The following is a 144,179-nucleotide window of genomic DNA, read 5'->3' as shown; positions in this document are numbered from 1 at the left end:
AGGTTCTTGACAAGTGTATTATAATTAGGATTGGAGAGATAACACGACTATAATAAGTGTTTGTAAAATAGTTTAGCTTCTTCGTGAACAGTTTTCTAATTTGAAAGTGGGGTGAATTATACGGATTTGGTCTTCTGGAGACGTATATGGTGCTTGGAGGGGAATATTAATTAATTTTCATAGCTAAATATTTTGAAAAGTTTAAATGTTGTTGATGTTGTTTATTTTTGCATTTCACCTAATATAAATATTATATTATACAATACTCAGGGCGACACAACGAGCTCGTTGTTTGAAAAATGAAAGATATCTATATATACATGCATAAAGTGATGTAATTACAGGAAGGAGCATTTTCTGGTGGGTGGGTAGTGGGAGTGATATGGGTATTTTTCATTTTAAGTCATGAATTATAATATAGTTATAATATAATGTTATATAATTTCTTTGGTAAATTCTTTTCTCTTACCACCTACTTAAAAAATGATTTGTTTTCATGAGAAAATTACGGTGTTAGTGTGTTACTGATGTGTACACTACGGTCACAAAATGTCAATAGATAATATACATAGGTATTATTGTATTAAGTACAGTTTAAAACTGTTATATTACGTTGCATAATATGATTATAATAATTAATTGAATAATACGGCAAAATTAGCAAATTAAATTATACATATTTGCATAATTTTTCGCCGCAGCCTTTGCATAATAATTAAACACCGAAAACAAGCTTAACAAGTTGTTGGTCATTTACACCGCACATATTTTACAAAAAAAGAGAATATCATTTTTAGAGAGTATAATAAGTGCGAGCTAGTTTATATCGATCTAATCATTGAAAATGGAACTTTGGGTGAATTGAAGCTGAGAGTTCGGGAATGATATCTAATATAATATTAATGCAATTTTGATACGTTATAATATATTGCCCTTAATTTGTCCACCATTATACGTTATTGTTGGTAAATCCACAAACCATTATCTGCTTTTGTTTTTTTAACGGCAGGCAACCCATCTATTTTTTATTTCCCAGATTATTCTTATTAGTATTGAATGATTCATTTTTATTCATGTTTATAGCTCTTGAGTTTTGATATAATATTAGATCACTATCATATGTCACCAATTGGCTAGATATATTTACATACTATACCAATAACTTTTAAGTCATAATTATAATTATTTATATGTATTATTTTACTCACTATAGTCACTTGGTAAATTACTACACGGCCATACCTTGGATTTAATTTGAATTGCCAAGTACATTAATTTTTTAGCGTTTATACTGTATTGATTCTCCGATTCGAACAAATTCACTATAACACTATTATATATATACTCTGTAGATAATAATTACTTTAATGTCCAAAGTACAAGCTAAAATCTATTTGGCGCCTATCATAGTGTTAAATGTTTGTATTTGACCTGTCACTATTGGATGGACAGTGTAATGGCGCAGTTAGAATACATGACTGGGAGAAGGGGTAGCATGATTAGTACAATAGCACCTGACCTTCCTGCCACAGTAAAATATACTGACACTGGGTACAGTATAAAGTGTCTACAAACGTTTATTTATTATCAAACATTTGGAGAAAGACGAGACCGCGCACGAGTCATTTTGACGAGAGCAAAAAAAGTCCCACTGAGATAAGAGTTTTCGGGCCATATCGGTCGGCATAATTATTATAAATAGGCAAACCACATAGACGTTCACCCAACACACAGGTCAACGCCAGTTATACCTTCTTTATTATTATTTTTTTTAATCTTTCATAAAAAGTCAGATTTTTTTACAAGTGATGAAACATTTGTCTCATATTTTAAGTTATTTAACATAAACCAATGACAGACGATCTATGCTATATACAGATGATGTTTTGTCCTGTATACAAATATACTGCAGCTACAGTTTGATTGTGTGAAAATATTTTGAATTCCTACATTGTACTATATAATATACCCATCCTGTCATAATAGGTATTATTAAACAGTCTGAAAAAGTTTTTTTTATAATATATTTCGGTTGCAATGCAACAAGTTACAACCGAAGATAATAAACTGGCACAATACCACTTGTAAACTATTTGAACACGCACTTTTAACTTATTATTTCAGTTGACAATTTGTATGTTATTATATGCCTATAATATATAGGTATATATTATTCAAAATTCTGTCGAAATTGCCTTGTATCAAAACTCATTTAGTAGATACTGTAGATGTGCATATTATAAGTACTCTAGTATTCTAGTAAATTATGTGTACGAAGGACTTCTCTCGAGAGTATAGGTTTATTGAAAGAAAATAAATGTAGTCGCTGTTCTCTATAATCTATATTCAAATAGGCTTTTAATTATATATATTATAAACAGTTTGCTGAAGTCGCCTTATCTTTCCCAACAATTATTTAACAATTATGGTTGACCTCTAAAACAGTTCTATTTGTTTAATCTTGACTCATCATCTGCGCAAGCCTATTATATATTATGTATATAACGACGAGAGCCGGAGAAAGTGGGAAGATATTATAATAATAAGGACGTTTGCGTTTCGACACAAAAATTTAACGAATAGAACAATGCTGTAACTATTGTAATTTATAAGTATTTTAACCTCGGTTATAACTTATAATGTTTCAAATGATATCGCGCGTATAGTTCAGACGTGATGAAATAGAGAGCGTTGCTTTTATGTTCGACACTGACTCTAGTATTCTAGTAAATTATGTGTACGAAGGACTTCCCTCGAGAGTATAGGTTTATTGAAAGAAAATAAATGTAGTCGCTGTTCTCTATAATCTATATTCAAATAGGCTTTTAATTATATATATTATAAACAGTTTGCTGAAGTCGCCTTATCTTTCCCAACAATTATTTAACAATTATGGTTGACCTCTAAAACAGTTCTATTTGTTTAATCTTGACTCATCATCTGCGCAAGCCTATTATATATTATGTATATAACGACGAGAGCCGGAGAAAGTGGGAAGATATTATAATAATAAGGACGTTTGCGTTTCGACACAAAAATTTAACGAATAGAACAATGCTGTAACTATTGTAATTTATAAGTATTTTAACCTCGGTTATAACTTATAATGTTTCAAATGATATCGCGCGTATAGTTCAGACGTGATGAAATAGAGAGCGTTGCTTTTATGTTCCTTATACAGTATGGAAATCATTATTAATACTATATTTTATTATATTTTAAATATTTCATTTGGAAATTCGACTCAGTTTGGCTACTATATAATACACTTTAAAATTAAAATTAAACTCAACTCACACCTCTTGTGTTATAACTTTATAAATGTATATAGTCTATAAATACTATACGTATGCATATAAATCGGACCGACAATTGTAACCCAAAACCAGATCTAACTTTTTATTTGTTCACCGTAAAATATTATACAATATTATATTGTGACTTACCCTACAGTACTGACCAAATTTGAAAGTGGCCGTCGGTTATAAAAGCTACTGTTCGATAAATACTTCCATCCGCTTAACTTCGTTATAATCATGGACCATGGTTGAAATATACAGGCCACGGGACATGCTGTGTAAAGGGATATCACAAATATTAATTTTTCTTACCATAAGAAATACGCTGGCAAAAGCTAACAAATTTAAAATTCCCGAGCATATGTACTTTATTATATAATTGGCTCCCTTTTGGCTGCCATTTTTAGTTTTACCATCAAATATTTGATTGAAAATTGGTGTATGTTATGCAATAGCTTTGTGTATTTCAATCATGGGTATAATATTTTGCGTATTAAATTAATTTATTCAAACGGACTAAGCCCAATGAAAACATAATTATAATTTACAACTATCGTTTGGTAGTACATCTTACATTGTATCACCATTTTTTATAAGAGTAAACTTTGTTTCGTAAATAAACGACAAATTCATAAAAACCTAACCACATCTAAAAGTGAGGTCGTTAATTTTTTTAGCACGCGAATTAATTTTAAAATGACTATCGTTAATACTTCGAGATGTGTACTATTGCAATAAGCACAAACACAAACTTAAGTACCTACCCTACGCATTATACATAGGTTCTTTATATTCTGATGTTTCTGTATTCGTATCATATAACAGATTTAATTTAAAAAATAACGTGAGGCAGTCACTAGTAAGGAAAAACCAATTATAATTATAAATTATAAATTTTAATATTCTTTTTACGTATATTATTAAAAGTATAATGATAAGTCAAGTTAAGATTTAAAAAATTAAAATTTGACATTAGAAATTGGTGTATAAATCCTTCAGTCGTATAATATAAAAGTGAAAAATAATAATAACAATTATAGTACCTAATATGTTATTGGTACGAAATAAGATTTTTTACAAGACGGCGTGTTGTGTATGCAATTTAAATACCATGTACCCTGCACCAACTTATACCATATTATATTATTATTATACAATAATAATATGATATGTATTATAATATGATACCTTTACAGTGACTCGTCATTATAGACGAACAGTGGAAAATTTAGGGGGATGGAAAAAGGAGTAAAATGTCTCCCAAACAACACATTTTAGGAGCGGATTGTGTGGTCTAGATGAGAATACTATTGCACTGTGTCGTATTAATGTTATTCGGTGATGGGAGGTGAGTGGCGGCATAAAATATATTCCCAGGCACATTTTTTAGTTTAAATATGTGCCACCGGACGAATAAGAGTTAATATAATAATATAATCTGTAACGTATGGTAAACAACTGTATCAGACGGACGTAACTAAACACAAACATGGATGGGTTCATATTTTTACACTCGACATTCACCAATGACACTATTATCTTGTACGACGAAAAACACTGTTGGGTGTTAAATACTCGCATACCTAATTGTAATTGTATAAATTCATGTTATAATATTAAAATATATAGGTCTATGGTTCTAACATGCTCCAAATATAATTTGATGTACGTCTACATAGCACTGTCGTTCGCTTTTGATACCAATTAGCAATCCTATGCCAAATACATATCCACAATTTGAATATTAACCATCTTATTGACTTGGTTACTCTTTAATTATACATTAATAGAGCTTAATAATATAATGTATTATATTATTATATTTATCTCTGAGATAAAAATGAAAATTGAGTGTTGCATAGTACGCGAAAATTAAGTGAAACTTCTTTACAGAGGACACGAAAAAGGTTATATCGACCATCGCGGTCAAATAGTGAGTTTGAATTAAAAAAATAAAATTTTCAATTGAAATTAATTTATAATTATAGGTACGTAAAAAGAAAAATGTGAAATACATTAATATTAATTATTACCATGGAATCCTTAGGTTCGAGTGAGCCACGGCTGTAACGCTTTTTGGTCGCAACCATTCATGGGCCCATGAATCCAACATACGCTACCATTGCCAAGAGAAGTTTCAATTAAAAACTATACATTTTTAATACAGTAATAAATAATAAAATAAAATAATTATATTACATGATATTCGATTATCCTTATTATTGCCGGTACCTATTGACAGGGTATCAACTATTGAAATAACTATACAGTTTACGGGTATTATCGGTGCTGAATTTAGCGGGGCAACAGGAGGTGCAAAGGAACAGGACCCCAAGGCTAAGATTATCCTAGGGGCCTTAGGTTAATGTTCTAGATTTTATAAGTTATACATTTTATTTATTTAATCAATCGTATAGACTATGGTAGAAAGTTACATTCAATAGTAACATTTAAATATTAGTCAATAAATGTGTAGAGTTATGTAGAAGATAAAGGTGGCTCTATACATTGGCAATCCACACATCCTTGTAAGGGGCTCAGTTAGGTGGTATATATTAGAACATAGAGTGGATAGTCATTTTGCTATAAAAAAGAAGGGACTTTGAAATTGACGTATAACCAAGGAGATTTTTAGAGTATAATTACCTGTGAGTAATTTAATTAGAAAACTTAAACTTGCTCGGGCTCTTCTATCAGGTCGTGATAATACAATTGCAAAGAAATAAGAACAGAATAATAATCATGTGGCACTGTGGCAGGTGATCGATTTTCCATTTAAACAAATTTTATAATTAGGCAGTTTTAATATACCCATTAATATTTCAGTAATTAATTATAATATACGTATGTAATAATTATTCTGTAATTAAACATTCGAATCATTTGATTAATCTATACATTCTACTATTTTTTTTTGTCTGGAAAACGACATGGTTGCATGGGTAGTGGGTACGCTTAAATTTAATCCAAATGTTAGAATATCATGAGTACTTGCTTATCGGTTATGGAGTACCTATGGACTGTAATAAATTATGGTCACGATACTTAAATATATATATAAATCTTTTTTTCTTTAAATTAATTTCTATCCAAAAGTAAGTTATTATCCCTCAACAATTAATTGAACATACATACAAAATAAAGATATAATAATGTTAATTATAGTTATGACTTGACTATATCGATACGAATAATCATATTAATGCATAATAGTAATGAAGTATTGTATAATGTAATTAAGGACATAATTAATAATATAAATTGAACTTTGTACTGTTATAATATAATGCACGTGTTTATACGGTTAAGTGTGTACATATCTAATACTAAATTGATGTAAATAGGTATCTGGTTTACAATACATAGGGTGTAGTTATTAATATGAACGATTTTAAACGAAGGTTGAACAAAGTGGAAATATTAAGTACGTTCACGTATAACTGGGAAGAAATTTATTTAGAACAGGTTTGGTAAATTAAAGTCGCGTGACGAGTTGAGATGTTCTTACTTCTTATTATTTTAAATTGTAATTGCCTTTAAATACCATTTTCTTTTACAGAATTCATTATTTCATTTAACGTAAAATGTACATAAAATCATACTATAGAATAATTTGGTCAATAACGCGTGTGTGGTAATTTTATTGTTGTTGATTTTGTAAACTTTGGTTGCTATTTAATATAAAATTAAGAAAACACATCTGCTTTGAATATATTAATATTTTATTTAAAATGGATAGTAAATATGTAAATGTTCATCTCTAAATAGAATTATGAATTAAGAGGACGTCACGCCCACATGTGTTGTCTCCGTCTTACAAATGTACAACACAGCAAAAACTGTTTTGCGCGGTACAACTTTTAACTTTCTGTGTTTGTAGCAGTGGCTCCAAAATTTCTGAACATATAGAGTGGAAAATTATCTATGCAATAGCGTGTCTATATTTTAGATAACATAAACACAATAAAAGTTATTTGCTTCTAAACATTTTATTTTTTTGTTTATTTCATATGCTTATAAAAAATGATTTTATTGTGTAATTTAAAAAAAAGCACGCTATTGGACAGGTAAAATTCTTCTTCACGTGTTGTAAAAATTCGGTAGTCCTACAACAAATACGGTGCAAGAAAAGTTGTCCTGCTCAAAACAATTTTTGCTATGTTGTACATTTGTAAGACGGAGACCACACATGCGGGTGTGACATCCTCTTAAGATACTGAAATAATTCCATAAAATTATTTTCAGTGAATTAATAATATTTAAAGCTTATCATTTTCTAAATCATAGGTATGTTATTACTCTTAATTACCTACTCTAAGAGATTCATCTTAAAAACAGTTTTAAGTACTTACGACCTACCAACACATTTATGTAGGTGTAAATCATAATTTTTTTAAAAATATAATGTGATAACTTGTAGTCAAAACCTTTTTTAAATTATGTTATATTTGGTGGAAATCCAATGTCTAAATAATTACTAAGTAGGTAAAAAAAACATTAGAAATTAAAACTACTGTGAGGCATCAACATAGCTAAGCGGACATCGGGGGCTTAGCCCCCTAAATATTTTGATAGCCCCCCAAAATTGAAACTTTATTTGATATGTTATTCGTTTCAATAATTATCGATTCATTTTTTTTTGAAAATCTTAAAAAAATATTTAACCAACAAATGGTCGAATTCATTTAATTTACGAACACGCGGTCACGCGGATATCCGACAGACGACGTGTCATCGGTCAGCGGGTTGCGGGATCACGACCGACGTGACATTGTAACGTTATGACGATAGAAACGCCTCTCACGTGCCGCGCTGACATTGTGATAATAATAATAATTAGTTGATAAAAAATGGTTTCGGTTTCAACGTTTTTGTAGTTAAGACAGTTAATTGTTAAATACAAGTGTATATGTATACAACTAATAATATCTCAAGAAATTATTTGTTAAGTTCACTGTTCGGTTGACTTGTTTAAGATGTTGAGTGTTTTGATTTTTGAACATGGCAATTATTTTTAGTACTTTTAATGTGAAAAAAAGATCTTAAAGAATTATTCATATTTCAAAAAGTTTTGTCTAGAGTTAACACTTTAACGAATAAACTACAAGAGAATATAGTAACTTTTGGAAAAACAAGCAATCTTTTAAAAGGTATCATTGCTTTTTTTGAAAATTTAAGAACATCTGTAGGGTTTTCTGGACTTTGGAGTGAGATATCATTGTTTTTGAATGAACATAACATATTGATTGAAATTCCATCCCTAGGTAAATATTAAATATTTGATATAGGTACAGATGATAAAATTAATTAATGTTTCAATTTTATGCTTACTGTCATATAGGATCAAAAAGAAAAATAATGGGGCCAAAAACTTAAAAAAATTATATTGCCAATACATCTACAATCTACTAGTGACCAATATATAACTAATGAAAATACAAAAGTCTATTGCAGAAGATTATTTCAGGACTAATTTTTTTTTATACTATCTTTAATATATAGTTACTACAAATTTAAAAAAACGATTTTTGCCAGAAAGTTTCATGACGGCTTCATCCGTGGATCATTTTTTCAATCTGAATATTAATGATATTCTTCATTTCATTAGCCATTATCATGTAATTATGTAAATATCTAAAATTATATTTTAATATTGATTCATAAACGACAGTATTCATAAATTCATATATAATTATTAATATATTATTTTATATTTATATTTAGTCTCTAATGGATGTGTAAAAGAATGTAATTCAGAAATGACAGTGGCAAAAACTGATGTAGTTCAAAATATCGTTTCTAATGTGAATATTAACATAAAAGAAGATGTTATACGAGTTTTGTTAGAAAACCCAACATTATTCCTTAATTTGCAAAAACTATTTACAATAGCATCAACGATACCAATCAGTTCAGCTACTTGCGAAAGAAGTTTCAGTGCAATGAGAAAAATAAAAACTTGGCTAAGGACATCGATGCTTCAGAATTGGTTCAGCGATTTTTCTATTCTCTATATTTGAAGATATGTCTAAAAATATAAAAAGCAATGATATTTTGAATATCTTTGCTGATAAAATAGATATTTGTTATTAAAATAAAATATTAATTATTTTCAAATATACGTTATTTAGTGTTTTCTTTAAATACAACTCGAACATATGTATACTTTTATCAGTAATATGTTTTCTTTATGCATGGGTAGGGGGTGTGGGGGTGAAGTCCCCGCGGGTCACTTTACATTGGATCATTATAGCCTCCCTAAAAAATGCTATCCATGTGTTTGTTGTCTTCGTCTTACATACGTACGACAGACCATTTTCGTTCACTAGTTTCAATAGTGGTTGTTAGTTTTGATATTACAGTGAATTGACTTGTTATCAAACTTTTAGGTAAGAACATTATCTACTCTCAAGCGTCACCCATTTTTTCGATATTGTAATTTTCTTGTAAGAAACGGGTATGTAAAATATTTCAAATTAAAAATGCTCATATCTCGCTTGAAAATTAAAATACCTAATAAAAGCTGACACTTAAACAAAGATAATTTTCTTACCTAAAGGCTAAAAGTTTGATAATAGGTCAATTCACTATGATATAAAAACTAACAGCACACTATTGAAACTAGTGAACGAAAAATTACTATATTGTACGCTTGTGACAGAGACTACAAATGCATGGTTAGCGATGTAGAGTCGTCTTAAGTATATCACCAAAACTTTTATCTTTATTGTATTATTTTAAATAACCCATTGTTTTAGTTTCAAAATTGCCCAACTGGCTGTTAATTAATTAATAAATAAATACAATTTAATAAATTATCTACATATTAGATTGAGAAACTCAAAATCCTTAAGAAATGTTTAACTTTTGTGAAGATATTATTTTTATATAAATCAATTTCATTTCAAAACAATATTTCTGAAAAAAATTTGAATTTTTTGTCATTTACTTTTTTGAATGACACCATAATTTTTAATTATATATTCCGAAGCAGGATATTATTCGCATTATTTCATTCTTTATAAAGATCAAATTTTGGACAAGTAGTTCTTAAGTTGTAAATATTTTGCGGGGCACCCCTGTACTCCGTTCGTGTTCTAATCCGCTAACTAAAAATTTAAATGCTTATAAGTTATAAATAATGAACTACTTGCCTTAAATTTGTTCTTCATAGATTGAAATACTTTGAATAATATTCTGCCTTAGAATATGAAATTAAAAATGTATGGTGTAATTTAAAAGAGTAAGAAACTTATAAAAATAAACCGATAAAAAATAGAGAGTCGTATAAAGAAGAAATATAATTTTTTTCAGAAACGTTGTTATGAAATATCATCATAAGCAAAGTATTTTCAAAAAAATATGAAAATTCGAAGGTAAAACTTATGAAAGCATTGATTTTTGTTATATTTTAATAAGATCAATTTACTTACATGTTTAATCTTATACAGAAGCATTTTTAAAATTTTATTGTATTGATTTTTTTTGGGTATTTGAATGTGTGATTAATTAGGTAAAACATGAATTAAATTGCAGTGAAGATATTTTGCCTAAATTAATGGAACAAGTACGTTTGCCATTAGTATCAAAAAATTACTTACAAAAAAAAGTACTTATAGAACCTCTTCTCAATAAAAGTTATAAATGTGTGTTGTTTTCTTTAATTATGCCTTTGTTATGAATCTTTTATCATTATTAAATTTTTTAGGTAAAGATTATGTGATTGAAGCATTAAATTTTCATTTACTTAAGACAGAACCGCTTTGTAATATTTCACAAACATTTCGCTGTCAACCTGCTGCATTACAAAAAGTCTGTTATTGTGACAAATTATGTATCTCAACAAATATTTTATTTTATTAATTTTCACAGGTTATTTTAACGTTTTCTTTTGTTGCTAATGAAGTAGATTACAATTTAAATTGGTATGACCCATTATTCATTAACAATCAAATGGCACTCAGTACCAAAAATGAATACATGTTGTGTAAATGCCAAAGCCCAAAAGTGATATAATCATAACAAAAGATAATTTTTTATTGATTTATCAATACAATCACCAACTTGGATACTAAACATTCCTATGTTATTGTATCGAAAACATTTTGTAGTTGATGTAATTGATTATTGTATATACATAGTAAGTTACCTATACCTAAACACTAATTATTAATTGAATACTATAAGTATCTTATATATCCATATCCAAGGTTGGCGGAACGTCTATTTATTTTACATCAACATATAACAAAGTAGAAGTTGATGATTTAAGTATTCATGAATGGAAAGTGGTATCCACTATGACTACTTAAAGAAAAATGGTTGAAGTTGGAGTACTTAACAATTTTTTATATGCTGTAAATTAATACTTGATTTCATTGTTTTAAATAATTAAGCATTAATTGATGTAATTCAATCATTTAGGTAGGAGGCCTCGAAGGTTCAAATATTTTTAATAGTGTTGAATGTTATGATCCTAGTCATGATTATGTAGTCAATATTGCTAAAATGTTTTATCGTCGCTATGGTGCGGGCGTAGGAGTTTCAGACGGTGTTCTGTATGCAATTGGTGATTCTAATGGATCAGTGGTACTTATTAGTGCTGAAATGTATAGACTAAGTGACGAAGAATGGTCTTCTATTTATGATATGAATCTTTCCCGATATAGGCCTGGTGACTTATAATTTTTTCATATAAATTTATTGAATTTTAATTTATATTTTTTATGTAGTGGTAATTGCATTAGATGGTTTAATGTATGTGAAGAGTGGAGTCAAATCTGCTGCTTCTGCCAACATAGAAATTTACAACCCTAAAATCGATACATGGGAAGTCATGGAATTTGACGAATCTGACGTGTTTCCAGGTTATAAGATTTATGCTGGTATGGTTATTAATGGGCCATCACATTTCAAGACTAATTAGAACAAATATTTATGCTCAGTCGCATTATGGAAGTTAAAATCAACTTATTTATGTTTAGTTTATAATAAATTATATTTTTAGGTACTATTTTTCTATCTAAGAATCTAAGGATGTTGAATTAAATGGTTTTTATTTGTATACATTAATTAAAATTGTTTATTTTTAAATTAAATCAATTAAACAATTTCTACAACAAATTAGATTATACTATCCCTAGATTATTTCTTTTATATTATTATCTTTTGTTACCAATATATTGTACAGGATTGTATTTGTTTATGTTATTTGAATTTACCATGATCATATTTTAGATCTTTTTTTAACTTATAATAGTCTTATTTATGTGTGCGCTTTGAATTAATTTGTCTCTTTCTGATAAATAACGTTCTTTATATTTATAGCACAAATTATCTAATATACATATATACATTAATTTTATGTGCTATATATTAACCTACTTAACTGGGCACCTATATCTTAATTGGGGGTTTAAAACCATCCCAGTAGTAACGAGTCCATTCCATCTTGTTCTGTTGAATAAATTATACACACACCTACATGTTACATCTATAGTATATTATTTAAGAGTAACAACATAATTTGAATGGGAATACCATATTTTATAAGTATAGAACCTTGATTTCATCGCATAGGCCAAAGTCCATCTTTTTCTGTGTGATCTTAGATAATGTATTCCAAGTACATAATTTGTTTCATGAAACAGAATAACCTACTTCAACAATGAAACTTTTATTTTGCGTTTTTTAGTATTTCTCGGTAATTTTGTTAGTTTTAGTGTAAAATTGTTCATTATATGACTTACTTCGTTAAATTTAACTCATTTATAATATTATCTAAAGATAATATTTCATTAAATTCTTTTTCTTGATGTTTAATAATTTAGTTCAATAGGTTTTTCGTATTTTTCTATTTAAATTATCAATCGTTCTGTAATACGCCACCGCGTCAATCGATAAAATTCACAAAATTGTTCAAGTTTCAATTTATTTTTTTAAATTAAATATTTAGTTTATTATTTTTAGTTTGTTGTACATTATATATTACGTGGTGGTACTTAAACAATTGCAGAAAAAAATAATTTTATATGTCAATTTTTAATGATATTATTTTGGTAATACGCGTTTGGGCTCTTTGTTAGATCATTTTTTGATGATTTAAATAGGGTTTAAATCTGGAACTATCGATGAGAGAGTCTGCAGTCAGTTTATAATTTTTAAAGATTCACCATAGTTCGTAGCCGTTGAATCCTATGCATCTTGAATCTTTAGCACTCCATGGCCCATACGACCAAGCATGGATCCATAGGCGCAACTAGTGCTAAATTTTAAGGGGTGCTAACATTATGTATACTAGTATACTTATTTAAGTTATTTCATTAACGGGTTTGTTCCCCGCGGCCCACACACAAAACATAAATGTCGAAATGATTAATAGGTTACAAAGTTCTATTATAACTTAATCATTATGACCTATTTAATTGTATAATATATTGTATATTTACAAAGTAAATAATTGTCTTACTAGTTGTTGTATTATAATACAATATTTTAAAAGTTATAACAAATAGAAATTACAAAGTTTGATATTGGTTGCTAGAAGTATAATGTATTGAATATTATTTTAAACCTATTTTCCTTGTTTTGTGATTCTGTTTTTATATTACTTGCAACAACCATTTTCATATTTATAATGGACAAGTCAGTAAACCTTTGCTGTAGCATACTTGCGTTCTCAATTAATTTTTAATTTGTTGCATACTTGAAACGTATGTCACTACTTATTGGTATTTAGTATCATTGTCACTGGTCATTGTAATTTTAAATAACTTGTTTATGTTAAGAAAGACTTATTTTGGATCGTTTTTTTTTTTTAAATGAAAATGTCTGATAAAAAAATTCTCATATAAAATGAAATCTCTCGTTTTCACATTATTTGTGGTATTGCTGAATAACAGTAGCCGGGGGGTGATGAATTAGAGCTTGGGTATGCTAAAGCTCCCCCACGCACTCCTCCCTTGTTGCGCCCATGTACGGATCCAGATCACAGTTCTAGGGGGGGGGGGGGTATAGGTATATTCACATAAATAGTATTTTATGCCTATCTAAGTATTATATTATATAGTGAAGATACATAATAGAAACTATTATAGTTATAATAGTATTACATAATTTATATTACCTATAGACTATAGTACTCCTATCTATACTATATTATTATTGTATGTATTATCATAGGTACTATTTTCATTTAACAAGTTGACTGCCAGAGTATTTTTACAGGGTTGTCCTCACACGCCATGAGTACCAATACTGGTACTCACTGGTTTCGTCACGTACGCCGTTGTATTTTTAGACAGCTTACACCATAGGCCTTGGGTTTTTTTTCATATTTATAATAATTTTTTTATCTTATAAGCTTATTGGTATACTTGTATGTTTATTTAAAGAAAAATAAACCGATTCCGTGCGAGTACCAGATATGGTACTCAATGCCTATAGTATATTATTATAGCCCATACTGTCTAGAGAGATGTATTAATGTTATCAACTAAACACAACGATAACGTTATAGAAACTACTAACAAATATGGTAAAAAAATTGTTAAGCCAAAAGTTGTAGTTGACTACAATAAAGCCAAAGCATTTGTGGATATTTCGGACTTAAGGGGATCATANATCAGTATTTTAAAAAAATATTTCTATTGAGCGGAGTTTATTGCGCAGAAATTTGCACCTGAAAAATACCGAGCGAAATTTACAATTTTCCCTTCGCTGAGCTCAATTTACGTTTTTCCATATCACTATGGTGCGTCAGTTCAACCAGAAAATACAATTTCAAAATTCTTGGAAGAACTCAAGTCCATCTTTATTTGCCTAGTGCTACCTACCCTTATTTAAGGTAAAACACGATTGACAACGGATAATTAAACAATCTTCCGCAGTCTATACAATTTCCGTTCTATAATAATAACACAATTTGCCTTTTGAGTATACTTTTGTTATTTTATTATTTACAACTTTTCACATTAATATACAATGTCTACAGTGTCAATGATACTGTCTGACGTCTGTACTACTCCATTAATGTTGGGTTGTATGAACAATTTCTAAACATTTAACGTATTGATATTGCACATTTTTTAGTGAGCTAAAAGGTCACTTTAACATGATTTAAATCATTAGTATTTAGTGAATGGTCCATTCAATTTTATTGAACGATTATATTAGAACATTTTTCATGCAAACTGGCATAAGTATTTTTTTTGTACATATTACCTATATTCATAAATCATAGGTGTGCTCAGGAATTTTGAATGGGAGGGGTTGGGCTCAACTTTTTAAAATATAATATAGTCAATAATGCTACACGTAATGACGCTCCAGCTCCAAACAAAAACATAAACGATCTTACGCCAATATTACAGGGCGCTTATAAATTGCACCCACATAGAGCAGGTAATAAAAATACTATATTGAGCCCTGGATTATTTGGTTTCTAAAATAGGTATAGTAAATTATATACTTGATATGTATTATATATATTTTAAAATACTGTTGTTCAATTGTTGATGGATAAATGTTTGCCAAACGTATTTCGCTTAATCGCTTAATTTTATATATAAAATATTATAGTTCCAATCTAAAAATGTGCATGAAAATTAATAGTTTAAATGATCCTGATAAATTTCAAAACACCAAATCAAAAAATAATGGAAAAAACTATTCAACAATATAATGAAAACACTATTACGAGGGCTGAATATATTGTGTAGATGATATCTTATTACTATGATGATATATAACTTATATCACTATTAACTAAATATTATATAATTTACCTGATTTTTTATTGTTATTTACTACATTAATTATCATATTATAAAATATTTAAAATAACCTATTGATTCCATATTCCATAATAAACAATTTTTATTAACTAATTTATTTATTTCAAGCAAACCAAAAAATCAATTTTGGAGGACAGTGATAGTCGCCTCCTCGTGGCGTCCTCTGGGTAATGCTAAAAATGCTAAATCAGTATTTTAAAAAAATATTTCTATTGAGCGGAGTTTATTGAGCAGAAATTTGCACCTGAAAAATACCGAGCGAAATTTACAATTTTCCCTTCGTTGAGCTCAATTTACTCAGGTATAGTATATTGAATATTTCTAAATGTCACTTATAAAAGTTATATTTACTATTAAGATGTTTGAGTTTTTTATTTGTGCCAGCGCACAAANAACATTATGAATTAAAATTAAATGTAAGTAGTGTGTGCATATATATTTGTTAAACGTTCATTAGAAAGCCATGTTAAAATATTTTGATGACAAAATCAGGAATGCCATGTAAACATGATAATAATATTATACTTACGTAAAATCATATTGTAATAATTTTAATCATTAATGTATCATATCTTGGAGAGAAAACAATTTTTCCATTGTCATAACTCATAATATAGGTATTATATTTTATTATTCTGGAGGGCGCTAATATGTAGCTATTCTTTATAAATGCCAAAAAATAACCACAAATAATATATATTATTTATACATTTTCTTTATGAAAAATGTAGTACTCGTATATATAGATAGGTAGGCACCATCACATTATATATGTTATACATTTGAAAACAAACCTAATTATTTATGATGTATTTACTTTGTTTTATATAGGTACGCTTATAACGGTAATATCGTTAGGTTTATTGATTTTTTTCCCTGGTAAGTATATATATATATACACTGCCATTAGCCATACATATAGATAAACGATGGTAAGAGAAATATTTGAACGATTTAGTAGATTAATTTGTAAAATACAGGGTGATCCATTTAACTTAAGATACTCATTATTTCAGAAAACGTATTAACTTTTTTGAAAATACTTCTGTTACATGATTTTAAATCGTTATAAAACACCGAGTCTGAGAAAAATAATAATTTTACTATTTTCTAACTTTTTAAAATGTTTTTCTACCTTGTCAAATGATCATATACATTATTAATTTCATATTCAGAAGCAGAATATATTATTCGGTCTATCGAAATCAATTTTCTTTGTTATTAAAGATACTTTGGATTGATTTTAAGTTTGTTCAAGTTTATAGAAGTGGACCAACATTTTTAGGGGTACCAAACTACTAGTCCAAAATTCGATTTTTATATATCGAAGTACTCAAAAAAAATATTAATCATTGGAAAGAGGAATTATAGTGGTCAATATAAAAGAAAAAACTAAGAACATTTTTTAGTGACTTGAAACCATGTAACAAAATATTTTCGAAACGTTAATTGTTTTTTCTTAAATAATGAGTGTCTACACCGTTAAATGGATCACCCGGTGTAGAAAGTATTAAAGGAACCCATTCAAAAAGTAAATTTGATACTTTCAACACACTGCTGCAGTATAAATGTTTAAGAACGTGTTTTTTTAACAGTACCTATCTTTGGTCTCGGGAGAATTTGGTTTCATAGAATTATACAATAATAAAATATCCGTTTTGTATAAACTAACTTATAAAATGCAATTTCAAGGTCTGAGAAACGTTTTTTACCGCAATAAAGAAAAATAATACACAAGCTTAAATTACTTTGGGACCCTTGTAAAACGAATTGGACCAATAAAATAATTCTACCTATATATATATTGATCAATCATTTTGGTATTTGGGGGAATAAAAATGAGAAATGTGTACGATATGAGGGCTACATAATAAAACGAATATCATTTTTTGTACATACATTTATTAATACATATTTTATCAATATTTATAAAATACAATCATTCTATATTATTATGTACTTATTTAATCTGAACGTGTAAAACGTGTAACAGAAAAACCCGCCAAATAAAATATTTTTTGTTCTGATCAATATATTTAAAATTTTTTTTTTTTGGTATCATTTATAGACTCTTGCGTTACAAGTATATAGTATAGCATTTTATTTTCTTATAAAAGCACCCCATGACCCATTCCATGGGTTATAGAAATTAATGAAATAATAAATGTAATATTAATTTATTAAATGCTAAAGAAAACCATGAAATTTGAAAAATCCAACGCCCATGTTTATGGTAGTAATTTCATAATATTTGCAAAAGTTATATTGCAAAGTGCAGTGTTTGCAAGTATTTAAGTTTTTAGTTTCAAACGCATAAGTAAAGAACTCTTTAAACCGTTTAAACTACCTAAGACTCAAACTTCAAATCGCTTTTTCTCAAAACTATGTTATATATTTTGAGTTGTGGCCTGTAGTCTTGTTCTAGAGGTGCGATTAATAGGATTAATGTTAAATTTTGTTTTAATTGTTATTCAATAATTTTCAATAGGTATCCAACATTAGGTACCTATATTATTGTATCGACATAAACTTAATTCGTTCCGATTTCACAGGCTGTTTATGTAATTAACCGTATTGTTCCGACAGGTCGAGAGTACCTATATCATATTGGATTTTGTACCCGGGTCAATCTTCATTCGGCAAGATCTGTTGATGATTTACTGGGTGGTGGATATATTCGTGTAGTCCTTTAAGCAACTGCTGTATAATTTATAGGCTATAACCATTCGTCAATATCTACAGTGCCCACATCCACCCACACCCACACACCCACCAACACACGCAAAACTATTCACAATCGTATAACTCAACTTCAGCTCGAACAATCGGTAGCAATAGAGTGTCACGTTTATACTCAGAATGAAAAATCGTTCTTCTAAACCCCGACTAAACGATCATCTCGCCACCAACGCGATATTAGCTATAACAGTCAATACCACTGTATATTCGTATGCATTGTGGGACTTGGCGCATTTCCGTATTTTTATTTTATAACTATACAGTATATACCTATGTGTTAATCTAAAATACACATACAATGCCATTCTGGGGGGGGGGGGGGCAACGAGACAATTTTTCCCCAGGCCTAATTCTTGGAATAATTTTAGGGGGCCCCCTTAAAGCCTAAATGTATAATAATTAATAATAATGGACTCTCACCGTTATTGAGTTATTTCCCGACAAAGGACTAATAATATGTTCCGATTAATACCTTACTAAACATGACGAAAATTATTTTCGTTGTTTCAGCAATATACCTTTATGTAATATTTCTATAATCTATATTATATTGGAGCTCGATTTGCTACAGTAGGTGACGACTGTGCGACCATATTTTTAGACTAAAACCATGAACATTTGAAATTACCTTGGGATAAATTGTATTTTTTAGTATACTTGGTAATACATTGCTAGGAAATTATAGAAAATGTAATGCAGTACATGCATTTAAATGAGCTTGGTTGGTTAAGGTTTGGAAAAATATATTTTCAAGAATTATATCAGTGAGTATTTTGTTTATCATACCTTTCGATGGTCGAAGGGCCCCCACATTAATTTGCCCCTGACCCCGAAAAACTTTGGGACGGCTCTGTGCACATGTGTGTATATCTCACTACATATCTGACTTTCGAAACACTCTGTAGGTATGGCTGTTTAATATACAACAGTATGTTAATGTGTATGTGTACTTCCGACAAAACAGAAGTGGTAATATTCATATTAGTAATACTGTTTTATTCAAATAAAGGAAAAAATTATTTTAATGTTGGTGTACAGATTTTTATTTACAAACTTTCAAGTTCACTCTCAGTTTCACTAAATTTTTCATCTCCATCCAAGTTATAAACACATATTTTAATTCACTTGTCTGAACATACAATTTGTGTGTACAATGGTTTACATTGGAATTTTCATAGTAACTCTCTCATATAATGCAATAGGTTTTCTGCAGTAATAAAACTTCTGCCAATTCAAAGGCTGCTAAAGCCAGATAAGTTATACATGATTATAAAGCTGAGAACTTCTACTGTAACCCACATTAGATGATTAAACGGTGAAAATAGGTAATTTTGATTCATAACGTCTTATTTAAATCAGAAAACATTAATTATTCAACAGCTATATACATACCAATGAAATACAAATAAATAAAAGAAATAGTACCAATTTCACAATTTGAACAACTTAGCTGTAATTGCCATGTCCATATTAAATTTTAAAATAAAAATAATAACTTAATACAGAATAACAATTTATGAAAAAATGAATTAGGTACTTCAATAAATTGTCGTCGTTTACGCAAGAAATGAACAAAGTACATAATATTATTTAAATACATGTGTTTTTTTACGATATGCGTTTCTTATTTGCAATTGTTTCGATATTGTTAGGTAGACAAAATGTTGTAATGTTGTATTTGGAATCAGTATGTTATATACAACCAGTTGTTGTTGAATAGAAATAACTAGTAAAAGCATCGAAAAAACCACCGAAATAAGAAAAAAATAAAAACTATCATATTTCACATTTTGAATCGTAGTAACATCACATTATATTACGTTTTCATAACACTAGTCTAGATTTTAGTCAAACCAAAAAATAAACAAATACTCCCAAACAATATAATTATACATATTGATATTATATTATATATACCTTATATAGGTATACCATAAACACATTTGTTAATATAAGTCCACAAGCCCGCAACCTATATAAATCACTATTAAATTATTTTTACGGCTGATTTCATCAGAGAACCATCAAAGCTTATAAAAATATTATTCTTACGAAGTCTACCACTTGATTTGCTTTAACTAGGTAGATTTTCACTAAATTTTAATAATTTTTTTTAAACTGTTTTAAACACTATAGAATGGCCATGAAAATAGCCATTTTGCCCAGGCACCCCGGGGTACACCCTATGTGCACGCCTATGTTAGTATTATTTCTTTATCGATGAAAGAACTTCACTTTAAAAAACAATCATCTCTGTTTACAAATAAAATGTATTGTATAAAAAAAACAATAGCTGGCACAAATTATATAAATTATATAAAACTATTATGTATTACAATTAAAGCGAATTTTCATTTCTCCTGCTGCCAAATCTGTCGGTGTAACCGTCGTATGTATAGGTTGGCCGTGACTTGCTCGTAGGGAGGTTGGTAATGGGGCCATATTTTATGTACCTGCTTCGTATACAACATTGTTTAAATTTTGTTACCGAGCCATTGGGCCACAGATTAAATTAGTATTTTTAAAGAGTACCCGGAGATTGAGCTACAAATGTATAACAAACAAATATAAGAATACATAATATTAATTAATTACAGTAAGTAGTTATACAATTTTTTTTTATAAGTATAAAATATAAAACTAGGTACATAGAATTAGTCAAAAAACCTCCATTATACAATTTTTTTTTTAATAATGCAATGCCTACAGATTGCACAATTCAAATATGGTATTTTCCGTTTTTCGTATTTTTAATTTTATTAAGAATATAATTCTTTAGAATACAAAAGTTCGTTTCTTTGTTTTTTAAATGTTCGCTATCTGCGCTCAAAATCTACTCTTCTAATTTTGTATTGATCAAAATCGTTTAAAATAGTGGCCCAATCACGGGATCTCCCTGTTATAAAAGTACATTTTTAATGGTCCAATTACCGTATACTTTTTTAAAAGAAGGTCCATTGTGGCCCTTTTCGCCCAAATATCCAAGGAGTGAGAGGACTCAGTCAATAATTGAAACGATTCCTAGGATTTTGTTTATTTTTTTCCCATGATAGATATCATTCTTTTATTGTTTTTATTAAATTATATGACATAAACCTATCACTTTATTGGTTTAATGAATTTTTACACAATACACTAATAAAAAATATTGGAAAATGTTTTATGGAGATTTAAATGTTTAATGCTCTATACAAATTATTAAGCTCAAATGTATAGGTATAGTATAGATAGTGCTCTTTAAAAAGTCAACATTTCGCAGTTAATGAGTTTTGGCAAAGAGGTTCACTTGAATATATTCTATTCGACTATTATAATACCATGTATAGCACTTATGGGTAAATGAAACTAATATTTTGTACCTTAAAAATGCAAACGACGAGAGAGATTTATTGGTTTTAGACCGTTTATTTTTTCCACATACCTTTGGAATTTGAACACTCAACAAGTTTGCGTATAATCGCATTTCAAACGATCGATTACTGAAACGGATCTTTTTATTTTATAACTACTAATATACTTTCAAATCGATATTAATTGTTATGATTTATAGAAAAACATAAATTTGCAGTAGCTCTTGAAAACCGATTACCAGTTTAGACGTCATGGTAGGTATAGATATTATATCCTAAGTATAGACAGGGTTTACTAAGACCTGACAATTAATGGAAAATAAAATAAAAGTCAAAAGAACTAATCAATACTTGAAAAGCAACTATTATTATTTTGTTTGTGATCATTGAAACGATCGTTTATTAGCTGTTGAACAATAGAAACAATTAATGGTACAAAAAACTTATTCTACAATAATATTCGGGATCATCCTTTGGAATAATGGAATATCGTTACATTATGACGTTTTTGTCTTACACAAATTCTAAGAATTTTGATTTTAATATCCAATTTATTGCATCGTGTGTGACAAACTTTAACTCAGCGTTACATTCATGAATACCTAATAAAATAATCAAGAAAAAAATTTAAATTAAACCTATTTTTTTACATTCATTCAATCCCTTATAAGTGTTGAGGGTTCGATCCCGGAGTCTACTCCCTTGTGGTTGAGCCATTGTTTCCATTTTCTCAATGTCTGTACTGGAAACCCCGAGGAATCTTGTATAATTATAATATAATATAACGTACAAGAAGATGTATATAATAATGTTATAGTCATATTAAACAGACCAGATTTGGTCACTCAAGAGTCACACATGGATGAAAAAACGGAACCTCCGATATGCCCTTCATTTAACGCAAACATCACGATAATCATCCACTGAACTAAACTCACAGTGGCCAGAGAAAAATGTCACATTCTAGATAACTTGTATACAAATCAAAAGAATATTCTGATAAGAAAAAATTTACTTTCTTAAAAAAATTAAATTGTACAACCAAATATAATGTAAATAATACTAAATATCTCACCATTTAATATTTATTTATAATAACCTAAGTCCAATCTGTCCAAAATAATTGCAAGCTAATAACCTTGTGATTGATGTTGAAACAATAAAAAAAATATTATATAGTTTTACTTCATGACTTATATACAGTAAATATTAAAATATCCCAGAAGTACCGTACTACCCTTATTAGTATCTCTATGGCAAATCAATATATTTAGCAGTTAAGATTTTCAATTTTTTATGATGGCTATTTTTTGACCATATTACTTATAACAGTTGAAAATTATTAAAATTGAATGAAAACCCACCAAGTTAAGACTAATTGAGTTGTCGACTTCGTAAGAATAGTATAGTATTTATACATTTATTATTATATTTATATTTCCTCTTAAGAATAATATTTAATAGTGACTTATCGGCGTGGACTTCTGATCAAGCAAATAATTTTTAACAAATATTAATTTTATGGTATATCTATTGATTATTACCTATATTAGGTAGGTACCTAATATAAATATCAGTAAGCATAATATCGTTTGGGAGCATTTGCTTATTTTTTGGCTTGACTAGAACCTATAGCCAAGTGTTATGGAAACGTAATATGTCATATACGTCAATACGTTACTAGTTATTTTTTCTTATTTCAGTCGTTTCTTCTATTATGCTTTTTACTAGCTATTTCTGCTCGGTTTTTTGTTGTACGTAGTCCACTTTAAAACGACTCAGGCCGTATCCGCATTGATCCATTGACAACAACTAATTGGGTTTTGCAGTCTCCGGAAAATAAAATCAACACACTAGCTCAAATACCTCGTATTTTAAAATATAATTATAGCAAAACCATAGACATTTTTGAGTGGTTATTTTTTTTTCGGAGTTTGAGGCTGGTGACTATTTTTAAGATTGCTTTTTCCGCTTATTTTTTATATTTTTTAAATGATCATTTTGACGGTTTTGTTTGCTTCAAGACCCACGGATAATAAATCTATACATATACAGGTAATTATATTTAAATTGTTAAAAAACCTGAAACAAGGTGTAAGTGACTTCTTTACTTACAGGTTAAGTTCATATGGTCTCCTACGTCGTCGTGATGTTTGTGTGCCAGACTACAATGTGTGTGATACGAAAAATAGGTCCCGCGGGCCGCAGCGATCCAATTGGAAAATTCGAGAAAGGTCATAGACTCATATAGCTGGTATGCATGTATATAATATTATATATATATGTGTACCTAGGAACTCGGTTGCACATTATCTGGTCGAGACAGTGTATTATGTATAGCTGGTATAGGTATTCAATATAATATTATATGTTTCGAATGTCGACTTGTACAAATGCGCGTATACGTAGGTAATACGCTAGGGCATAATCCCGAGGACCTTAATTAGGATTATAATCGGTATATGTATAATATGAATGTCATATACAATTTCCCTCAAGATCACACGGACACATACGCCAGTGAATATATATGTATACAGGGTGATTCACCAAGCATGATGATGCTCACCCCATCTACTTTTATTTTTACCATGAATTTGATCAAATTATTATTTTTTAGCTTACAAACGTAAACTTGAGACTATATTTTTTAATGCTTTTCTGTACGGCCAACTTAGAGAGTATCCTGTGTAGGTACAAACTTCTGTTTTTTAAACAAGAAACCACCTTTTTGTAAATTATTTGGAGGATAATTTTTTCAAATACGTTGGTGTACCTAATTCAAAATTAAAATAAGTAGTTTTTCAGTTATTAAAATGTTTATACTAAGGATAACAGTTCTCAAGGTTTTACAAAAATATAAAATAGATGTTATGTTGGATCTAGTATTATTGTTATACTTCGATCATTTTAGTAATATTTATAAATATTGATGAATAATATATTATCTACACAAATTTTCAACGCACCATAAACTCCAATCTTCTACACCCATTTTAATGAACCTATTATTCTTAATACACACAGTCAAATTTAAATAACCCGAAAACTATTTGTTCGAATTTTCAGGAAAATTACACGTTAGTTAATTGAAGGAAGAAAAGTGATGGCTCTAATTTGAAAAATAGAAGTTTGTATCATCACAATTTCACAAATTTCGAAGTGGTACAAAATAACTCAAGAATTTAAAATAGGTATATATAAAAATTCCAAAAATCAGATTTTTAAGAGCTACACTATCGAAGAAGAAAAAGGGGGAGGGTATCACGAGAATGAGTTTGGTGAATCACCCTGTGTTTGTAGGTAAGCAGGTGTGTTTCTTCTTGAAGGTAAAGCGAGATATTTCTGTCCTGCAGTGATTTCAGATTGAAGTATGGTTTTCCGCAGCTAAGAAAAATATAACATTTCAATGATTTTTTACGATTTTAAAATTGTTAGCGCTTTCATCGTACACATGCACAATTTTTTAAGACGGAAACACGTTTTTCAACTTCACATTTGGACGGACATTTAAAGTCATTGAAACGTTTTAGCCATATACGGTTTTAAGACCAAAATCGATTGAATTAAAACGTTTGGTTCAAATCGCTGTATTATTATTGAACTTTCAAACAAAAAATAAAATAAGATTTTTCGAAAAAGTAGAAATCGAGTGTTGACCTTTAAAAGAATCACCCTGTTAATGTGAACGCTCTTGAATGCCGCACAGGTAGCTCCTATATATAACGTTCCTGCCGCCGTCGCGCGGTGTTCATTAAAAATCCGTTGCAAAGCACATTTCGTTTAATCGCCGATAACTACACGTACATATATATTGTACCCATGTACTATATATTATACAATTTTGTCCCGGCGCATTAAATCCCTGCTCGATTTATCGTACCGCGAACTTTTGACGGTTACTAATGGTTCCTCTTGATTTTGCTGATGAACAGGTATTTCGGCGGAACAAAAGCGTCTGGAATTAAACAGCGCGTGTAAAACCCCTTCCGTATTGTTTACTACACACGCGCATAATATGCCGTCTAAATTGCACGCTTAATGAACGCTCTGCCAGAACTTTATTATTATTATAATAATATACTTGTACCTCTGCTGCTGTGCGTGTATGGGTAAGTATCATAATAATTTATGTGATGTTAATTGATGATTAAAACCCGAAAACAATAATAATATATTACCTCTCGAAAAACCACCACCACCGCCGCCGCCGCCGCATCGCTCGCACTGTTCCTGTAAAGGCATAGGTACGTCACGGTCACGAGTATAAATAATACATGCGACGACTGTGCCACAGCGGTCTGTCTACTCGCTGCCGGTATACTTAGTGTAATTGTTAACCATTAACCGTGGTAGGTATAGAACACGTACAGCGTCATCTCGATCGTGGACTTGAATGTATGCCGCGGAACGCCGGTGATGGAGCTGGATCAATAGTATTATATTATTTACCCTTATCGCGTCAATTCATTCTATACCAAAGAGGTTTCTATGTTAATATTAGCACTTATGTACGTTGCAATGGTAATGTTATGCTCTCACTTCGTAGTTGTAAAAATAGAAACTTTGAGAAACTTTGGGGATAGGGGGCTAAGCTCTCCCCCGTATAGATGTTTTTAGGGGTGGACCCATTTTCTTTTGAAAATTATAACCTACCGTTTTCCTCCACTGTCCATTTTTCTCCACAACAAAACTATATTTATATGAAGGGCGAAGGATAGCTCCTTCGCCCTTCATAAAAAATACTCTATAAACACCGAGAGTCAAGGAGTCTACGATGATATAACTTTTACCTAAATCGTTTAAGTTATTTAAAAGTTACATGAACAGTAACTAAATATGTACACTTACAAATTCTAAACGTATTAGTGTATTGCAGGTGATTATTTTATCATAAGCCACTCATTATTAAAAAAAAATATTTTTGTTTTGTGAAAGAAAAAAAATGTACTTGGTTTCTAGTTTTTAAAAACATTAAATGAGAAATTTAAAAATTAAAACTGTTTGCTGGCGTTCGACAAAAAAAAAACATAGACAATTCTAAGGCTTAAAAATATTAAAAAATATAATTTTTTATAAGATAACGTTGTTTTGTAACGACTTGAAACCATGCAAAGAAAATATTTTTATATCCGTTAATACCTTTTGTAATAATAGCATAATACGAGTCTCGTAAGTTAAATGAATCACCTGATATATTATATATTTTACGATTGTATTTTTTGAGTATTTGATCAAACTCTCGAATACACGACCCTCCGAAAATCTGGAGAAAAGAGTAATAGCATAGTTTTAATATTTGTACCTGATAACAACATTCTCCACTTTTCATTTATAAGTGTAGGGAACCATCCGGGTTTTAACATAACTTTCTTAAGCCCTTTATTCTCTCGTTTTTACTTGTTATTTAAGTACCCAGTACCCACCTACCTACTTACCTGATTATACGACTGCACTCCGCCACGGCTCGCCGACATTGTCATGGAAATATGATTCATAGGACCAAGTTGTTTTAACCGGAAATTAAATAGTAGTATACCAGATCTGTGAAAGGCGCGTATACGGTGTCTAATCCTGAAAAACATTTTCAACGGTGCGAGCGCAGACGAAAAGTCAACGAACGAGAAAAATTATAAAATATAAAATATATTAGGTATTGTATATTATGAGCATAGTCGTGAATATGGGGGGGGGGGGAGATTAGACACCATGTTGGAGTTTCATGGGGCGTGGAGGTTATGCAGAGCTGCACCAAGCCGAGCAAAATATGAATAAAAAAAAATGCTGTTTTCTTTAAAAAAAAAATGATACTATTTTATATATTTAAAATATAAATTTTTTAAACTGTTTTGAAAAAATGTTAGGTAAAATTATAATATGCATACTATTATTTTATTGGTATTTTTAGATTAAAAATCTGTCTTTTTATAATTGTTTTGTGCATTAAATTCAAAGCTCTAGTGAAACGTTGGAAATCAGACCGAAGTATTTCAAATTTGAAGTGTCTAGAGGTTTTTACTTCTTAATTTTAACAATATTAATAGTGGAGTTATTTTTTTTTTGTAATAGTATTAAGTTTTCAAGTTGATACAAATGTTTATATGCTATTGTAGCGTAAAAGAGTGTGTGGAGACCTCCCCCCACACACACACAAATTTGTAGGTCGACCAAAATTCTACATTTCTAAACACACATTCTGATTCCAACAATATTTACCAAAAAATACAGATGATATTCTCTAACCTTTAAGTTTGATAAGTGGTCAATTGATCATCTAATATTAAACATAACTGCATAACTGCACTGCAAGATTAGGTTGACTTAACCAAAATTTACCTAGTCTTAAATACGTTACGATTATATGACGGATATAACTCATATAGGCATATCCTCAGGTGTTCTAAATAGGTTTGGTTTTAACACGTTTGAAAACAATAGTAAAATAAAAATGTGAGTCTTTTTTCTTCTCAGAATAATACAATTAATGTAATAACTATTGTCAATAAGACTGTTAATTGTTAAATCGTATAAAACAAAATAGAGTGCTTACAACAAATAATTATATACAATTGATTTAAAGATTGAAGTCTTAAAGTGTAGTAAATGTTGAAATTATGTTTTTAATTTCCTTGTAATATTTTTATTTAGTTTTCAACTTAATTTGTCAAAGCGACAAGACGCGCAAATTAATTTTCGTCGCATGCAACTTTTAATTATTATTATTTTTTTCTCCATTTTTAGTTGAAAAGTTGAAAGCTGGTTTGCTGAAAGTGAACCGTTGTAAATTGCTGGGGACATTAACATGTGTCTGAATTTGAGTGGGTTCGTCAAAATTAAAAACTTATTTTTTTTTGTAATGTATTGCTCATTAAATAAATTATGTAAAACGCGTGACTGTTAAATTGCATTTGTAATCAAATTATTTTAATTAATGAAATTGTATGACGTATAATAATATGTATAAATTAATAACAGAAAAATGTAGCTTAACGTATTGTTTCACCAATAATTATTATTATTATATTGTATTTATATATTATATTTAAATTTAATCATTATGTTTTTTAATGATAAAACAAAAAAATAATAATTCTATATAAATAATATTATAATATGTAATTGCGTATATTAGCGACGGAGCTTATAAAAAAAACTATAAAAAGTATTCAATTGTTGTGTAAACATTGAAATCATATCCGTTTGATAAATTATAGCTGATAAATAATATTGTAATAATATTATGCTTTCGTAGTGTTATGTACAGTGATATTAATATTAATTTGTTCATTTGCATTTATATCCATATTTTAATCCGTTTCCTCGTTAAATTTTGTGACATTTACATCATTTTCGTCGACCATTCAGAGTTTAGTTGTTTTGTAACAGTTTACGACTAATGCAATTATCACGGTTATTTCATTATTTGATAAAATAATTCGATCCATCAAACGGGCAGGTCAAACTAAATAAATTAAATGTTTTATACTATCTTTCGTAAATAATTTAATGATAAAAAGAATCACCGTTTGTAACGTAATTGGATTATTAAATAATTTACTATATGATAGTATATTACTTATTACTATGTCAGTAGCTATAAATAAGCCTCCGCTCCTTTTAAACTTTATTATAATATGGTGCGCTTGGGACTCGATCTACATTTTGGAATATGGAAAGACTGACATGGAATAACCGTATTTGAACTAATAGACTGACTCTTAAACTTAATGTCTGTATGAATACCACCCTGTAGTGCTTAGTTCTATTTTATCAAAAAAAAAAAAAAAACTACCTGTCTAATTATTACTAATTTATAAAACGTTATTTTAGCCTATGTGCATACTAGTTGCCTCCCATCCTATTATCGTAAATAAAACGAATAATAAACTTTAGTTGCTTCCGATGATCAGGTACTTTGTAATTATAAACGAGTTGCTTCCCAAAAGTATTTACACTACTAATCTAGTTGCCTCCCATATAGAAATAAGCAGTGGTTCATATAGATAAACTTCACTGAAATATAAACTTTATACCAGACTTTAGTCTCGCCAGCACCACCCATGAATATATTATAATATGTACATAACATATTGAGTTATAATTATAAACGATTTAATTTACAGGAACATATATTTAATAGAATATTACATTATTTTTTGAAAAGAATTTCATACTAAAATTGAATTATTCAATACAAATTTAAAGATATTTAGAATTATTATATGTGTATAATTAAAAAAAATATATTCTTAGCTCTTAGGTGTATATTATACAGTGCAATTTAAAATAATAATAATATAATAAACTATCCAATAAAAAACATTAGGTGATAAAATTAATATTATGTTATTATTATTATTATTATTATTAGGAGTTAGGAATAATTATAAGCACTTAACTATTAGGTGTATTGGAAATCAAAGACTATAAAAATAGAAAAAGTTTTCAAACAAAAATTAATTTTTATTGACTAAGGTAATAATATGTTAAATTAATTTATTACCAATTATTTGATTTTATTATTTTTGTAATTAATAATTTTTATCGAAAAATCACATTTTTGGATGCAACGATAATTAATTAAATTGTTAAGTTGAGTTGTTATAATTGTAAATTTTAAAGAAAACTGTATTGCCCGAAAAAGGAACGGTAAGTTTTGGCCGAAAATGGGGGTCGCCCATTTATACATTTTATCACCTGTCCATTGAGAAGCAACTAGTACTAGACCATTTTTGCTGGTAAAACGTAGGGTACTTTAGGAGGCAACTTCTTTATAGTCGAGAGGCAGTTCGTATATGAATAATCGATCTTTTTAACTTCAGGAGGAAACTATTACTATGCGCTGTTTAGCTTTAAGACTTCTGGACTTCAGCTCTGGGACATAGTGACATAATCTAATTGTTTGAATAAAATCCAAGTCTTCCAAAGCATTGTACCTACTTTGATTACTCTCCAATGCTCCGTTGTGGTTGATTATCATTTATCTTCAACATATTTTTTACTCTGCATAGATAATGATTTCAATATGAAAACTTTTGATGAAGAAACGCTTTTGATTAGCTTTTTCATTGGCGACTTCAGAGTCTTCCCAATTCCGTTATTACAAGGATCTTTCCACCCTAACACTGCCGGAAAATCCACAGGTTAAAAAGTAAGGCGTGCTGTCGAGACATGTTACAAATACGAGTATATTGATATTCAATTATTTAACTATACATAAATTAAAAATAGGAAAAAAAAATATAAAACAAAGATTTAAAAAAAATAGTAATCAACCAAGTTGAGTGTCACTAATAGGCAACTCCTTAATCAACCCCTTTCATGTTTATACCTACTCATCTTAGTGGATATACAAACGATAATTGTGCATTTCGCGTGTATATATTGTTCATTTTAAATTAAAAAAACTAATGTTATAATACGTAATCTGTATAATAGCAAAGCTCTACGGGCCATCGGCTTTATAAATCGAAACTGTTCCGAATTTAATAACCTTAATTTTCTTAAGATATTATAATTGTTCTTTTGTTAGGTCCATTTTACAATTTGCGTTAGTAATTCGGAATCCTAACCTTACTCGACAAAGTCGAAAAAATCAAACTAAGTTTTTAAAAAATGATTGCATATAAATTAGTTCACCGAGTGGACGTCCCCCTAAGTAGCTTAGCTGTAGAATTTGATTTAGAATCTTTAGAAGGTTATAAATTATAATATAGCGATAAAGCTTTTATTCATAAACTAATAAATGATAAAATATCATGCACATGTAGAATTCCTAAGAGAGATAAACAATACAATTCCAACTTTCAATACAAGAAATAATCTCCTTTTCTAAGTATAATAGTATCACAAATCATAATGCTTTACAAATATGATTTAACATAGTCTAGAGTATCGGCATTTAGACGTTTGTAACAATGTGCTTAACTTTTATTTTTATTTTTACTCAAAACTTAAATTAAAAAAATAATATAATAATAAATATTAGTTAAACTTTATTGAATTTGTTCTTCATTATATCTTTGTTTTATTTTAGATTCTGAGCAGTAAAAGCGCTTCGATTTTCGTCAACAGCAACTTTTTTGATAGTAAAGTGAATCTAGTTTGTACATTCAAGTGGTCAAAATTTAAAATTTAAAATAGTTTTCAAACGCGTCAGGAAAAAAACAAACAAAAAATTAAAGAAAAACGAGAATTTTTACTCAATATCAGTTTTCGAAAAAATCGATTTTGGTTTTTAGTGTAACTCTAATGAAATTTTCATTGAACATTTGTGTTAGTATTTTCTATACACCATAATATGTCAATATTACATAATATACAATTTTCAAAATATTTTGATTAGTGTTGAATACTTGAATAATTTATAGACATATGAAATTTTAATTATTATTTGTTTTTTTAAACTAATATCGATAAAAATGTTTTCTCTCTGTCAAAAAAACTAGTAAATGTAATACAAGATTCTAATTCGTAAGTTGTTGTTGGTGGAAATTAAAAAAAAAATGAGCCTAAATCCACAATATTTTTTAGAGCATTTGAATTTAGAATTTTGACAAAATTCTTAAAGATCACGAAAACTTGCAAATTATTTTTAGTTAGAAATTCATAACAATTTTTCTTTTTACATCTATGATTTAAAAATTGACTATAAGATTTATTAGATAAATAAAATGATTTTAAACCTGCAGCATCATTCACTTTAGATGAATTAAACTTGTTGTTCCGTTTGCTTTAATATTCAAGTGAATAATTTATTAAATCACTATTGGACTTTAATATAAGCATAATATCATGATCCTGGTCACCTCATATTCTAGACTTTTATTTATATTTTATTTTTAAAGTGTGTTTATACATACCTATGAAAATATTACAATTTTACAAATGAGTATGACTCGTTTTAAAATTAAAATATCGTTAAAAGCCTACGAGGTACCCTAGGTATCTAATATTATTCTTACCTCTTACCTAATTTTTTTATATTATAGGTCACTCTTGTAGGTATTTTCATTTTAAAGTTTTCTTGGTTATCCAATTTTAGTGTTACATTATTTTGTTATTTGAAATTTCAACAATAGGTAGATAATACAGTTATTTACAAAAATGTCCTTAGATCAATGATACAGTATAATATATTATATATATTAATAGTAGTAAATATAAATAAAAAAAGTCAAAATAAATATGATAGTTAAATGTTTTTTAATTAGATATTATTGTCGAGTGAGAACATTATGGGAACGTCCACATTTCACCCGACTAAGAGTAGGCTTGTCACTTAGATGAAAATATTGTGTACTGTTTGCATGTTTTAGTCGGTCGAAAAAATTGATTGATAGATTTTTTTATGTAAGTATTAATTGTAGAAAGTTTGTAGTTTTTGTGAAGGGCTCTAGTGGGTATTAAAACTGACATCACAAAATTGGTTCGGTGATCAAAGATGGTCGAGTGAGAAAACAAACATTGCTCGCTGACATTCTCTTAAGGATGGCATCAACTTGTGTACAGCAGTCGTGTAGTACTCGTAATAATGTCATTCGACAGTCTCGAAAATTGTATGAGCGTCTGTGCAATATCATCGTCATTTCTGCTGATATCAAAAATAATTGAAACATTTTCACTTGAAATATTATTGTTTGTTTGCATTGGATAACTTTCGAACGTTGTGTGAATGGTAGATCATTTGAAGAAATAACAGCTAATTTTAAAATATTTGACATACTGATCTTTTCATCTTAACAAAATCGAATGTTTTAAAAAGTACATTGTAATTTTATAAATGGCAAAATACGTAGAAAAAACTGAATACCATTCACATATAATTTCACTCATAATTAATTTATTATTGGGGAATCACTGCAGAGTATATGTAAATCACTTTTATAGTAAATTACTTTTTATTATGTCTTAAATCTCAGTGGTGACTACTACCATGATATAAATAAGCTGATAATGTAATGTTAAAAGGTGTTCGTTGAAAACTGTGAAAACCAGTCATCATATATATTACGAACAAAAACCACAATCTTGGTAGTGCCATTATATTATAATCTTTTGTTGTGAGTAAAAACTTAAATTATTACAATATAGTTGACAAACTTTTAATTTATTTATACTATGTAGTGTCTTCTATATAACAAAAATGTGGACAAGCTAATGAAAATAATAAACTCTGAAAGATATAAGTTAAGTAAAGCGAACACTGCAATAGTGCAATATAGTTAAGTTAGGAGTTCACAAATAATAAATTTAACTCGTTAAGTCTATAGTTAATATGGAAAAAAGTTCTAACTTAATTCAGTTTAAAACAAGTTAAACGCAATCTACTTTTTTAATTAGTACGTAGGCCACATAAATAGTATTTTGTGCTTATCTATTACTTAATATTATTTTATCGAGAAACATAACAGAATTTATAATATTATAATAGCTAATAGATTGTTTTTATTGAAAATCTTTTATGCGCAGTAAATGTCAAAAATATATTTTATTTTAACTTGATATAATATAACCTGTATATATTATTTGAAACTAACGGAAAAAGGATAAGTTATTTAGAGTTTCAACTGTTAATTAAACTAGTTAAGTTTAAAAGTTAAAAAAGACCTTCTATGTCGCACGATATCTAATATTTTTCTTTTACCTACATGAAAAATCTATGAATCATAAAGTCATAAATATGTTTTTGTCAATAAGTAACCATGGTAACGAAAACATTACAAAATCTAGCCTCGCAGGATAGAAAAAAATTGCATTCATACCAAAAACATATTTGTGTTCAAATTTAACTTTTTAACTATAGTTGTAATGTCCACCCTTGGTAAATTTGATAAAAAAATAAGATCAACATTTTCTTTTAGGTATGGATTGTCAGTAGAAGTTTTTAATTTATAATATAATAATATATTGTTATGTTTTATTTTACAAAAAATCGATTGCGATTCATAGTCATAATTTATTTATTTATACATTATAATATAGGTACACTCGTAGTCGTTATCGTATTTGAATGTTCGATTTGCTGTGTTTAATAACTCGTTAATTGTTGACATTTGAATTGCATTAGTTACCACTTACACTACTAATTTCCATCAAACTGCGGCTGCACCTGCCCGCATATGTATTAGGTACGCGGTACGAGTATTATATAATATTTATTTAATATAATACACGTTTTGAAATCCTCACCGAATCGTTTAGATTGCACAAGACCAAAAGTTTTCACGCTGCGCCAGATGTCCTCCGGATTGACGGCTAGTCCGAAAACTTCCGTTTCGGAATTACTGTTGTTATAAAAGTTGAGTCCTCTTTACGATCACGTTCCAAAGTCTCGACGTATATTTGTCATAAACAGTGAAACAATGCATTTGCTCTTTATAAACGACCGTTTGAAACTATTTTCTCGGACTGTAAAACGTTAAACTACAATATCTACGCTTTCTGTGCATATGAGTATGTATACTACATACCCCTACTCTCCATAAAATGACACTAATTTTGAAAAATATAAAATAACTAGATTTTTTCCTTAATTTGCTCACTATATAAGACCTAACTTTGTTCCAAATTTCACGTTTATATATACGTGTAATACAATACAACGCATTGTCGATGATATTTTGTTTAAAATAATATAGAAGAAAATAGAAATAGGACCCACGTGCGTCATTATCGCATCGTTACTTCGGTGGATGTTGAAAAGTCACTTTCGATGTTTCAGAATATTTTATGTTCGAATTGTCAACGTTTTTCCGAAGACCGTTCGTCGAAAAATGTTGGCTGTAGTTGGTAGAAACATATCGCAATGAAAATAATTTTTTTAATTGCTTTGTTTTATACACGAAATGGCAATTTTGTTTTTTTTAAATTTTAATTGCTTTTTTATTGATCATACGCCTCGCTATTGCCTCATAATACAACCCTACTTATAATAATTATAATATTAACTGCTCGTTCGAAATTCGATTTTTTAAATTGAAATTCTCAGAAAATACATTATTCTGCATCAAAATATATTATATGAAATAAAAAACGTATGCTGTCATTGAAAAAAGTGGCAAACTTAAAAAACGGTAAAATTTGTAATTTTTTTTTTCAAAAGTGGAGCGTGTTGCGATTGCTTCAATAACTATGGTATTATATATAAAAAAAAAATTTCCTAAATGTTAAAACTTTGTGGGGACAATGCGAGGGTGTTTGTCACCGTCTTTAATAGAATCTCCGCTTGTATAAATTATATTATTATTTAAATAAAATAAAATATTCGGTGCGCGCGGCTGCCATAAATTACACTACCTACTTATATATATTATTGTTCTTGTACCTGCCAAGAGACAAAAGACGAATCCGCGGGTAAATAACGCAGAGCCGAAAACAAAGGCAGAGCATACTATAATAATAATAATAATAATAATAATAATAATAATATCGTACCGCAAGTCGCGAAGCGTTTAGATAGCGCCTCGGCGCGAATTCGTTGTTGTGATTCGCGGGCTGCATTATTTTATGTACCTATAATAATATAAATATACATATATACATTTTATAATATATAAATAAGTATTAAGTGTGAACGCGGCTTGGTTATATATTACGGTGAGCATTAAAATATAACGCGCCGCAGGCTTAAAAAAATAATAATAACGCGAAAAGGTCTGAAACGGCCATGAATATGCGTTCTGCGGATATATTTTTTTCCGACCTGATGTGCGTCGAAGAAACACAGACAAGATTATAATAATATAATAATAGGTAGTATACCTGTGTAATGCCAACTTTATACTTATATAAGGTACCTGCCTCGGACTTTCACCACTTTTAAATTATGAATTTTCCATCGCGAGAATTTAATAACGACCGCTGCTCACATTCCATGCACCATGTACCACACGTTCGTAGATTATAATATGTGATGATACTGCAGCAACCAGCAAGCAAAGCTTGGCTGGGAAAACTTGTTGATTAAATAATAATAATGCACTTAAAAGAATGCACTGATTTACCAGCGTAGAAACAAATACATGATCTTATCACATAGCCCTATAGAAAGAAAACACTTGTAAAAAAAGTATTCAAATACGTAATCTGTATAATTATTTTTTTGAATTTTTAATTCTGTAATTTAAAATGTCTACGGACTCAAAAAATAACTCATATTTTTGACAAAACAAACTTTTCTATTCGGGCACACCATAAATCATGAATAATAGTTTTTCTCTCTGAATGAAATATGATTGACCCGCGTTAATCTCCAACCATTCCAAAACTGACAAAAATGAGCAGGAAAATAATATATATTCTAAAACTATCCCAATATATATTTTGAATATATTTTTTAAAATGTGTAAGAATACTTATTCGGAATATTTTAGTACTCATTTAATCGAATACGTATTCTGAATACAAAATAAAAGCAGGCATTCATTACAAGGCAGCAGTTTGATTTTAATAGTTTAAATGCTTAAATTAACACTTTAGGCCTATATTTAAAAAATGTTTTGAAATTTTAAAACAATGTCAATAATACAGATATTGTTCATTGGTATTCCATAAACTAATAAACGGAATAGGTAATTTTAAATTTACGTTCAAGTTCATTCTATAGAAAAAAAGAAGTAGATAAGGCATGCCAAAATGTCTGACAAATTGGTTGGGGTTTCTCGCAGTATCCACAGACAGACACCGTATGTCTGAGTATAATTAATAATATATAAACATAATTTACCATAGCCACAGGTGTTACTAGCCGCTAAATATACTCGTATATTGTACAGAGAGTATAACATCTTCGATTGACTGTATAGGCGCTTATTGATTAGGCATGTCGAATTTTCTAGGCTTTTTATCAGAATTTTTTTCGAATTATCGCGTCTTATTTTAATTAAAATATAATAATAATTTAGACACGAGAAAAGTATCAAAACAATTAAGGAAAGGTAAATCATAATATAATTATATATTATATAGGACATAGGTCATCCATTTATTATTTTGTGATACGTCATATACTCATATTGTATACAAGTGAAAATTAATTAAAACAATACACAACAAATTGTATTACTTTGTCAAGTTTGTTTGAAATGTTATTAAAATAGTATACACCATACAATTTTAATTAATCCAAATTAGTTTAAGTTCAACTAAAGTGAAAATATCATACATACCTAAGTTATAAATATATTATTTTGGGTAATTATATTAGTGATCGATAGTGTCATTATTTTTTTTTGACAAGTTGAGATAAGTTGTTGTTTATAAACTGAATAAAGTTAAAAATAACTTAACAAAGTTTAAATGCTCCAGAATATTTAGTGGGGACCAATCTGTTCGTACCTTTCCATTGTTTGAACAAGGCCAACAACAAGCAGTTACAATAATCTTCGCGTGGCAATAATCATTTGCATTCGACTGATTATGTTGGCCAAATTAAATCAATCACACTCGCAAATTATGAAAAGCTAATACATGGCACATTGTACTCAAAATGAGTCATTTATAGGTAGGTACCTACTCATATGTCTTATATATATACAATATACATAAAACATAATATGTTACGGTTTGACCGTTTGGAGTAAAGTGAATCATATATTTTATTTTCCTTGAGTGATTTAGACTTCATTCATTATTATCACCATGCGATTAATCAAAAAACATTACATATCACATATTATGTAACAAAATATGTTGATATCAATAATATTTATGTGGATTTTCTTATGAACACAACAATGTAAAAGAAACTTTCTCCTTATCGTGAATCATATATTTATTTTTAAAATGATTTATTGACAGAATAAATCACCGATATCATTATTTTTCATCATTTTAATAAATTCATATAGTACCTAGTATCCATTGTTTAAAATAATATATTTTATCGGAAATAAAAGATAAATTGATTTAAGCAAAAAGACCACGAACTTGGTAGACAAACATTTGCAGAGTCCAAGTCCAGGAATGACATTTGTTTGGATTGTTTTTTCTAGATCTAATAATAAAATAAAATAAACACATTAAATAAGAATATATTTAAGTGCACTGCAGTTTAAACTATCGTTAAAAGAATTTGATTCCTAAAAAATCCTAAAACAAAGCATGTCCCAAAAGTACAACCTAGCTCCTTAGGGCGACAGTGAAGAATTGTATTGCGGTTGACCTAGATAAGTTTTAATGGTTACAGCTAACACCGCCAGGGTTTAAATACAATAATATATTCTCATTGTTTAGAATCGACTACTATTTAACCAGTCGAATATGCGTTTTAACAAGTAGCCGAAAGACTTTAGCTCTGAACTAAATTATACCTAATTAATAAAATTAATTATTACTTACCTACTAAGTATTTCATATTTGAAAGTGTTGAGTACACAATGTTTTATAGCCAGTTATAAATATTATTAAATCAGTATTTTATCAACAATTTTTTTTCAGTCTATTATATCAAATACGGATTGTATACATTTTGCAAAAACCTTTAAGTACTCGATAATTCAAAATTATTAGTTTTCATGATATAGTTTGTTTTTTCTGCTGTAATATAAATATAACTATACATTATAACATATTAATGCATTGACGAATTATATACTAATAAACTTTAATTTATTATACCAACTTACAATTAATTTATCATATTTTGATACATAAAATACATTTAATATTTATTGTAATTCATTTTTTTAAATTCTTCTCATCTGTACAATTATTATTACTTTACTATATGTTACCTAATTTAATTTATTGAAACTTACCTTTAGCTGATAATATAAATAAATATAATTAAAAAAAAGTTGTACAAATTATTTTTGTATAAAATAGATAATAATATATTGTAAGCAAATAATTATATCATTGACATTATTTTAGGATAAGAGTCTGCAGACTTGTTACATAATAAATAGAATTACACGATTTTTACTTTTTATTTTGTTGTCATTTACAAATAATTAAAATAACAAACCGATAAAAAGAAAGTAAACTAATAAAATAAAAAAAAAACAGAAAAAAATACATATGAGCTAATAATGTTTGCGTGTAGCTATAATTATAATCAAATAATAATACCTAATGAAAAAAAGCAGAAAATAAAAATATAATATATTTAATTAACATCTAATATATTTTTAACTAATTTGTATAGTTATTACATCATGTTGGGTTCAAAATTAAACTTATAAAATTACTATTATTATGTAATGGTATATTATCATGTTATATTTACAATTTCTTTTCGGGCAGAAAGCGGGGATTCGTTTACAGCTATATATTTTAAAATATACTATTGAAACAAAAAGATACATATGCCAATAATTAATAATTGTATATAATATTGAAAATATGAGTAATTTGAGGGCGGAGAGAGGTTGACGTGGATTGTAAGATAATATGAAATAGTAAAATATATAATAACTAATAATGAAATTAATATGAAAACACGTGACGACAAGGATATGTACGAGTAAAATTAGCACCTGAAAAGAGGTAGGTACGTACCAGCTCGGAATACACACAAAATATAATAATAATATGTATACTGACATATCGTATAATATACAGTCGAACTTGGTTAACTTGAAGTTGAAGGGACCATCCAAAAAGTTGGGGTTATCCAAGGATAATCCAAATAATAGGAAATTCTATTAGGACCAGGAAAAATTTCGAGGTACCGAATATATTGAGTTAACAGAGTTTGACTGTATTATAATAAAATATGATACGATGGAAGTGTGATCCATTTAAATGGCCTCACTGATTTTCGAAGTCAATTCTTGTGTTTTTAAAAATTTTAAATGCTTTTAAATATTGTTCAGTATATTTTTATAACACACTACACTTTCCAAAAAATCTCATTTTTAAAGTTTTTCGTGGTACGCAGTCACTTTTTAAAAGTTTTTAATTATTTTAATGTCGATATATATATATATATATATTAAATTGTATCATGGGAAACAAAATACTTTTATAAAAACATTGTTGGTACAATATTGATAAGCATTTAAAGTTTAGATTGAGTAAAACGGTAAGGGGTACCGCGGTAGGCACCCGGTAAAAGTTATTGTCCTCTCACCAAAACTTTAAACACTTAAAAAGTAACTATATGTTATTTAATATTCTAGACATTAATCAATACTTTTTAGAAAAGTATTCAGTTTCCGAATGTAAAATTATCAAATACTTTCTTTTTTTTTCGGAGGGGGTAGGACGTGATATGTAACAACAATTCAGACTTATTTGTAAACAATCAGTGAAGCTATTCCTATTTTAATGGACCGCCCTGTGCATTTATATAATATACATAATACGGTCTTAAAAATATGTAAGAATTATTGTTGTTGTTATACTTTTATTATTATTATTATGTCGTATTACTTTTTTCTAAAAAACGTGTATGGTCGGGCTTTGCACACACACACACACGCGCGTATATGTAGGTATACGTATATATGGCGGTACGAAGACTTGGATCCGAATGTGCCGCGGAAGAAGTGGTGTGGGGTAGTAGTGGTGAGGGGTGTGAAGTGGATGGACGAACTATGGGTGGGAACCTATGTAGGTGTATATAAAAAAAAAAAATCAAAGGGATTTCGTATAATATGTTTTATACTTAGGTGAGCAGCGGCCGCCGGCTTATACGAATACGAACTGCGCTCCTTTTTTACACATCGGACACGAGTGCCCGTCCTGTTGTCCAGCCGACTCGAGACGAACCCATTTTCCGTGACAATGGGGCGCCGACAGTACGGTCCATCTCGTCGCCCGATCCATTGTCCCGTGGCCCGGGCACCGGAAGCCCAGTGACTGTCGCATCACCTGTGTGTCGCAGCGCACGCACACGCGTTCACCTGTGCGGGAAAACCGGAAACGAATAAAAATACAGGTATGAATAAAAAAATAATATAGAAAAAAAAGCATGACGATAGTAATAATAATAATAACCTAACGACTACCTGCTGCGTTATCGGCGCAACAGACTATATACGCGTTTGTCGATGTATTACAACGAAGAATATCAATTTAGGCTAACTGATGATTGATGATCATATTATATATTAAGTAGGTACATATTATTATCATATTATGCCCGGGTACATTTAATTTTAGTGTATTAATACGATAAACTAAAAACGTACACATTGATTGATCCGTAAAAGAGAATGATACAAAAAAAAAATAATTTAAAAACTAATAATTTGTCGAATATATGTGTTGTTTTATAACATGATACCTACAGTAAAATCAATATAAACTATTTAAATATACAAAAAACACGAAAAATGCCTACGTAAAATGTTACGTAAATTAAAAAAGATAGTTAAAATATATACTTCATACGTTTCATTTTAAACAAGTCACAAGCGTGAATACTAAAATTACAATCAGCATTAATATTTTCATCAATGGTTGGCTCCTTTTATGAACATTTTTTATCTTCTCGTGTTATGAAAATTGTTACTTCTATTGTATCAAACGATACAAATTGTATATTACAAGTAAAAAAAAAAATTGTGTAGTGATTATAATATAATATAAATTTAATCTTAAAGTACTCAAGTGCTCATGCACTTCGTGACCATTAATTGTTATATAGTTTTAGCCTTTAAGGATATAAGTTTATACACGAATACGCTTAAAATTCCTCAAAGCAATAGTGTAAACTAATAATTTAAAGTGTCAAACAGACGAACATTACATACAATGTAATTATTTATTGGTGCGTATAACGTATTATTATTATTATTATTATTATTATTATAATTATATAATTTATATTTTTGTTAAACTGAACATTTTATATCATGTTCTTACGTGTCTTATACTTAGGTAAGGTTAGATTCACACAATTAGTTTTGAAGCATGTATATTATCAAGGTGTTTTTGTTAAGTAACAATGAGATATAGATGCTGTATACAGAATGTAATGTGAACAATGAAATGGAAAACGATGTCATTAACTTTAATATCTTCAGCATAGCATCTCATTTCTTCGGAAATGTTTGTCAAAGACAGTTGAATGGAAACGCTTAAATGGAAATCGATTTAATTAAGCTTGTATAATTTAAACATATTGGTACATAATACCTATGACTCTGAAGGATTTACTACGTATACAACTTGGTTATTCGACATTAATAAAATAATTATATAATGAGTTGTTAGAGTACAAACTCATTAGAATTTAGTTTTATCATTAGTTTTTTTTTTCTGTTATTAATAATAGAAATTAATAATGTAGACTATCGCTATGTACTAATTAATAATATTAATGAAGGCGGGGCTAATTAAAAAGACTAATTGCATTTTTCATCGAACCACCTAATGCGAAGTTATTATATAATTTTTCATATTTTAACCACAGAAGACTAATATAGGAAAATAAATTAGTACACGTTGTACGTTTAACCATATTTGTAATTATTTATTATGCGATAAGTCGTAGTATTTTGAATTAACACCAACGGTGAATTTTTGTTTTTTTTTTTATAATACGTCAAAAACTATAATTTTGATATTTTTGTTGCTTTTGAATGGGAGTGGCAAATAAGTGTGAGATGGCTTAAAAATAATACTGACCGTAAGTGTCCATGTATATATATTGCCTTTTACTCTGAATTTTCCTTTCCACAGGCAATTTCGACAATACACAGTAATAAAAAAACCTCTTTCATAATGGAAGAAAGACATAAACTGTATACTTTATTGCTAAAATGTTAAAGAACAAAAACTTTCCAAAGGCGGAAATTATAACGGTTTTAGTAGATTTTTGTTGTATCAGCATTTTTAAACGACTCCAATAATGAAACCTTTTTTTAATGCATTGAAGTACCTACCGATATAGTCTATTTTTCTTTTAGCAATTAGTATTTTATTGATTTATAATTTAAACATTATTACTGTAGGTACCTATCTATTTATATTTTGTATGTGTATATTGTATTACACATTTTTATATTGTTTTGTTACTTTATAAAGGAGTGTTATTTTTAAAAAATTTAAATCAGTTTTTAAGGAGTATTTTGTACATATAGTTTAACCGTGACTGGAATTGTGCGTGTTGTTATGTGAAAAATAATGCTAAAAGTGTGCGAGCTGTAACATTATTTCTGGTCTGCCTCCCGAATGAAAATGTACAGCCTATGACTCGCACAGTTTTTGCTCTAAAGAAACGTCTAATTTATATATACATACATCAATTTATAAAGCACATTGGAATCAAATGTTGTATATTTGTTGCTGTTCAAATATGTAGATTACTCAAAATTAATATCCATGACATTTTAAATTTATATAAGTCATTATTAAAAAGAACTAGATTTACCTAATGTAAATGTAATGATACACTTTATTTTTAATGAAATTGTATTATTCATTTTTATGTAGCATATGTACTTTTAAAACTGATTTGTATATATTTTGTAAAATCTTTGATTTTAATGAACTCAAACTTGTCATCCATATCACATCACAAGTATTATGCTTATATAGTATGTTTCTTTTTATTCTAATTATTATTAAATCATTTATGTATAATGTATATTGCTTATTTGTATATTGATTATATTTGCATAAAATAAAGACTATTATTATCATATAATATAATCCCAAAAAAAATTTTTAATTTAAAGCGTCGTTCTACTAATACGCATATATCCAAATACATTGGTAGTAACTAGTAATATTATTAAAATACGGTACCTATATAATATAGTATTATCTCTAACCTTATAGTAATAATAAAAATTCCATTAAAAAAGTAAAATAAAAAAGTCATATTTTGTATTTATTTAGGTACCTATATTTGTTTTATAATATTTAAATTGAAAACTTGATAAAACATGTTATTTTTGTGCGATACATATAGTTTCGCATTATCGAGTTTAATAAAAAACAGCAATTAATTGTTAATTAGTTTATTCGTAGTTAACATTGTCCGCAATATATACATAAACACGTAATACATATATTAATGTTTCATGTTTATTGTGTAGATTATTTTTACTATAAAAGTTTCATGTAAAAAATATAGCGCAAGTACAGCAAACATCAGTTATTTATTGTTTTTTTTTTTTTTATTGATCTAAAGCCCGGTGACTATGGCCATTAGCTGTTTGTAGGGGGACACGGTTGATTTGAAACAAGTTATTTGTATGTGTGGCAAGGATGTGTTGCTAAAACCTGCGTGGTCACCCATCCGAGTGCTTGCGACCACGACCCTGCACGTTACCGGAGATTGAGCTTACATCTGCATCTCATCAAGCAGCGATATTTACTGTCTGCTATTATTCATACTAACAAATATTATAATTTACATGCTCTCCCTATGCGCATAATATATTATAATATTACGCACTGCTCGTTAATCGTTTTTTATTGATAAATACATTCCATCGATCAGCTGTTTGTTATTAAACTATATAGCCGTGAAATCGACTGCCCAGCTCGGGTATAAAAATAATAGTAATGGGTAATAATAATAAATGATTAAACCAATATCAATGACGATTGACCATTGACAAACGGTACAATACGGTCATCGTCAAATAGTTTATGGCCATATAAAGTAGTCAACCTTCCTGCAGTCTAAATTAAGCGACAAATGTGGTCCGTGTAGGGTCAATTTTTTTGCATACGCGAAAGACGTTTAGGTTATAATATTATTAGCTAGGTATGGTATGCGCGTGGTAATAATATATGATGCCGGTACCCTCGAGCTCACCGTAAACAGATTCGAATCCCATAAAATAAACACGGAAATCGTTATATTGTGTTCGGGGGGTGTGTGTGTGTGTGTGTGTGTGTGTGTGTGTGTGTGTGTGAAGAAAACGATTAAATATTTATTTGCTGCGTATGAAAAACTAATTTTACGTAGTGCTGAGGTTCATATATTATATCACCGTGACAGGTACTGCAATGTATACCATAGTGTTGTACGTAGGTACCGGAGATCGGTTGCAGTGTTATACCTGTACATTATTACGCGTATATAAATGTGCTGCAGCCACATCGTACCTCGAGTTCATTTATTTCGTTCAGCAAGTTCAGTCGTAAAGTAACGGTGAGAATTCGAGTGTAATTAGTGGGTTTTTAACGTATATGCCGCAGTGGAGCCTTACCTTCTCTGAGCAAAGAGTATTCGGACACTTTTCTGCAGGCCTTGGTCGCTTTCATCACCTCGAAAAGAACACAGTACCTGAAACACGCGTATCGCAACGGTCATTATTAGGGTTTTAAAATTTCATGAAATTTATTGTCTTGAAATATTTCATCTACGCGAAAAATTAAAATTAAACCAACTGTGTATTATATCTAAAAAGCTTATCAACTTATAGCAATAGAACATTTTTAAAAGTTATCTTCTCTACGTACTAATAAATAATTAATAAATAATAATAGGCAATTTTCCAGTCCCTACTCAATTGATGAGCGATAAATTAACCGATAATATATATCATTTATATTATATACATTATACCTAATTTATAACCAAATTAACATAGTAATTCTTAAACTTTGGTCGATAAGCCATTCATATCGATATTTTCTGTGTGTAATCAATAATCATTTCCAATCATCTATAGTCAAATACATTAGTAATACAAAAATATAATTTTTCACAATTTCATTGAAATATTTCTAGAAGAGTGAAATTTTGAATTTTGAAATATTTAAAATTCGAACCCTGGTTATTATTATGTTATTTGTATTCCAAACCGCGTCGTTGAATTAATAATATATTTTGTTTTATAATATTGTCAATACATTTTTAAGGGTACAGTTTTATATAATTGGCCCGTGCTAGTTATTTGTGCTCACATTTTAAGCGAATTTGATTTCAGTGCTTTTCAGTTGTATAATGATAGGGTGAATCGTTAAAACTTTTAAACGCTTATAAATTATAATATTCATACACGTTTTGGGTACATAAATTATAATTATATACATCAGTATTTAAAAAAAAAATTCTTTTAAATATTATACACCGGTAACAAATTAAATTACCTGTTTAGTATTTATAGTGCTCTGACATTTGAACAATTTTAAAAAAGTACTAAAAATGTGAAATTTAAAAGTTTTAAAATGGTATAAATATGGAAAGCATCAAAAACGGAATTCCATAACCACTGTAAACCGAAATGTTTGTTTAAGATGTTATTGCAAATAATTAGTAGGTAGTTAATGGGATAAAATCATCACCCCGTCTCATTATATTGCAATTTATGGAGGTTAAAAACATATAATTTTCCTTTCCTGGAATATTATGTCATACAGAGTGACACTGGTATATATAATATACCCATTGGCCGTCACTGCAACTATACTTTATGGAATATATGTCAATAAATTTCACATTCATAGGTTTCCAGCCCGATCCTCAACCTTCAAAATTATTATGCTAATGATATTCATTGGCGGTGGAAGATATATTATTATATGCACACACGCCACACGCATACATATACCGACATAATATTACACTTAATAATCTAGTGATGTTGTTTAGAATAAATATTATTACGATATCGAAGTATTTTCGGATCAGTTAATACGATTTAAGAGTAGAGGTATCTACCTACATGTTATTATGACGTATAGTAGTGTCCCATTACATAATATTTTATATTTTATGAAAGAGTGCAATAAAACAATAATTTAAAATAATATTATATTATAATATAGAAAACAGAGTACAAGATCTTGGAATAACCCTTTCAAAGTTTTAAATGGTCTTTTCTTTATTAAGCGCATTACTACGTCATATAATGAGGCAATATGAATGTTAGGATTTATATGAACTATGAAGAAGTGCTCGTGAGTTAAGTGATTCAACATGTGTAAAGTCCCTACCAATCCACGTTAATTAATACATTAGGATTCTTCATTTAAAATTTGATAACTCAGTTTACGCCAATTCTTCATCTAATTCAAAACTAGATATTATTGAGAAGACAATTTTTTGATATTTGTTCTATCTAGATATTAATTTTCTTATTAATAATATAATATATTGTTCTGAATTATTAGGAGGTATATGATTTAAGGTGCCTAAGTGTGTTTTGGCCAAATTTTAACTCTCTGAAAAACGTTCTTTTTTGTGTTACTCCCTAGTCGCCATCGTCAAAATGACATCCATTTTGAGCCTATTAGCAGAATGTCAATAAATTGTAATAATATTAAAGATTTTGATTTAATTGACAACCTATATAATTAATTGCTTAAAATAAATTATATTTAAGTAATTTCATTGTTTATTGGTGTATTTTGTACTAGTAGCTCTAGGAGGCGCACTATTTAAGTATTGTCTATATTGTTTTGTCACTTATAGGTACTGCGTTCACTGCTTACTATTTTGCTTTGGGGGCGTTAAATTAACTTTAACATTGTAATAATTATATATTATGCACACTGCAGATAATTATTATAATCACGTTCTGCGTATTGATTAGACTTTGCTAAAACAACAACTTTCGTTATGTTTATTACAATTTAAACCTCTGGAAAGAATGCATTTTACAGTATTCATGGCATTATGTGTTTATACTTTATCATATATTACATCGTGATTTATCGTGATCATCTCTCTCTCTCGTGAAACAATTAATATCGATAAATATAGTAATACCAACAACATAAAGTATTATAGTTATTAGTTTATGTTTTCAGTGTGTATATAATATACAACGCACTTTCATATAAAATTAAGTTAATGAAAATTTAAATATATTACGCTATATAATTTCAAAAATGTTAAAAATGTTTATTCATAAAGTTAATAAAATAATCTTATAATCGTGGTGGTATGTTATATTACAACAAGATAAATTAATAAACCAAATTTGATTGCAGACATTTTTCTCTTTTCATTTTTAAGTACTTCCCGTCCAGCGTCTGCTATTATTATTAATCTTAACAAGTACTAATATTTATTAAAACAAATGGATATTTTTAATCTACAGTGCCTTAGATAAACTGGTTAAAGCTGTTCAAAAAACCGTTATTTATTTATTAATAACTCCCGCGGGACTCTGTTTGCCAACAAAACTGTAAATAAAGGATTTAATAATATATAGTTATATATACTAAAATATAGTTTTTAATTTCGAATTTCAAAGTTTTAAACCCTTTACCTGCTATAGTGTAATTTCTTAAAGAAGTGTCATCAAGCAATAAATATACTATTTAGTATTTAGTATGTGAGTTCTGTAGTTTCATATTTTTCCAGAGCACAAAGCCGTTAGCCTCCTACCCCTTAAAAAAGTGTGCATACTCTCTTGTATATAGTCCTACACGTGGTGCACTGGTGCATACTCAAAAATTCATTACTACAAAAACTTTTTTTTGCTTTTTGCTTATAATTATCATATTGTATGTACCTACAGTCTTATTTTCTGTTTCAATTTTTAATATTGTTTTAAATTTTAAATAATTTTTTGTATATACCTATTATATTTTATGCGTTTTGTTTTAAAATTAACATAACTTTTTTCTCCATATAATCTTTTTATTTACCTACCTACTTTAATGTACTGCAATAATTTACATAAATACATAAATATCTACTGTAACTTAATTTTAATTATTTTACAATAAACTATAAGTTAGAGTTATTATTTTAACTTACAAAACACATTTTAAATTGCGATAGAAAGGTAGAATGAACTTAAATAATTGTTAACTCTTATTTATTATTAATTATTAATTAATTAATTATGCCTTTAAAATGTCAGCGGTATAAATTTAATTTTTCAGTTATTAACCATCGTTTGATATCAGATATTGTGAAAGTTTATGTTTTTAAAGTATCAAATTCAAAGTTTTATTTTGATATAGAATACGCTATTAATGTCTTAGTATCTATTTTAATTATGTAACTAAAAAAATTATTTTATACACGATCCATGTCGTATATATATTATAACCTTTCATAATTTGTATTTTTTAGTATGATAGCTTATCATCTAATTTTAATTTTATGGTTTTATTTAAAATGTATATTATAAACTTATAGTACCTTACCTATTTAATATTAATCAACGAACATGATATTTTTAAAATCATGTTTAACTACTGTACTTCAATAATATATTGTATTGTTATTTAGTAGAGTTGTGCGAGTACTCGACTATACTCGACTAATTTTTTTTGTATTCGTAAAGTCGAGTAATCAATTTAAATCGAGAAATCGACTCTACTCGACTTTTATCGAGTACTCTATTCTACTCGACTTCTATCGAGTATTCGACTCTACTCGACTTATTACTCGACTTTTTATGAGTAGGTACTTGACATTTTTCAAGTACTCGACTATTGAACTCGACTGGACTCGAAAAAATAAAAACTTGACTTGGCATCAAAAATACAATACTTGCCCAACTCTAGTAATGTTTAGTATTCAGACGCATTAAATTGTTGTCACTTACGACTTGCCAGTTGCCGACAATAAAATCTGACAATGTGTGTTGAAACTCCAGAAACTTGAAGTTCGTGATTATATCTTTTTACTGTTTATGGTATATACATTATACCAGTTACCTATCTGCTAACTGTAATTAATATATTTTGAAAACAAAATTTTATAAACAATCGAACATGACTTAACAGTATATCACTCACGTAATAGTTTTATGAATGAGATGCAAAAATCATAATATAATCACTATCTTGTAAGCTGCAGCACTGAAATAATGGAATAGGTACCCTACGTTTTGTGTATGGAAGTTTTTCTTCAAAATATTTATGTTAGCTAAAATTTAGTTTAGGTAATAGTCATAGTTATTTTATATCGTAATATAGTTTATGAAGGTATTTTTATAAGTATTTTTATAAGTATAATTACTATATTTGATTTCAATATTTTTATTGCGTTATACTTATAAACTAGGTACTAGTATACAATTTTATTTTTGTTGTATAACATTTTCAAAAAACAGTGAAGTGTGCAGCTATTACAGTCCAAGTGATAATTACAATAATCTTAAAAAAAAAAAATCCATTTATAAATCATGACTAGGTATATTGTATATTTATTATACACTTTACGATCGTATAAATACGGTATTATTATAAATTATGATGTGAAGTATACTTAATATATTTTTTTAAATAGAAATATCTACCTCGGAGTATATACGAAAATATAATACGATTTATGTGAGTTTAGTACGGAGAAAATTACAGTAAGTAGCTACTTTATGAGATTGCATTCTTACAGCTGACAATTTTATAGTTATCTATAGCTTAGGTAGGTATATAATATTATCCGGTATATATGCCAAGTTCCTGAATTTAAAAAAAATGTATGCTGATTTTTACACTTTGAATTTAAACATTTGTTTCGAGACTTCAACTCATAATATAATATATTCCACCGATAATTTTACGTCAACAAATTATTTATAATCTTTAAGACTTTAAAAAAACGACTTTAAACTTTATCAATAATAATAAAATATTAATAATAGTTAATACTTATTTCTGTTTTTATTTACGTATTTGGTAGCAGGATGTAAAGTTGGACTTTGAAAAGTACTCTGATACAGTATATCATCCCTCTACACATTATGTCATTATTAGGTACCTTATATTATGCTTATTGAGGAATTAATTTAAGGCATACCTATAATCATTAAAAACTAAAAAACTATAAGAAATAAAATACGTTTAAAAATGGACTGTTAAAATAGTATGAAATAAAAATAAAAATTACCTACAAAAGTATGCTAGGTATTCATATTTTATATAATATATTTTGTTTTTCATTATTTTAACATTTTATTCACTCGTGTGGTTAAAATATCTTATAACATTTTTTGAAAATTCCGCTTTGAACAGGTATGTATATATTGTAAAGGTACTATGAATGTAAGTTTATCCAAATATTTTATACTATAAAGTATAAAGCTAAAGACATATCAGTTTTCATATATAAGAGAGGCGTATACCACAATTTCCAATTTGTCATTCCTTTTATGAAATTTTTTTTTCTATTTCATAAGAACCCTTAGCAGAACTTTCGATATATTATGTGAAGCTTATATAGAACAAGTTTTACTCTGTGCTCCGCACATACAAAACCACGTGTTTTGAACCAGAAATCTTGACGCATAATGTTGACATTGCGTCGGAGTACTTTTTGTTAAGCTCGGTTTAAAAGGCCAGCTCAAAAAACACCATATACACTATGTTATGTATATATATATAAATAAATATATATGCATGTAGCCACATTATATACATTTTTTTATTTTTTATCGCCTACTCAGCTTTAATACACATCACTCGTTGGTACCCACATTAATTCCATGCATTGACTCGGACACAAAAGCCCAGACATGTAAACAGCTTTTACCAACCGTCGGCCTTCATAACAAGTATCTATTGAAAAGGTCATCGACGCTTGTAATTTTCATGAGCACACATCAGAAATTCTGCACAACACACGTATACGCTCATACAATATAATAATATGTACCGACACACAAAGGTTGGCGCCTCGACTGCCGATGAGTATCTACATTAATTAAAGACGTCGCAAACACATCATCTTCTTCCTAGGTTTTAATGAATTCTTCACATCGAAAAACCTTATACATAGAACATATAATATAGAGTATATAGACATATAATTTGACATAATATATAGGTAGGCACTGATGATGCTTTAGCTCGGCTCTATATAATGTGAAGCGATACTCAGAGATTTGTAGTCTGTATATATATATACAATATAATATATTATCATGATATTGTCTACACGAGTTTGAACTACAAACACGACTTTCCAAATGCGAAGAAATAATATTTCAAAAGGCTATCACAAAATGTAAATAATAATAATGATGATAATGAATAATAATATTACGAAAATACAAGTAAGAAAAAGTAAAATGTATTTTTTCCAAATCATTTTAGACCGAGAACTACTACCAAAAAGAAAACGGCAGACGGAGGGCCTGCGATCAAAATGTGGACCACTGCGAGTATGTGCTACTGTAGGTAGTTACCTGCAAGTGCAGATTTGAACACACGTGGTTTCAAATGACAGTTATAACAAAAGTTCATCGTTTATATATCAGCATAATATTAGTTTTTTAGTCTAATTTATGTATTATATATTTACATAATCAAGATATTGTGTTGATTTGCGAGGCTGGACTGAAAACACGAGTTTCCGTTTACGAAAAAATAATATTTCAAAAGACCATCACAAGATGTTAATAATGGCCACTATCACATTGTTTGAACCGAAAAAGACGTCCACTATTTACAGGTTTTCGTTAATACAGGTTTCACTGTAGTAATAACGACGATGATAATATTACCAAACAAAGTAAGCGAAATCGTAGGAAAAAATGTGTATTGTAATGTAGCTTTATAACTAAATTGTTTTCCGAATAATTTTTGTATCTGGGAGGTGTCAACAAAACGAAAACTGCATGCGAGGGATCAAGAGGAAAATACATTGCAGCAGAACGTGGCTGCACGTGCAGATTTGAACGCAGACCAGACAGTTAACGGTTTATTGTTTATATAATATTATTAGCATAATAATATAATATAGGTAATGCGTTCCAGTGTTATTACCTACGTATGTATATTATTGTACGTATAGTCGGTATAATATTAATTTATAATATAATATATAATGTGTGTACTATAATGCACTGTGTTTACGACGTCCAATATTGCATTGTCGAAATGGTCAACGGGGGTAACAATCATATTAACGCATAGTTACGATAATCGGGGAGTTGGAGGGGGGAGGGGGAGGGGTAGTTCATTTGCATATAGACAATTAATTAGACGAATAATATTATGATGTGATCAATCACGTGGCGGCTGAGCCTAATATACATAGTATATATGTATATATACAATATTGTATATCCTATTCCGATATATTGATTATAGATTTAGACGGATATGCGTGGTCGTTTACATTGTCACATCAGCTGACTGTCAAATTTATTCTACGAGTATTATTATACATTGTATGCTATCTGAGATACGGTTTTTAAACTAAAATCATTTTAATCATTTACGAAGTGAATCATTGTTATTAACATTGATCGATACTTTTAATACCTACCACTGAACATTATTATGTTGGTATTATAACAATGCCGATACTATTTGAGATGGTTTATGTCTTGAATTATTATTTATGTAAGCACTGATTCACTGGCGAATAGTATGAAACACTGATCGATGTAATAATTTAAACTCGAACAACGAGAAATAGTATTTTATACTTTAGTTACCTATGCATACAACATAGATAATCATTAGTTACCGTATAGTCATTATAAAATATGAATTATCATTATATGTATAAATAATACTTTGAAATATTTATAAGACTACAAATATTACACTTGGTCGTAATCACAATTCAAATAAAAAGAAAAAAAAATAACAGATGAATGGATAACAAGTCGGAAATGCTTATTACGGTTTGGTCTATGAATAGTTAATCATAGGTATCATTTAAAATGCGAAAAAACTAGGTTTTGTTAAGTTAGGTACTTAAAAATCGATTGTGAGCAGAATACATTTTTGGAAATAAACCGCAATGTCATTCATTAATTTCTGTTTTAAATGTATTATTAATAAACATAATGCCTGTTGTATAAAAATAGATGAAAAAAAAATGATATGAAAGGAAATCTACTAGGTATAAAATTAAAATTATTTTTATAAGCTGATATGTTTTATCGCCCATTTTTAAAATATTAATGAATTTGACCTACTTTTGGGAAACAAACTGATACCTGGGGATAAAAATTATACGTTATTTAAGCACACCTAGGTAGTTGGGTTCATAATTTTATATTAAATATACGATTTCCAATTATTATTTGTTAAAATTACTGGAAATATGTAATTATTAATTATTATATTTAAGATTTAATTTACAACAATTTTACTTCATATATTTCCGTCAAATTAATTTAACGTAAAAGCAATATTATATGGGCGATTGTTTTAAGCCTCTCATTTACATCGATACAATACAAATATATATTACTTATTATATTATAAGCTATGACTCATTAAGTGAGGTATTTACAGTGAATTAGTTTTATTGAATTTTCTAGTTTTCTACCATATACATTATACATATATTAACATTCATTATTTTATTTAAATAATGACATTTTTTCTAAGTTAAATTGTTGTCGTATATTTGTACTTATTATAATTTACACAATACAAAATGTACAATGAATAAACATTCGAAGTTAACGATATAGTTCTTTCATTTTTATTTTGTTATGTATGCTTAACGTGATCTTATATAAAACTCAATACCTATATTAAAATATATAATTATGATTTGCCATACTATGATGGATAAAGAGTAATTATATATGTCTATACATGCATACTTCATACATGATTATTTATGATTTACGTTCATGAACTTTTTTTTGAAAAGTTTTATACTTAATGAATTGAAATTATTACAAAGTATAGCCTATAGGTACTTACATCAAAGTGCTAATTATTATAGTTAATGTGATTCATAAATAAACTAAATATATTGAACCAGCTTTAATTAGACTTCATGTTTAGTACATAGAATGTCAAGACAAAGGTTTTTTGTGTTTAATGACAAGTAGCTGCTGTAAGCACATGTAGGTAGGTCTATAATTTAATTATTTTCATGTCAGAGACTCTAAAATTCTAAGACGTCTACTGCTTGTCGTCTTCTTGGAGTCGTGCAAGGATCTGATATTTTTAGTAGTGTCACGCATAACAGATCACGAGTATGTGTATAAATAGTGTTAGGGTATAGGAATGTCTTACGCCTTTGATAGCAATTTCACGACAAAGGTATGCCCGAAATTTGAATATTAACTACCCCAGGTTTTGTTGCAATTATCCCCCTTGACTGGCCACCCTATCTATATTGCTGAGTATCTTTACACACCCTCGTATCTCTTTAATTATGCATTCATTGAGCTTATATCTAATATATATATGTATATAACACACACACACACACACACAAATGGCTACCTTTAAATGTGTAATGTGTATACGCATTGTGCTAAATAGAAATTTTGCGGACTTAACTGAGTCGTCCTCAGTAAGGCCCTTGCTTATGGCCTTAACCACCAAAATTAAATGTCTTTCCCTCCACCCACGCATCAAGTTAAATATTTTGTGTTTCGGTTATCTTTTTAATTTATGTCAACTGATAACGTTAAAAATAATTGAACACTTACTCCTTTGAATCTAAATCGACTGGTTCTTTTGACAAGCGGTACTTTAAATTGTGACGTATATCTTGGGACTCATTACTCAAACGGTTGGATGCCAAAGACGCAGGCAGCAACATGGCGGTTTCTGAAAAGAAAAAGAAAATTGCTTAAACGTTCATGATTTTATTATGTTGCATACATTTCCATTACCCCGGTGACTTGTTTAGTGGATATAAGTTAAATAGGTAATATATTAAATACAACAAAAAATTAAATTTTAAATTTGTATTATTTAGACATATTATAACATGATATTAATACCATATTTATTTCAAATAACTTTCACAATATTATACTAAATAATTTAATATACATAATTATTACGAATACAATATAAACTTACTCAAATAATTTTAATAAAATGATTAACTTGATTAACGATGATGATTTACAAAAGTTAAATTCAATTAAATTAATTAAATTAATTCCAGCTAACTTGTAACAATTAATATACCTACATTAGACATAAATTACATAGATATAATTTATTAAATGTTATTATTTATAGAACTTCAGAGTTTCGATTATGTTAATTTACATAATAAATAACTATACATTAATATGTATTAAAAGTTATTGCTTTAACAACCTTATTTGTTGGTTATAATTTTAATTATAGTTATATCCAAAAAATAAAATAATTTAACATAATTAGATAAGGTACATATATATGTTTATTTATTAACATACAGTAATTAAGAAAAACTTTGAAAATGTGTCAGTTTTATTTATTTATTTGGGACTGCAAATTTAATATTAAAGTTTTTGCAAAACTTTATTCATGTCATTCTGTATTATGAAAAAAACTAACTGGTGTGATGAATTAGAAAATTAATAGAATTAGTAATTAAAACTTTATACATTTGAATTGTTATAGTAAAAAATAGAACGGTAATTTTGGGACATCAAATGTAATATAATATAAATACTAATGAATTATATAAGTCGGTTGTTAAAGTTTTTTAAATTGTTCATATATTTTGAAATGTTGGGAATACATATTGTGTGTCTCTTTAACTCTATTTATATTGCTATTACTTTTTATCATGACGTCAGACATTCATATAATAATTTATGGTTGGACAATTTAATATTGAAATACGTGCTTCGCATTGGATTTACTTAAACTAATTATTTTAAAATGTTCATTTATATCAATCCGTTTAAACTCGTTGAATTTGTTTTTTCATACATTGAAGCATATACTTCAAAATCATATTTCAGAGTAGGTATACTCTTAACCGTCATTTGTGCAGCTGTTAAAATTAGTTTAGTAAATATTTTTACTATGAGTGTATCGTACATGTAAAAGATTATCGTTTAACTTAAAATCATATTTATAGTAACAAACATTATTCGAACATTGTAATTCGTAGACAATAATTGACGAATTTTCGAATTTCGTAACCACAAAAAGTTGTAATACTTTGATAAATTATAGTCTATATTACATTCTGTAGACAATACCTAAAATAATAAAAGTAAATACTCTTAAATTAATTATTTATTAGTCACTTATATAACAGTTTAATAAAGCACAGAGTCATATAATAATATTTTTATTTTTTACATTACATCATTTACCATAGCTACTTCACAGATTATCGCCGAATTGCAGTTTATCATTAGTAAAGTCATGTTTAATTAATGGACATTGACCGTTCGATTCTCTCTGACCTCTAGGACCTCAATGATTCATAGTTTCTAAATAATCTCAAATAATCTCTTTCATCTTATTTGCAGTAAAACAGTTGACTACGGTCGAATCTATGTGCTTTCATCGCAAACTCTGTTTCGGTGAAGCAGAGATGCAGTGCACTGTCTTTGAGAACAGTAAGTAAAGAAACTCTGGACTATTTGACGATACAATGATCAGTCACACTTCGACCAAGTCCATTTTCGATTTCTCTTATTATTCGAGTAAAAGCACATATACAAAAAGATAATAGTTGATGTTTCAAAATAATATAATATAGCACTATTAGCATCGCTGAGTACTTTTTAAAATGTAAATATGAATCTCCAAGATAACCGAGTTAAGTTATAAAATTAAGCAATAGAAAAGTATATTATACAAGGTGTAACACTAAATTTTGTTTTAAATCAAACATTTTTTTATTTTAATAATAATAATTTATAAACTCTTATAAAAATATTTGTTTGAAGTAAACTAATTTGAAACGTAGTAATTATTTTCAAAATATTATTTTTGGGAATTTCCTGAGGTAATATGTATACTTCTTGAATTATTTATGACTTTATATTTTTCATAATTTTTGTCATACTTTTAACTTACTATTATCAATTTTAAGAGAGGAGCCATGAATATATTGATTTCACAATGATGTGTGTTTTTTTACATATTTTTTTTGTGTCTGTCATCACTGGGTGGGTCAGTAAAAGTGCTTCGATTTTCTTCAACAGCAACTTTTCTGGTAGGAAAATGAATCTAGTTGGTGCATTCGGGAGGACAAAATCTCCAATTGTTTTCAAAAGTGACAGGAAAAACAAACAAAAAATTAAGGAAAAAAGGAACATTTTACACAAAGCCAGTTTTCGAAAAAATCGATTTTGGTTTTTAGCGTAACTCTATAAAATTACCACAGATACATGTATTTCCTATACACCATACAGTTTAATTTAATTAAACCCATGATAATTTGAATGATATATTTATATTTATATACCTTATACGCATAATAATTTTAAGAACACAATTTTTTTGTGATGAATTTTTCTTTCCAAGCCGCTCGACCTAATGTTTACGCTCAAGTGTCAGAAAATTCTTATTGTTGTCATATTACTGAATATTATGATATGGGCGAACAAAAAATATCTACCTAGCTAATAACGTAAATTTAAAACACTGTAATAATTTATATAAAAACCAATCTTGTAAATACCATATCCATATTATACTAATGACCTCGGCGGCCGTTGTATCTGCTTATTATTATGACAACAAAAATAAATTTTTGTTATAAAATATGATATACTTTTTTCTATAATAAGACATCCTTTTTAAATTGAATACAATTCTATTTTACAAAGTTGTTAGTCAGTGTAAAGTTAAAGCGAATTGTGAACAATGTACATGTAAAAAAATGATACTCAAAGTAATGACAACAAATAAATGATGACAATAGCACACGTGCATTAAATAAGTATAAGTATGATATTAAATATATATGTACAGTGTACAGAATACACAACAAAACATTCTTGAAAACAATCGATGCACTGATGTCTACAATTTTTAACAATGAGTAATTACAATATATTTTTGCAATTGTTTCTTTCTTATCTTTTGTTTGTATTTGAGGTGCTTGTGAATAATGAGCCTCGACTTTTTGCTTGATTAAAATATTTTCATGCCAACAGTCAGACAACAATAAATTAAACCGTTGCTGCCCATGGACCGTTATCTCCAAAAATGAACAACACTCTAAGAAAATATTACTAGGAGATGCGTTTTACTTTTCACTTGATATGGTACATAAATATTTGTTGTGGTTAAAATACAGTATACCAAGACAGTGCTAGAAAATTGTATTTATTATTATGGAAGTCGGTTGGGGTACGGTTTCAGCTTGCAGGGATGTGACATTTTGGAATTATGCAAAACACAATGGATGAGAATATTCGTTCGTGTGAAAATGTATTAAAAATTATGGTCACAATAGTGTGAGGATTTATGTTTTTATAAAATTATTATTTAAAAGGCACATCATAAGCATGAAATAGGTTATAGCAAATAGAGTGTGTATCTACGTACAAACACGATTTAAAATTTGTGTTTCATTTAAGTTTGTTTTTGAAAAAGTATCACAATTCATAATATATGATTATTCTATAGTACAATATTAATTGAAAAAAGATTAGAAGTGTACACATTTTATGAAATCGTATTAATTTTTTTTATACAATATAAAATATATTACAGAGTATGAATAAGTTTGAAAATACGCAATAAATCGTAATTTTTTCAAATATGAAATAAAATAAAAATAAAAATGTAAATTGGTTTTTGAATCATATGTCATCATCCAATAACAATGGTCATGTTTATTATTTTATTGCAGTGTTATGTGCTGCATATATTTAAAAAAATCTATTTAATCCATATTGTTTTAAATTTACATGTTAATGAACCGATACCACAATGAAGTATAAAATAGTTGCTACAATGCATTATGAAAAATTGTTAATTAAAATATTTTTGCCAATCTTTCAGTTTTAAACAAATTAACTCTTATGGTTATGAACTATCTGATATTTTTAGTTATCTATTTATAAAGCACATTAAATATTATACAAATAATCACTGTATATTACGCTGACGGTCATATATTAGTTTATTTTATTAAAAATATAATGAAACTCTCTTTGTTATGTATTATGTTTTATTATATTTTTGTTTGTAACAAACAATGCAATTTAAATGCTCTAAATATATTTTTTATTAACCATTCAAAAAAGGTTAGCAAATTTAATTAACAGATTGTTTTTAATAATATATTTATGTATGGATTTAAAGTAAAGTCCACTTTATTTATACTCAATAATAAATAATTTTCAACTCTGAAATTTAAAAAGAATGGATGAATACTTCAGTCTTTTGATCAGAAATATATTTTGAAACGACATCCCAAGAAGATTAAACTGTCATTTTGAACATAAACAATGTTGACCATTATAATTGGATCAATTTTTGTCAAAGATAATTTTCTTAAAAATATAGAAAAGGAAATGTTGTACAAGCTGTTTTTATTAACAGTGTACAGTTAAAATTGATTTATAAATGCAATATATTTGGATGAAACCTAAAGTTTAATGTTTACAAGTAGGTCATACACACGATACTCGTATTATTAAATTAAACTATAGCACGGCAACAAAAGTATGCAATTTTATAGCACCGAAGGCTGCTTGACGCCGACGAGTATAATCGAGAAACAGCCGGGGCTCATAGTTAATAAATAATAGAATATTATAATAGATTATATTATTAAAAGTAAGAAATTTTTAACGGCTAACGCTAACTTATCATCCATACATCAATACTACTATCCAATCATTTAAACGTATTAAAAGACTATGTATATTATTACTAGATTAGATTTCGTGATTCTTTAATATATACAAGATAAATTTAAATAAACTACTAAAAACATTTTTTTTTTTTTTTTTTTTTAATTTTTTTTTTTTAAAAAAAAACAAAAAAAAAATAGTTGGTACCTTTTAGTGCACTCCCGGGATAATTGGGGCATCTGGTTCCCATGCACGCTCTTTTCTGCACCATCGAAGGACAATGTTTGCCGCCATTTACTGGTGTTTTCATCACTTGTCTTTTTCTTGTCATCATGCCACTTCCGCATTCCGTGTCACATTCACTCCATGATTCCCACTCTGACATCACACAATCAATCACTGGAAAATTAAAATCAATTTTGTTACATTTTAAAACTTTAATCGTATGCAAGCACTTTGAATTTTATTTTAAGTATTGTGTATTATATACCTTATATGTAATAATTATTATATAATATTATATACCACGTTTTGACATTCAATTAACTTTCAAGCGTGTTTTAATTTAATCATTAAAGTAATCAAATACATAGTGATAATAATAATAATATAATAAATTTGCATCAATATTATACAATACATATTTTATGTTTTATTTTATAGGTTTACCTAAAAGCTGAGCTTGTGCTTTGGGAGCCATTCTTATCAATTTTTTGAATATATAAGAGAAGTCAAATTAAACAAAAATTGTAACTATATTATCAAACCGTAATATTAGTAGAAAAATCTAATGTATATAATTCATATAATTTATAATAATCAAAATTGAATAAAAATGAACTGAAATTTATACCTTAGATAAATCGAGGTGTTTCACATACAGTTTAAACAACTCAAACTATTAAATTCATCAATATTAATATTTAAAGAACATCATAAACTTAATCCTATGTATAAAATATTACTTTGACCAAATACTTTCTTAAAGTGTGATACATTTATATGAATATTTTTCTTGTATCTAGAGCTGTGCTCATTATTTATTATTGGAATTAAATGCTTAATATGTTTATTATATTGAATCAAAACCGATAAATTATAACTAAATTTAAAGTCCTTCATCTATAATTTTTTATAAATTAAAACAGTACTAGTTTGTGTTCGTAGAAATAATAAATATTTAATAATACAGTCTATTGTAGTAATAAACTAATAACTAATAAGAATGGACAAATGATTATGAAAAGGAGATGACATAAATCGGAGATAAAGTTGGCCATTAAAAGTATGTTTAATTTGTGTGTTCGAAATCCTCAAAAATAATGAACATTGTTGGGTTGTTTAGCGAGTGTTACTAACAAGATTTAGGATATATCCTATAGGACTAAAAAAGCTTGCTAAAAAAAAATATTATTATTTAGTATTTACGCATCGTTAAGCGGCAAAGCATTCACTTTAAATAAATAAAGTATAAATCGAATAAATAAACTTAAAAGTAGATGTGTTTAGTGACAAGTAAATAATTTAACACTAAGTTTGTCTAAAAGTATATTGCCAAATTAACAGAATGTGTCACATTGAACAAATTAATTATAAAGTGTACAAAACTACACACTTATAATGTCTGTAAGAATACCACATTATTTAAAAGCCATTAATGTACTTTTATAGTCATTGAATTAAGTATAAAATACTGCATTATTAACTAGGTATTAACTAAAAAGTGAATAATATAATGGTACATAGTTTATTTACAAAATTCCTATATACATTTTACATAGGCATTTTCAGAGTTAACAATTTAATATAAATTCTTATAAATACTTGAATTAATTGATTAAAATGTTAATTTACTGTTTGATATTTTTAATATTTTTGTTATATCATAGAGTTTTCAATTAAATTTCAGGATTTTCCATTTTGTAGGTAATTATTTATAGTTTATCAATGTGGATGATTATAATCATAATACAAATAATATAGTTTTTGGAAATATAGTAAATAATAATGGGGTTTTTACAATATGAATACTAATGATCCCTAAAAATTATATCCCTACAAAACTATATAAAACAATTTAAATTTTAACCATTAAAAAAAAAAAAAAATTATTATTATTATGTTTTATAAACCTTCTCGTTTAATAACAATAACAATAGTAGAACAATTCTCTTTTCTCTGTGTACCATAATATATTCATATTTGATACTCGTACATTACTAAATGGAAAGTGTAAAAGGCCACTGTAAAAAGCAATCTGCTCTAAATAGACTTTTTTTTTAATGGATATGAGTAAATGACGTTACTGTCGAATCATGATATTATATTTTGCAAATTGTTTACTAACAATAGCAACAAACAATAAATATAAATATTTTTCACTGTTATTTTTGATTCAAATACGTTTTACATAAAATATCGTTTTACGGAGATACCCACGTACCTACATAATACATAGTAGTTATCTATTGCCTATTGGAACAAACGATTTGTCTTAAGGCTTGAGGAGTAAATAATGTATTCTATCGAGTATAACCGTATTAATATTTAAGTACCCGTCTATATATACATGGCAGATTGTCTACGCTTGCAGTGACTAATACTTAGGTACATTATCGTAACACGAGTTGGAAATGGAATGAAAATCTGTATGCAGACTTAAACTTATTGTATAATCAATTCAACACGGTATCGCATATTTATATATACAAAGCACAGAAATTATCATATCAAATTAATTCATAACGACCAGCGGCATGGGAAGGTGTGGGCACCTATATAAAACCGTCAGCGCAGAAGATGAAAACTTTTTCCTCTTTTACTTTTCTGCCTTCGTTTCTTCTCGTTTTTCTTCTCGTTATTTCGCTGCATTATGCTTATTTACTTATTGCATTACCATCTAACACTCAAACACTCCAGAACTTTATTTCTATTTTTTTTCCACGAGAAAATAATAAATAATGAAAGTAAATCATCTCCTAATGTGCCCATCTACTCGGGTGGCTTTAGAAACCGTTAATCAGTCTACAATTTCGAAAATATCCCAAATTACATTATGTTATATACAGTGTATAAATATTTCTCAGTTAAATTTCTTGTTTCAACATTCTATAAGTGCACCGGTAAAAACCGATAGGTACATATACATCCGTATTTTGTACATAAATTTGTTTCAAAAGTAAAAAGCAAAGTTTTCGTGTGTTATACGCTTTGTAATATTCTATGCCAGTGGATGTGCTGCTGTGTATTCGCTTAATGCTTAGCTTAACGCTGAATTCTTATTTCTTATTTGATACGATATGATTGAAACTTGCCATAATGCCTTAAAAGAAACTTGTACACAAGTTATATGATTATAAGTGGAGTTCTAAAATATTAAACTCCCTTGCAATAAATAAAACCAATACGATTTATTGAAAACTTTTTGGTAAGAAGGATCAAAATTATGCAACCCGATTGAGAGCTGAACCCTATACTATACTCTTGTTTGCTGAGCCATTGTTTTACAAATCAAATATAGATTATCTCGAGTAGTTTTTTAATAAAATGGTTAGATATTAGGTATATATTTTGTAAATAAAAATATGGGTAAAAACAAATAAAAAACTCGTCGGACCGGTCGCAGGGCGTATCGTTCTCTAAATGTACGTTTTATATTAATGTTGATATTTTAATTTTAAACCCCAAAAAAATCAATTTACTATATTAAGATTAAAATTGTACACTTAAAGTTCATGAAATATATATTTTATTCTTTTTGTTATTATGATATTATTATAAGCTACTATCGATATTGTGGTATCTAATCGCAGCTGTACAAGTCTTGTGCACATTAAGAATTTAATAATAAACGAAAATAATTTTTTTTCTGAATTAAAATTTTTAATTGTTGAATATAACATCATATGAAGGCTAATAAAATCATAACGTGGTATTACCAAAATCTCATTTCTTCAGAAAATGTTGTTTGTGTCGTAGTGTTGTACTGTTATTGCCTGTTGGGTTCTCTAATTCTCTATGCTATTACTAAATTTTACTATTTTGTATTTATTTTACAGAATATAACATGGGTACCAACATTTACCTATTTTTAAAAGAAAATATGTCTGGAAATAACATCTTTTGTAGAGTATTAATTTAATTATTTGTTAAATATAAAAAAAAATTATTTTTTTAGTTTTTTGATAGGTACATAATAAGATGAATGGTGTTTACGTTCTTTGTTCAATAACTTAAAAATACATTTTCAAGTAAAAATTGATTACCTAATGTAACATCACTTTTTGGTTTAATAGGTAATATAAATATATAATAAGACTTAACTTTTTTTTTTTTTAATATCACCAATTTACATACAACAATATAAATTTAAATAATATGGCATTATAATATAAATAAATTTATTGTTATAAATGCATGCAATTTAATAAGTTTCACCTTCTATATGAATGTGAGCTCCATTGTAAAGAGAGAAGTCGTTTTTCAACTCAGATGTGTTGGTCGTGTTTTAAAAATATCATAAAATTAAATGGTCGTTACTTGTTGTTAGGTCCTTTAAATCTCCATTCATACGTTTTAAGCTTAATAATAGCGTGTCAATAAAAATTATACGTTGATGTAGAATTGGCATGAAAAATAATATAAACTATAACTCAGAATTGAAATAATTAGTATTTTATGAAAAACCATCTAACCAAACTATACCTTTTAAACTGGATAAATAAAATGAAGTTAGAACTAAGATAATGACAAAAATGAAATTCCACATTATTTTCAGTTAGAAATTTTAGCTTTATATTGATTAAGTATATAACTCAATTTTGATAAAAATGGAAATACCATGACTTATTACAGTTGCCCTTTGTATACGATTCTATTTTTATTGTTAGTCTTAGATTTCAGTTTCCATTTCAACTGCTGTATCAAATTTTAAAATAACCTTTGTATTTTTGCACATTTGTATTTTGTATACAGTATAGAACACGAATAAGAATGATATCCAGAGACACATCAAAATGAGTTCGAATAAAAACATCTCAAACAAAATAAATGTATTGTCAGCCTTAAAATTTCAACCATAAAATCGTTCCCGGAGTTTTGAAAAATGAGGCACTTAAGAGAGAAAAAGAGCAATATTTTAACTAGAATATTTCAATATCATTTTACATGACGCGTGAAAAATATTTGTAACTTTGGAAACACTGGAAAATAACAAACAACTAAATTAAGGGGTTGAAGACTTGAAATTGTAGATATATAAATATACCTATATCGCAAAAACATACATTTACTAGTTGTAATAATACCAAAAACCAAAAGCACCTATTAAATATCTAAATCGAACGATTTCATAGATTTTAAAATATATATTTTTTTGATTAAATACCAATAAGAACTTAGTACTAATACTATTAAATTTGTATCAATAACATGAATTATCATAAATGATTCACAAGTATTTTCATATAATTGTAATACAATTTGAATAATATTTATGTGTAATTTGTTGAATAAGTTCCGTATCGATTATTCACAATCGTTATAAAAAGCCGACTAGTTTATCAATTAATAATTAGTAATTTTATTATCGTAACTACTAACTAACCACGTCATATTATTATGTACAACTACGCACATGTTGCTGCTAACGCCTTATAAATAAAAAAAATGGAAGGATAAATGATTTTAAAAGTAGACTTCAGAGCTCTACACAGGAATTTTAGGAATGTAATTCCTAAATATTATAAATTCAGTTTTTTTGATATATATCGTTTTTGGTATTAGATTAATTTTTAATGTTATGAATAAATTATACCGTAAGCCTATAAGTTATTATTTAATGTTAATTGTTATAAATAAAATAGACGTGACTATATTACAGTAACAAAGGAGGCCCTAATTATGCCGAGGCCCGGGGTTGTAGACCACCTCCCCTTAGTAGGGTTCTGATAAATTTTACCTAGTGGCGTAGCCATGTGGGTCGATGGCCCTTTATCGGCTGTATCAACGTCGTTACATAATTATATTGTTTATTTTTATACGTATGAACAATTTGCGTTTGCTCTTAATTCTCATAAACTCGTTTGATAGTAATTTTTTTTCATCAATTTTTATCAAATCAGTTGTTGCTATCCCATAGAGTAACATGGTTACTCTATGTCCTATCCTCAAGGCTAACCTCATCAGTTACCATGATCAGCTGTAGAGTGTATGCCATGTTTATGTCTTAAATCAGTCGCGGAGCTATAGCCCGTCAACATGGGCTGCGTTCGTTACTTTGTTGATGGTTCTGTCAAGTACTATACATAGTTATAATAGACTTAAGTATTTTGTTCTGTTTTTTCACATACGCCGAGTGCCGAGACTGACTCTAATAGTTTTGAGTAAAAACTTTTTACTTTGTCAAGACTGCAAGACGTTTAAACGACATTGAGCAATGATTTATTATTGAATATTGCGATGTTTGTAGTTTTCACTTTTCGTACACATACGTTATCATGACGTTCGAAAAAAAGAAGCTGTTCCCGTTGTTCAATCCGGTTGTTAAAAAGCAAAAATGCTTTGAAACGGCATGTACCTTAATTGACTCAATGGGTTGACTACGGCAAAGATAAACAAATTCTAAAATGTAATAATATTAAAATATATGAAAAATACGTTTAGTTCAATCCTCATTTCATTTACAAAATATATTTGTATACACTGTTAACGTATCTATACTCACACGCAGTCAATCTAATGCAGATACACATAGTATTACCTTGCAACCGTTATAATTGGATGATGATAACTATATGCTAGGTAGTTGAACAGTTCCCCCAGAATTCGATTTTATAAATTATTTAGACCGCTGCAGACGTTTTTCAAAATATCATAAAAAAGTCATATAAAAATATCTTTGAATATTTATAAAAACTATCAATTTAAACTTTTACTGATGATTCTGTAAAGAACCGGCATAACTGTCTAAACTCCATCTTTAATCAGGGACGTTTGCCATTGCACACATCTTGTACTTTTAATTGTATGATTTACAAGTAGAGGTCCTGGGTATCTAGGTATCTACACACACACTTTTTTTAAATATTACAAATAGTACATAAAATAATATGCAGCTTTCTTATTTAGGTTTGGTTAAATGACAAATTAATGAACAATAACTATAATATGTCAATGTAGATATCAACATAGTGTCCTCTATTAATGGTATAAAGTAGGAAATCATTGAGCTTTTTTTATTTAAAATCTAATTTAAAACTGAATATGATATTTAAATATTATTTAAAAGTCAATCATAAAGAATTGGCAGTTGTACAGTGATTGTTTCTTTGAATTTCAGGCCACACACGTACCATTAGCAATCATTTTAAAATAATAGCATAGTACGATTACAGAATTACACTGAACCAATTTAATTTTTTTTTATTCGGGACAAAATTAACTGGAAAGCAACAATTCACCTTACGGAACAAGTGTAGGATAAAGTTTTAATATATTTCGTACGAGTTGTAGCCCCGAGGCCCAGAATCAAAAGTTTACCTTAAAAAATACACCTTATTAAACCTTTTTGTTATAGCCGACATCGCCTGTTGCATTTATATTACGCGTTTAGAGTCGGATGTAGTTAATCTGAAACAAAAGGACTCCTATAAAACTACTCTTTTGTCTTTTAAGTAAATGTTTATTTTTAATTTATATAGAGTCTATACAATTTTTAAGAATGACGCATTAATGTATTGGTTGTGATTTTCTTATGTATATAACCTAGTATAGAGCATATTTTCCTTTGAGGATCGACATACATAAAAAAAGACTTTTGTGACTTATCTACATTTTACTTAGTAGATTATGAATTCTAACAAAGGGATAAACTTCTTTGAAACCGTTCGAGATCTACCGGTTTATCGAGATCGATCGGTTGACCACCCCTGAAATAGTACAATATATTAGTATAAATAATCAAAAGCAACTGTAAGTACTTATTATTAATATTAATTATATTGATTACAAAAACTATAGTGGTTATAATTAATTACCTATAGTATATATAGATGCTTTGATATATAATTAACCGTCAATAAATATAATCCGTTTTATACAACAATAATCTCGGATGAAGTTTATTTGTGTAAATTATTTTTTAAGAAGAGTTAATTAATCAAACAACAGGAAAAAAAGTTTAACGTGATTCTGTGGCCATTAATTAGACCTTTAAGAGTCCTGGAAAAAGCTCGTTTATCCGTAGAAAAAAGGCCACCGCGGGATCATTTATTTATTTTTAATCCTGAGAACTTTAATTAGCCTGTTAGAATGCTTTGAAAAAATAAATCAACAAGAATAGTAAATTGTATTAAACCAATGGATTCATATAAAAATAATAATAATTGAGTTTATTCATTATACTAGGTACACGTGAATGTGTGATAATCGATATATCGATATATTTGTACAAGACAAAATATTACTCAGAATAATGAAAATTGACATAATTTTTTTAAATTTGTATTATTGAGTTAAAGCTTCAATATCTGAGGTCATTAGTTTGGGTATATAGTAGGTTTATTACCGCGGGGTAGGGTATGTAGTTGGTTGCATATGTGGTGAGAATTTGTCACTAAAAACCACTTTGGTTACTCTTTCGGGAACTAGTGACTCCAGCTGATGCTTGACTTCAGAACACGTGAGTGATTGAGGCCTACCATCACGCCACACTAGGCCTTAATTATAGTTTAAATATTAACTACTATATATACTATGTTTATTCCAATCATTATTTAACTGTCATTGGCTACTAAAAACACACTTATTATAGTGGTATATATAATATTATAAATACTTTTTTCCCAATGGACACTGAAGAGCTCTCATCAGAAGATGAAAAATAACCAATACTACTATTATTAAACTTATAACTATGGACTAATATCATTATTATCATCAATATAATTTATTGTAAAAATTAAATTATAATTGCAAATGTACTTGTAATAGCTCTTGAAATGCTGAAACATTAAAAAAAAAATTTAAAAAAAAATACGTATTCAATATTCAATTGTAGTATGAAACATTTTATCATGGAGTTATAATTCACAACTTAGTCAAGCAAACCACGGGGGTTGCTAAGACACATCGTATTCTAGATATTCAAATATGCTTGTACAAAGGTTGATCACAACATATTTGCAATATCAGTTTTATAGCTGAGATTTATAATCACACAAATAGATTTTTTAAATTATATTAATTTACATCAAGTTTTGAATGTAATATATATATTTTTAACACTATTGTGAATAATAGAACAAAAAAAAAAATAGAACAACTTGTGTGATACAGAGATTAATAAGTATCATTCGGAAATCTATGTAAATACTATTCAAATAATAACAAAATAATCCAAAAATATGTAGGTATATTGGACTAAATTGAGGATTAAATATAGAGTACTTGTGCATATTACAATCACACACACACACACACACACATATATATATAAATATTTAAACAAAACACATAAACGGGTTCCAATCCTAAGGGCATATAAAAAAGTTTTAAACAAAAATTAGGTACATGGTTTGAACGTGGCATACATTTCTAAATAAAATAATGTTTATTTATTGTACTAGTGCAAAGGTATTCCTCAGTATTGTATTGTACTTAAAAAAAACGTCCTACTGAAGTTGGAAGTTGGAACTTTACCAAAAATAAAAAAATAAAATAAAAAACCGTTGTAAGAAATCGTATCAGCCAATAAAAAATACAAGTATAACAGTTGCACTAACCCTAATGTTGGTTTTTATATTTTATACTTTTTAAACACGTTTTATTTGATGTATTTTCCTTTTGGAAAATGTTCAAAATTGGATTTTTAAAACGAAAATACGTCACAATGATAATAGTATAAATAAAAAATAAAACTTTAAACGGTTTTCAATTGAAATAGGTTTTTTTGATAAAAACAAAACTACTTAAATGTACTACCTACACGATGGGACTTTCTATTAGAAAATATTTGTGTTCGTTTTGTAATTTTACATTGTTAATCAGTAGACATTTAAAACAAAAAATGTATTATTAATTTGGCTGTATTTCAAATAAATTACAATACAATTTATAATGATTGTGACTGTTCACAGACATCAAGTAACACAGGTAGGTATCTAATTAATTAATTCCTTTAATTATCTATACAATAAACTTGTAAGACAGCGTCATTTAAGCTTTGTTTTTTCATTTATATTGTAATAATAATAATAAAAAAAATGTCTTGCTAATCTATATTATTTTACATTGTGTTAAATATATATAATATCGTATAACCACTTGTTAATACTTAATTTGGGATTATTACGAAACCCCAAAATAAGTTCGTTAGAACCATTATTCTTGGATTTACTTGCACGTCATCAAACACGTGTGATTAAGACTTATATTTCATTTTGTAGGTTAACCATAGAATTCTCTACGTATTTTTGTTATATACTAACATAATATAATAATTTACATTATATATTATTGAAAAACGCAAATGTAACGTCCACCTGGTTAAATATGAAGAAAAATATAATTCCGACTTCTAAATACAATTTATTTAAAATACTACATTAAAGTTTTATTGGGAAATATGAATTAAATAAAACTATAATATTTATACAACAATTTAAATGTCTTAAGTACTCGGAATATATGCCTACTTTTTGATTAATTGTAACTTAAGATCGTTATGTCTTGTCATGTTCACAAAATTTATATTTCTATGTTATGTTGGTAGTTAAATACACTAATACCTTTACCTACATATTTTATCAAAGGTAATAATCAAAGTGAGATTCAGTTCGTAAAAGGTTCATAAAAGGATTGATAACAAGCTTCAGAGAATGTGTTGGAAACTAAGAATTGTACACGAGTTCATATTTTATGTTCATATAATAATTGTGATGGTGTGAGGATTAGGCAGATATAACCAATATTCTGTATTTTTGTTTCTTTTAAGCTTAATCTTACATAATATTATAATATTATTTTATTAGGCATTAAGTGCAGTTTTTTCCTAATGCCACTTGAAGGATTCAATGCGATTAGTTGATTGATAAAGAAAAACTATTATCGTAAATATTTAAACTAGGTATATTTAATGCTGAGCATATACTCACATTCAAATTTTCATTAACTATTTGTATTTATTAAAATTCAGTTTTTTAAGTAGGTATACAAGTATACTATATTAAAGCACATGCATTTATCAAATACTGCGATTTTAATGTAATTTATGGAGTGTCCTATGGACAAACTTCTTTAAAAATAAATAGAAAATGGGTTATTTTAACGAAAATTGTTAGGCATGCACGTGTTTTTTAATAGATATATAATTATATAAATACATCGACATTTAAACAGGTAGTTGTTAAGTTATTAAACTTTTTGTAGTAAGCCACTAAGAATATAATAGTCCACGGCAAAAGGTTTATGTCGTTTATGATGAATTGGAAATTTTAGAAATTAATATTTATCGATTAACATTTCATAGTTTGTATTTTTTGAAATTTAAATGCCCACTAATATGCCCTATATCATACCCCTATATCTCCAGCTATCTTCACAATTCCCTGATAATGCGCACTACTTACCACAATAAACAATCTCTTTCATTCTAATTTATAAACATATTATGTTTACTTTGTTTGTAAATTAATTAACTGTTCTCAATTACTTCATTGTTTTTATAGGTTTGTTTCGTATTTATGTACGAAAAATAAATAAATAATTTGTAAAAATTGGTTGAGTAGAAAAAGTGATAAACTAAATAGGTACCTATTACATATTCTATTTTATTTGTTACCTGCCTGTGTAACAACATTATTATTAAGGACTATTTAAGTATTATAGACAAATAATCTTTAGTACAAAAGTTTAATAACTTACAAGTCGTATGCTACTCGTTTATTTAAATGTTTATTTAGATGCATCAATATTTTCAAAACAAGCATGTGGAACATTAATCATTTAAATTATGTTTCAAGCATTTATACATTTTACCTATAAAATAAAACAGTTTATAAATAACAATTAACAAATATAGATTTTTCAAATAATTCTCTTGGAAAATCATGTTTTTGCGTCAGGTTTTTTTGCATTGACAATATGTATGTATATATTTATGAATTTAGTTAATGCATGAAGTAGTTTTCTGTTAACCAAATAATATACATATTATATGTAAAATCTAACAAATGGGTGACTAACAATTAAATAACAACGGAATTACACTTTAAATGAAAGAAATTAAACATTAGAAAGGCTATGTAGAGAGAAAGAATGTTTTCACTTTTTCAACTCGTTCGTTTAAACTTTTAATTTATACAATTATACTATATACAGTCTGTTAAGTATTAATAATTTATAAAATTGAGGTATTGAGTAAAATATTATTTTAATTTTAAATAATAAATTACATTTTCTATTTGAAAACTTAAAGTTGATTAAACTTAAGTGCTGAAAAATTAGCTTATGGAAAAATGAAGAAAAAATTAGGAACAATGATTTCCAACAAATTTATAATGTTACTTAACTATAGGTACTAATAATGTAGGTATTAATATATTATTATTTATTATTATTATTTTTTTTTTTGTTAGAAATAATCCAAGCCTCGGCTTCGATAGCCAATGGCTATTTTTTTTTTTACATTATTTAATATGCATAACGTACCTAGTTATAATTCTACACCTACAAAGTAGCAAAAAATAAGGACAGTGTAATCAACTCGATCAAAGTCGTAGGTAGGTAATCCAAACATTGAAAAATGTATAAAACAATTAAATATTAACAAAGAAACAATTTTGACAGTAAAATATACATATTGTATAGGTTTGTTTGTATGACTACATTATATAATGTTATTAAAAAATAAATACATTTTGCTGACAATTGTTGCTCATCTATATTTTGAAATTTACTCATCCATTTAAGTAAAAAAAAGGTTTTGTTTTTTATAATATTATGTTTTTGTTATTATATTCGAACTTAATTTATTTTATTTTAGAAAAATAGAGATTAAGAATAAAATAAAATAATTTTTTTATAGTATTTACACAAAAATTGTATTATATTGTAATACAATTTCTATTAATTAATAACACTCAATGTTTAGAGAATTACTAACTCACTAATTTAGATGATCTTCGAAATGTTATAATAACACAACTTGAAACATACCAATTAAATATCAAAGTTAACTGGCTCCTAAAGCTATTACTTGTTCAATAATAATTATCATTTATCTGTAATGAATAAATTTGCCTTTTCTCGTCGATGCCACCGTTCGTGTATTTTATACCTGACAAACTTGACTGTGTAAATGGTTCTGCTCTTTATTTTTATCATTGTGATCACTGAAATATGCAAAAGGTTTTTATATGCAAAAATAGTTTATAATTCATAAAGTAGAAAAATGACTGCATTCACTTGTTTTTGTTTTGACATTTATAAAAATGATAATATATTTTTGTTCGTCACACAAATGATAGTGTATACACTTAGCTATTCGAATACTTGTACACGCAGTACATTATTATTGGACTTAAAATAACGACATAATCCAACCATAGATTTTTGATCCTAAGAAAAACTTTTAAGCAAGGATACTATTTTATTTAAAAATTTGATGACAGAAAAAGCCATATTATTATTTAATGAGTATTATTTTCAGAACCCCTCCAACCAAACGGTTGATCTACTTTACGTGTCTCTCATATTATTATATTTACAATTATTTTTCCATTTTTAACGATTTCATTATACTTAGGTTCCTAATTCTATATAAATTGACTTCAGCGTAATTTTTAACTAAACGGAAAACTAAAATACGAATGAAAGATTTTTATAATAATTTGTGAAGCGAATGATTAAGTTTGCAAATCTACTGGATATAAAAATCATATTGCATTATGTATTTTCATTTTTTATTTTATATTTCCGAGTTACTGTAGATTTTTTAACGATTGGTATTGCCAGTTACCACACACTATTATTGTTTTTAGAGAACCTGTGAAATCCCATAGTGTGTAGTGCACCGAAAATAGTATGGTTCTTGACTCTGGACTCTGGAGCTTGGCAACTGACATATTATTATGCCGATCCTGTGGAAAATTCCATCATACATTTAAAATGAGATGTTTAAAAGAATTTATAAGCTGGAATAACCTCTAAACATTTGTGTAAATATGCAAAATTTAAGATTTCAAACGTTTTCCTAAATATTTTAAAGAACAAACTAGAATCATGTTATGGGTTTCAGAACTGTTCACTTTATTATTTAATGACATTTTTAAATAAACATCAATGCATTCTAATTAAATGTTTTTAAAGCCATGGAATTAATATAATGTTATATGAGAAAATCGGTTTAAGCTAGTTGTATTTAGTATAGTTCAATTTTAACCAAAACCTCACTTATTCATTGTTTAAGACCTACAAAATCAACACTCTAATAACAGTACAATGATATATTATCTAGTAGGTATATATTATATTAGGTATCTACCACAATACCACATTAGGATTCATAAACCAAAAAATTATTTTATATTATTGATTAATATTTCCTTCATACCTAAATATGTACAGAGTGATTAAATTAACTATAAAAATGATATAATTTTTTTATATAAGTACCTACTTTACATTTACAATTTTGATTATAGCCGATAGACGTATTAATTTTACAATGATGTGAAATTTTTTTTAGAAAAAATTTGGTTATCAATTTTGGTTGAGGTTTTTTGTAGTAAATTGGATCTAGTTGCAACTTTAGGGGGCCTACAAAATGAAAAATTGTTAGCACTTTTTCAAATAATCAGAAAAAACTAAAAAAATTACAAACAGTTGTTAAAATTGTAATATTATTAAAAATATAATTGTTTATCTACTAGTCCTCGATGACCAAAAAGTAAGGCATTTCCCATTTTTTTAAAAACTTTTTCATTAACAATAACCTACGTTTTTAATTTCATATCTCAATAAAAATTATTTTTTTGAAAATTAAAATTTATGAAGATTAAATTTTGAACTAGAGTTAATATTACTAATAACTAATAAGCATTATACATTTATACGAGTGTTGGTCCGCAAGTATAGGTTAATACCTCATATGATATCGAATGTTGAAGATTAAAGTATTTTATTTCTCCAAAAATACACAAAAATACATTTAAAAAAAACATCCACATGGCCACATTATAAAAACAAAAAATGCATAGCTCAATTTAGAATTTATAAGTACAAGTTGTAGAATATATCAATTCAACACAATATAAATAACATGATATAACATTATAATCGTAAATTTTAATTTATAAATGTATAACATACTAATACACGATTTCAATGTAATAACTAATAATGTATGATATCGAGTATATTACCTATTTACATTTTACTATTTAGGATATTGAAAAACATACTAAACAGTAAATTCTCGTTACCGCCGTAATGGTGTAATTTTTGAAATGTGTCTATAATCAGCTAACCCTTAAGGTTTAACTCTCGTGGTAAACTAAAATAATATGTAATAATAAAATATGTATAAAACTATGTGTCGATAAATTAAAAAAAAATGTGATCATTAGCATAAAACATTTGTGATGGTATAATAAAAATAAATAAGTTAAAGGAAGTCGTTTTCTTAAAAAAAAAAACATTAATAATACATGAAGAGTTATTGACATGTGTTTTTGAAATCCATTAAATAGAGGACATGTATTTTTATAAATAACCCCTTCAAAATGACGTTAAATAGTTTTTATAACTTTAAACGGAATTTAAATAAAATGTTTTCGAGCGAATAGTGTAAGCCACTATTTCCTTCAGATTTCCAGCCATACTTCTCATTTTATCATTCAAAAATATTTTCATAAATGCTGTAAAACTTTATGGCAAAGTGATTTGAAGAAACAAAAAGAAAATGTTTAATCAAGTTGAACGCTGAGTCAACATGTTTCAAACAATGTCTACTTAAAAGTGAATCATTAAAATATAATTCTCGTTTCGATGATCTCAGTAAATATTCCATATTAATAAATGTATAATTATACATGTAATATGTTTTAATTATTCACAAAACGTCTCAGAAATAAGATAGGTGAAAGTTATTCCTTATTATATTATATTTTTGGTGTAAGCTGCATGATGAAAGGGAAAACTTTTACATGAAACTTATTGAAACGTTGAAGGAGATAATAATTTGCACAAGTATGATATTTTATTTGATGAACGTTTGCAAATAAAAACCATTATATATTTGAGATTTGAAGGATTTAAATATTTAAAAAAAAAATAATGATTTTGTGTAAATAATCCCGTTTAGGATTACATTTTGGATATCAAGAAACATTTTTACTTTTGATCCCTAATGTACTAATTATATAGACCAAATATGCCACCAGATACATTCCTTATATTGAACGTAGGAGCACTTTTGTAAAATAATAAAATTAGTGTCTTCAGATAAAAAAAAATCCATTACATTAAAAAACCAATAAATAACAATACACTTCTGGGCTCAGAATTTGAAGTAAAAAGTTTAATCACAAATAATTTGACAGCAATTTAAAAATTGGCTTCAGAAAAAATATAAATTTGTACAACACGGCAATACCTATTCACATCATGTGTATTAATTGTATTTCACGAGTAAACTATAACTTATAAGTACACCACAAATAAATACATGTGTAGAATACGAATAATATGATATATTAAAATATAACTTTTTTTTGTCATTAAATAATGTTTTGAAAAAAATTTTAACATGGAGGATTTTCAATACAATTTAGCATGATTTTAAGGTATTCACTGCATACGCTTATAATTTATCTAATATTATTATTTATCATGTAGTAGAAAGTACCTACTTATATAGTATATTCAATTTGTGGTCCGTAACATACCATAGGGAACTAGTAGGGGATTTTGCTAGTTTCAAGTGCAAATACTGTTTTATTCTCCTTCTTTTTTAAAACGAAACTGTCATCTCACTAAAAAGGATCCGCGAGTGTTTAACGAAAGAAGCCAACGAACTATTATATCCATTGTACATTTTGTGGCCCGGAACAAGATACTATTGTTCCCGGTTCTCGTGTCACCCAAGATCATTAGGCTCGGGGATAAATCGTAGACGCTGCTGACATCCAGTTTTGTTATAAGAGATTTTTTACATTTCCTTCTTTTTAACCTATCCAACGGGCACGGGTTGACGCGCATCCTGTTGTTTAATACCGAAGGGTTGAAAATAACTAGCCGTGCTTTGTTTTTTTTCCTCCGAATGGCATTACCTTATTATTTTTTATTTACGTTGGGAGATAACATGGTCGCACAACAGTTATATATATTTTATATTATCATTGTCCAATTTACATGCACATTTTATGTACCTATATAGATGGATAAATAGATAACACTCGTATATACGGACATACGGTATACGACCATATATACATAATATATAATGGAATATAAAACGTATAAAATAATATATATATATATATATATAGGGATATTTATACACGTGAGGTAGGATAGAAATTGTCGTGACACGTCCAGGGAAGGACGGCAGTGTTATTCGGGTCGTGAGTCGTGACTGATTACGACCTTGTCGTGGGCGAGACAGAGATGGCCGGCGGTGTTGGAAAGAGAAAAACAAAAACTCGATAGAATTCCTTTACCTTTTCAGAAGCTCTGTCTCCGAAGCAGGTTCAAAGAACTCCATCGGAGGTATCCTATTTCGTCACACCACTCGTTCATACATATGATACTTACACGCATGCACACACACATAACATATTGTACCTACACGAAGCGATACTCTTTATATCATAACGAATAATTAAATTAAAATACAGTATTTTTATTCCAATGTAATGCATGAAATCATATTTCATGTAGGTACCCGTGTAATATAATTAGAAAATGTATTCACATTAAATTAGATTTCGAGATTATAATTCAATTTATAGAAATTCTATAATCTATAGAACAATTAATAATTTTTCATCACTGATACATTGGAAGCACGTTATATATAGCTAAGTCTTAACTACTAGCTGGTTTAAATATGAGGTATCTAGGTAGATATATTATTAAACTCGCTAGTAGGTACTTGATTCATATGTTTCTATGACGTTCTCAAATAAATGGTGTTTTCTGTCATCAAAAACAATAATAAATTAATAACATATTACAATACAAGTTGTAACATCTATGCGGACATATTATATTGGTTATATTATTAATATATATTATACATATTCTATATTAAGTAGGTATTAACGAGTAACGACATTGTAATCGCTAGTAAGATGTAATACAACTTTTGGTAAATCCGTATTCGGTTTTAAATTGTTTCGTTTATGTATAAGTAAGTTAGTTTAAAAAAAAATAAAAAAAAAACTTTAAGTTTTTGATTTAAAAATAAATCTTTCTTCGTTAAAAATGAATATTTTACCCCGTGTTTGGAGGATAAATAAAGTTTTAAATAGTATGTCAAAGTTGTAACGTTAATGAAAGTTTTCAGATAATTAATATCACTTTAAAATTTGACAAATTTGTTGTTTTCTGTATCTTAACGAATACTGTAATAAATATTACTACATTAAAGAATAAATGTAATTTGATTATATTATTATCTTAAAGTAGAATTAACTATAATTATGTCATACATTATAATATTATAATACTTATACAGTCATAGTGTTTAAGTGTTATACCATATTCATAAATGTACTTACATTACCTATGTATAATGCATACCTTATTATTATTTATTAAACTTACAATACTACATAGATTAAGTTAAGATTAAATGTTATAACTTCGGTTAGAACAAAAATAATAATAACAAATCATTTATAAAATATACATTTATCAAAGTATTAAATTTTAAAGTTTTTAATCTGATTTTAATCTAAGTATACTTTATAAGTTTGTCTTTTTCTTTAACAGTTTCCAATGTTTTCATTGAAATCTTATAAATTTAACAACTTATTGATTACCCGGCTGATATTATCCAAAATTTTAATTTTATACAACAAGAACTTTTATTGTTAAATATATCACATTTTTGTTTGCTGCTCACCTTACCCAACTTTCAAACTTTATATAATATATATGTATATTACAACAACACTTTACTTTATCGTCTGACTTACATACATTTAACATTTGAATCAACTCCGTAATAATACTCTATTACTGTTTTGGTCTTATTTTGACCAAAGGAAGACGTTTTTGAAAAACTTTTCTCAGATAAATATTGTTATTAAATAATAAAAAATTATACATTCCTATTTATATATTATATATTGTCTGTCTAAATATCAAAGGTCGTATCTCCATCATTCATTACAATAATAATATGAAGATACGACTTTTCCTAGGTATTAAAAATCATACATCGGAGATATGACGATTTCTAATTATCAATTTCATAGAGTATAAAATTATACTATTTCAGTTACGATTTTATCATACGATGCGGTTTTTTTCTTAATTTTAATCACAAATAACCCCAAAATCTAAAAAATGGATTTACGACCTTCGCAATTTAGGCCAACGCCCAACGGATGTTGTTTATGAAATAATTTTATTTTAAGCTTACAGGATGACCAGTGATCACTTATTATTAGTCATATATTCATTTAAAAATACGTACTGTAGAATATTCGAATGCTTAGTGGCAGTTAGTGCACGCTTGTTATAAGTCTATTTTTTTCCAAAATTCCTACACTTTTTGATACTAATAGATAGAAAATAAATTCTGTTTGGGTTTTTATACAAGGTATTTGTTTTCTATAAAAAGTATTTCATGTGATATTTACTATTTTCACTTATCGTGAATGGTAGTTAGTAGTGCTTATTTTTCCCTAATGTATTAAGTCTTCGACTTTTAGTGATAAGTCCTTAATTCTTGTACTCTTACAGTTATTTTAATGCACACTTATCAATTTATTATATGTCCGAACTGTCCGAAATTAAAATAAATTTGGTTTGTATTTTTCAATTTATTAACTGCTTTCATTATAAGTTCGGACATATTATATGAATGCAATTAAAATGTTTCAGTTGTAGGACTTAATTTATTTGGCCATAAACATTAACTACAAAGAAGTGTATTTTTAATGATTTGTGTTTGATTACAAACATGTTCAGTGACATTAAATTGTTTTAAATTATCTACTCATTTCGATAAAATAACGAATATTATTACTCTTATGATGTTTTAGCTTGTAGTTTGTACAATTTCTTAGAATATTAAAATATCATGATATAAATAATTATAGAATCAAGATATGTTATGAAAATAATCAGCTGAGCTTTAATTGTTTATTCCATATATTTAAGTTCCTTGGTGTTATAATTTCAAATTAATAAAATAATATAATATACATTATTTATATATTTATTTATTTATTTATTTATTAATTAATTACGCCCAAGATGAGCAAAAGTTACAGTAATAACATGTACAAAAAGTTACATTACATAGCTGATAAAGAATATAGTAAACCTGGTGGATCATTAAAAAAATCAAAATTTGTAAATTTATTACAGAACATACACATACGATTTAAAGGGCTATAGTAACTGTAATTCTGGCGGTGACAGTCGATATGAAATAAAGAGTGATTTCGAGAGTTGAATGTAGGTACCTTAAATTTAATCTTAGTTAATAGATCGGGACAATCGATTCGGTTATTAATAAGTTTATATATATAATTAACATCATTAAATAATCTGCGTTTAGATAATGGAACCAGGCCACATTGTTTAGCAACGTTGGAAATATTATTAATCGGTAATCTTAATTTAGGAGCTAAAAATTTTAAAAAGCGATTTTGGATACTTTCAAGTTTATTTACCCAATTACCAGTAAAGGGGTTCCATACAACAGAACAGTATTCCAGAATGGAACGTACTAATGAACAATACAGAACTTTAATACAGTTGGGATTCTTGAATTCCCAAGTATTGCGTCTAATAAAACCTAATACTTTTAATGCTTTTTTATACATTTTGTCTAAGTGTAATTTAAATGATAAGTCACTAGATAACCAAACACCTAAATCTTTTACAGAAGAAACTACATTCAAGGATACGTTATGTATCTGATAACTAAATTGTATTGGGTTAGTACGACGTGAGAATGTTATTTGCTGACATTTATTGACATTTATGTTTAACTTGTTCATACTACACCATTCGGAAAAGCGATCTATATCATCCTGTAACTCTAAACAATTATTAGGTGTGTTAATTGGGTTATACATTTTTAAATCATCAGCAAACAGCAGAAATTTGGAATATTTAAAAGTTTTATCTAAATCATTAACAAATAATAAAAATAGTAGTGGAGATAAATGTCCTCCTTGTGGCACACCGGAAGTAACTTCAATAGAATCAGATAGAATATTATTAACTTTTACCCGTTGTCGTCTATTAGATAAGTAGGACTCAAACCAATTTAATAATGTACCATGTACACCCATTAGTTTAAGTTTATATAATAATATTTTAATATCTACAGTATCAAAAGCTTTTTTAAGATCTGTATAGATAACATCTACTTGGCCGCCACTCTCTACTGTGGATATTAAATCAGAATAAAAAACTAATAAGTTAGTACTAGTTGATCGTTGTGACCGGAAGCCGTATTGATTAGATAATAGAGTTGACTTAAAAGTGGTTGTTAGTTTATTATTTATAATTTTTTCGAATAGTTTTGGAATTACACTTATTATTGAGATTGGCCGATAATTTGTGACGGATCCTTTATCACCAGATTTGAAAATTGGTGTTACATAGCTTAGTTTCCACTTGTCGGGGAAGATACCTGATGAAATAGACAATTGGAAGATAATAAATATAGGAACTGATAAGGCATATCTACAACGTTGTAAAAAGAGAGCAGGAATTAAGTCAGGACCGGGAGAGGGGTTATTACCAACTTGAGTAAGAGCTTGAAATATTTCACTTAACGAGAAATCAACATTAGATATATTTACATTACAATTATTACTATTACTATTATCACCAGAATTAATAAGTGTTGATTGTGTATGTTTTGAATATACAGAAGCAAAATATGAGCTAAAGATATTAGGAATAACATTTATATCGTCAGAGTGGAGGTTATTATAAGTAATTGAGTTTAGTATTGGTTTTGACACTTGTTTGTTTTTGACATATTTCCAGAAGTATCTAGGATTATTAATTAACGAATTTTGAGTTTTGGTTAAATAATTTGAATAACAAGATTTAGATAAATTCTTACATATTTTTCGGCATTCTGAAAATTTATTATAATCCGATTGATTTTTTGTTGATTTATATATATTATGGAGTTCTTTTTTCTTATGAATATACATTTTAAGATCTTTATTAAACCAATGTGGGAAATTATACTTTTTTGGGTACTTTTTTGGTACATATTTGGAAATTAAATTATAAATTGTAACATAGAATATGTTTACTATTTCATTAATATTTTTATTTTCGAATAGGTTATGCCAATTAATAAGTCCTAATGACCAGCATATTGAAGTATAATCAGCTATCTTGAAATCATAATACCGGTTTGAATCAACAACATGGTTAAAATCGCGAATAACACCATAGTTACTATGTATGGAAAGTGCTGGGTGGTATTTATCTAACGGAACTAATAATTCATCACAAATATTAATTTTTGTTAAATTTGAGGAGGTAAATACGAGATCGAGCATTGAGCCCTTAAAATTTGAATGCGTGTTAACTTGAAAAAAGTTATTATAAGCATAGATATCAAAAATTTCATTGGCCTGGGGTGTAAGTATGCTGTTAGTAATGAGTCCGGTATTATCACTGGTAATTACAGTTTTCGGTAAATTGTAGTCACCGGCAACAATGTATTGTATATTATTTCCAAACTTAGATAAGACCCAATCGACTGTTTGAGCGTGCATTGAATACAAGCTGGTATGACTATTTGGTGGGATATAACAGGTTCCAATTATAAACATTAAAACCTTACCGATAGTAATGGCAACGAACAATTGATCAATAGTGGTATTAGGTATATCTATAATTTTAGACGAAAATTTATTACTAATGCATATCGCAACACCGCCGCCTTTATTACAGTTACTGATTGCATAGTTCCTATCAGATCTATAAAGAGAGTAGTTATCAAAGCCCAGTTCACAATCATTAATATTATTATTTAGCCAGGTTTCGGTCAAAATAAAATAATCGAAATACATAGTATGAATATTGCGTCTAAGTAAACATAATTTAGAACGAAGACCTCTAACATTTTGATAATAGCCTATAAAAGATTTACATTTGTATGGTTTGTTATTAAAACTAAAAGAAGTACTTATAAGATTATCTTGGTTACCCTTGTAAGGTGTATTTATGCTTGGGCGGGTTGAGCGTTTTTTTGAGACAGGATTGGATTTCCGTGAACGAATTTGATGTACCAGTTCAGGTCTCCAGCATCAATTTTATTTCGTAGTTGCAACTTGACTTGAGTGAGTTGGTTTCTCTGCATCATCGTTAGGTCTGTGGTGATCCATACGCGATTCCAGTTGTCAGATTGTCGCAATTTGGACTTTGCTTTCAAAATTGACAATACTGCATTATTATGCAATTATATGGTTATATGATAAGTAGGGCTCGGATTTATATGTATTTATTTAACCAAAGTATGTATTTATGCAACAAAAATATGTACATAAATATGTGCTAAAAAATGTATAATATGTATTATCAAAAAACAAAATTATGTACATAAATATGTGCTAAAAAATTTATAATATGTATTATCAANGTGTGTGTGTGTGTGTGTGTGTGTGTGTGTGTGTGTGTGGGTAGCACGAAGGTACTTTATATATATATATACGGTATATACACACAGGTGGGCGGGTGGGTTGTAGGTGTCCGAGGAGGAACCACCCTCCAGGGTGGGGTGCATGTCGGCGGTTGCGGGAGCGACGGGATTTACGATAGGGGTACCACCGTGATGGTTGGAAGGACGACGGCGGGGAGGGGTATACGAGGGACCGGGGAGAACCTTTAAATTGCCACCGATCTGTCTAAAGTGCCAAACCCTTATTAAGTTTCCGCTACTCGTATATACACGATCGTCCACCGCCGCTGCCGCCACACACAGCAGCAGTATATATATTGTGTAATACATTAGGACCATCCGCGCACGCTTTTTTCGCCATCACGCTGCCGCCGTCGCTGCCGTGGTAGTCCTCTCTTTCGGTCGTTTTGCTTCATTAACGCTTGACCAATCGATCTGTCACCAAACATTCCAATTTTTTTTCTCCCCTCTCACACACTCTCGCCACCCCCGTCACCGCTCCCCGTCGACGTCATCATCATCGTCGTCATCGCCATCGTCATCATTGAGTAGAGTAGCCACCGAAAAACTACCACCACACTGTCATCGTCGTAATCTCCTTCGTATTTCCGAATGCATTTCTTTACCCTTGATCGCCTCCGCAGATCGTAAAGCATTAGTCGTGAAATCCGACGAAATTGAATATTGATGTTTAAAAGAAAAAAATACGTGGGTATAGCATAAAGGTACAACCTGTGTGTGATAATCATCAATCGTTCGGTGTTTCCGAACGGTATGAAAAACATTGGGAGACAGAAAAAAAATAATGCTGCAGCCAAATATATTGCTTTCGACATGTAGTGCGCGCAAATTAAATTCCGATACGGGATTTTTATACACCAACCTATATGTATCCGTCATTTTCCGTCAGGTATTTTTTTTTTTTGACAGTTTAACGTATTTTATATGTCTTTCCGACAGTAAATATTTCAAAAATCAAGAACACAAGTAGGTATTAGCCATTAGGTATGCTTTGTATTTGTCAACACAAGCGTCAGTGAGTATTTATATAAATGAAACTAGGAGTGATATAATTTTTAATATAAACTGAAGATATTGAGATATTTTAAAACATAATGCATATCGAAACAAGGTAATGATACTATTATAATCGAGTTAATAGGTGGTTTTAAAAAATTGGTTTTTTTAATGAGAATTTAAATTTTAACATAATATATGTTCGATATGTATAAATATGTTATTGGACTTGGTATAATTTTTTTTTAACAGATTTTTGCGAGGCTGATTTTCGTAACGCTTTATTTATTGCAATAGAAATGCAATTCAACAGCAAAAAAATAAACAATTCAATTCAATTCCTAACAAAATGTAGCATGCTACTAGATATTTTTCCATTGCACTATACATTATTAATATAACAAAATTATATATAACTACATTATTATTCCTCAATTTTCCTTGCAGGGGAAATATATCCAGTAGAATGCTGCTATGATTTAAGCTCTGGTATGTCAACATTTTTTTTAAATGTATCCATTTGCTCAAATCAAAATCATTTTAAAATGATAACACAAAATATAGAATATGCTAGCTATTTTTTTTTAAAAATGTTTAGCCTATTTTTCAATAATTAATGTCAATACTTATTTATTGTAAAAACATTTTTTATACTTCATTAAAGTTATTAATTTTTAGTAAAATTACATTATTCAAATTTAAATAAAAAATATAAAAGTAATTAGTATACTTTTCTTTTGAACATTTTTAATTTTGTATAAAATTGCAGCTCGTTTAAATTGCAAATTTATTGTTATTATTCCTCGGGAGAGTAAATATTCAAACAGCTTTCTAAATTTCAGCCGATTTCGTGTGAATATAATAGCTGGTAGGTACACTTCAAATTCCAATAATATCAATCCAGAAAATCCTCAACAGAAAGCATTCAATGTAAAATTAATTTCCCGGTGTACTTCATCTGCAGGATACTATAATAATCCAATAAATATATAAATTTTAAAGGGCATTTTAATCAACCAATTAGTTTTGTTTTGTTTAAATTCTCGCATTCACTGGATGGTGATGGCTCTCGTGGTCAAAGAGATTTAGGTCTAATGAACACACATGGCATCTAGCCTATACGCATTTTCTCTTTACTTGTTTTAACCCTATTTGGAATCAATTAAACTGTTCCGGTTATCCGAGATATCACTGCAGATTTCATATCAAAAAACTATACGTACTTAACAATGCACAGATTTTTTTTACTTACAAGAATAATAATATGTTAAATTAAAAAATATTGTTTAGAAATAATTCGTACATGTTACTATATAGGTATCTAAATGATTCGATAGGTGATTATAAGTACTCTCAATGCATATCGTGTCTCATTAATAGAAGAAAAATATACATAGTACCTACTGAATAAACAGTAAATAGGTAGGTACATAATAATATTGTATACATTTCACAAAATGTTGAATGTAATGCACCACACAGATACCTTAGTAGTTTGGGGTTATTTTTAACGAAGTAACAGTGTGAGGAGTGCATTTTATCCTATAAAAAGGAAAATCAAGGCTTGATTTTTTTTTAAACAATTGGGTTTTATTTTAAGCGCCTGTTATTTTTTTTCAGTATTGATATTTAATAGCTTATACTTTTCTACAATAGTGACATATATTTTTCTATTTATTAAACCGTATAAATCAATGTGGTATGATTATTATTCATAAACTTTACCTAAACTGGAGGCGTAATAAACCTTGATAGAGGCGATAGCATCCCTAATATAGGGATATACCTACTGTACAGCCTGTTCATTTGTTTTTTTATCTACTGGTACTAATCACTAAAAGTACTGAAAATTAAAATACAACATTTTAATATTTAAAATTGATCTTTCATAATTAATCCTCAATCTGTTATCAGTCGTTATCATTTGATATAAGATCAATAAATTAAAATAAATATTTTAATAAATTGTTTTGGGATATCGTATAGAGTTCTTACAGTCTCAACATTTCAATAAGGTTTAAAAGTTTTTTTTTGATCATTTCATAAATAGCTTAAGTAAAGTTATTTTATACGAAGCTTATAACAAGTAAATTTTTAAAATTATTATTTTAAAGGTATTTGGCTCTTTTTCTTCAAATGATTTAGGACATCATTTTGCCTGAACCATTCTCATCTAGAATGCTGTCTGGCAGTGTTCATTAAACAAAAAAAAATTATTTCAGGATTATTTCAAAAATAAACAACAAAATTACTCTAAATAAATTAGCCATAATTTACTTTAAACGATTATCTGTTATTGTAAACAACAATAAAAAAGATCAATGCTCACTGCAGAAAATGATGAGCTTATGTACTCACCGAGGTGGAAATAAAGTGGTAAATTATTTATGCATTTATGTGACATTAACTTCTTGTACATTTTTTTCATCCATTACCTTGTGGTAAACATATAATCAATTAACACAAATTCCAACACAGTTAACTAAAAAATCTACACGTAGACATATTTCATTATGTAAATTGTATTACATTCAATTAATTTTCAAGTTAACCATCTAAACTTTTTACAAATATATTTTTTTTGATTATCGAAGCTGTGCCATTTAAGTTTGATTAAAAGATTATAAATTCAGTTATGCAATTTATATTATACTTCACGAATAGCTTATCGTTTCCGATCGAATTGATAATTCATAAACTAAGAATTAAAATTACATTTTACGTTTTACGTTTTCTATGAGCTAGTGTTTAACTTAATAAATATCCACATGATATATATTTAATAATTATTATACTTACGCATACGTATATATTATGAATACAGCAGAGCAAAATAAAAATATTATATACTGAGGGGGCGGGGGTCTACATTTCCAACCATTTCCTAATTCAAATACCAGAATACCCATCCGATTTGGCAACGACTATAGGTTTCAGGCAGAACATTTTCAGAAGCGAACGGGTCAGTAGGAGAAGTCCATTGAATTAGAAATTTGTTATACTGTGCGTTTACGTGACTATTTTACCAAGGTTTTCCTTGGATTTTACGTACATCTTATACTATGTGCAAATTCGATAAATTTTAAATAACAGTCGTAGAGAAGTGAACATATACTCCTATATAATATGTAAATATCTGCTGTAATTGACTGATGTTCGTTTTACCTTGACGCAACTGCACCCTCGGTGAAATGGGCGGCTCATTTCAGACGGGCCGGAATACTAATGCATCTCGAAGATATACAAAAATATCGTCGCACTACACAAACAGTCTTGTAAAAGATGTTTTTATAAAGTATTCAAGTGTATATAGGTACTTATTTTCAAAATCATTGAAGTACTCAGTAAAAATAATATTTGAGTAAAAACACAAATGCTTAAAAAAAATTATTCGTAGTAATTTGACATTTTTAGATTTTTTAATAATTATTTTCTATTGTACTTCTATTAAAGGGGTGTGCTGTGGCTATACACATACAATATTACAATATACAAACTTCTGTTTTTCAAATGAGAACCTCACTTTTTTAACTGTAAATTGTTCAGTGGATATTTTTTTTGATGTACCTATAGTTAAAAATTTGAATGTTTAGTTTCTTAGTTATTAAAATGTTATTTGTACTATAAAGATAATAATAGTCCTTAAAAATGATTATGCTATCTTTTTTCCTTTTTTTATGGCATCGTCGGGTATCCACCAGTCGCTTTCAATCTTAGGAAATTACTTCGGATTCGCAGGAATGCTAAGGAACGAGTTGTTCATAATATTGTCTTCATAATTTATTAAATGATGCGTTGGAAGAATATTGATGGTATTACGTATATTATGCATTCACCAACGTTAATTTTTTCTATTAGATCGAATCGATTGTGAAAGGAGAATATTTCATGCAATATATTCGATGATATACAAAAATATGTGGTCTAATTTTCAAAAACTAGGAAAACCGATTTGTCCAAGTGCCATCCACAGGCGGATTTCGAATTAGTTCACAAAACGAGATACTTTAAATCGTTGCCGTCTTACCCAAAAACTCAGGGGTACCGAACTGCTATAAAATCGGGATGGGTACCGCACCGACATAGATCCATATTTTATGTTCGCGTGCAGTTAGTGGAATGTAAAATATTAAAAACGAACACTGTTCTCGCAATGCCTTTCTCGGTCTCTTGTGTTATAAGGTTATATCATCATCGTGTTTTATTATATCGAGTGCCGAGTGCGATGCATTTCGAATGAACGGGAGTCGGTCGTACCCAACCAAACCGCATAATACACTATAGCAAATAAAACGATATAATTGGGTACCGACAAAAAATATACGAATACGGTATCGACTACCGAGTACTATTTTAGTACACATAACCAACTCGATCTTAAAGCGGTGTACGTCTACGCGCGTGCGTAACAATACACGTACGTATATTGCCGGTAATAACGTTATATAGGCAATAAGTATCAGTCGCACATGTGCGCATTTCCCGGTATACCGAGCGACAGCAGGAGAAACATCGTTAAGACCGTGGTTGTGTGTGTTTGTTCTCCGGTCGCATACACTGCAGAATATCGCCGGAATCGCGTTGGGGGGGGGGGGGGGGGGTCGGCGAAGACCGCCGCCGCCGCCGCCGCCGACGACACGAGCCCGCCGGATAAGCAAAAAACCGTAAAAACGTTTGTCTACAGAATTTTACGGTTCGAATTACTATATTTACCGGTCGTATAAATAATAATAATAATAATATTCGCGTCGGCGACGAGTCGGGCGCGTATAAGCACTTTTGGACCGCACGTGCGGCGTGGCTCATCGCGGGGATTTTACGACGCGGCAATAACGCGCGAAAAAAAAAAATGTTTAAAGAGTTACGCCGCGAGCGAGGAACTATAGACAGACAGGTGTATTGCAGCCGCGTTTATGCCCACTTTAATAATATTATACCGACCACTGACGTCGGTAATAATATAGTCGTACACCACACGCATTGCCGAGCTTTAAACGAGTATATTATATTATACTGTTGTGATACACACGTAATACAATATATGTATAGCAAGACCGAGGTAGGTGCTTATTATATTATGATATAAGTTACGGACGGGTAGGCATTTTAACGCGAACGTTACGTTTATCTGCGTGCTGATGTGTCGTGTCGTTTAAAATTGCCATGTTTTTAATATTTTCTTTCTCGGGCAGTATGCACCTGAGTATAATACTCAATGAATCGATGAACTGGCATGTGTTCTAACCGAATCTAATACCTGTTAATGTTCGATATTTTGATTAAAAAGTCTAATGAAATGGAACTCAGTTTCCGGAAGAACGCTCAAAAAATTATTTTATTATTTTTTTAAGAAGATTATTATTAATTAATATTAAATTTTTAGTTGACTATTATTTATATGCTATTATTGTTTTTTGAATTTCGTTTTTAAATTTTTTAAATAAAAACAAAATCAATTATACCCATAGCGCTCTAGTTACAACTACACGTATAGCAACTATATCTATTCATTAGCCATTAGGCATTGAGTGAACAGTACGTTTTAATATAGGTGTACTGTTTTTGACTAGTTTAATAAGGATTTTTATCGGAGTTGACTAAAACAGCTACAGAACTACTTTTACTTCGTTTAACCAAACCATGACAACTTTATTTTTACAAATGTTTCAACTGTTTCATGTTTGAAAATTAATTCGTTTCATTTCATTCCATTTTCTATCAATTCGCAAGTATATTACACTTTTGAAAAACTTTTGACACCACAAACTCCTTAATTATATTAACTATTATTATTTAAAGTTTCCCATTGTTAGTTGAACAAATTTTAGAAATTGTCGTCAAACACGCTTAAATACAATCTCTAGAGAGAGCATTTTCGCAACAATGGATTCGAATACGATAACCTTTACTAATATATTTGACTGAACTTGAACAATACGAAGAAAAAATATTTTTACCAAAGTTGAAATGCAAAACCATTTTGTGACAAACTGCATTTTGTCAATTTTTTAGCCTCGCTTATTTTCACTTAGTTATCGATTAAAAGTCCATAACACATATTCTAGAGTAATCATTATTCATTTTTATCATTTGAATAATTGTGTGAACATATAATTTTTACGTTGTTACAATTACATATTTCATAATTATGAATGTAATATAGTAATAATTTACTCTACCTAAAATCTACATATTTTATATGATACATATAGTTGGATAATAAAATAGAGTAAATATCTTATAAGTTTCGGTTGGTATTCTAGGAATATAACTTGAGGTAGAAGTAATTTTAGTCTAGGTTTTTAAGTTTTCCTAACGATTTTGAAGCGGAGAGCACTTAATGTAATATATTCGAAAATGGTTAACGATGTTCATAAGGAATACCTAAACTTTACCAAAATCTTTTGGTGGTATGATGCAATGAGATTTAAGCTAAAATTGTTTACAATATTAATCTAAATACTTTGAATATAATAATGTGTATTACTAAGTATTTTATGATACACGCAATGGAGAAAACTTTAAAGCCCCCTCGAGTATTATTTTCGAAATAAATACAACAACCCTAAAATAATTGTTTTTGGTTTAAATATCCAATTCGGTCGAAAACAATTATGAAATCGTGGCTATATATTTTTAATATTTTTGAATTGCTATAAGAACAACTCATGTGCAAGATCTTGTATTTCATTTATGACTAGGCCTCAACATTTTGATCAACACTCAAAAAAATTTCAAATGTCTATATAAATAGCTAATGAAACTCCAAAAGACAATGACGGATACAAAAAAAAAAATTATAATCGTTCAAAACAATATCTAAAATTTGTATATCTACCGTTGCAATTCTATGAATGATTACTTAGTTCAATTTTAGATTCTGAGTGGAGTAATGAATGCATAGATTTTATAATGATATGTGTGGTTTTTTTTAAAAATTATTTTTAAATTTTAACTGTTTGTGTCTGTGAAGTACTTGAAATAAAACTTCGATTTTCAATTTCAGTATCTTTTCCAGTGAGAAACTGAATTTAGTTGGTGCATTCATGAGGTCAAAGATTAAAATTCCCATAAGGTTTCAAAAGTGTAGAAAAAAATATTTTGACTTGTCTTGAGCTGTTTACAAAAATTGTCTAGTTTTTAGTTCCATTTTTCTTTATTTGATAATACAATTTTATTCATTGAGTTAAAAAGCTTGAAAATTTAATACAAGGCTCTTTACACATTTTCACAATACCAATTTAAAAATATTAAATATACATATAGACAACATTTTTTTTTATAAGCACTAAAAGTTAAATGTTCAAAAAATGTACAAATCAACTAATTTTTATAGCTATAAGGAGTGAAAATTTAAAACAAAGTTTCAAGTAAAAAGTTTATTCTGCAACCAACAATAAGAAATGTATGATCACAATTATAGATATTTTAAGTTCAAATTTGAACAAAATTACATATTCTAATAGAATGATGATTTTAGATATTTTGTTGTAATTTAAAAATATTATTAGTGGGTACTCGAAACTTTTAGAGAAGGTATATTATTATAATCTATACACACGATGACATTTTCATATGAAATTTTTTCGAAAAATATGAATTTAACCTTCTGTAGTCCTAATGCCGAATAATAAAATAAATTACTTTACAGACCGTGGTTTTTCGTATACAATGATTTTATGTCATTGAAATCCAATTTAACACGTCCATTACATAGTACAGTGACTCTCTAGACACCTAATGTATAGCAGAGTGTTACCTACTTACCCCCTTTTTTTATTTATAAAATGTTAATATTGTGTAACGCCTGTCATCCTGTACATACGTAGGTTGCATTAATGATTTTATGGTTTTCTATATACAAATTATTATATGACATTTCTATTGCATGTTTTCATAACTACGTTGAATTAACAATTGGTATAGTTTAAATTTGCATATTATTGATTGGGGGTTGACCCTAGTTTGTGTAGGTGTACTTCTTTTTTTTATCCATCAATAACAATAATTTGGACCCAAAATATAACATTACGTATTGTCTCTTGATTCGTTATTTTATACTGAGCAGGATTATATAAATTTATTCACTGTAAAATTATAACACAGTATACTGTGACCGATTTTTATTGTTTTGTTATTTATAATATTATATAAAATATATTATTTATGTACATATAATATCTATATTATTGAAATAATGTCATTTTGTCTTTCAAAAAACTAGGGATTAGCCCTGCTATATAGGCTTTATAATAGGTTTTGAGCGTCATTCATTCATTATTGAGTAGGCCAATGTAATGAATGTATTAAAACATTGCAAAAAAAAAAAGATTTTGATGGGAAAAGGAGTATGAGAATCACCTGTTGTTTTTAGGGTATTTCATCATTTATGTGTAGTATTGGTGATTTATTTTTCTATTAGTGATATACGATAGGTTAAAGTATGTTTTTCCCAAAACTGTCTATAAATTAAATAATAGTTAACTATTATAATATAAAATTAAAATATTACATTACCTATATGCTATCATATTATTATATTTTTGCTTTAAAAACAACTTATAATGAATTGTTACTTTTGAACCCCTGAAGTAACTTTTTAGATTCAAATAGCTAGGTACCAGAAACTACACTTGATATAAAGGATTGAAATATTTTTTCTATTTCCAGATACACAGAAATAATTTATATACATATACCTACAAACAGATTATTGAAAAACCAATATATTGCTCTACTCAGAATCTAAAATATTGTATGGATATAAAATAAAACTACCTATATAATGAAATTAAACTTTAAAAAAATATTATATAACATATGAACAATTTACTGGAATACAAAGAAATTCCTCAGTTAGTAGATATACCTAAGTCAGGCTTGAGATATTGATGGATTTACCAGTTTATACTCTTATTCAGCGCTGGTCTTAACTGATCAGCAGACGTGTGGGTATGCTATATACCATACAGTGTGTATACATATACTGGTTATAAATAAGTAAAAATAGTTTAAATTGGCAAAAACAATTTTAATGATTTTCCATTTATCTCTATCGTGAATTTGCTGTATTTTTTAATATATTTGCAAACATTTTTTTTTTATATAGCTTTTATTTAAAAATCTAGCTCATATTTGCAAACATATATCGTTGAACATAATTATAATTGAAAATTTGAACGACTACTATGCTTTTATGTTTTCATACTTCGGTGTTTATATAGATAGTTATTACTTATTAATAATTATTAACATGGTTTCGAAAAATATGATAAGTATAAAAATTATTTTTCTTCTACAGTATTTTTTTTTTCAAAAAAAATATCTAATCAATTGATATACATTTATAATTATAAAAATTAAAATTACACTAATTTATTGTAATAACAATAATCAATTCAATTATTCTGTGAATATAAATTTATTATAATTATATTTTTATTTATAATAGAATAATAAATAAAAGTACTCATACATTGTGATACCTTCATGAAAACGTATACCTAATATAGTAGGTACTTAAAAATATATTTTGTTTGATTTTCTTCAACAAATAACAATATTTTGTCGAACTATTATTCAAAAAATATTTCTGTTGTACTCAGTTCTTTAGTAATATTATACAAGCATTTCAAGGTTATTGAAAATCAATTTTTTTAAATGTCAATTGAATCTCTTTTATAAACCATATATAATTTCATGGATAAATTATATTATACTTGGTTTAATACTTTAATGTGTTCTTCGTTGTATTCCATTATGTTCCTATTGCTATTTTACATTATACAGTTTTATATTTAAGTAAGTTTTTAATTAAAATATTCTTGCATGCGTTGTACTGATAATGAATTAAATAAATATGTATACAATTAAAGTAAGTTGAAGTAAACATTATTTATTGCTAAAATAGGTATCCTGCGGATCAAAGTTTAAAATTGAAGTAGGTGGGTGTATAATTAATTAAGGAAAATATATGTTAAATTTGAAATTATAATATTATTCGAAAATTATTAAATGTATGTTTACTTTTATTTTTAAATTAAATATTAATTAGGTTAGATTTAACTCAGTGGCATATTTAAGACGTAATTGTACCGGCAATACTTTTAGAGGCTGAACATTTTAATACTTTTTACTTTCTATACTAAATTATTTATTATTATTTTATAATGAAAATAAATTTGGCCTCCATTGTTTTTTATAAACACTAAATAATATTATACATTGCAGTTTTACAGAACTAAAATGAAATGGATAAATGTGAAAAAAATTAAACTGAAATCATGTATAGCAGTATTTAAATGTAAATGTAAGCCTTAAGAAATACAATCATTAACACCATAATATAAATTATTTTATGAGTACTATATTTAAATTTGTTAGGTACTTACACAAATATAATAAACCCTAATTAATATCACTATTTAATAAGTTTATATATACGAGTATTATTGTGGTAAAAAAATGTAGGTCATATAGGTAATTTATTTTATACCTATATTGTTATATTATGAAGTGGATAGTAAAATTATTATTCTTGCAGGCATATTTCATAATATTCCATTATTTAATTAATCCCGATGTCATGTACCTAATTCATTTTTTAAATATAAAAAAGTTATACGCGGTGATGTTTTCGAACTTGTGGTTCACATGCTGCACAATTAACATTTAAATTTTAATAAATGTATAAAATAAAAATACTACCTACATAACCATCTTATTTTTTATTATTTGAATACCAGGATAGTGTGCTTATAAATAATAGCTTGGATGTATCAATCAGTAGAAATCTTGTTTAGTTTACTGCTCATTATTGTTTTTTAGTACCTATGGACTATGGTAAACTATAGTTTATACTTGCCCCGGAATCAATTAAGTTAGAATATTACATGCATTTTAATTTACATTAAGTAGTAAAAAAAATAACATTACGACGAAAACATTTACTCTTTTAAATATTACAACCGGACGAATATCGGTGGTCTTTAGGGTTGACCAATCGTGTAAATGTGTATGCTGATGTGCTTAAGTAAAATCATGAAATGATGTACATGATGTCTACTGCAGCGGTATCCTTGGATACCCGACACACGACATGACGCGGGTTTATTTCCAAGTCACTCGGTATGCTCAGATTACACTCCCTGATACAGCATCATGTCAAGTCTCAGGTGTACACAGTTCATATCTGATGCATTATCACCGTGTAAGAATTCTAAGATACCCTTGTTACTTGAATCGGGTTAAGTAACCGTGAAAAGACACCATTTACAACGCTACTATTCGGTATGTGTAGATAAGTTGGTATACCGGTATAGTTATACCAGGTATAAATGTTTTTATGTTTATACATATTTTGTGTGCAGTATTTATTTTTATTTATTGAAATACAAACGCCGAGCGTCAGTTAATACGATGTTGTGAAGAAGAAGTATAACACAATTAAGATAAGATGCAGTTGAAGACGAATACATAAAGTTTACGGTTGCATATTATTATAATCTAAAAATTCAAAAATATGAGTTGTTCCAAAAGCACATGTTCCGAGCTCGCATCGACGGGCCCGCATATGTCATGAGTTATGAAGTGGTGTGGCTAGATGCAGTGAAAAAAAAGCCGGTTCTGAGTGAAATATGTAGTGGCTCTAAAATTAAGACACTTTTAAAAAGATTTGGAGGATCCAGAAACTCATATATTCAAAAGAGAATTAACAAACTACCATCAGCTTAAACGTACCATGCGAAGAGAGTTTGAATTTGTAGGACTAATTTGTTTGAAATATTATAAACAAGTATTAAATACAAACACACATTATGTGTAAACAAACAATAGGGATTCACCAAAAATGCTTAAGTACCTCCATTTTATCCTTAAACTATGTGACATGTGAATTTATACAAATTTTGTGTTTTTAAATTATTAGTTACCTATTCTTAAAGTTTACAAATTATAATATTTGATAAACAAAATTTTTTGTCGCAATTTACGGAACACTCTCATAAGTGTTGTGTATACAATTATATCTTTATAATTAGAGTCTACATTTTATAGCTTAAATTTTTAAGCAGTTTTTTTTTTATGTTGATGTAAATTGGAACGAGTAATTGAGTTATTTAACTTTGTTTACAACGGAAAATAGTTCATTATAAGTTTAGAATACATGGTAGTAAGATGATTTGAAAACTATATTAATTAATGCTGGTCTATTAATATTTTATAATTTATATAAGTGTTTGAGTTTAATATGGAATAACAGTATCCAAGAACTTGACTAAATATTACCTACCTAAAACAGTTTTATATTTTATGTTAAACCATTATTTATGGCTAATATCCTTAACTCATACATTTTAATAGCTCAGAATCTACACGTTCAGATTTTAATTAACATATACAAATTCAAAATGTTAAAATAATTATCTGCTCAAAAATGAATACTTACACTAAAATGGGGGTGGTTTTCATTTGAAACAATAGTTGATGTGTTTATCTCCATAGAAACTCATTAAACGGTATACAAAAATCTCAGTATTTGAAACATAAGAAATTGAGTAAACGCATTATTAAAAGGGGTGAACATGAGCGAAATCTAACATATTATTATAGGCCCTGTTTATATAAAACTATCAGCTGGCACAAAGGCCGGCGCGTGTTAATAGTGTAAAGTGTAACACGAAATCCACATGGTCAACTCAAAATAATATTGTGATTTATATCGGACCGATGTAACCCGTTTTGGTAAAAAATGATTTACTGAGTGTGATTTCGTAGAGGAACAAGCTGGGATTACCAATATATTATGTACCTACGTTTATTATAATCTGGTAATAATATTTCTGTTTATGACTTGTTTTTACCTCACGCGGCCTATAGTTGAAAAAGAACGAAAACGTCCCTTTATTATTAACGATATATAGCCATATAGGTAATAAACTAATTCATCGTGTACATTATATACTATTTATTGTGTGATTGTTTAAATTTTTTTGTTAAAACACAATTAATATTTAAAAATAATATAGCAGATATAAGCAATTATCACATAATTTATAAATATTACTAAACACCACTATTATAAAATCCCTCCTAGCTTAAATTTATAGAAAATTTAAATCTACGATGTATGATGAAGTTATGACTTATTCATTTTTTTTTTTTTAATTTAAATAAATTAGATACTTCTATTAGAGCAGTGCAAAGTATTCAAAATTCATCGAGTAGGAGGTACCTATCTACAATTTTAAATGTTTTTATACACTGTCGGTTAAGACAAATAAATGCAGGTGGGTTAGGTATTAACTTAATAGTTTTATAGAATTTTTGTAGCATTTTAAAAATACTATTTATTTTTCCGAAATGTAGTTTTTGGCAAAGCAGTAGCCCTTTGTTTCAAATACGATAAACACGGTTACACAAGTCAAGTTAGAGGTAATACAGAGGTTATTTTAAATCCGCTTCGGTCAATGTTTACACCACTATTACGCCATTGGTAAAACATATTCAAGGGTATAAATGGGAGGTTGAAATATCAAAACGAAATCCAGAGGTTTATTTTGTTAGTTTTCAAATCCTTTACAGGATGTGAATCCGTTAACAACGTTTCTAAACCTTGTTGACGCATCATAGCATTCTGGATTTTCGGCAAGACGACAATTTTTTACGATGAAAAGACACACTTTACACAATATAACATAGCTTAATCCTATCATTTAACGACACACATTTTTTTAAAATTAGAATAGATTTTATAAAATCGGCGTTTGAAATATTTGTTGGTTTTTAGGTAAACTGGAAAGCATTCAATTAATACAATATATATTGTGAGTTTTATGTTTCTTTAAATTAAATATGTTAAGTAGGTACTTAATAAGTTCTCATACAAAATAATATCATTAAATAATGGAACTGTAAAAGTCTTGTACAGTCGTTCAACGTGAACAAATAAAAGATCAATGAAGGTGAACAAATGCATGCAAAAAATAATAAGAATTTAAATAGAAACCTATATATAATTATATATATATATATAAAACCGTATAATATATTACTACAGTTTAAACAGATACTATTTTGGGTTTCAGAAAAAAAACTTCGAACTTGAGCTTTACAAATTTAAACGTTATTAACATTTTAACATATTATAATACAAAATAACCTCAAACATAATTTTCAAATTTTCGTGATTTCGAGAATTTTGTTTCGAAAAAAAAAACGTACATAAGTATTTTTCAGACTTCTATAAAAGCAAATTATGTAATTCGTATTGAATTTGCAAAACATAACTGACCACATTTTTTTCTTTGTTGGTAATTTTCAATAAAAGTACCAGGAATTTTGTTTTGATCCTCCCCCCCCCCCCCACCAAAAAAAAAGGAATCACTAACTAAGATTACTTTGCAACTATAAATAATGATATGAAAGTTGTAGATTGAAGCATTTCAAATAATTTTTAATGTTCTAAAAAATGATTACAGACACAAAAAAAAATACATATTGTTAAATTAAAAATGTACATTATTGTATTACATTCGAATACATTTTAATATACATTATTACTTCTTCCCATATTCTCTCAGACCTTAAATATTAATAGTACATCTAAAAAAAATATTAATTATTTAAGTGAGTTTCGTCATTCATTAGTATTGCAGGAGAAATGTTTGTAATAAAAATATTAATTTATTCAAGAATGGAAAAATATATTATCTTCCGCTGAAAAATTGTATGATCATATTATATTTGACATACCTACTTTTAATAGTCGTTAATTAAATATTGCAGCAAAAACTAATATTTTTACCAAATCAATAATATTTGCTTTAACAAAATCAAGTGTAATATTATATTTGAGTGTACCTATACAAATAATTAAAAACGCGTATACATTTTTGCATCATTCATAATTTAATACGAGTATAATAATAAAATATTTATCTTATATTTTTATTTATTATATTATTTTTCATTTTTATTTATTTTTTATTTTATATAATATTTTGAGACCAGCCGTTTTTCATGGTGTTTATATCAAATGAATTTCGTTTTTTATTTTGGGAAACTTCTATTTTAGAAAATGCGATCTGTCTTTAAAATTCAGTTATCTAAAGGTATATCTACTCTAGTACTCTATGTGTATGTATAAATATTCGTGTATGAATTTACTTATATAGTTATATACACGTACTTACATGCCAATATTGTTTTCTGTCAGCATTATTACATAACGTTTATATAATATTTCATCCCTGACGGTGGTGAAATTATTATTTTCCAACAGAATCGAAAAACGTGTGTCTAAAGCATTCAACGTGACTCGCTGTTTAATTTTTTTATTTTTTTATTGAACCCTCTATATGCTTGTCACGTTCACGAATCACCATGTCCGAGAATGTAAATATAATAATGCATACACCTCTCGACCTTATAATATCATTTTTTGAAAGGTCTACACATATGAATTCATTATATATTATATTATATAGTAGGTATATACAATATGCATACACATTTCGGGGTGGAAAAAATTAGTGTTTCATTCTGTCAAAAAAAAAAAAAAAAAATAACCATAATAATAAAGAAAAAATCCCGAAAACAATAGGAAAGGACCATTACTATAAAACCCACCAGGGTGGTACAATGGTTGGAACAATACTACACACAAGAGATGAACGGGTGGAATAATGGTACAAAGTGTTTGGGCATTGTGCAGAAACAATGACGACTGATGTCGATTAGAGTAGGTACAGCGTGGTCGTCTCTTGCGCGCCGCAATGGGTTCGGTTGGAGAGAGAGCCATCGAAGACCACAAATAATAATTATTGTGTGCGTACAATTATTTAACTGTATGTAGCTTGTGTATACATTGCGGAGAGTGCAGCAGGCAGTACCGGTGTACATATATATATATATATGGATAATGTGAGGAGATGCGAGATAAAAGCAGTCTGACAGAGGTGATGAGGTGGTTCAATAAGCCGATAGAAATAATTCTACTACTGACGAATCCACTGTTTGGACACTCGACAAATATTAAGGAGAGGAAACGATGTTTTTTTTTTGTTGACACGTAGACGTGCAAGGTGCAACAAAGCCCGACTATTCTGACTTCTAACTTTTTTTTCTCCTTTTAAATAATACCAGGTACCTACCCACTTATAGTGTATCTTAGCTATCCCGTCACAGCCAATATTTATTTGAAACCGTCATCGATACAGAAGTTTTCAAAATATATTATTTATAATAATATTATACGCTGTACGTACCTCCTATAATCATAGGCGTGTGAGCAGACTTTATTCACAGAGAAAGCCGGCATTTTTCAAAAATACCTAGCTCAATACAAAAAATGACTTCCCAATAACTCTTAAACAACTCGTCTCATAGAGCATGAATCATAAAGCAAATACGAATCTAAAATCAAAGAAAAATTAACATGCCTATGTATTATAATTTATTTTGTTGATATTTTTTTTAGATGTGTATTTTTATTTGAAAATTGTGTATTGTGATTCCATTTCAATTAATAATATTATTAACCTATAACATTATTATGATCATATTTAAAATAATATATGATAACAAAGAATGTCAATCTAATTAATCTAAATATTTTAAAATATTTTTGTACAGTACCTAGTATAAAAATAGGCAATAGAGCAGAGGGCAGAATGTTCTGTGGTAAAACTCATAATACCCACAAAAAATATAGATTTTGTCTTCAACTATTATCACGAGTTAGCCATCTATTATTTTATTTAATAGTGGGCATGGTGGTTATGGAATATTGGCTTATGATAATATTATTATGAAACCTAATTTCTTGATATTCGATGTCGCCACAAAGGTTTTTATCAAACCACGGACTAAGATGATCTTCCTTGATCTTCTTAGTTCGTGGTCAAAACATTTACAACTAAATACTTTGACTAAGATAACTCTGCGAAGGATAAAAACAAAATCAGCGTCTGTCTTCATTTTGTGTTCCAATTTGAGCACTGACACCTACGTGAAAAAATGTTGTAGTATTACACTGATATTATTAAAACAGATTTTTATTTAACTTTTTTATGAAAACAAGATGTGTTTATATTTTATTTAACATTAAGTATATTTTAGCAAACAAAAACGCTTAATTTAAAACAGGCCAGGACAATAATTGTAATGTCATTATCTTGTGGTTTGCTTGAAAACTTTTACAACTCAAATTTTATTTTGAAATCAAATTAAGCGTTTCAAAAGTATTTTAACATCAATAGGAAGTGGTAATTTTTATTTGCAGATAAAAATCATGGCTTTTTAATTCTTTCGCTGTTTATATTCATTGAACAATGGAATTTCATCTTTAGAAAAATAACAATTACAAGAAACTAATTATCATAATTCTTAAATTACTGTTAACATAATAATATAATAAATGTAGGTAATATTTTATTTTGGTTGTATACTTAGGTAAGACTTATCAAAACATGATACTTCTCGCTAATAATATAATTTTATTGTTGAATTAAAATGGCTTCTTAATATTTGTTTTTGACAGATATTGCATAATAATGTGAGAAATATTCTGCAGTTTGCACACATACAAACGTCAGTAGAAATAAAAAAAAACTCAGATTTATTACTCAATATTTATTAATTAATATTGTTTGGCGGCAAACTGCATTTATAATTTCGTGGAAAACAATGTATATTCTAATATCGTTAATTGTTTTTCTACTGAATTTAATTAATTATGTATTAAAATATGATTGGGCCTTCATATTATCTTTATAAATAAACCCTCAATTATCTTCAACTTAGTAAGTATATAAATAAAAAAAATTGAATTATGTTTCAATGTAAGGATTTTTTGTGAATTAAGAACACCAAACGGAAATAAAAAAACTTGATAGATCATCAATTTAAGTGTTTCTGAACCCTCAACGATTAATTATTATTAATAAATCCACACCTACTTGAATTTGACATGATAAATTACGGGGTTCTTTTTACCACAGCTTGGAGATATATCCTTATAGTACCTAGGTGGTATATAATATATTATTATAGTATGTTGTAGTAATTAAAACAAATACTTGACACGAATTAATAACTTATAAGCCATAGATATTACGATGAAAATAACAATACAATTATAACTATTTGTGTTATATAATAACTATAATAAGTAATAATAATGGTGGCGTATCTATGATCCTTCTAATAATTAGTTTGACGTGTGAAAGGAAATATTTTTGTGTAATTTATACTGTTTAGTTCATAATAAACAAATGCACATTGCTCATTGCTCAAGTAAAAATATTATAATTATAGCCGTATGCTACAACTTTACATCTACGATTAGTCTCTTGAGCCTTGGGTACTTATAATACTAAAGTATTGCATCGCGCCCCATGCACATTGCACGCGATGCACTTCTGGAAAGTCGAATAGTCGATTCGCAAATACCACTCACGCCCTGTAGGTACGTCGTATGTGTGGTGCCGCGGTCGGTATATTATTAATTTGTATTTCCTATATTATATTGTACGTCGTTTAAGATAATATTGAAGTCGGTGTATTATGTGTTATGAGATTGTTGAACAAAATCATCTGTTTGCCGTTCACACGTCCCACCGTAAAAATCTTATCTCGTATAATAATATTTAATTCAACGGATTTCTGCGGCACCGGAGCGGGTAATTTAAATTTCAAACATAGTAATACGCTCAAGCATTTGCGGATAGAGCACACACGAGTTTCCGTCGTAACGCATATTTATGTACCTATTTGTATTTGTTAATTTATGCCGAAGGGAATGGAAGTGTGGGGGGGGGGGTAAGAGAGAACATGACTTAAAATATGAATTGGTTGTTACAATAAAATGACACGGGTAGACAACTGAAGTTAATCCACAAGTTTACACACAACAGTTCATAAACAGGACCTAAATATAATTTATGTACAGTCGAGAAACGGCGAGGGTCGAGGTGACATCGGCAAGGCGTACATGCGGCCAATCAGAGGTTCATTAGAATCATAATTTGTGACGCACGGGAGGTGGAATATAATATATTACGGGGAAGGCGGGTGCCGAGGTTCGGAAACGTATTTAATTGTCTTACCATATTATGTGCACATTATACGTAATATATCTATAGGTATATTGATAACGAACGTGCAGCAGGTATACACGGTGGACGGACAGACGTAAAGACGGACAGGCGCAATGCGGGTGTAACGACCGAGGAAATTCGCGCAAAAATTGTAAATCTTATATACGACATTAAGGGAGAAATCAACCGTAATTTAAAGTTTACGCGTCGAAGGCGGTCGTACCGTGTATATATAAGTACACAATACCCACCCCGTCCCGCTCGACCGCGTTGTTCTGTACTAATGAATAGGCCGCGGCGCCCATCCAAAGCGCCGTTCAACGAAAACTAATGTCCCGCAGTGACAGGGGTGGTAGAGACGGCTGCAGAGAGGGTGTACGTGTGTATATATATATATAATCCCTTCGTCGTCCAGCCGCCGAGCCAAAAGCTTTTGCCACCCCTCAAAACGCCATTACTGCGCCTCAAAATGGCATTACTATTGGCGTATACACAAACGTTGCGGCGTCTGAACCCTCTAATCTAATTTTGAACGATTTTTAAAGACGAAACGTTCTAGTGTAGGTAGCCGATGCTGTGTATATATGAATACGTCATATATAAGCGATCGTTTACGATTTTAAACTTTTCAATATATTGTAATATATATATATATGTGTGTGTAGTATATGTAGTAGAGGTAGTATGTAGTATGTGTTCAAAATTATAATACGCCGCTAGGTGTGTAATTATCGTTTCGCCAAAAATTGTCTAGATAAGATAATATAGATAATTATATTTTAAATAAAACTGATTATTTAAGACTTGCACTTGCATTAATAATTATTGTAAAATGGTAGTTTTTGCTATGAGCCTATGAATATAATATTATATACCTATATGAGTTTAAATACTTACATTCGTAAGTACACGTATTTTCAATACGATTACCCATCGGTGTTTACAAAGAATGGACGATATACTACGAAATAATTGCAGTAAAATGGACATAATGAATTTACAAAAAAAGAACTATAGAAACATGAAAATATACATTAAATACTTATTTATTTTTATTTAAATAATCTAAATTGTTTTGTCCTGCTGTTAGTTGTTTTATTTGTATTTGTAATTATATAGATATTATTCTGTAATGTCTAGTTAGCTGACTGTCAAGTTACAATAATTTATACTTAGAAGCTCAAATAAAAAAAAAATGTTTTGTTAAAGGGCTTATGTCCGTTGAAAATTATAAACTAATAAACTTCCCTGAAAAAATATTTTTCTATAGTTATAAAAATAAAAATAAAAATCATGTAATCAAAAAAATGTCTAGAATCTAGATGATTAAACCCAGATAACCATTTTATTTAATAATATGTTGTATTATATTATTTTTTATCAAGATAAGATAAAATAAAAATAAATATTATTGTTCACAACACTGCACTGGCTGCAATTCGAACATGGAAGCGCAGCTATATGAAAGAAAATATTTATATTGACATTTTTTAAACTGATTATGATCTTTACTTTTTGAAATTACATAAAATACACCTTGGAGTTGGGTGGACCTGCAGGTTTTATTTAATTCTACTAAATATCATGTTATTTACTTATATATATATATTATAAATCATTGCTAACCTTCCTTATTTCTGTATAATATAGGTACATTTTTTCTTTGTTATAAACACCCCCCGCAGTTGGGACTTAACAAATGGGCGGTGATCATTGCAATCACGTACAAGGATGGATAGCCTACCTTTCATTTTGATGTGCTTCGCAGTAGCCGAAAATTAGAAATCGGCGCCACTGGTTTTGCGTTACATATTTTCGTTACGGATAGCCATAGGGTTGTATTATATAGGTACGTAATGCAATTGTACAATGGTATGCGTTTTCAATGTCATATACCTATAGAAGTACAATAAAATACGAAAAGGTTGTAATAGTATTGTGTTGGTGCGGTTTGTTACACGAATTACAGATGTCATGCGGTAGATAATAACGAACGCGTAGAATATGAATCTCCGACAACACTATATTATATATATTTATATTATTTGTACACTGCATGCCAGCGGCGTAGCCACGGGGGGTACAGGTTTCATATCCCCGTGAGCTTATTTTATAATTGAACCAATTATAAATTAAAAAATACACCACCTGACCATATTATTATTCATCCTGCAGTATTAAACGTCACATTACATAGTATTATAGTAATATATAGTACCTACCTAATATTAATTATACTGCGAGAGGTTGGATTTGTATTATTATTATTATTGTTATTATTATTGTTATTATTATTTTTATTATTATTATTATTATTATTATTATTATTATTTATATCGTTATAGATGTACATTTATAAATCTGTTGAAAAAACCACGAAAAAATAACTAAGGACATTTTATTTTATAGATGATGCCAAGTGGTGGAGAAAGAATACTTTCGGTTTGAAATCTGATGCGTTTAACTGAATAGCTAGCTCTATTGCAAGTGCATACATCTTGTTATATTATTACATAATTATTATTATTGTTTATTTTTTTACGTAAAAAATACTATAACACTATACTTGTATTATAGTGGTTATAATAATACCTGTATAGATATCCAGGGTACCGCAGAGACAATAAAATCCCAGGATAAAGTACCTATACTAAATTTGATTAAATACATTCCAGCAAGTATTTAAGTCTGCCGCCGAGACAATGAAGGCTGAGGAGGTCCCGACGTGTAACGTATAACGATATTTTACAATAATATAATAATGTGGTCTGCCTGCGAACAATACGGTTTCCGAGACAAAATACAAATAGACAATACAATGATATTTACCAATGAGTAATATGTGTGTGTGTGTGTGTGTGTGTGTGTGTATCAATGGTATTGGAATAAACATGAGCCAAATGTCATAATTGCAATTTGCTTAAAATATTTATCCACCCCCGTACACAACGAAAGATCGATTTTTTTAATTCGTTAATTACGTCTGTGTCATATAACATTATATAGGTACCTACTTATAATAGTATACTGGTGCAGGTAATAATATAATGTTGTAATGTATTTAGTCTTGACGTTTGTCGCTTAAGAAACTAACTGTTTCACACAATTTGCAAGTGTCTGTTACAATACGGGAGAAGAAATATCATTATACATTATTATTTATTTTGAGTATGTATTAAATTATATTATACAGCCACGTGAGTCACACAGATAAGTGCAATACGAGTAGGGAAAAAAATAATAAAAAAGTCCATCGCACTAACGTCATTACACACTACAGATTTATTGAATATACACGATGTAGTAAAATACTCAATACAGAAGAATTATACGAGCCAAAACGTAATAAATTATTTTAATAAAATATCGAATTTGTATTTATTTTGTCTTCTATTTAGTTAATTTCTATTCACTTCTTTTACACAATTACCACAGCGGGTTTTCTAAAATACCGAAACACCGGGCTTAAAATTGAAACAATGAGTAAGTATAGAGTATTGAATAACTACACGAGTTATAGCCATCCCTGTTTCTTGATTTATAATACGATTTTATATACACCCAAATGTGTCGGTGTGTATGTATTCTATATATATTCATCCGGTAGGAGTCATGACGTCCACACCCAAAGACGATTTATATAGACCTACGAAAATAATACGAAAACTCCTCACCGTGACTGCATAGTGCATATTATAGTCGATACGTTTTCAACGCGAATAAAACGTAACATAATTATAATATACACATACTTCATAATAATGTGCACACACGTATAAAGGTAATATTATTTATCATGCCATCGTTTCATACTGTCATCGTCTATACATAGGTGGTTGTCGGGACAAAGTAGCTGATTTAAAAGGAATGATGGGTGGAACAAATTCCAATCTATAGTCAACAGTTAAGAGAGGTGCAGTTATATACGTACTTCTAAAAGAATTATCAACTTTATATAGACTTATCGTTGACGTATTAAAATCAAAATTCAAAAGAGCAGTATTTGAGTTACTTAATTTTGTATGCTATAAGGATAATAGGCCCATTGAATGGGTTTGGAAGATATGGGGGGAGGCATTGTAGGTCTATGGTAATTTATCAACATTTATAATTTATAAAAATGGTCCAAAAATAATAAATAGGTACTAGATCCAATGTTAGGGGTACATTTATTTTATATTTTCGTAAAACCATTTCAATAACTTTCATTCTTAATACAAACATTTTAATCATTGTACAACTATTAAATTATCCACTAAATAGTTTACAGTAAAAAGTGGGATTCTCGTTTGAAAAATAGAAGTTTATATTAGGCATAGGAAACTCCTTAAGTAGTACAAGCAAATCTCAAGCATTTGAAAATATATACTTTAAGTAGTGTATAATACTTTATAAATCCAAAAATCAGAGTTTGAACAAATCCTTTATTAAATGTACCTAAAATAAGATTAGTATGATTGGTGAATCACTCTGTATATGTATATGTTTATTTGTGTATGTGGAGTTATAAGTAAAGCTAAATATTGCATGGCAATCGGTATGTAAAATGTACATATATTATACATATCGGTTCTTGAGTACTTAATGACAATTTTGAAGTTCTCGCCCTCTGCAAAACCACGAATAAGAACATTTACCATTTTATCGGCAGGCCACAAGTATAAATAACAGTAGTAAAATACAACAACAATACGATTGGGCACGCTCCACGAAAAGCATTAGTTGACTACACGTGCTTAACACAAAGTTTTCAAAACGTTCAAGTGCCAATTTAATTGAAGTGCGTACATAAACTGATTTTTGTTATAAAACCCAGAACAGGGAATCGTCGGCGTTGCAATTTTGAAAATAATATACTTTTTTTTAATGGGATGTTATCTATATTATATGGGTAAAAGTTGGATGTGCTGTCCACAGCAGATTTGAAGGTATAAATGATACTAACATGCTGTCTACATTTTTGAAAGGAAGTATAGGTACCTTAAAACATTTTTAACTGCATGATTTGTTGTATTTGTATGTGTATTAATTAAATCGAGACTTACGATCACGCAGACTTCTATGCATTTTTATCACTGACTTGTAGACATATTCTGTTTATTATTTTTGTAAAATATTCACTATTATAATATTAATATGTGTTAGCCAACCAGCTGACTTAGATTGTATTTAATATAAGTAGTATACAGTGTACACAATACACATATATGAATCAAATCATATCAACATAAAATATAATAAAATATGTTGGAATATGTCCTATTAATGTCAATTTTTGACATGAATATATATATATGATTTGTCCTTAAAATGTTAATTTTTAATATTCAAATATTTATTTCTGGTTTAAATTCACTCTGAACAAACAAGAAATAGACAGTAACGATCATCTTTTTACATAGGCTGTATACAAAATTAAAAATTCGTTCGTTCATATTATAAGTAGCATGCTACTAAACATTTTTCCTCTGCAAAGAAAATTGAGGAATTATAATATGTTTTTGGTTACAGTGCAGTGAAAAAATACCTAGTGACATGCTACATTTTGTTAGGAATTCAATTACATTTTTTTGTTTTTATTGTCGATTTGATGAGTTTCTATGGCTATGTACAAAGCATTTTACAAAAATCGGTTAGAAATAAAATGTATACCCAATTACCCATCCCAAAAACATATTTAGGTTAAAAACAAAGAAGTCATATAGGTAACGTTTTATTCTAGTGTTAGTATGACGTCAAATTATCAAGAAAAAAACTAGACAAGAATTAATATTTAAGTTAAAACCATTATGCAATCGTTTTTTGATTTAATGTTCACGCATAAAATATAACATTTTGAGTTAAAAATGTATATATATTTCTTAATTTCTTTACGTTTTGTATTGTTAACGCTCAAACGGTTCTTTTTAATAAATATGATTGAAAAAATTAACGTTTTAATTAATTTTCATTTAATTCAAGTGGTCTGTGTTTGTATATAATATATATTACATAAAATTATGACAAGTAACCAGACACTCGAGCTCCGATCGCGAAGAGCTCGCCTAGGTTCGTCCATATACACATATATATAAGTGTTTTTGTACATAATATTATTATATTATAATGTAAATATATATCCAGTCCGTCTAGGAAGTTTGGAAACACTCGATTTGAAGTGCGGAACATGATGTGTGTGATGACGTGCACCTACCTATAACGATTTAAGATTAATTAACGATGATTCGTTTCAAGCGTATAAACATTATACATCTTATGTACTGCTTTAAGAGTTATCTCCACAATATATTATTATAAGTGTAAAAGGTTTCCAGACAATAAATTATTACTATGACACACTATGGCTGTATAAAATAAAATATACTACGAGTTTACGTCCTGTACTTTTATAATGATAACGATAGAATATGTTTATATTATAATATAATGTATACCTACGACAACGTACGTCTACAAACAACTAATAATATTATAATGTACAGTTTTTATTAGTTTCAATTAATTATTAGGAGTCAAGTATTTCATACATTTAATACATTTATGATACATTTGAAACGAACATAATCGTCAGGTACCTGGATAAAGGTTGTAGGTATATCCACTGCAACATTTATGTTGTAATTATCACTATTATTTTAACAACAACAATCTAAATAGTGACTTGGGATCCGACTTGGGTGCGCATTGGCAGTGGACACTATATTGCACATATACAACATTATGTAGGTATTTGTTTTCAAAAATGTTTAAATTCGTGGGGACTAGTATAGGTGATAGTGGAAAACTCACAATATGAAATATATTATAACACATTTTGTTACACTTTTCACCAAACAAAGGTATCTAGTTTTAGAATGCTCACAAAATAAGATCATTGAAACATAATTATATGTGTTACACGTAACTTACCATAACAATTAATATTATGAATCAGATACCAAACAAGGGATGATTAATAAAGGCCCTTTCCGCTTCTGCAGCCGAGTTCGTGTAACCGTGTTACTCCCTGATTGGCCAATTCATGTTATCGACCATTTAAGGTTAACTACATTAAGTAGAAATATTCCAAATCGATCGACGCGTGCACATAGTTGCAGAGTTTATCAATACCTTTTGTTTTTTGTAAAGCAACAACGACCGATATCAAATACATAATACCGAACCCAGATTACCGTATAAAACCACCAAAAACGTCGTACGTGGTAGTTTTATAGTAGACTTTATGGCGGTGGCTGTTTAAAAAAAGCGAATGTAAACTTTTTTAAATATTGAAGATATGTTGACGGCACAAAAGCTCAGAACAACGGTATATTAGAAAAATGGTCACTGTGGTTTCGGGTGAGCAAGGATTTGCCATGTTTGCACGTGCAAAGTCTTCGCCAACTGGTAAATTTGCGCGTTTCAGCAGAAAACAATTATTAAACGTCACAGTCGCTGCCACGACTTTGGAATTTGTACCTACCCAAATAACAAATAAACTAAACTAAAATGTCACTACGAGTTTTCCAAAACTAGATATAGGTTAACACCAAGAGATGTATTTAATGGATGACTGCTCGAATCGAAGCTTATGTATTATGAAAATATTATGTATTTATTATTATCTTAGTTCATTAACGTGATTGATGAATATCTATATATTATGCAGGTTTATGTACCCTACTCTTAACAGGCATTGTACTAATAATTGCACTCTTTAGGTATAGATAGTTTATCGAAAATAACGAAATGAATAAAAATTAGTAACCAGTAACCCCCTCCCAAGATGTATGCTACTAAATAATACTAGAAATCTTGAATATATGTTTTTGGATTAGAATATTTAGTAGTATATTATTACTTATTATGAGTTGATTTTTAGTAGTGACGTAAAATTTTAGAAATTTAATATTCAAGAAATTTCTGAAAATTATCAATTCCAACTGTCACTAATTTATAGAATAAAAAATAATTTTTAATATTTCCGTTTCTACGGCGATAAATAAAGCGTTGGGCAACATGGGTTAGAAAAAAAAGTTGTATCCAGCCCAAAAACATAAATGTAGAACTGCTATTATGTTAAAAAAATAAACGGGTTGGAAAAAATATCAAAACATAATATCAACATATAAATTAGGTTATAATTAAAGTAAACAAAATTATTATGCAATCCTATTATAATATAATAGACGCACAAAAAATAATATATTGCGTTTCAAATAATTACACTTATACATACCGTGTATTATTCGGTTTCTAGTATTTCACTGCACAACATTTTATAAAGAGCGAGCGTTGGCGGCCGCGGCTTAGGGTGTCGGCGAATGGTTTTTATACGATTTACCCGGAGCAACATGTGTCGCGGGCGCCCACCCACCTCCCACCAACCAACCCACCCGGCACGCAGCGGCGACTGCAGTGTGTTGTATATACGTAATATAACAGCCACAATAATGCGACGTGGCGGCTACAAAGTTCGAATGGCGTGAACGAGTGACGGACGCGCAACGGTTTCTCCAGCACCACACCATATCGTGATACGATTACTGCAATAATAATAATAATAATAATAATAATAATAATAATAATTGTTATTAAATTTAACGGTTGAAAAATTAATTACGATAATAATAATTTAGAGTCTACGCCGCAAACAACATTCGAACAGAGTCGAGTTGTGCAACGGCAATAATAATAATAATAATAATAATAATAATAATAATTGTTGCGCGTGGGTGAGGGGTGGTGGGTGCAGAGGGCGAGAGTGCGCTTTAAAGCCCGTCGCACAGTGGTCCGCGGCGCGTTATTAATAGCCTCCCGAGGCGGATGTCGAGGATCTCACGTTATTAATTCGTCGTCGCGTACTCTCGTCGTCGTCGTCGTCGGCGGCGGCGGCGGCTGAGCGAGTTCAATTTATCGCCTCTCCCGCACGCCGGCCCACCCGGTTGGTCGGCGTGTGTACGTCCGTGCAGACAGCGTGGCGCTCGAAACCTCGGACACTCGCCTGCTGCGAAATATTACCCTTATATTATACTCATCGCCCGCCTACGCAGTGTTATAGCCGAATAATATGTGCAGAGCGGTTTGAAAATTTAAAAATGTTCTGATGATAACCATACAGGAGCAGATGAAATAAAATAATATTTAGAACAATTTTGGACTTGAAATCGTGTAAAATGAATATTTTCAAACACGCTTTTGGTTTTTGAAATAATGAGCGTGGTCCGCGCTATTAAGTAAAATCATCCGATACAAACCTATAAACCTATATGATCTATATGTATATATATATATATATATTCTGCCACCGCCGATTAAAACGTTTCGTATTCCCTCCTCCCCCCCACATTTTAGACCGCCTTCCGCAGTGCACGATCGGCACGTGCGGTTTATTATAATATTATTATACTCGAGCTGATACAGCTTATGTATACCTATATTATATTATTATAGTATTATACCGCCAGTATACCGCGTCTCTCGTAATGTATACCGAATCGGGTTATTATATATAAGGGCTGGTTTTTTTAATAATATATATATCACATAACCTTCAGACAATCGCAAGTCGTGGGACCGCGTTTCGTTATTATACCCAATCAGTATAATATTATGCGTATTGTTTTGGCCAGCCACACCGAATTTTTTTGTTCATCGACAATCTTATTTATTAAACTCGATTAATACAATTTAATTCCGATATTCTAGGAATTTTTATCTATATAGATCATTCGTCTCCTTTGAGTTAATATTTATTTATTTTTTGATTTGTTATAGAGCAATCTTTTCGTATAGTTATTATATTTTTTATGATGAAAATGTAGAAAAGTTTCTAGCACCAGATAGGTAATTAAGTCTAAGACTTCGGAGGAACTATTCCTCCCTCGGCCGACGACAGTATCCCGACCAATTTATACCCCAGCATTAGAGTTGTATGGGCAACTTACAAATTTGAGGTGTAGCAGAGCTACTAATCATCTTCTAGAAACTCAATCAATATTATAATAGATTATAACTGTTAAAATATTCACACATAATTATTCATAAATTATACTTCCGTTCATATAGTATAAAATTAAAAATATGAAACTGGGTATTTAAAAATTATGAATCCTGATGATAAAACGATCTGATCACAGAGTAAATACCTATGTAGATCAGTACTTTAAATTTAATATTTTTAAGCATTTCTCAAAAAACAAAAAGCACAAATAAAACGATTGTAGTCGGTCGGGTGCCATGAGTTAAGAAAATACAATCGCATAATCTATTGTATATTATAATATTATTATTATTATTATTACATTTACGAGCACGTAAGTCGTAATGCTAGACGTATTTCCCTACGGTATATTGCGCACATACAGTATACACTTTATATATATATACACAGTGCGTATTGTGCGTACTTCTACGTTTATGTAGTCAGATAGGTATATAATAATATATATAAACGCACACACATGCATGTAGGTATTACGTAGGTAATATATAGTTACTGCGGCCGTCCAGCGGCGGTAAAAATTGTCAAACTCTCCCGATACGGACGCGAAATCTGTCACATTTTTTAATGTACGTTTTTTACACGTTTCTCTCGGCGCACCCTCCGGAAATTTCCAATTTATTTTATCTCTCGTCGTCGTAGTCCCCTCTCCCCCCCCCCCTTAAACTCGAAAATCCCTACTCCTCTGAAGCTTTTGACTACCTAGGTATTTATAATGTATATATATATATATATACGCTATATACATGTATATAGACAATATATATATATATACACGCGCGCACGCCACTCAGTCTCGCCGTATCCATTTATATAATATATATTATTATAAATGCAGTATACTATATTTAATATATGTATATATTACACGAGTATTAGGATATACCTCTTCCTATGACTGCTTGTTTTCTACCCCACGAGGATGCTCAGGTATTCCTCCGTATTATGTACATTTCAATCATAATACAATAACAAAGTTATTCTTTAGACCTGTCCCTATATATACTCGTAAACAGTTCTTTAAACCACAAGCGTATCATTTATCAAATACACCGCATGTGAGATATTATAATAGTATTAAAATAATATTATATTACATTGTCGGACGAAAGAAATAATAATAAGCGATTATCTTTTGGATTTAATTTTTACATAATTGAATGAGATTGTCTTCTATAGGCTACAGCGATAAGTACAAAATATATTCCAACGAGCTTAGGGCTGACATATGTATAAAAAAAATATTATTATGATAATAATATTTACTAAAATATTATAAAGCGCTGTTTTAAATAGTATCATATATTCATATGTGTATGCATAATATACAATACTATAATAAAATATTTTAAATCCAAAAATTCCTAAAAAATCGGCCGAGAGATTGAAGACGGCACCAAACAGATGTAATATATTTTGCTAATATATTATTTCATGCAAAATAAGATAGATCTAATTCGTAGTTTTGCTGATTTTTCCGCAAAATCGTATCTCATAAATCCGTTTTTAAGAGTATTTGTCTGTATCTAATAGCATTTATATATTATATACGACTATAATGTAGTATAGTACATATTATAGACTACCATATATGTACAAGGAGATTTACCAAGCATGCTTACTCCCTTTTTTTCTTCAACACATCATACAGTCATTCAAAATCTGATTTTTAGAATCGTTAAAATATATTCTTAAAGGCTATATTTTCAAATTTTTGATATTTGTTATAATACTTATAAGGAGTGTCCTGTAGAGATATAAACTTCTATTTTTCAAATGACAAACCTTCTTCATACAGTAAATTATTAAGTGGATAATTTGTTTGATAATTGTGTACACGCATCAAAATTAAATTTCGCATACGTAATTGTTCAGTTCTTTAACTTTATGTACTTAGGTACGAAGGATAGGCATATCATAATGGGTTTGAAAAATATGGGGCTATGGTAATTTTGATAATTTTAATAATTTAATAATTAATATTTATAAAAATGATCCAAGTATAATAAATACTATAATACTATAATCCGATATTAAGAACATCTATTTTATATTTTTGTAAATATGCTTGGTGAATCTCTCTGCATACTAGCTGTATTCGAGACTTACAAATCTATTGTCGAATAAATATGACTTGATTGGTACTTACAATATTCCTTGGCATAGATAGTCTCGATATTTAATGAACTTTTTGGTTTAAAAAAAATCCTAGTGGTTTTTACCTGGATGGCTAGATTAATGCAGCAATTTATAGAATAATTTAAAAATATTTATTGGAAATTATAATTCAATTTCAAAAGTTTGAAAAACAATAAATATTGTTTGACAAGATTATTGAGACAATATCATATAGTTCAAATATTTTAAATCATCATATTTTCGTTAATTGTTTTTATGGGCTCCACTTGTCATATTATCATAAATAATTAAATATTAATTGCTCACCTCATAATAACATAATATTACAAAATACTTTTATTTTTATAATTTCTAACAACTCGTCTTTTTGCAAGTCCCTTTTTTTAATGTTTTTAAGTCTAGACACTGCATGTTTATGTCACTAATTTAGTGTATAAATAAAAACACATTACTCGTTTGTCGCATTTGTTTCTGCAGCTCTGCATGTGTCTAAATAAATAATACATCGACTATACCATTTATATCAATACCATTCATATGGGTATCGGGTATGATTAAATAGTTTATGCGTAGCCAAGTCGGCATTCGAAGTTATAACAAACATCATATTCCACGTGGTCGAATAATAATAAAAATAACGTTATACACTTGCAATACCTAATGTCCAAATGTATAGTCATTAAATATCATTTGAACAATCCGCGTGTTCACATAATTACTAATTATTACTATTATTACTACTATTACTATTATTTCTATTATTATTATATCCTATACTCTTCAAGTTTCACAGACCATTTTTAGTCACACAAAAAACAGTAGCGCTAATATTTCACATAAAATAATTGGTGATTATAAATGATTCATGATACGCGCCTCGTTTTTTCTATATGAAGCAAACGATTTGACGGCTACAATTTAATGCGTATCACAAATTTGTGTAAATAATAAAGATCCATTATACTATCATTACTATAAAATGTATTTTAGTCATAAGTTATTAAACTTCAACTTTAGAACTTGATTTTGATTTGAATTTGGTGTGTGTTTTTTGTGGGTACCTATTTCAATAATTTAAATATATCGTATGTACTTATACAAGCCAAACGATTCAAATCATATTAATCACTTGAATGAAAGTTTTGCTGTGAATAATAATAAATAATAATGACGAATACTTATAATATATACAAATTATACACACATTTTATTAATTAAAATATATTATATTTACGGGGCTTTAAATATATTATAATGCAATTAATCTGTTTTGTTAATACACGGTCACCTTTTTGTATTTGACAAATTGAGGCGTTAAGATATCTTTAATTATGTTTGAGTTTTAATCTAAGGATATATTTTCATTGGTTTTGTTAACTTCGAATCGGATGGGTTTTTCCCTTTTGCGTACTTATAAGCTATAACAGTGTGTGTGACTGATTAAATAGGTATTTCTGAGTTCTACACTCTATAGAGAATTTATGTTCATTCATTAAGACTAAAGAGAAACGATGAGACCTGAAAACGACTATTTAGAATATATGTTTTTAATGTAATGGATTATTCACTGTAATGGATTTATTATCGATTGTCTCAAGTCTTCTTTAGTGTATACTGTATACACAATGCACATCAATGGGAAGGTACTTCATAAGAGATCATTATAACAAAAAATACGAAGAACTTTGCAGTCACTCTAATAAGTAATTAAAAGCAACCTAGAAGATGCCTAAAGGGCTACAGCTGCTGACTCAATATTTCTATACTAATTATTAATTTATAAATAAACAATTATTTTTTTATTAATCGACGATGCGTCTTCTAATGAACTGTTGCCTGCTTATCTATACGTACTACGGGAAACAACTAAAAATATTATATCAGTGCTTCTCAACATTGTATTTACAATATTTTATATTCTATTTATATTTTACACTATAATTAAGATCTATACAAATCGGGAAACATTTAAAATATTAAATAATCAATGGACTTCTGAAAAAGCAACTATATTGTAAACCTATGAGTAAATGATTGAGAATGAGACTATATTTTCACAATTGTTTTTCTTATCTGTGGTTTTTAGCATCATGTCATAACGCCATAATAATGGCACGTATTGTTTATATTTTGAACACGCACAATATAAATAAACAATTATTTTTGGTGACACACATCATGGTAATTTGCGACACACTGCAGGTTGAAAGTATAGTACCCAAATACAGAGTGTAACAGAAAGACCTGACAAATAAAAAAACATAATAGGCTTATGACAAACATTATATGAATAATAACCAATTTAAAAATATACTATTTCAGGATATTCTCAAAAATATTATTTAAAAAAACTTATTATTTACCTACATTTCAAATAAATTTCTCCAAAAAATTGATATTATAAAAATTTAAAAAAATAAAGCACTTGACCTGAATAAAGGTTTTGACGTAAAAACTTGTCTAAAAATTAGATTTTCAAATTGGGTATTTTAAATTTTTCTAAAAAAAAAATAAAAATAAACATTGTATACGGTACTGCGAGCATCTATAAATTATAATATGTACCTACAAAGAAAAAAAATTAAATATCGATTTGAGCAAAATCTATTTTATTTGTCAGATCTTTCTGCAGTTACATCTTGTCTATGAATAGGTACATACAATGAATATTTATTTAAACGATACATAAGTGTTCAATAACTCGTGTTAAGTATAATAGCATGTATATAGGTAGGTATCGCAAAATTCCAATGAGGACATAAAACCATTGTTTTAGTGTTTAATGGTAAATTATTATTGTTTACGCTGCTCCAGACGCTGTTGCAGACTCTTGCAGGAAGTCGAGCCGGGCCATTGGATATACATACATATATTGGCGTAAGATAGTGTAGTGGTGCCGAGTGGAAAAAAAAAGAATGAGTTTTAAAAAACCTACATTAAATAAAAGTAGTAGGTATATATAGGCGTGTACAGGAAAAAAAGCGGTCCGACTGACGACGACGTTCGGTAAATCAAAAACGTGTTTGTTTAGGGTGCACAGATATCCAATCAAGGGCGTAACGTAACAATTGGACGGATAAACGAATGCAGGAATGTGTCTATACTATGTAGTATTTATTCTAGAGATACGCTGCACAGTGTATACGAAGAACAATGTATTTTTGTAAAAAATTATATGTGTGTGTGTGTTTTGGGAAATTAAGAGAGGAAATAAAATAGAATGTGACCGAAGAAACAAGTCGTCGCCGCCGTCGTCGATGTAGATGTAAACGAAATAACAAAACGATAAGATAAAATCAGAGACTGTAGAATATAATACCAATATCGTCTAATACCAATAATGAAAATGGTTGTGTAGATACACATAGGTATTATAGTCAGAGAGCTTAAAAGAGATTGTTTTATTAATACACACATCGATATGTTTACATCGTCGTAACAGTTGTTGTTGATTGTTGATTCAATAATAACATACTGTACAAAAACGTATATAAAATAGGTACGAATAACAACGTCATTGTTAGATAAATATTATACCTATCAACAATTATTAAACTATTTAAATTGGGTTTGTGTATTTTAAGTTCAAGAAGGTATATTCGTGAAGGTACGTGTACCATATGGTACAGGGTGATTCACCAAGCATGCTCGGTATTCAAGCTCCCCCATTTCTCCAATAAAGCAATTGCTCCAAAACTGATTTTTGTAATTTTTAAACATACTTAAAAGATCATATTTTTAAATTCCTGAGATTTTATTTTCCTATTATTTAGAAGATACATACTTCTGTTTTACGAAATATTTCTTATTTATTTAGTGGATACTTCTTCTGAGCATTTGAAGAATTAAAATCAAAATTCGAACGAAATAGTTTTGACTTATTTGACTTAGTGTTTTACTAAGAATAATAGAACCGTGATTATGGGCTTGTAAATTAATATTAAGGCTACATGGAAATTTTAGTTATTTGTCAGTATTTATAAATTATAATTTTCATTAGATGGACCAAGTATAATACTTTTTATATCCAATATTAGGCACCTACATCTACTCAATAATATTATTGTAAATCTATTTTTCACACTATTTTATCCTTAATACAAGCATTTTAATAATTGATAAGCTACTCGTTCAAATTTTGAATTATGTAAATCAAAATTTTCAAAGAAATTATCGACTATTAACTATAAACTACTAAATACTTTACAGTAATAAATAAGGTTTTCATATAAAAAAAATAATTTTAAAGGAGAATTCTCTAAAACTTAAGTACGCTTGGAATAAAAAATTCGAGAATGTATACTTAATTATATGGTCGTTGAGTATATAATTGAAAATTCCGAAAACCAGAATCAAAATTTAAATGATATCATTATCAAATGAAAAAAATGGGGGAATTAAGTATGCTCGACGTGAATCGCCTTCTATATGTATGTGCGTTTATAGGTACGACTATATCATTTTAAAACCTATAGTGAGTTAGACGCTATATATAAGATATATTATACAGGTACGTATAGATTATTGGTACAAGTGGTGAAAAGGGTGTATAAGGTTTTTGTGTACAAATACCGCGACGAAGCTACTGAAATAATCTTTCGAAACGATGTCGTACGACACGAACAAAATACGATTAACCGTAATCCCATTACTCGATAATATGCATCGTCGGATGAAGACGAACTCTCCGAGAGATGCGTGTAGGCGTTATTTTGTATTTCTATATTATATCATGTGCACACTTCACGTATATAATACGAGTACGTGTGTATGTGTGTGTCAAAGCTTAATAACGGAGAATACGATGTATAGGTACATATGAATATAGGTGTACGTGTGAGGGTACCAAATTTATTATGTTAATTCACTCGGTGTGACTAAATAGGAAATTGAGATATATGTTATAATATTATCCTCAAGAGCTACCGTTTGAAAAAAAATTGTTTTACGTTGCATATATTATTTTATAGAATTAACACATGCGAATTTCGCGTTTGTCTTCACCCATATTAAGCGAGCAAACAGGTCTGCATATATATATTTTGCATTTATTTTATTGTTTTTTTTTTTAGAATTAAAACGTTTTAGGTTTTTTACATAATATTTTAATAATGCACAATACACCGACGACGGTTGTCTATACTGGTTTATTGTAACATCGCCCATTTTGCCAAGGAGAAGTATCGGTTTTACCCAATTTTTTTTTAACATTAGAGTTATTTCTGTTATCAAAATATGCACAGGTAAGAATATTATCTGGACCACCTTGGAAGGTAATGTTTTTTTTTTATATTTTGAAGCAACCTTTGAGCATTTTTTTTTATTATTATTATTAGCTTTCAGAATAATATACGTATGACAGCTTGACAATTGCGTATAGTATACAAATATACAATAATAATATGATATTATTGTTTTGAGCATTTTAAAATTGTAAATGGTTTTGATGATGCTCATAATTTATTTTAAAATTAAAATATCAAGAATATCAGATTCCTGTCCAAAAGCCTGCTGCGGAAGACGTTATGTTTAGGGACTATGCAATAAGAGTTTAATGTTAAATTTCTATTTACTATAAATAAAATTACAGATAATATGAAAAATTTAGCAATTATTTTTGATTGACTATACCGTAATACCAGAATCCTGCTAGGATATAATATACTTGGATTTTTTTCTGAGATAAAAATGAATCAAAAAAAATTCCACGAAACCAATATAAATGGAAAAAATATATTTTATTTTTATAACACAGAATTATAAAATGGTTTTAATTATTTCGTTTTGCGTTGTGATTTGTTTAATGATATTTTATGCATTATGTTGTTATAACCATTAGGTGTTATGTTTTGTTTTACTGTGTTTTGTTCTTATTTTCGTTTATCGTTTTCTGTCTCTTATAATCATAACGTTATTGTTATAATAAACATTATGTTTGCAAGCTCTGAATTTAAATTTTTGTTTGTATAATAAGCGTAATCTAGCCACCTCCTTACACAAAACCCTCCTGAAACATTTCCTTCGTACAAATATTTTTACATCATAGTCATCCAACACTATCATCTTCGTGAATCAACGCCGTTTGGTTACGTCTACTAGGCATATATAGACTCTGTACCTCTTTATTATTTTTTTTTTTTTTTTTTCGATATTTTTACCGGTATTACGTTTGTAAATACCATTACTAATATTATAGACTATATACATATACGTTGTATTTTCGTCATTGTTGCAATCATGGGGTAGCAATTATTGCTATCGAACCAATTTTATTATTTTATACACCGACTGGTCCCAGGCTTCATTAGACCACTTGCGATTGAATAAAAAATTGTATTGAAGATGTCTGCACTCTATTATATTACTCCAACAATGACGCCCTTAGGTCTATAAACCTCAGGCGTAGTGTGATGAATTTATTAAAAGGTTAGGCTATATACCGTATAATGTTTCTGATACTCAACATATTATATTATATATTCTAAAACTGTTACCAAAAATAACTTTACACGGGGCTATAGCCCAATTAGACACCTCCCTCATTCTACTCTTATGCTATAGAATATAGACCATGGTCACCACTAACCTAAGATATATTCAAATCATCTCATATTTTTCTTAAAATAAAACTAGAAAAAAAAGAACTTATCGCCACGAATCGGTAACATCGTAGGACGTGTTGTATTCGAATTGAAGGTTAAAAAACCCAAGCAAATTATAAACCTTAAATACACAAGCGGTAGTATCGTGGAGTTATATTTAAGAGTATATCCACTTAAATCCATTGTATATTCTTATAAAATGTCAATCAAACGAATGAGGTACGTGTTCGTAAATTTAATTGACACGTTAAAATGTAGTGGGTAGGAACATATCGTATTATATTACACATATTATATTATAACGAGATTCTTGTAGCAGGTATAAAGATTATAGGCCACGAAGAGCTTCTCCGTCGTCCTTTCCGTGTTCGAAAGAGTTGTAATATTTTTCTTTATTATTTCCACCATCATATTTATATTTTAATAATATGAATAATAATTTTATAAATATCGTTGGAAGTTCACGGTCTGAAATATTAAAATTTATTGCAATTAAATGCAATTATGCGCAGGAAAAGTTTTTTTTTGGCGGCAAACTACTCATTAAAACTTATTTTAATGGCCCATTTTCCGAGTAACCTTTTCAAGTCCCGGCATCGTTTACTCAGAAAACCGAGATGTTTTCATACCATCACTATTCAAAACTATCCAAACGCTACGAATTCAACCCACACATCTAGTATACTTGGTTACATCTATAGGTAATATACATCGTGCAAGCACCGTCGCTCGTGTTTTCTTTTGTATTAGTATTTGGCAATGAATGTTTAGATATTTTAAGTATACACAATATTTAATAAGAAAAATATTTCTAATTATTTAGTTTTTTACACCAGCAGTCACTGTTCCATATTATCTTCCAGACCCATTTTCATACTGTGCCTATCTTTTATCATTTGTACAATTCAAAAACTCGTTTGAATTTCAATTACCAAAATAATTAATAATACAATTAACAATTTACAAGAAAAAGGGTGATTCTAATTTGAATACAAGAGCGCGGTTGGTAAATCACAGTGTACGCCCATAATATTAACTATTAAGTTCCAATCGATGTCATAACAAAATAAACGGACCATTGTAAAATACGGGGTTATCTTTTTTTAACATAAGATACTTATTATTTCAGAAAATATTTTTGCGCATAATCTTAAGTTGTTACAATACAACGTTTTTGGGAAAAAAAATTATATTTTCACTATCTTTTTTATTGATATTGTAATTGAAGGTTTTTATACTTTTGAACGACGAGATACTTTTTATATAGACTTTATACTTTCCCCAAAAAATGTTCTGCTTAGGAATACCGATATAAAATTACATGTTTTGTTAAAAAAGTAATAAAAAAAATAACGACGATAAAAAATATAATTTCTTTAGAAAAATTATGTTTTTGAAATTTTTTTTATTTTTTACGTTAAACGGATCACTCGGTATAATATAATAATATGTGCACTATTGTTATTTGTTTAATTCTCGTCGGGGTCTTCAATAATGTTTAAACGCGCAGAAAGGCAGCGGAAAAAAACATCTTGGTATAAAGCACACTCCGTACATAATATAATTTATTATGTGATATAATAAGGCTAAAGCAACTTTATTTAAAAAATACTTGCTTTAGTCTCAATAATACAATATAACTGCGGCAGTATACCTACCTACCTATGCAATATTTTATAGGTAAGTTCATGCGGTTTATGCGGTTTATCATTTTTTTTTTTTTTTTTTGAAACTACGCGATAGCGCTTGATTAATTTATTATAACAATATTATGACGTGCAGATGCATATATTTTCGTGTTTATCCCAATCCGTTTTCCTTTTTAATATTCCTAGATCCTCATCTGTGCTCATATTATACTGTTCGCGCAACTCCAGCGAGAAAGGATACCATGGTTACTATTTATAATATTATATCATCGTACACGGGATATACACTTATACGTTTTTATTTTTTACGCTCGTGTAGCTGAATTATAATATCCGTCCACTGGTATTATATACGACGTGAGCTTCGAGTGTACCATATATAGGTACTATATTATATTAAAATACTATCTATATACGGTATAGTTTGAAAATCGAGATTATACTAAATTGTATATGTGTGTGTGTTGCACAGCGCGATTATACAAAAGTTTACCAGACCCGTGTCAAAAAGTTAATTACTATAAAGCTGCGAAGCTTTTTTTCGTCTTCTCTGCGCTATAAAATAATTAATATACTCCATACATGAAGTATATTTAATATAAGCTCGAGAGAGGACCGAACTGTAGCATCAGCTGATCAGCTTGATGGGAGATGGATTACCTGCATCTATGCACGGCGTTGTCTGCGCCTAAACAGAATACTCTCGTTTCATTAAACCACCTTATGATATATGTAGGCTGACTTTTTAAGGGGGCTCACCTCGTTTTTATGTTTGAATAATGTAAACATATCCTGCAAATTTTTATTTTTCACATTTTTGAATAAACTTACCATATTTTCGAATACTCGAGTTGTTATTTGTACCACTATAGATCCGATCTTGCAGTGACAATACAAACTTCTCGTTTTCAAACAGGGACCTGTGCGCTTTTTTCGCTGTTAACTACTCGGCATTTTTTTTTTCCAGAATTATGACGTACCTACCTATCCAAACCAAAATTCAATCAAGTAGTTTTTGAGTTATACATAACGTTTCGTAATAAGAGTTTATATTATAATGGGTTAAGTAGAAATGGGGCTTAGATGATTTGAAAAAGTTAATCACTATGAAGTTCCTAAGCTTTTTTTCGTCTTCTCTGAACAAATAAAAATTCATATAATATACAAATGAAATAAACTTAATAAAAACTAGTTATTGGAGATGAACTACCTGGAGTTTCGTTGTCTGCGCCTAAATAGAATAATAGCGTTTGCAGTCACAATCATTATACCTCCATACAAGGTGATTTTTTAAGCATGATCACCCTATTTTTATACTTTATATTATATTCTGCAAAATTTTTTAATAAACTTGTACACCTACAACCTACTTACCCATATTTTTGTTGACTTGAGATTTATGTATCACTATTAAGGATGATCTTGTAAGTTGTGACAATACAAATTTCTAATTTTTCAAATAGGAACACCTTTTTTTCGCTTATATTTATTTAACAGACATTTATCTACATAAAAATTCTAACGAGTGGTTTTCAAGTTATACAACTTTCTACTGAGGATAAAATATCCATATTGTAATAGGTTAAGTAGACATGGGGGCTTAGATGATTTGAAAATGTTAGAAATTACTATTGATTCTTCAGGATAATTTGTAAAAATGGCACAAGTATAATAAATACTACATCCAATATCAAATAATATAACTTGTATTTTCGTAATTTATTTTTAAGGATTATTATCCTTGTGTAGTATACACGTTTAATAACCCAAAAAATACTTTTTAGAATTTTGATTTAAATACATCAACATTTTCAAGAAAATCGTCCGCTTAATAATTCGTATAAATGGGTGGTCTCATTAGAAAAATTAAAGTTTAGATCACCAAGGAACACTCCATAGTGGTACGAAAAATATCAGGAATTTGAAAGTGTTTAAAGTCTATAGTGTCTATAATGTTTTAATATAAACTTACTCAACAATTCTAAAAATCAGATTTTGAAAATGCGTACTATTAATGGTAAAAATGGGTGTAAACATACTTAAAAAACACCTTGTATACATCGATCACTATGATTTCAAACACATGTCTCTTACGTCGTGTGTGATATTAAAAAATAATAATCAACTCGACAACGCATAGAATGAAAAAATGTGATTGCTCATGCGTATATATTATAATCGCCCATATATTCGACACTCGTTTGCAATATTTGTTCCGTGATGTGTGGTCTCGCATCGACAAACTCGTCTCCACCCTCTTTCAACCCCTTACAAGTATAATATGTAATTACAAAAGTTTGAAGGTTTGTGATTATATTTGTAAAAATCAGTGTTATATCTTCTTCATACCTATAACATTTGAACTTTTTTTTTTTACTGATTACCGAGTAACAAGGTTTGCGGTATCAAAAACTTGTCGGCTATATACCACACTCTGCTCGTCGTTATAACGTTTTCACAACCGCCGCGGTGGCGTGCTAAAAGTACTAAAAGTAAATATTTATATAATTTCACCGCCGCATCGGTTTGTTTAGCAAATTATTGTATAGGTATATATGAGACCGCGGTACACCGGTAGCTGTAGGTATATACAATTATTATACCTACCTTATGCGATGCATTTAATAATATTATGCATGTGTAGTTATAATTTTATAGCGTTAAAATATTATTTCGAACGCAACGACGACGTCGAGCAAACGAAATTTCCAAAAACCCGAATGTTTGTTCAGCTAAAAAACTACACATCCAATCGCAATTTATCGTCACAATAATTGATTTGAATTCCTATTTTCGACATCGCGCATCCGTGTAAAATAATAATAATAATAATAATAATGATGATGTTTGAATTCGATTGGAGTTCCTATATGTACCTACCCTTATAAAATATGCGGACGCTGCGAAATCCCATACATGCGGCGGTAGCAGATACAAACGCGCCTATTCAATCCAATCGATCGATTTTACATTTTTTTTCCAAGGCATGTATATAGGTAGGTTGAAACGAGTAAACTAACAAAAATTATGAAATCGAATAAAAAAAAGTCCAATTTCGTAATTTAGTTCGTTTCGGGTTACCTTCGATATTCTGTCACAGCGCACACGTGAATATAAATGTATTATAAGCCCATTATTAAGTATGTGTGTGCAAGATAAAAAAATCCGATATTAGATCGCAGATGAAACACTTTTTTTTATTACTCGTCTATTCCGTTGATCGCAGTGCATTCATTTTTAATATTATATTTTAATATTATTCTTGGGGAAATATACGCGTGAGCGGTAATACGATAAATAATTTTAAGCTCATTTTTCAGAGCACAATTTTTATTATAATTAAGTATTCATACAGGGCGTAATTGAAAAACCTGTCGAATAAAAAAAAACATTAATACTACATAGTTAAACTCCAAAAATATTTTTTAAAAATAAAATAAATTAGTTGACTTAAACAAACGTTTTTTACCACCAAAATTTGTCTAAAAATTAGATTTACAAGTTGGCTATTTTGAAGAAAAAAAACAAAAAAAATTAATTAAATTAATCATTTTTTATTTTGATATTAGAAAAAAAAGATTGTACTGTTCCTAATGTATCAAAATCATCTATAGATCATCATCATAAAACAAATTTATTATTAATTAGAACAAAAGTTATTTATATGTCCTGACACATTTCTGTTACACTCTGTATATAATTCTACTCTACATAATTGCTTTGAATTCCTTCTATATATTATTGTATTATTATTTATTTATTTATTTTGAATTCGACGAAAATATTATTCTACCTATCTACGTTTTTTTCCATGCGTTCAACGATCGAAAACTTTTTCTTCTCGAATAAATCAAATTAATTGGAGAAAAACCTCTTTTCCAATTAAAAACATATAATAATATAATATAGGGACCTCCGTTATTATATTATCCTGCATAATATTAAAATATTATATGGCTAAAACAAAACCACGAGTACACCGTATTGTGATGAAAAATCAAAACGAATATAAACGTTTCGTGAGCGACTAATGATCTTCTTCGAAAAAACATGTTTCTACCGAATGAGCACTAAATCCGTCTACCTACATTGATCAGACGAAATGGCTATTTTCATCCGGATGATGGATTTTGTTATGCATAATGCATTCATTGCAGTCTTAAATGCTGTTCGCCGTGAATTGTGACTCACTTATATTCCTTCATCGAATACTGTAATAACAGATGTCATTGGACGGTTAATTTTTACTAGCATAATTATTATTGTTGTAGTGCACGACGCGATTTGTTCGAACGGGTTTTTAAAAAACGATAAGGTGCACCATGACTACGTATCAAAAATGTACATTCATGGTTTCGGGCTTCTTACGCAGTAGTGGCACAATAAGGGAAGGGGGGGGGAGATTTGGAAGAGGACTAATCCCCCTTTATGATATTTTACTCCCCCCCCAAAAAAGGTATACAAATATAGGATTTTTTTGTATACGTAATAACATATTAATAATTCATTGATAATTTGGTAAACATGTGATACTTGAATTATTGGTTTTAAAGCTTGAGTTGTAAATTTAACTAATATATATATTATGTATACCTACTAATATGTGACTTGATGAAGTTCAATCATACCTACAGTAAGTAAGTACGTATAATCGGTGGTCGCCATAACTGCACACTTTAAAAAAAAGGTCCTTGTTTAAAACCGTACAGTTTTCCCAAAATTATACCGTTCAATACTTCACACTCTGATATTTACTAATTGTATAGTAAATACAACTTTTAAAATAAAATATTTTGGATTATTCACAGATTTATTCCGATATAAACATTAATTTTTTTTTTATTCTTATTAGCTTTCAATTAACAACTATTATAGCTCGACGGTTACATAATAATTTAATTAAACAAAATGAAACAATTAAACAAAAAATTGCAGTAAGAAGAAGATAATATGTTGCTAAATAACAAAACTAACCTCTAAAATAAAATTGATTATTCTGTTGATGATAATTTCCGAATTGATGTTGAGAATGGAGGAAAGATTAATTATAAATAAAATAATCTTTAGATAATAATAAAACTATAATATTATTCTTATGGCGATTTACATAATATCGATAAAAGTTTAGTTTTTGACTGTCAATTAAATGTTTGCGGTTTTGAATTATCGACCTATTAAATTTCCATTCTTAACAATAGACAAAATGTTTGCGGTATGAACGGTGTAAGATGTGCGGTTAAGAATGGTAAGTGTGCGGTTTTGAATGACGCCTGGTATAGTTACCTACATTTATATTAAGATAATTTTTCAAAGCAATAATACATAATATCATCAACAAGTATCTAAAGCTTAAATGAATAGTATAATATTTAATGTTTGTTGAAAATAACAACCGTGTCATATATTTTTAATTTTTCATTATCGAAGTAAAATATATGATTATAATAATGTTGCAAAATTATTGTTATATTCGAGCATTTTAGTTTATTATTTTTTACGTTTCCATATATTTAAACGAAAAAGGGAAGAGTGTACTCATAAAATAGACAAATAAATATCAATTTAAAAATCGTCACACACTTAGTACTTACTCACATGATTGGTTTGTATATTTTTAAAACGTTTTATATTTAATACGCGTCAAATCATTATTTTGTACTTAATGAGTTTAGAGCTTAAATTAAGAACAGTAAGCACAGCACATCCCTTATTTCCGTGGATCTATTGTACCTATAGTCAATTTTTTTCTTTTACATTTTCCAGCGGATGTAATAACAATATAATAGGCATAATTATATTAGGTAAGCACGCAAATAATTTACTCGACTTATAGGTGTAATATTATTTACACGTCGGATAATTGCATACAATTTTGTACTCATCTTTTATTCTTCCAAAACAAAACAAACCCTCCTCCTCCCCTGGAATATCGATGTACGCTTGTTCTATTTCTATATAGTTACACCTCTCGCAGACGACTACAACAACACAGTTTGTCGAAATAATAATAATAATAATATTTGAAATTTGTATGACATTATTTTCGATGAAAAGAAATCGCGTGTGCTGCACATTCTGCATGGTTACATGGTTAGATTTACGTCTATGCTGCAACGCTTGAATTGGAAAAAAAAGGGGGGTGCAAATATATGTATAAACAATTTGCGTGTCCGAATATTTAAATTATTATTATTGATTAGAATATAACATAAATAGGGGCACACTAAAATATTTTTAAAAAAAGGGGCACTCTGTCCTCCCTGCCCCCCAAAAAATTCAAGTATACTGCGTTTATGTATATTTTATATCTTATAATATAATACAATACCGTTTCGAACGCGCCCGCTGCCGCCGTACGTATATATTATTATATTATACAAGTTCAAAGCCATTTATCAAAATGCTAATGCTCGTCGATCGCGTTTAAAACTAAAAATAAATAATAATAATAATAAAAAGTATAACGGCGTAACGCGTGCGTGTACGTACCTATAATACCTATGTGTTATATTATATATAAATATACATTTACGAGAGACGGGAAAAATAACCGTCCAAAAACTCATATTATTATATTATACGATAATACAATATGTATACTGATATGCATAATAATATATTATACTGTACACGATATATATTTTATATTATTATTATATTATACGTCGATCGAAACTGCGACGACGACGACGTGAGATCGAGATGTGAATAAACTTGGTGTGAACGTAAATGATAATATTAAATGTATATATATACCTACAGGTTGTCCCGTCACATTTTAATCATTTTATTTCATTACAAAAATTTTCAAATTCTTGCAAAAAAAAAAAAAAACACTCGATACGATTGAGTTTAAGTATGCAGTGTTTTTGGAGAAAACAAAAAATTGTATTATTTCAAATTTGTAAGCTCCAAAAAGTAATAAATAGGTCAATTTTACATTTAAGACTATAATCAATTTCTTCAAAATGACTTGGAAAACTAACCTAACCGTCGAAACCAATATTATACATCATACAAGATAATTCAGTATTATATATCTATAACTGAATACACGCTGATTTGCATAATAATATATATTACACCGTACGTGATACATCGGGTGGTATTTTATAATACCGGCGTACCGTGAATTGGTATTTACCGTCGTTACCGAAAATACAGCATCCATTTATGGTTTGAAATTTATATAAATTTAATAATAAATTACAAACATAATTTTTGAAGTATATGTAAAATTGTAATGAGTTGAAACACTTCTGAATTCATCGAAAATACCACGGATACCGGGGGTAAGCAAATACCTGCAGATACCGGTGTCAACATTTGAAATACCACTAGCCCTGCTATAATGTGCGATATATTATATTTTATAATATTTTATAATATTTTATAATATTGTTATTATTATACATTATGCGTTGATCGAAAATGCGACGACGACGACGATGACGTGTGACCGAGATTATGTGAATAAACTTTGTGTTCGCGTAAATCATACATTACATATATTATAGTCGCTCGTCGGACGACACCGTCAGTGCAGGTTCACCTTCCAATCGACCAACACATCTATACATGCACGCCACGTGTGCAGAAGTTTTATACGGTTGAAAATCGTTTGGGGGCGTATGTGATGGGTATATATGGGTACCAGAGCTTCTATATTATAATATATCGTAAGGAATGTGTAATAATAATAATATATAGCCATATAGGTACACTGGGTCGTCAGACTGTCGAGTTTCGAATGCGACGGGGGAATCGTATATTATTATGTATGTGGGTGGGTAGGTGGGTACGCGCTAGCGTCAAAAGACTTTTGCACCGATTTCCGACCCGACGAAAAATGAGGCGGTTATTACAAGCGAAATAATTATTTAATTTTACTGAACCAACCCATATGGCTTTACGAGCTTCCTCCGCGTAAGCTTAAGTTGGAAGTTGGCGCTTCGATTATTTTAATATATACCTACGCTATTCGAATGCATCAAAATTGTGTGACGGCACAGGATTGTAGATAAAGTCTTTGAAAAAGTACCCGATTGAATGGCTGACGTTTTAAGTGGCTGTGCGAAAGGTGATATTGCTTATATTTTTTTTCGAATTCAAACCTCTTCAATTTCCCGTAAAACTTTGCTTTGCGATGATCATTAATAAAGCATCACGGTGTCACGGTCAGACATTAAAAATTTTAAACTCCCTGCTTTACAAATTACAATCATGGTCAATTTTAAGTCGGATGTTTTCGAGCCAGTTCGGAAAATCGTTTTATGTTTATGCACCTTGAAAAAAAACGAACAATACATAGTATACCCAGAAGTATTTTAAATTTGTAGTAAACCTATGTATCAACAGTTATAAATTAAGGATAGGTTATAAAAATCTCAAACAAACACGAAGCCGGGTGAATTGGCTAGTAGATATTGTGAAGAATACTCTCTTCCAAACCCTCCACCACAAGCTCTGCAGCTCATCGGAGGGATACAAGTTATTATTTACTAAACCTACATCCGTATCTTTATTTATTTTGTTTTATTTATTATCATTTTACTTATATAGTATGTAACATACTATACTTTATATCTATTCATCACAATATACTATATTATGAGTTCATTTGCAATATATACATATTATTATTATTGTTATTATTACTATAGTATGGTAACTAGGCCAGATAAAGATTGACCATAGGCACATATTTTTAAATAGCCTTTGTATAGCAATATACAACTTGTATACAAAGTTCAGATTTTTTCAATATTTTGTCTGCATTACCAAATAGGTACTATTACAATAATACAACTTTTTATGATAACGTATAAATATAGACAAAACTAAGTATTAATTAGCCTTTTATTAGTTAAGATTTTCATTAAAAATAAAGTCATGTAATAAAAAAATTTAAAAATCTAGTACGATTGTTTAAATTTTAAAGCATTATTTTTCTACTTATATCAATGAATATGCAAAATTGATAGACAATTTGAACTATCATTAAAAACATTTTTAATTTTGAATACTATGACAAGCACTTTGTGAAACTATAAAATAATAGCCCCCCAAATTGTCTAGCCCTATTAACATGCCTATTCTTTGCCTATATGTTAATCCAGGCCTGACAAGCAACTAATTACTATTATATATCATACTGAAAATGAAATACCTAATAATAATAGTATACACAGGTATGCAGAGTCGTCCGACTGTCGGGTTTCGAATGCGACAGGGGAATCGTATATAATGCACAAAAAACTTTTTCACTGATTTCCGCCCTGACGAAAAATGAGGCGATTATTACATGCAAAATAATCATTTAAACCAACGTAATAAAACCACGAGGATCAATTCGTAGCACACCTGCGGTGTGTACATGAGAAATAAGCTAAGTATGTATATACTTAGCTTATTTCTCATTATTTACATATTAAGATGCAATATACATTGTATATAATATTATATATGTAAGTACAATAGTGGGGTGGCCAGGATTTTTTTTAGTTTATTTTTTTTGTTGAGGGGGGCTTATTATTCGATTGGAATATGCCGATGCTATGGGCATGTTGTGTAACATTTTTCGGCTACACTAAAAAAAATTGCAATTTGAATATGTGGTTATGTCATACTCACTTAATATACGTCCACATCATAGGGCATTTTAACATTTTCCCAAAATCGTCTCCTCTTCCCTTGGCTGTGCCACAAGATATTCGGATGATTGTCAAATTGCACAAACAAGAGAGGGACAAAATCCCCATTAAAAACCCACTCAAAAATATTTCAAAAATAAATTAAAATATATAATTTTAAGTATTCCAATTTCCAAACCAATTATAATAATATTATGGAGCAAAAAAAAATAATCTTTAGATACAGATATAACTATATAACCTTATATTATATACAAACTAAAAACAAAATAAATCGCGTGTGGAGCTCATGGGACGAGAAAAAATAGCTCATAATTATCGATTTTCATAAGTCATAACAATCAAAACTTAAATAAAAAGTTATTAGAAAACAGTATACTGTATACATTAATACATTATATTATATTTTAATCTCAAAATGTTTACTCTAATTGTGTTTGTATTATTAAAGTTAAATGTATTTTTATTATAAAGAGTAATATTTATTGAGTACATATTAAAAAAAAATTGGTAATTTTAGTTTGTAACAAGTTTTTTTTATAAATAAAAATCATACTTATTTGTTTCTACTTTTTCAAAAATTGTTTTTGAAGCTGTATTATTAATAGCCATTTATTTTGGCACTGATTGTGTAATATTTTGCCTTATATTGAAAATTACTCTTGTCATAGACCATCGATAACAATAACGACCTGTCGTCATTATAGAAAAAATATTTGTCTAAATTCATCAAAAATAAATGTCATTACATCCGTATGGTCATTAGTTACATAATAATTATAATAACGTCATAACAACCGAAAAACATTAGAATAATATAAAATGTTGGAGTTTTGACGAAACCTTTAATTTTAGGTCGTTAAACGCAATAGGTATGTCAACGCTACCACCTGTGTTATTATAAACGATTTTTACCGCATTTGATGAGATGAATATATTGTATTCCTTACTTAAAGTTATAACATTAAATACATCATGTTTACAATAATAATATTAGTGAATTGGCGATGACTTGATTATTTGAACGCATTGGAAATATATTATTTTTACAAATATTAAAGTCGTAAATAAATATAATATAAACTAATCTAAATCGATTCTTTGATGAAAAAAAAATATTATGTCATATTATAGCAGGGATGGACTGGCGCAGGGTGCTATAAACCAAATTTCGCCCCTGGCACCCATTTGTATTTATGATCCGGACAATTCTTAAATTTAACTCTTATTATTGTAATGTAGTAGAACTCTTTCTAAAGTTTAGTAAAAATTTAAGTTACCCTAATTCATCTTGCACCCAGGACCAAAAATAACCAGTCCATCCCTGGATTTAATGCTAGAGGTATTAGTATATCACAAAATATATCCTAATATACTAATCCGAGTGTGGGTGAGAGCAATTTTAACATGGATAAGGATGTTTTTGGGCTGAATACAACTTTTTTATTTCTAGCCGATTTTCAAAACATTTGTTTGTATTATTACTTTATCTAGTAACATACTACTTAAAATAATATTATATATGAATGAAAATTGTTTTTTAGAAGTTATTACTTGATTTGGACATGAAAATATTATATCGAACTGGACTCAGCCTCCCCCTCCCCCCTCACCCGTGTCACCAATTATTTGAACCACTTTTAGCGTCATCACGCCAAGTATAAAATAAATAGCAGTCTGGCACGACGATTATATGCACTTATTATTTAATTTTGCAAATAACTCGGAGGTTTTAGATTCTTGTCAGATCCTATAAGTATACCTACCTAAGTCCTACATCGATTTTCCAACAATGCGAGCTGTTTTTTCTTTCTCTCCTTTCGTTAAAAATCGAGTTTCGGGAAGGTAAAAACGGTCAAAACATTTCGGACATCACACCACGACAGTATCTACCTATTTAGCTATATACATTATACATGTGTATATATATGGAACACTGTACGTCGTAATGTTGTATTGTATACTATTGTACTGCTGCAGTTGTAGATGTATATAAAAAAGCCGTATTCTCGAATCTCCCAGCTCAGGGACTAATCTCATACAGGGTGTTCCATTTATGAGTCTACATGCATTATTTTCAAGTTTTAACTTTTTTTTAAATATTTTTTTACCTACATAGTTTTATGTCACTTCTAAAAAATATATTATTATTTTTACTATTTTTTTATGCAAAACACTATGTTTGGAGTACTTCAATCAATAACAAATATCAAATTTCGGACAATTATTACGTAGTTCACATTAGTTATAACTACTTAAAAGCATTTAATGTACTTGTTGAACGGAGTAGTGTGGTAAAACAGTGAACAGGGGTATCCAGCAAAATGTTGTCCACTACAACTCCACTTATATTTAAAGTAATTAGATACCTATAACTAATGAACTAGGTAATTGTGTGAAATTTAATTTTGATAGACAGAAACATTTCGAATAATATTCTAATTCGTAACATGAAATATGAATAGTGGATGGTGTCATTCAAAAAAGTAAAAACCTTAAAAAACGTTATAACGATAAAAAAAAATAGTAAGAAATATGTATTATTTGTAGAAACGTTGTCTTGAAATCACATACTCGAATTATTATATAAAAATAATATTTAAAACTTTTCGGAAACAATGAAGGGTGTAGACATTTAAATGGATCACCTGGTATACATAAGGTATAGGTAGCCGCAATGCGTACAGTTTTCTAGAAAGTCGCCACCAAAAAAAAAAACAGTGACTGACGAATAATTGCAGTTATTACAGTATATAAGCAAACGGCTTTTTTACGGGAGCCGGATAAACCTGACCCCATTCTCAGAACCGTTTTCCAAATGCGATCTCAAACTTAAAGCTCGCGAGATGAAGGTTATATATATTACACTCGCTTAGCTACTATGATGAAAGTCGTTCAATTTCGTTTAATCGAGTATTTTTTGCGCGCAAGGCCTTATTTTTGTAAAGAATCGCGCGTGTCGAAAACAAAAATAAAAATACCAATAAAGCATCATATTATACGACGCACGTGGTTATACTCGTACTTATAACAATAATGTTGTTCACGAGCATAAATCGTATAATAGTCGTGCCGCATGCAAAGTTCCCGGTTTCCATATAAGTGAGCGTCGCCTAATTTACGAGCCCAACATGAAATATCGCCGAATATTAGTGTTACATAATAATATATTATAATTTATAACATTGTCTAAACGAATTTTCGGTAGGTTTAAGTACCGGTCTATTCAGACAGACATGACATCACTATGAAACGGGATAACAACACGCGCATCCATATTATACAGTCTAACAGGAAGACCCGACAAAAAAAAAAATGGAAATCATAGTTAAACGTAGGTATGATAAAAAATAAGAAAACTTTATGGATGATCAATTATAATTTAAGAAATCTTATACATATACTAGCTAATTCCATCAAATTCCCAAAAAGAAAAATTTGGAAAAAAGTTATATCTTATTAAAATGATTTACTCCAAAACAATATTAATATATTAAAAAGTTGTAAAAATAAACTACCTACTTCATTTAAATATGAGTGAACGTTTTTGCCAATAACATTTGTCTAACATTTAAATTTACAACTTTGCTATATTTTGAATTATTCCAAAAAAAATGTAATACAATTTAAAATCGTTTATTATCAGCATAAATGTTGGGTACTAGATCATTTTCCTCTGCAAGGAAAATTGAGAAATCGTAGATGTGTTTTTATTAATAAACTGTTGATTTGTGTATCAAAGACAATAAGCAAAGAGTTATCAAAATTGTTAGAAAACAAAAAAGTTTTATCCAGCCAAAAAATATGTCTATGTTAAATTTTTTTTTAAAAAAAACGTTTTATTGAACTCGAATTGCAAGTGTCTACTCGTATAAATATTTTTTTGAAAAAAATATTTCAATATTGATTAAAACAACAGTTATTTAATTTGTCAGTTCTTTGTGTTACATCCTGTAGGTATATACAATATGGTGTGTACAGGATACGGTTATAAGACATAAAATATAAAAATATAATAAAAATGGATTTAATTGATAATTGTTTATGCATATTAAAACTGAAATTCCAATGTTCTACTGGCCGTTCATCGTTTAATGTAGCTAATAGATATACTATAAACATAATATTATTATTTTATGGTTATAAATTTGTATTTTTTTTCGACGCTCACCACTTAAATTTTAATAATAATTTTACGTTTATTATACATAATAAATTATTAGATTTTCGATTATAAGGGTTGAGTAATTACTATACCGTTACGTCTATTATTTTTGCGTAAATCGGTAAATCATTATGTCTAAGGAAGTTGACAATCTATCTTCATTATTATTATCATTATTAAATACGTTTTATGTAAATTAATAATACATTTCAGAAATCAATAATTTCTATAGGTTCTGTTGAGTATAAAAATCATTTAAGTTGACAAGAATTGGTCGTCACTCGTCAGTTATGAAAAAAGGTTTGATAAAAGTTATTATTATCAATAATTATTAGGTCTAACTATTTTTATTATTATTTATGTGAATATACATTTTTTGAAATCAATCATTATATTTTCATTTGGAGATCTATATGAATAATATCTGTCTAAACTATTTAGAATGTATGTATAATAAGTGTATTTAAATAAATAAACATAATACGATACAACTTACAATTTAAATCAAATAGTTAGTATAATATGTAGATATAGTATAAGTAGTTATTGTACATTTTTTTAGTATTTATTTTTCTGGTGCCATAGTATTATGTTCTCTCTAATAGAAAAAATAATAAGTGGACTAAGAAAAAAACGGTTGTTTAATACGTACAGATCGCTTTTCAGAATTAAAACGGTTATTATTCATTCACCGCCGATGGGCTCGGAAACAAATTGTCATTCATATTATTATAATAATTGTAATATTAGACTTGGCCTGTATTTTTATACTGCTTGTGCACGATAAAATAAAGAAGAATTCAAGATAAAATTCGTCATTTTTCAATAAGTATGGTGGCTTACTACGATACGATATTCATATCCGATATTCGTAATTTATCCTTAGATTATGAACCGTTTATACGACTGCACTAAATATCAAATACATTTTTGTGCACTCAAAACTCATTTTTTTGTACTTTCAAATATATATATTTCAAACACACAAATTATGAGTAAAAATGTAATTTAATATTTTATAATACATAGTATGGTTTTTAGATTTTCAAATTTATAATATCTGAAAGGAATAAAATAGTACCTAAGGCACAAAAGTTGTGATCCCCTATAATGTGTGTAAGTACTCTGCTCATCTAAACTTTAAAATTCAACACTTATTCAATATTCGTTATTATATAAACCAAACAACGTATTCAGAATATTTTTTGCTTCCGACCACCAAATTAAAAAATATAATAAACCACTAGGTATTTCATAAAAAAAACAGTAAAAATCAAAGATGATAAGTTATAATATTGAAACTTTGCAAAAAATTAATTTTTTTCAGAGAAAAAGCAGATTCCGTATGGTATGGTGTGCAGGGCTGGATTTTATGTTTAAAAGGCTCAGGACAAAGTAGATTTTGGGACTAAAGTTACAAATTTATTCTATTGGCAGATTATAGTAAAATAACAAACGGTCAGAAACCGTACGCTACATGATCGCAACAATTTCGTAATTTTTAAAATAAACATTTTTATACCAAAATACCAATATGTATTTTTCCGTAAAGAAAGATCTAGCACCCAAATTACAACTTCTCGTAATTTTAGGGCCCGGGGCCCCTGAAAAATCGAGTGGCCCGAGTCAAATGCCATATTTGAATGCATCCTCCTCCGTAAAGTTCGATCCGACGATCGTATAAAGCAAAAACCAAAATCGAGTGATAAACGTAATGAATAATAATAATTTTTAATAATGTTTGCAAGATGCACGGGCACTAACCTCCGCAAGCGGGTTTGAAATCGGTGCAACAGTCGCCGAGCTTGAGGCACGCGTGGTCGCAGTAACATGGCTTGTCCGTTGGGTCTTCGATGATGGCGTTGATGGGCGTCTTCTGGACGACGCACGCCGAGTCGCGACCGGGACAGCACAGCTTGGCTTCCAAGCAGCTGCCCGCGTCCGCGACGCCGATCAGCGTCAAGAGCACGGCCGCCGCGGCACCGACGACGGCTTCTGCTACAGCGGTACGACGCCGCATGATGTCCGCTTCGTCTGGGCTAAAATCGCGTGTATGGAGCCTCGCGGGACGCGACACGGAAAACGTTGGTATATTTTACTGTTATATTATTATTAGTATCGTCTCGTTATCGTTTAAATGTAATTATAATAAATTATTAAAATGGTCGATTGGTTGGAGCGAGAAAAAAAAGATCGCTTCTCAGGGTGAGACCCGTGCAGCTTATCTGCCGTGTCTCAATTATTTGTAATATTATGTCAAGGACAATTAACCGGACCTCGAAAGGTATAATAATAATATTAATAATAAATAACAATTTATCAACAATTAATAATAAATTATTATCGTAAGACGAGTCTCGTATGCGCGCGCAGTTGACCACGTGCGATAATGCGGTTTTCGTGGTGCGTCGACGTTATCGGTTCACCGGCGTTTGTCGTGGCCGACAGGTGGACAGGAACTGCCGTCGTCGTCGTTGTCGTCGGGCAGTTGTAGTTATGTTGTGTAGTCGTCCGCTACGCCGCCGCCGCCGCCGGAGGAGAGCGCGCGGAAAAAGGGATGCGAGTCGCGCGGCGCAGTGCTGCCAGTCTTTTCGGACCACCGCAACCGCTTGATAAAAAATATTATTACAGCCTACAGGACTACAACTACTACTACATAAGTTCCATATTAAATTAATGTTATGTACAGTTTGTATTATTTTTTAAATTTTCTATTCAAGATAATATTCAAGTAAAGAAAACCTCCGGAACTGAGGCCATCAGGAGTTACAGTTTCTTTTTTACAGTAAAGTACAATTAAGGATTAAATAATAATAATAATAATATTTAAACGAGTCAGGACTCTGGAAAACTAACTTTGCGAGAATACTAAATTCTCGGTTTCCAAACGTATTTTAATACAAGCAATAAACTATAATTCCAAATACATTGTTTTTTTTTTAATTGGTAACCTATTTTAGTAGTACCTATTTTTTGGATGGTATGAGTCTATATTAAATACTTCTATTTTCTACATTAAGTAATGATCTTAAGGTGAACAATTATGTACTGGTAACTATGTACTGGTAATTAGCAGATGGACGGACGGACTCAGCGGAGACATAACGATAAGGTGTTATACAAACTTATGTGTAGAAAAATACAAAAATCAAATATTTTGTATTGGTTTATCCAACCCTGACTGCTGCATGATGAAAAAGAAAATGTTTGGTATTTGAAGGTCCTAGGCTATCAAATATTTTGCTGTCGGATAATAATTTGTTAAGGTTCGTCGCTTTGTGCGGTATGTGTCATATTGGTTATAATATAATATGTTTGACCGAATGTTTGACACTGAATGTCATATATATTATATGAGAGGTTCCTCACAAGATACATGTTGGGTACATGTAAGTGAGTAATATTCTGATATATTCTTAATCTATTATAATATAATGATAATTTTCTTATTACCTCGTTTAAAGTAGGCTACAACTGCAGTTGAATTCGTGCAATTACTTCTCTCGTTCTATAGTTTCAACGGTGTTGGTCAATATTGGCTTGCGCAAGAGGAGGGGGGTTCCAAGTGTATCTGGGGACCACCCGAAATTCTGTAATAATTAAGTCCTAAATTATGGTAAGGGACCCGTATTTTACCCAATGTTACTAGGTAAAGTGTAATTTATTCTAAAATAAGCGATAACAAAATTAATAATTAAGCGTTCAGTGTGATAAATAGTGTACCTGACATACCTACGTATTATATTTGCTTGAAAAAAACATAACGTGTAAGGTTTCTGAACATAAGTTTAAAACACCTTATATCCCCGCTGTGTTCAGCCATCCGTCCGTTAGTTACCAAAACAAATAGTTACAATTGTTTTTTAGTGACTCGTAGAAGAAGGCAGGAAACTGTTCACTAACGGCACCACAGAAGGCGTATGACATTAATCATTAAACATTTTTGATTATAAATTGTTAATTGTCATTATTATTATTACCTAATATGTGTAAAATATTATAGAAACTTTAGTTAAATTAAACTAATACATAATAATTCAGTAGCTGTGACTTGGTGAAACGCGGTCGAACACACTCAAACAGCAGAAACGCTCCGAGTGTAAGTACCGGCTGGCGTTGCTATATTAGCTCCCGGAAGGGTGACCACCCGGATTTTTAGCAACAAATCCTAACCACACATACAAAACCATGTTCTAACCAATCGTCCCCCCACACAGTATCAGGCTATTGACCCTAGTACTGGCTAGTAGTTAAAGCCTTAATATAAACAAAAAATCAAATCAAATCAAACAATTCTGTATAGGTATCACCTGAAATTTAAGTTTGTGCACGCCCGTGAAAGTCGTTACGAAGTGTAGAACGTGTCTAAGTGTTCAAATTAAAATTTTTTGTTTTGCGTTTTCAATACTTTTCAATAATGCTTTTGCTCTTTAGAATCATCCTGAATTCTAGGTCAAGCTATGAGCAAGCACAGATCAAGTCGTGGGGGGGG

The 144,179-nt window shown here is 28.8% G+C and overlaps 3 protein-coding genes across 3 annotated transcripts in view; 1 reads left to right on the top strand and 2 right to left on the bottom strand.

The window, feature by feature from the left end:
• LOC111027815 (TBC1 domain family member 10B) overlaps positions 1-1,245 on the bottom strand; it is an 8,682-nt gene extending 7,437 nt beyond the window's left edge. The window contains exon 1 of the mRNA XM_022306264.1: positions 1,209-1,245. The gene's annotated coding sequence lies outside the window, so the exon portion shown is untranslated. The remainder of the gene's footprint in view (positions 1-1,208) is intronic.
• Positions 1,246-11,740: 10,495 nt separating this feature from the next.
• LOC111027969 (kelch-like protein 2) lies at positions 11,741-12,225 on the top strand. Its single transcript, XM_022306488.1, has 2 exons — positions 11,741-11,973; positions 12,032-12,225. The coding sequence occupies exons 1-2, from the start codon at positions 11,808-11,810 to the stop codon at positions 12,223-12,225; spliced, it is 360 nt and encodes a 119-aa protein (XP_022162180.1). The 5' UTR covers positions 11,741-11,807.
• Positions 12,226-40,348: 28,123 nt separating this feature from the next.
• LOC111027858 (somatomedin-B and thrombospondin type-1 domain-containing protein) lies at positions 40,349-142,163 on the bottom strand. The gene is made up of 5 exons (XM_022306320.1): positions 141,452-142,163; positions 61,692-61,883; positions 56,418-56,538; positions 46,302-46,378; positions 40,349-42,032 (listed from the first exon to the last, which is right to left on the bottom strand). The coding sequence occupies exons 1-5, from the start codon at positions 141,705-141,707 to the stop codon at positions 41,818-41,820; spliced, it is 861 nt and encodes a 286-aa protein (XP_022162012.1). The 5' UTR covers positions 141,708-142,163; the 3' UTR covers positions 40,349-41,817.
• Between the last annotated feature and the right edge of the window lie 2,016 nt (positions 142,164-144,179).

The sequence above is a fragment of the Myzus persicae genome, unplaced genomic scaffold (genome assembly GCF_001856785.1).
Source record: "Myzus persicae strain clone G006 unplaced genomic scaffold, MPER_G0061.0, whole genome shotgun sequence".
NCBI lineage: Eukaryota > Metazoa > Arthropoda > Insecta > Hemiptera > Aphididae > Myzus > Myzus persicae.
Note: the sequence above shows the minus strand (reverse complement) of the source record. Positions and strands in the feature narration are given on the sequence as shown.

Bases quoted from the DNA above. Each gene is read 5' to 3' on its own strand.
- LOC111027969 (XM_022306488.1), top strand. From the start codon at position 11,808: ATGTTTTATCGTCGCTATGGTGCGGGCGTAGGAGTTTCAGACGGTGTT. The intron at 11,974-12,031 runs GTGACTTATAAT...TTTTTTATGTAG, and splicing joins TCTTTCCCGATATAGGCCTG to TGGTAATTGCATTAGATGGT.
- LOC111027858 (XM_022306320.1), bottom strand. From the start codon at position 141,707: ATGCGGCGTCGTACCGCTGTAGCAGAAGCCGTCGTCGGTGCCGCGGCG. The intron at 56,539-61,691 runs GTACCAACTATT...TTTTCTTTTCAG, and splicing joins TCCCGGGAGTGCACTAAAAG to AAACCGCCATGTTGCTGCCT. The intron at 42,033-46,301 runs GTAAGGCTCCAC...TTTCCCGCACAG, and splicing joins ATACTCTTTGCTCAGAGAAG to GTGAACGCGTGTGCGTGCGC.